This window comes from Rhea pennata, chromosome 8 (genome assembly GCF_028389875.1).
Source record: "Rhea pennata isolate bPtePen1 chromosome 8, bPtePen1.pri, whole genome shotgun sequence".
Taxonomy (NCBI): domain Eukaryota; kingdom Metazoa; phylum Chordata; class Aves; order Rheiformes; family Rheidae; genus Rhea; species Rhea pennata.
This window is the reverse complement of record NC_084670.1, coordinates 32,648,045-32,755,310: the sequence shown is the minus strand read 5'-3', so window position 1 is coordinate 32,755,310 and position 107,266 is coordinate 32,648,045. Positions and strand designations below refer to the sequence as shown.

Here is a 107,266-nt window from a genome sequence, read left to right as displayed (position 1 = left end):
TTTGGCAATGCTGGGTAATGGCTGGTCAGCTGAAGGAGCTGTCTGGGGAAGGGTACGGCGGAAGAGTGGGCCCCTGGTGGTGGGCCACACAGCACCAATGTGGCCTTCTAGCTCTGTGGCCGTGCGCGCACATGCACATCGGAGTCTTGCAGAGTAGCAGAGATGAACCAGCACAGAGGGGTGAGTGCCTTTGGCCTGCTGTAGTTTCTGTAATCTAATACTGTGTTTCTGTAATCAAGTATTGTCTCTATGGAAAGCTTTTACGGCTACACTGTGTTCATATACGTTACTGTCATTGCTCATCGCTTCCACCCTCATGCACCTTTTGTTTTGGGGTAGCTCCATCTCTGTGTCCATGAGAGAGGCCCCTGTGTCAACCTGAGCTGTGTTTCTCCAACTCTCCCTTCTTCGCATGGCTTCTGTGGTCTCATTGAAGCAGTTCTTGCACAAACATCTCCTTGGCTGAAATTGCCCGGTGATCCTCTTGGTACTCTCTGCTTAGCGGTGGCGGCTAGAGCGAGCAGGGACTGACATATTGGCAGTGAGTGTGGCACCCCACTTCCAAACCCGCTCCTGCTCTGGCTGTGCTGGGGGGTCTGCCTGGCTCGAGGATGTGGCTGCGGGCAGAGCCTCGTGGCTGTGCCTCCCCAGGAGGAGCTCAGTGCCACGCAGCCCGAGCGTCCCTGCTTCTCGGAGCGAGAGGGCAGAGTTTCCTGCCTCTGCTGGGGCTTGCTGTAGCTCTTAATGAGGGGGAGTTTTGTCTGAGAAAGGCCTGCATGATTGGGCTGTTAATAAAGCTGTCACTGTGTCGGCTGTGCAGGAAGTAAGTTGTGGATTTTTTTTTTTTTTTTAAAAAAAAAAGGTGTCTGAGTTCCTCTCTCTCTTTTTTTTTTCCCTCACCTTACTGTAATTCATTCAAATGTTAAAAAGAAAAAAATCTCTCTGCATCACCTGTCCAGTGTTTCACACTGAAGCAACTGGGCTACCTCTGCTTTACAGCAACTCCAGCAGACCTGCCAAGAGAAGGCGCGTAAGCCGCAGCGCAACAGGTAAATCTGCTGTACGGGGGTGTGAGCCAGTCCGTGTCTCATGGGCCTCAGCTGGCTAACACACTGCTGTCTGAAAATTATGCTGTCAGCTGGGCTGGTGTGGATGTGCAGGAAGACTTATTTTTAATTTCACTTTGACTTCCTTAAGTAAGTAGAGCAGTAGCAGTTCATTAAAACAACTGTTTTTTCTTATTATACGAATTGACGTTGGAAGTGAGGGATGCAGCGTTTGATTGTGGTTTGGGGGCAGAGGAAAATAAGGAAAAAATTAATAAATGAATGCTTGCAATTTCAGAGCAGACAGGGCCTCAATAATTAGATCTAGCTGATTGCTGTTTTATCTGTACGTACATACATATACACACACGCACACACACATATGTACATATAGATATATATGTGTATGTATCTATATATACATACATATGTATAGGCACACACTCATATGCAATAGTCTGTCTATTTATCTGTGAATGAGCTGGTAGATGGCCAGCGCTTCTACTTGCCATGAAAGATGCTGTTTCTTCCCCTTTTGTGTTTTCAGTTCTTTGGCAGATGTTGCTCGGGCTTTGCCCTACTCGGAATTAACTATATTTTGGAAAAGTAGGTGCCAGTTAGCAAACTTCTGATGTTTTTCCACTTTCTATGTATGTATTTTTCTTGACTCATCTGATGCACTTTGGCACAGAGTGCAGGAAGGGACTGAGACTGCTGCTCACCACGTGAGTGGAGGGGCACTTGCTCCACCACCCTGCCTCGTTGGGGCAGTGCCGGTGAGCAAGGGGTGTCCTTGCCGAGTGGCTTGCGGGATTAGCACCCACAGCCCAGCAGAACATGACAGGTAATTAATTATAAGAAATTTCCAGACACCTTAATGAGCCAAGGAGGGCTTTTTTGGATTTTTTTTTTTTTTAAATTATGTTTTGCTTTGCTGTAGTGCATCTGTGCTAAGCTCCAGGGTATTCCTGTGTATCCCAGACCCCAGTGGATGAAAACACACCAGCCAGTGCCAGTCAGGGTGAGTCTAGTGACAGATTACTGTTAATCTTTTAAATTTCATACTTTTAAGTCTTTTGTCAACGTACTTAATCCTTTAATTATAAAAAGGGAGGTGGAGGGGAGAGGTTATGTAAAATTCAGACTCCTCTTGTAACAGGCGAGGCCCCTTAGTGACAGAGGCACCTCCGGGAGTAGTTCTGACAATCCCAGTGTGACTTTGGGCAGTTTTGCTCTCCCTAGGTGTTAGCGAATTGTGTAATGGCAGGTCCTCTGCATGGCGGCGGAGAGGAGACGAGGGACAAGTTGAAAAGGGAATGTACCAAATGGAGCAGCTAAGATGCAAACTTCAAACTTCTGGTACTTTGTGCAGGAAAAAAAAAAAAATCAGGTGCAAGGCCGGGAGGAACTATAACATGATGGAGGCAAAAGGGTATAGATGGAAACACTCAAAACAGAAGCTTTTATGTGTTAACTCACCGAAGAAATCATTCAGTGACCCGAAGGAGACTGCTTTCATGAAGAACCAGTTGTAGAATTTGTACATAATCTAAGTAAGTAAGTTAGTTACCCAGTTACAGGGGAACTCCATTAAGAAATAGCACAAACTATTCCGCAGCAAGTTAACAGGTTGGTGGGTGTGAACGATGCAGTGGGATGGTTTTGTGCTTTGCCAGCATTTACCTTCAGCCCTCACCTATGAGCTCCCTGCATCCCAGCAGCGTGCGACTGGACTGCCCGAAGAGTTATTATCTGCTGCCGCTAACCGGGTGATGCAGACGAGACACTGGTTTACTGTGACAGGCCTTCGAGCTACACGGCTGAAGGAACGGACACAGAATGGGCCATCCTAAAACCTTTGGCAAACGAAGAAATGCATTACGGTAATGCCGGCACTATTAACAAACCGCGTAAAACTGCTACTGTATGTGATGCTGAAGGGTTAAACAATGCTGAAGGAAGGGTTTAAGAAATGCTGTATTTCAGGTTCTGTGAATGTATGTGAGTTACGGGAGCTGGAAGAAGTTGGGAAACATTAAGACACTGAAAGTAAGTAAGTAAGTGCGAAACCTGAAGAGAGTAACAGAGCTCAAATGAAGAGGTACGAGGTGTAAAAAACAAGGTAGTAGTAATAAGGCCTAAGAGAAGAAAACAGACGAGCGTCAGGCAAACATTTGTGGAAAAGTTTGTATTAGTATACTGATTGTATAATGATTACAGGTAAGTAATTAGAAAACCTTTCTGTATATAACATTTTCTGAGGGTGGGTCATCTTAAAAAATGAAGATTGTCTTCCTTTTGGGTTAATACACTATTGCACACTGACAGGTTGTGTATCCATACTTTGCAAACGACTGTGTAGGCATCAACGCATGCTTTCACTGAAATACAAAGAGAACAGAACTTCTACTCTGATCTTGTCCTGACTCAGGGCAGATTTTTAAGGTTCAGTTATAAACTCAGCATCTTGACCCTCTCACCAAAACTACATTTTGTGGTTTTAAGCTATTGAGAGTATCGTGCTACTTGTAAGTGGCGATGATAAATCTTAAAATAATAATGTAAAACACAGTGTGACCCCAACATTGTTTTTTGCATCAGAGCTTATCACTGACTGTTAACGTAATCTGACCCCCAGCTTTGAAATTTTCTGCTGTAGACCTGATTTAAAAAATGTCCCAGACATGTATAAAATTCAGTATTTAAGTTTATTTTAACTAATACTTATGTATCCCAAAGACAGTCTGTTCAGTAAGGGTTGTTTACAATCCGTTGTCTCATTTATGGCTTTTTAAAATATAACCCCTGTGTCCTTTCAAGGAAGCCTGTATTCTGGCAAGAGACATAAAAATATGTTATTTATTTAAAGTTTCACAGAGAACATATGACTAAATTCTTTATTCCAGCTGAAAGGATGTACCATGTCTGGAAATCCATTTAGTAGATATATAGAAAGAGCAAGAGAGTTGTTTGGAGGTTACGCATAATAATGCTATAAGTATATAAAAATCTCTGGTTGTTTGGGGCAATACAGTAAACCTGGCAGTCTCCTCTCAATATCCACTTTTAAAACAAAAGGTGGTGGGGTTGCTTCTCATGGAATGAAAATGTGCATTAATGCAGGCAAAATTTTTGCTCATGAAGAGTGATTGCACATTACAAAGAAAGAGGTACATCAGTCATTTTGGAGTACATGCAAAAGGCATTGACCTCTGTTCGATAGGTTAGCAAAGCGTAAGGAAAACCACAGTGTAGTGGCATTAAGACAAGAACAAAATCCAGACAAGTAGTGTTTGACTTTGCCTTGTTCATTAACAAATCATGACATTCATCCAAAAGCAAGTGCAGTCCGTTCTTTTAGTGTTCTTTGGAAAAAAAAAAATCCAAAACATGTATTTTTCTGGCTTTGAACAAGTGCAAAAAAAAAAAAAAAAAAAAAAAAAAAAAAAGCCAGCTGTGTGAAAGCAATACATCATATAATTGTAGATTCTCTTTTTGTCTCCAGAGGTGAGTGAGTGTTTTGGGGACATACCCACCCTGCTTTTTCATGAATGCAAATGCCTCCTGGAGGCAGCAACTGTTAGTAGCTCTCAGCTCACCCACACCTTCTGCAGACCAGTGCTCTCAGTCAGCTGGAGGCTGGCTGGGACCTTCTCCTTGGTTCAGGCAGAATTTTATTGCGACTTTTCTTCTCCAGTTTTATAAAAATAAATTTAGATGTTCTGTGTAATACTGGCACAAAGGAAAATATTTTCTCTCCAGAGTTGGCTTACGTGGTGTTCTTAAGACAACCAGTCCTGTTTTCCCCTGTAAATGGGGCCCTAACCTTCCTAGGCTAATGTGCAAAAGAAAAAATTCCTAGTCCAGACTGTCCCATAAATCCATGTCTGTCTGTCTATCTCCAGGTGCAGGGGAGGAGAGAGACACCTCTGGCTGTAGGTCTAGCAATGCTTGTTTTGCATTTCAGTCTCAAATAGTTTCAAAGTTGAATACTGACACATTCATCTGCTGTGACTCTGTAATACTGGATGGTAGCAAAGGTACTTTTCTCAGTTCACCTGTATGCGGGCTTCTCTCCTTCAAAGTGTTATTTTGCTGTGCCTGTTACTCCAGCACCCCCGTTTGGCAGTTCTGGGGAGTGTCAAACTCGATCGGCTCCTCATTTTCACCTGCCCGTCAATTGAAGTTTTTTTCCGCAGGATGAAATCGAAGTTCACCTGGCTGTTCATGGCGTAGAACACATTAGCGCCGTCTGGGATCACGAGCTCTGCAAAAGAGGAAACAGAAGACACGTTAACAGTAAGAGTTTACAGTATTGCGTATAACAGAATTAAAGCAAGGAAAAACCAAGAAACTGATTAACAGACTGAGAATACACAGCCAGGCAGGGCTAGCACTATGCCAGTTTGATACCTGTTATGGATTACATACAGTGGTTTCTTATCCCTTCCTTAATGAAAAGAAATACTGTTAGACCTAAAAGATACAGGTTACAAAGATAAGCACTAAAAAGCAAAGTCTTGCCCATGTCACAGCTGGCTGTGTAGCCAGGCTTCAGCTTTGCTCTGTGTTTATCCGGGACAAGAGAGCAGCTTCTGTGCCGAACCAGCCCAGGATCACATCTTTCAAGACACCAGTAAGTTCACAACAGTTTCGTTAAGGCCCCAATGTCACTTACTGACCAGGTTCTTCGGTGCACCCCCTTGCTTGTAGCAAGGTTGTTCAACTTTAGCAAGAACACACAGACGTCTGTGTTGTGTGGCACTGTGCTGGCCCCCTTTTCTTTTGTGCCTCTAAAGCTAAAGCTGCAGCAGCTGGCAACCATGGGAAGTTGTTCCACAAAAACAAGGGTTGTGGAGACCAAACCCAGCCCAAGCCCTGGGCTGGCACAGGCTCTGAAAGCCACTCCAAGATGAGGCTGTTAAACATGCTGAAAGCTCTGCTTTTGCGCAGCTGAAGAATCTGGGCCTGCTGTAATCTTCAGGTGGTCACTAGGCCCCTTTCGTAAACTGCTTTCCAGGGAAATCAAGCAGCTGCTCTTCAGAAGATAGCGCTACAGTCGCAATGCACATATGGAGGTCTATCTGGAAGCCTGTATGTGAACTGTACTGCTACAAGGCAATATGCTGACAGGCCATGGTAAGTTAACTGGAGTGTATTCTCACTAGCACATATGATGATAAAACTATGGCAGTTCTAAAGTTGCCTCGTATTTTACTCCTTCCTGCAAACTAGCAGAAGTTATTAAGCAGCAGCAAAGCTCTGCATCCTTACCTTTGTCCTCAGAGATGACTTGTACAAGCTCATAATCCTCAGCAGCATCAGACTCGAGGTTGTGCTTTGACATAGCTCTCTGGATGACAGCAGGAGTTTTGTCTTGGCTAGTTAGCTGAAAAGACAAATGTGCAGTGAGGGATTCTGCTTATTCACTTTATACAGTAATTACAATTTAATAACTAGTAAAGGTCTACTTTCAGTGCACCACTGGTCTTGGAAAAGATTTCAGAGAACTGAGAAATTATGCTGGGTCAGTAATGAAATAATAGATACTGCTGGATACTAAATCATGGTATTTGTGACATTTGTTGTTTTTTAATTCAAGATGACATACTATACTACCAGAGACAACAGGAAATCACACAGTGCTCGGAGTGCCCAGCGTGCTCCTTTGAGCAGCCCTTCTAAGGGATGAGATGTTACTCTCACTAGCCGTAAGCGTCCACATAAATAACTCCCCATCTGTGGTTTGTGGACATCAATTAATCAGGAGTCTCACGTACTAAATACCGTCTTTGACATCTTGCAAAGACTTCTGGCCTTGGAAGTTAGTTTACTGTCTGCTGCGGAAGTGCTGTCCGCCTGGAGCAGACACAGGGATCTCTCCAGAGCCTAACGAAATCAAAAGGAAGAGCTGTCTCGCCAGTGGTAGAATTTATCGGACCCTGAGGGAACTGCTCTTTGAAATTTAGGAGGGGCAGTTCCTTTAAAATCATAAAATTACTGAATGTGCTAAGAAATACCCACATTTGTTTGTCCCCTGCCCTCTTGTCTTTGCAAGTGGGCTGGAGCGTTGGCTCCATGACTGAGGCTCAGGCAAGTGACTGGCGAGATCAAATACAGGCAAGTCACATTGCCCAGCGCAGCCCTGCGTGCCCCGAGTATCGAGCTGGCACTCTCCAACCCCCTCGCTGGAACCAGCATCGAGGGTAAAACCTGGGAGTTGGTTCATTTCATACCTTCAAGCTGCAGCCTTTCAGCTAGCTCTTACCAGCTAGACACGGCACCGCCTCCCCTTCGCAACACGGGAGAAGGAAAGCAGGAGCACGCGGGGCACCCGAGGGCTGTGCTGCGGGTGGCAGCACAGCAGCGGCTGGGCTGTGCCACCAGACCCTCTCCCAGTAAACAGAGTTGAAACCCTGATGCTGATTTCAGAGCAGTAGCAGCAAAGCACAGAGGACTCCACAAAGCAGGCAGCAGAGTCCACTGCTACTCCCAGAGAGAAGCCGGTACTTGAAGAGCTGGCCAGCTTCCCGGGGTCCCACTCCTTGTTCCCAGGGCCTAGCTCCTGGGGAAGGCGTCTCCCAGCAGAACCTTGCATGTCGTCTTGGGTCAAAACTAGCATTTAAATTCCAAACTGGAGAAAAAGCAACTAGCTCTAGAGCAGAGGGACAGGAGCAGCGAACACTTGATGAGAATGAGCTTAGAACTTCTGATAAATTACACTTTTGATAAAATACAAGCTGCAGTTTCAAGACTAGAAATGTTCACAGAGATACTCTGCTATTTTCATGCTTCTCATTCATATCACTCTCCACATACTTTGGCTTTTAAGAATGCACTTGTCATTTTCACTTTAAAGACAGTTTTAATTAATTGGCTTAATAAATCAGTATTTTCAAAACTAAAAGCATTTTGCAAACAGTCTTTAAAACAGAAAATGTTTTTTTTTCCTAAAAATGGTAATTTCAGACATATACTCTAATGTGAAAAGTCTGAGGCAACTCTTAAAATAAAAAGAAGTCTGTGCCATGAACTCCTGAATTCATCTTTTAAAATTGTCTCACAGCTAACCAGTGTGAGTAAACATAAATAAAAAAATCTACAAGGAATGAACGGTGGTTGCATCCCAGGCCCCTAGGTGTGCCGCAAGGCCTGCAGAACGCAACACGTGCTTCCAGTCGCGTTGCCCAGCAATTCTGGATGAGTGATGAGCAGCGCGTAGCTGAAATACCAGGGGGTATTTCAGAAGCTGGAACGTACTGTAAATACGAGAACGTCAATGCAAGTTGCGGGCAAGAATCAAGGGTACAACCTATCCATGGTTCCTATTCAAATCTTAGCTACTCTTACTCATGCCAAGGCCGAGCCTTGAGTTCTAGCAGTCAGTCACCTTGAATGCAGACACATCACCAACGATAAGAGTGTTTTGCTCTTCCACGCCACTTACCATGATGCTCTTGTACATATTGCCATTGTTGTCTTCTACGCTGATTCGGATGATGCACGTATCTTCGTTCTGCTGGTTGTAAACAGGAGGCAGTACTGTTGAGGTAATGGATGTCACGGAGATAGAGCGCTTGTGGATCTTGGGATTGGAGGACAAGAAGGGAGGGGATGAGATTACGTTGGTTAAGGATGACACCCCTGAGGAAGACGTGTCCATGGAATGGATGGATGAAGAGGAGGAGGAGGATTCAGAGAGCTACGTAACAGAAAGGGAAAAAAAAAATGCAGTCATAAACTTGACTTTTTGGAGAGGAGGGGGATCTTTCTGGAGGAAGAACCTGAGGAATTATGAGTCACATATAAAACCTCAGTTATCTGTATTTTGTTCAGGGGGGGGTTGCAGTGGTATTCTTTGCCTCTACAAAATGTGAACCTCACTTGATAATTTCATCGTCTTAATGAAAGCCTACTTTCAATTCTGTGTGCTAGACACTGTGCTGCTCTTCCCCATCTCCTGCCACTCTTAAAAAGAACAGACCAGGAGGTGGCAGCAGATACAAAGATCAAAATGAAGCTGTCAGCGTCTAACGGAGGACTGAGAATAATTTGGAATGAAAGCAGAGCATCCAGCAGGCCCCTCCTGTCGTGTCTCAAGTCAGAACCTTTATGCAGGCAGCTGGACTTTAACTGACATGAAAAAACACACACACCTGCCTGTCTCCTATGTCTCCATGAATATTCTTTCCCGTCGTTGGAAACGGCCTCCTTCCCTTTCACTACTGCTCAGGGTCTTGTCTTTCTCCTCAGCTGCCTGTTCAAAAACTGCCAGGAGAGTGTCCCTCTCCAGCTTGCTCGCTTAAAGCACTGTAACAACTGTTCTACCTAAACAATTCAATTACACAGGCAAAAGCATCTGGGACAACACACTACGTCTGGGCAGTGAACCTCACGAATGGGTTTAAGACCATCTAGTGCAATTTATTTTAAAATACCCATAAGCTAAAGCCCAATGTATCTCTCTTCAGCAAACCATCCCTAAAAAGCCCTTCACCAACACAATACAGCACAGGTCAAAAGGGAAGAGTCTGCCTGTAAGAAAGACCTCCCTGTGGATCCAGCCCCTCCCCCCCCCCCATTAGATCCCTTCTGCTGGTCTCCATCTTACCAGCTTGTCTCCTGAAGGTAACAGAGCATGCCTGGCACATCTGCTGTTGGCATGAACACCCACAGCTTCATCTTTATGCTCATTGTGCTGTGAGACATCCAACTGCCAGAGTGCAGGCTTTGCCTTCATAGCCAAAAAAGGGATTTACTGGCATGCTGCTAAAGTGTCTTTGTGTAAGACACTTGCTGCACGTGCTAAGAGTGCCCTCAGAAAGCTGGTGTGACTGAGGAAGCGCAGCAGCTGCACGCTAGCTTTCCCCAGTGGGATTAAGCCTGAACACCTAAGTCAAGGCAAGACACTCATCCACGCACGAGGCAGCTACAGTGAGGTCAGACCTCTGAGGCCAGCAAGCGCTCAACTACCTCCCTATCACGTGGTCAACTACAGCTGCTCTGCCTTCCCCAGGAGCTCACAATGGTGTCACCAACAGACACCAGCTTTCATGCCTAGGAAAAGCACCTTTACTGGAGGGAAGTCACAGCTTATTGCAGCTGGGCTTTCCTTAGTGAGCATATGGTTACTGAAGCGAAGCTTCCTTTTTCCAACTACAGCTACTTCTAGTGATTCAGCATGCTGAACATGGCAGTGGACTGCCAACAGCAGATTAACTCATCAACCCTGAGATATTCTAAGAGGAAATGACTAGCTTTTGATCTTTCTCCTCTTCAAAGAGTACATCTCTGTTTCATTTGTTTTTATTTTGAGAAGCACATAAATCCTCTTGTCCATGTCACTATCAACATCACACTACCATGTGCTGAGGAGAAGCACCAGTCCCTGCAGGCATGCTGCTCAGACTGCTCACCCCACAGTCTCTAAGGTGGAGGTGTCATCAGTCTGCCCCATCCCTGTCAAGAAAGAATGATCAGGGACTGGAAGAAAAATTAACCTTATGCTGCTATAGAGCCTCATCTGAAACCAAAAATCCTGTCAGATACCACAAGAAAATCTGGTTTCAGGGAAAGAAACCTAATCTGCTTTGTATCTTGGCAACACAGAAGGGATCATGCAAAAAGCCTGACTGAATTGCTTCCATTTTTGTACGTTTATTTTTAGAGTTTCTCCGTTCCAGTAAAAGTAATGCTCCAGTCAAGACTAACAATGGGCTTTAGCAAACATCTAGGTCCTGCCTGAAAGTACTGACAGTCTCTCCTAGGGTATTTGTGCTGGCAACAAGTCCCAGACTGTACCTTTTTCTGAGGCTCATCAGGAGTGTCTATGGGAGTGATGCAGACTTCTTCAGATTCAGAATGATTAGACTCGCATGACGAAACACTGACAGAGTCCATGCTTTCACCAGAGCTCCCACTTGGAGTAGATTTGGGTTGCTCTTTGGTGGGGGTGCTATTGGTGATCACCTCTGATCCAAGGAACAGTCTAGGATAGAAAACAAACCGTATCAGCCAGTAAGTGGAAGCAGAATAGTGCTGGGTTGAGCAAAGCTGTCACTTGGTTCAAAACTATTTTTTTTCTGTTTTGTTTTCTTATCTTGAGTGGCCTATTGTTTTCATTTCCTCTATAGTGTTTATATGATTTGTCAAGAGAATTTGTTAAACACTAACACATACAATGCCTTCTTGACCTAGCACACATACCAGCTGCAAGGCCAAAATCAGAGCTAATACGTACGTGGTATAAACTACAGACTCCCTTTCCGTCTTTTAAATTCTCCTAACTTGCTTGCCAGGGAATGACTGAGTTGATGTATTTACAAACCAGGGGAAGAGGTGCAAGTCAGAGGCTTGGCAGCTGGCTCTACCTTATGCGGTCCTACACACTGCTATCACATCCTGGTCTCTCTGACATGGCATCTCAAATCACCACGAATAAGTGGAAAAGTGCATGAAAGGCAATGCACGATCATCTACCAGGCAAAGGCCTTACAAAGGCAAATTCACCCCTGCTGCAAATTCTTTCACTCAGTAAAGTTGCCCAAGATACCAGTCTTTCTCTAAGAGTTTAAATGATCACAAGAAAGTGTGAATTACAGGCTCTCCCTCTCTCCAAGACTCATTTTTAAATGCAGGTAAAGTAAATTTAAAGGAGTGTCAAAGGAAACAAATGTGTAATATATAAGGTAGAGAAACAAGGTGAATTAGATGTTATGTCAGCACCCAGTTAATGATTTAAAACATCTTAAAAGACATGTCACTCCTCGTTTCCAGGAAGAATATGATAGTCTCTTCTACACTATTAATTTGCAACGTATATTCCGAGTGTGCCTGAAACAATTCTTTAGACAAGTACTGCACAGTGCAAACAAAGATGATACTATGATAAATTGCAATACCACAGCACTGAAAGGTAGTCAGATAGGAGAGAATAAAGCCAGTGCTCAGCAGTGACAATTCTTACGTAGGGCTGAGGCATGAGCAAGGGCGATGCCAGGGAGAGACAACTGAGTTCAGAAACCTTCACCTTCAAAGTGCAAGTCCTCCTAACTTTCACAACCAAGTCAGACAAATTAACCAAAACACTTTCCAAACAGCTGCCCTGATTTTGTGCACATCAGAACTCCAGTCCCTCGACTGAAAAGTCCCTTCTTCATTTAGACCCTAACCTGAGACACTGCTGATGTGAAATGAACATCTACCAGCTGTTCTGAAAAAACTAGGTGAAAGAACCAAGCAGGAAAGAACAGTAAAGAGCTGACAGTGCTGTTATATTCACTAATTTTCCCCTCATCTTGATCACGTCACTGGTATATGGGAGTCCCTTCCTACCTCCTCCCTTCTCACATCAGGTTCAAATTCCTCACCTTTAAGATAACTTTGGCCCCTTGATCTCCGCTTTCATTCCCTGCTGCTTTCTCTGGATTCCTGCTAGTCTATTGTTTCCCTTGTCTCCTTAGCTACATGCCATTGTTCTTCATCCACCTCCTGATTGAATCTTTAAGGTATTAGACTAAATCAGACCATGACCTATGATTATTTTACTTATCTAACTTGAAGGCAGTTAGGAAGATTATTTCTATTATCTGATGCCATTTTACTGACCTTTTCTAATTAAAAATCCACAAGGAACTTTTGCATGTGTACAGTAAATTAGACTAATAATAGGCCAGACTTTATCTTCATTTACCTTGTTTTGCATTCAGGGAAGTTACTACACAATACAATACTGAATTTATAATTCAGCACTAAAATTGTTCCTTTTCTGACACCTTGGAAGGCTTGTTGTTTCTAATCTCTTTCATCACTGGTAATCTTCATGATTACTTATAACAATAAAAAGGGACAGTTTCAGATAGAAGTATGAATTTCTATCTGGCAGCGTCTCTTTAAAGTAACACAATGGTCTAGATTCCCAGACAAGTTTCTCCGCTGGTGAAAGGAGTATTTCTTGTTTGACTTACTCAGGTTCATATTAACACACCAACTCTGTCATACTCACAGGCTGAGCCTCTTCACCATGCTTTTCCGAGGTTTCGGTGATGTGGCGCTAGTGTCAACAGCTGCTTCAATCTCGCATGAAAGGCTGTAACTGCAGAACAGAGGTAACTGGCTTCATTTTTAAAGACAATGCTACTAGCTAGATATCTCTAAATTGCAATATTCCAGACAGAAAAACCTTCAGTTATTGCCACTTCAATAGAACATTGTAACTACATAAAGAGGAATTGTCCCCATTTTACCGAGGGGAAGGGGATACTTCATTCCTTTAAAATAAATTTAAAGACTAAAAATGTCTAATGTCTAGTAGATATTAAAATGTGCCTTAAACAATTTGCTCTGGGTTGGGCTAGCAGCGCATGCAGTAGCAAAGAACTCAAAAAGGGCTGCAAAAACCCACCACAAATGCCAGGGATGTATTTATCTGGTCAGCACTAGTGAGCTCTGTGTTCCTTTGGCTACACTGCTGGCAGCATCCACCAGCCGCTCACTCAGTGACTGCATCTTGATGTGCCTTAGAATTGTCTTCTGAGTACATGTGGCTGGGGGCACGGACAGGTGAGACACAGCAGACTACCGTATTTCAGTCAGAAACCTCTTTTTCAATCTCTAAACTAAATCTTGCTAAGCGTTAAACAGGTTTTCTACAGCTGCTAGTAGAAGGCATATGTATTTTCATTCTACTTGACCAGCAGTAAATGTAAGTTCCTGTAAGAAGTTATCCAAAGCTCACACAGCTCATTCAGATGGGTGCGGGACAAGAAAAGCCTTACCTCTCCTCCTCAGTTAAAAGCTGTTGTCTCCTGAACCACTGGATGAATTTTTGGTCTGGTGTCATGCAATAGCTGTTACATGCAGATTGCAAGAGCTTAATTTGGGCAATTACTTCAAATTCCTAAGAAAATAAATAATCAAACAGGAATTTTAATTAGAAAACAAGATAAAGTTTAATAGAGACTCATTCATATACTAAACACATTCAACAACAGAGCCAGGACAAACTTATTGGAACCTCAGGTTCAGTTTCAACTGAGTAATTGACTGTTTCAAGAGCCATAAAGAAGTTTTTCAAACAACAAAGTCTGTCCTTTTTTGGACAATCTTTAACATGCATTGAAATGTGAACATTTTATCAAAGATGCACAAATTAGAAGATAAACATCTTTGAGCACTAGGTACTGTACTACATCACAGAGCTTTTCCCAGGTTCTAATCAACAAGCAATACCAGTGCAAAATGACTGAACAGCAGCACTGCAGGTTGAAATCCTCTAGGAACAAGGGTGGCAAAGGTGACGAGTTCTTCAGATTATCCTACCCGCTCGCCTCGTCCCGGAGCTGGACAGACCAGCTCTGAGCGATGTTCTGTACTCTCCTGCTCTGCACTTAGGTGGTTCTCAGACAGCAAATGAGGAATAACTGGGGGTGCCTGTGATGGAAGCAGAGTGTCTGATTCTCTACTGTACTTTGTGCAGTCACACTTGCACAAAATGAGGACAAAATGATACCCTTGGAATGAGTAAATGGAATGTGCCACTCTTATATAACTCCACTTACGTACACACTTTGCCAAAATAATTTTTTTTAATCTCTAGCATTAGAACAGATTACAGAATCAGGATGCAGGAACCAATCCGAGTACTCGGCATGGTTCAGAGGGCAGCTTTGCTGCTGCTTTGTATGAAGCTGGACTGATGACCAAGAAGGAGAAGCTTGTGTTATCTCATTATTAAAACCCTGAGCCATGCAGCTGTAAATAAAAGGCAAGTTCAAGAAGTGGTTTATAGAACTGGGAATCAGTTAAAGGAAGGAAATGGCTCTATCACAACCAAATCAAAGTCTGCTTTGAGACTCCACAATGGAGATTTGGCATGATTTTCTTCACACAGATGTGACCTCCTGCATAACATTCTCTCTTTAACCAACAAGGATCTGGCTCAAAGGAAGGATTCACAGCATTTATTTCTCAGTCCCAGGTACCTAGTTCCCCCTTCTCTGCTGCCTTTTTATCTACTGAGCAGTTTACTGCAGCAGAAGGAAGAAGCTCGCAAATTGTATTTTCCGAAAAAGCAAAGTTCACATGCTCCCAGGTCTGATCTACCCCCTGGACGTGCATGTGTAACTCCTCCCCACGAACATCACATCGAGGAGATGGCGCGGACGTGCCACAGATGTAAATTCCATAGGACTAAGTGACCTACAGTTCCTCTTCCCCTATTGTACACATCTGAAAAACGAGGTTCTCTCCCTGCACCACACTTTGCAGTTCGGCATGGGCTCACAGCCTTTCAGAGGTCTGTTCTTCTTTCCTCATGTACAAATAACTTGCATTAAAATTAGCAGCTGCTGTAAATGACTGGGCAAAGTCAAAAACCTCTCCAACATCTCTAGAAGTCTCAATAAATTAAACATCGCAGAACATTCAACCTACCCTTCGCCTCTTCTCAAAATTTATCAGGCCACCCTGTTGGAAGCAAAGAAAAAGGATCAGAGTAGAAGACCACAGGTTTAGCTGGATTTAGTCACAAACAGGATGATGAACTAGCAATGCTAACGTAAAGCACAAGCCTGCCTTGAGCAAGGGCCTTCTAAAAATACCTGTTTTCAGATCTGAAAAAAAAAACCCATAGCACTCATATACAAGTCTCCAGAGAATATCTGTCCTCACAGCCTAAATGAGGGTCTGCCCAAGAAGAAAAGCCCAGTGCAAGAATGTTCCCAAAAAGGTGTATACAGATAAAGTTTGAAGAATGCTAGCACAGTCTTTTATGCAAGAAACAAATGTGGCTTTTGCCTACAGTGTGACTTTAGCAGTGTTCCCCATGAGTTTTATAAACACCAACTGAACCAGTATCACAGCCAAATGGGAAACAGCTAAAAAGAAAATGGATATGTATCAACCTCAGGCATGCTCAATTCAGTGCGGTTTCACAAAAGTACCAGCAACTGTTACCAGCCCAGACAGAAGTGGGTTTGCGCTTTCTTATCATAAACATCAACACTAGCGTAATTGAGCTCGAGTGCCTGAAGCGTGGCTCCTGAAGTGTCTGCATTAATGGGGGCCAATTTTCAAAGGTATCAAGTACCTACAAATCACAACAGCTACAAGATGAAGAGAAGGTGGTTTAAGACGTCTGAAAATAATCATTTTTTATTTATCTGATTTAAGTGCCTAATTTCAGATGCCCAGGTTTGTAACTGATCTATTTCCTCCCAAAACTGTATATCGTCCCCTCCTACGTATTTCTGATTTCTCCCTAGTCACACATTTCCCTACAATCCCTCAAATTCACTTATTCTCCTCACTGTCCTTCACACTGCTCCGACTCTTCAGCCTTTGGGGAAGCTGTGTTCCCATCCTTGGTCTCTGTTAAATGGCCAGGCTCGCTTGCCTTCTCCTCCTTCCCTTCCTATGCTAGACTGGTTTCCTCTGCTTGTTCAGCTGAAGAGAAAAGGGAAATAAAGCCTATCTATTTGAGGGCTGAAACACTTCTGGTTTGAGATACTACGGAAGAACTTTAGTGATCTGTCTGGTGAGCTGAATTTGTGATTCTGTGTAATTTCCCAATTACTTACAGTATCTTTATACCTAAATGCTGTTCTCAGAAAAAACAAAAGCAAAGCAGGATAATGGGAAGCCTTCTACTTTCATCAAGTTTCTAACTAAAAATAGTGACCAAATACAATGCTGCACATGTCCTTTTAAACAAGCTACATTGTTAAATTCACACACAATTCTTGTTACTAATAAAACCGCGTGTTCCCTCCACCAAACTGAAACCAAATTCCTCCATTTGCCAGAACTGTATAAGAACCCAGTGACAGACAGAGGAACACTTGTATCCCACACTGGACAGGCAGAAAGAATGTGTAGGATTCAAAAATTGCCCAAGATTACCTCAATATAGTCCTGAAGAGCTGTGTCAAGCATGGTCAGATCAGTAAGGAAGGTACCAAGATATGGTACTGTGCCCTGCATTACTCCCTGCAAATGATCACAGCAGTGCTGGATTAATTGACTGAGAAACAGTAATAATGCCCCAGTTATAATATTGCTGTATGAAACATGATTATAAAAGTAGTCTGCTCAACAAAATAACGATCTTATAAATGACATGATTTCTCTTATCAGTGTCTCATCACATTATCCTCAGTATCTAATCAAGTACTTAGATCAAATTCTAATGAGAGGAGGATGCTATGACAGATATTAAGGAGCAGCTATATATTTCAACACTGGTTCCATATGCTGATTTCTACGCAGCTTCTAGGAAACTCCGTTTTTGGAAGGCTCATATCAGCACCAGCGAAAGGGTCCCACAGTTACCTGCTACAAGAAAAAGCCCCGGGGAATGGTCCTGGCTACCTTGTGTAAACAGTTTCCCTGGCTCATTCTTGTGGAATTTTACTTAATGATGTTATCGGTTCATGTGATCACAGTCACAATTTTTTTCCTTCAGGAAGTGCACATCTTCCCCAGTCAGTTACTGTGTTTTAATTAATTCAGGATTCAGATTTAAAACTTTTGGATTGTCTATACATTTGTGAAGAAAATGCTTGTGTTTCTGCCATAGGATCTGTATTTTTTCCAGTCAAACTAAAAGACAAACAAAATCCGCATTTGTCAGTTTTGCCTCCCTATCCCTGCCTTCTCTTCCCCTGTTCTTCTTTATGTTTGCTAACTTTGAGACAAAAGTTATTTTCATCAGCAATTTGGAAAGCAGAGACATTTTACAAAGCAATCTCCATAAAACTCTGTGCAGTTTTCATGCTAATATGTCAGTAGCTTCATGAGCTTGTTTAAAAGTAAATGAAATTTCTGCTGTGGCCAGAGCTGATTTTCTGGAATACAAGAATTCTAGTATTTACATTACATATTTTACTGACTGACAGCTATGTGGTTTCCCCCTCGATTTCAGTCTAAAGCATTACGGGAGTAATTAATAAGAGTTCTTTCCTATAGGACAGGATACAAGACAGCTGAAAACAATGAATATGTCTTTATACTCATCAGTCAGTCAATACTCTTTCATACCACAGGTTTAGTAAATTTCTATGAGATGTGAAACTAAGGCCAAACTCTTGGCTCAGCGTCCATCCTGAACAGCTGGTTTGGATGTGAAGCAAATGCAAGTGGGGATGGAAGCCGTCGTCCCATGCGCCCACTTATCCCCTTGCAGGGAACAAGGGGAGGTGGGTGCCAGCAAACATTACAGGGCCCCTGCTTATGTCCACCGAATCCTGAAGTCTTCGGCCGTTCTCAGCACAAGCTCACTGAATGCACTGGATGTGCTGATGTTTTATATAACCATTTTCCCTGGCACTTTGGTAAACAGATGGGCATTACTGGAGTAAAACAACAGCTGCCTTGTTGTCAAGCTGTTGCAGCTTGACAGCTCAGCATAGCCCATGTGCTGGTTGCAACAGTATAGCGCAAATCTCACTTTGTAATTGTTTATATATACAGAAATACACACACACGCTACATGCACATTGTATTAACTGCTTATCATCAACCAGAGCATAAAGAAAATTAAGCCCGAGGCAGATATTTAGAGGGACAAGCATTTTGACTTCATGCTCAAGCTAAACTTTTTGGTTCACTTGCTTTGTCTTGGCTAATCAACAGCACTAATGTATTAGTGATATTTTTGTATGACAAAAGGCATATTTAAATGTCCTACCTACTTGCACACTGACTTTGTTAAATACCTTTCAAGATTTTGCCTCACATGTAATTCACTAATGATGAGGTTAATCACATCACTTCAGACAGGGGAGGAAAGGGAGACAAGACATACCATATCCTTCTGAAGTTGAAGACGCCTCTGTGTTCTTTTCTGGTTTTCTTTCACGCTACTGTCCAGATTTGCAAATTTGGATGTTCCTTCCTGTGAGGGAATGGCAATGAATGGTGGAGATAAGGGTAAGCTGGCAACTACATTTGTGTGAAATAATTCGAAATACACCTGTTGAGTCAAGCTAGGTCAGCAAAAATATTTGCTGTGCAGATACATACATCTGTATGCGCAGATGCTAATTTTCTGAGGCTTCTGCACTGCCTGTGAATTTTGGCAAAATCCCACAAAATGACTATTAAGGGAATTTGTCTGCAAAACAGTTCTAGTCCAGTCAAAGTTAAGTGGTATTGCAGATCTCCTGAGATGTTAAATCAGAGAAACTTAAAAATACTTCACGTGTCCAGATGCTTCTCTGAACATTATCCTGACATTCTTGACCTTAAGATCTCTGTATAATTTCCTAACCAGGACTGGTACAAGTAAACATCTCCCTCTTATGTAATGCTTTGTTGTTTTTCTTATGCTGCAAAATAGAGATCCAGCAACTAACCTCTGTGGCTTATTGACTAATCCAAAACCATGCAGGAAATGGAAGTAATAGGCTTTGATCTCCCCAGTTCAAGCTTTCCTGTGAATGGATGGTCTGTTTCACAATAGATCTCTGGCCTTTTTTACCCTGGATCCATATGGGATGCTGGGAGTTGCTGTTATTTTTCCAGTGACCAGACAGATGTGGCATGAATCATTATCAATGTCTTTTTAAGAGGCACAGAACAGCCTACACTTGTAAAGATCCTCTTGTCACAACTTCTCTAAATCAGAGTGAAACGAGCAGGTCACTTAAACTCATTTTACTTCCTTCCCTGGCCGTAAAATAGGAACAAATAAAAAAGGAGTGCAGTAGTCTCAATTTCTTCAAGATAGTGGGAGGTAAACTTGAGATTCTCTAACAGTGGCAGTCAGGCAGAAACAGAGGCTGAAGCTGCAGCCTCACAACACAACTGTTGTTGGGGGAGGAGAGAACGCGGTGCTCCCTCTCCTCGCCGGCCAGCCTGTTTTATACAGCGTTTTGTCTATGCTACATGTAGAAGTTTACAGGATGGACAGGCAAGGTCAAACACAGCTTCCCTGGAGAGACTATTTAGCAAAGGAAAACAAAGACTTTAATAAGGATTCAGTGGACACTAATCCTCCAATCCAAATTGCTCCAAGATGAACACCAGGAGAGAAGATCTAGCTATTCTGTAGGACTTTTTTCCACTCACTGCTTTCAAAATGTTTTGCAAATCTACTTGGAACAGCTGGAGACAGTAATTTGGTAGGAGCCAAGAGGTCTGGTCTCAGACTGGGTTGTTGTTTTGTCTTTTTAATATTTAATTAACCAAGCTGTTCTAAGACACATACATAGTTTTCTTCTGTATTTATTATTGTCTCACCTGCTTCAAACTTAAACTATATATGTTGATAAATGGATAATAATAAGTAACAACCCATGATTCCTGAGCAAAATATGATGTTTAGATATAAAGGCAATGTGATAAGATACAAATGTGAGACAGTGGATAGACACTGCCAAAAAGTAAACTGGTTAGACAATTTACAGCAAATTTTTAAGTAAACAGAAAAATTTACCATCGGAACTTCCTTTAGTTTCTGTATGACATAACCTTTCCCTACGGTTCTTTCTCAGCTCCTTTCAAGTTTCTGAGCTAGCTGGGGTTCACCCAGGAGAGCACAGAAGTCAAACTACGTCGAACAGAGCCTGCTTTGTTGTTCATCTGGCCACACACACAGCAGGAAGCCTGTTCCGTCAAAACTCTCAGCCCTGTTTTCTAGTTCCAAGAAAGGTAAGGGATAGTTAGAACATATTGGTCTAATCCCTCAGCTGAAGCTAAATGGCATTGCTCCAGTGGCACAGCCCAGTTGAGCATCTTGTTTGGAACTGCTTTGCACTCGCGAGCACAAATCTGAGCCTTTTCTAGATTTACCCAAAGGCTGCACAAGCAGGAAGCCAAAGTGTTATTTAGCAACTCATCTTGTTACATGCTACAGCACCTATTCGCCCTGGTTACTGCTTCAGTGCAAGCCTAGGTTCGATCTGGCATACGTAGCCAGATCCCTGAGCCAGACCTAGCCGTGTCCAAACCACAGCAGTGGGACATTGAATGTGACGGGCTTCAAGACCAACGAAGGCCCTGAACTACTTTCTTGTGAACAAGTCCCTGCAGAAATCTGTGCTGCTGTAGCCTTGCTCCTTACGGTATTCAAGCTCAATAGTCTGCTGCTAGTGTAGATCTTTCTAGGAAGAATAAAACTGCCTCTCATCCCAGCAGAAAAGCATGGAGTTTGTTTTTACAAGCCACAAGTCCGTCTCCCCTGAAGTACTGCATAGAGTAGTTCAAGGAAAGATGAGTTTTGGCAACTGGTTAGAAAAAAGGCTAACCTCAGCACTGCTGAAGATTACAAGCCTTGCACTCGAGCCAACTCTCACCTTCATTAGCAGCTCTCTACTTGTCAAATAATTGTCATGATCCGAGAAGATATCAGACAGCTCTTCAAACATCAGCATTCTGTCTCTGTACAGGAAAAGATTTGAATCGTTTTGGTTATTATTAAGCACTCTAAATCAGATTAGATTCCTATTCAGCTTTTTTTCTGATGAATGGATAATGGTTAAGCATATAAAAAGATAACAACAGGATGCATCTGATAGCACATCTCCTGAGACTCTCTGATGCTCCCAGGACAGCGAGGCCCTACTTTACAGCATCACAAAAACATGCTGCTATCAGTACTAGGACTTGGAGCAGGGTTTTCAATCACACTGCAGTATGAGATTCTTCCAGGAAAGAGGACAGATAAGAAAGAGCAGAATGATAGCTGAGAGGTATCATAAGGACTCATTTTTGCTCTGTTCCAAGCCCTCTGCAAAGCTGTAAGCATTTGACTGGACGAGTGCCTTTCTATTGCCCAACACTATAAACAGAGATGGCAGTATTTTGAACAGGAATGCAAGTGATTGGAAGGGGAAATGCAGACTTACACTGCATGGCAGAGTTACATTTTTAAGCAAGCAGAAACATTTTTCTTTGCTTATCAGAGGCAAAGGAGAGAAATCTATTCCTCCTAAAACAAATGAGCAAAACACCATCACTCCTGTGCAAGATTTCTAGTGTCTGCTGCATGCAGTAAACATGCCTGGCACACAAAAAGCTACTGCCCCTTAAGAAACTGTCTTCAATGCGAATCTGAATTTTGTGGTCTAGGGATGTTCTCTAAAGAAATCTCAGAAGAAAGAAAGGATTGGTGAGGTTCTGTAGGATCACAGACCTCCTTCAACCTCATGTGAGAAAAGACAGCGGTCAACTATTTTGATGGCATTTTGTGGACCTTCTGAGAGTGGTGTGCACAAGCTGGGTAAGCAACTATTTCTGTATTCTTACAAAATAGGGGGTGGAAAATCTGATATGCTAGAAAGGACAGAAGAACCTCAAGGTCACTAAGGGCAGGCCTTTCCCTCAATATCAAAGAGAGGCTCTCAACAGTCAGACCCTAATGAGGGTTTTGAGCCTCACTGCAGCGAGAGGTTCCTCTGAGGGCAGGAACACAAGTCCATGAAGGAGCTGAATGGAAAGGCCACAAAGGACACAATGAAGAACACTGAGTTTTTCATTTTTGTTTGGGGCGAGCTGCAGGGCCAGAGAGCAAGGGGCGGGGGGAGGCTTACTTTGGAACAGAAGCCCAGGTCTTCTTCAGCCGATAGATGGAGTTGGACTGCAGTGCTGAAACGATGGCCCTCAAGGAGGAAAAATTCTTCAGGATACGACATTCCTGTGAAAGGAGCAGTTAGAAACGGAGGAGTATTAAATGTCAGCATTCCAAGCAGGTTAGTGCTATTCTGTTTGACTGGTGTCATGCCTGCTGCACATTCTCACTGCTAAACAGGCAGCTGTACAAATATTGAGTATCAAAAAGAAAAAAAAAATCATTCCCCTCTCCCTCTCCAGCCACCAAAACCCTTCATGGATTCTGGCACTTATATCTTGTTTTCCTCACTTTCATGTACTTGTAGCGATGTTGCAGTATTAGCTTCCAGTTCTCCTAGTGCAAATAAAAGTGGAACTGAGGCTATGAAGCCAGGCTAAAGAGCACGAATGTTTCACTTCTAAAAAAGCCCTTTTTAGTTACCAATCCCTTTTTCACCTTTAGGTGGGGAGAAAAAAAAAATCAGGCTTTGCCTCTTTGTGCATGGTATTTAAAATGTTAACTCTCAAACATCTATGTGTCAACTAAAAATAAAAAGATATGCAAAGGAATAACCTGTTACACAAGTATGTGCACTGTTTAAGAGAAAACTTCAAACTTCCTCACAGCTGGGTCAAATCCTAACAGAGAGATTGGTCATAGACATTTCTCATGCAACGTCTCTGTGACAAAAGCTTCTGAGGAAAAAGTATACCAAAAAGTGTTATCCTGAAAAGAACAGCTTAGATTCCTGCTTAAGCAGATGAATGTAAGGAGAGGGGAAAAAACATGGCCTGTGACCAATTGCCTCTGCAGGGAACTCCTGCAAGTCTGTTGGTGGCTTGTGAATCAAAGCACAGGAGCCACAGACTTAAGACAACTCTTGCCTATACAAGCCCTCACAAACAGGTATGTGGACAAGCAAATTAAGTGGACAAAACACACCGATCTGACTGTTGCATATAAATGAGAATATATTCAAACTACAATTCTGACCCTAATTATTATACTAAGGTAACTCTGCATAATGCTGATTACGTAAAGGATCCTTATGAAAGGAAGGTGAAAATAAAGACAACGTATTTCCTTTGGAGCATCTCTGCACAGCACTGAAGAAATGTAGAGTGAGCTTAGGACAAATAAATGCCAGCCCTTAACATACTAGTAACTCTGCTCATACGAGCTGCATTAGAATTGATCGAACAACTCAGAGGAAGTACATTTACTCCTGTATATTTATCTCAAATATCTTTGTGCAATACAGGAAGCTGCATTTAACAAAGTGTGGTTTAAAAGACTGACAAGGCCGAGAGCTCTCAGAGTAGGTTGGCAGTTACGGTAGATCAAGACCAACACTGGAGTTCAGGGTCATGGGGTAGGACACCCAGGACCTGTAAGCTATTCTGACATGATCTGGGCCAGGGAAGTCACAGAACAGCTCTTCTTAAGAGACTAAAACAGCAACATTTGAGAACAAAAACCTTCTTTATGTTCAACTTGAAACTCAAGCTGGGGAGAATATGGATTTAGAGATGTAAATCCTTAACATCTCATTTTCTTAAATACAACAGGAGTTTGGACTGGAAGCTCCAGTCTGGAACCGTTTTGACTTAATTGCATGTTGCCTAATTATTACCATGGTGGAGTTAATATTGAATTTTGTGTTCTCAATGATATAACTGATTACAGATGAAATTTTAGCAAACTCATTTGTATGTAGAAAGAAATTTTTAAACTACTTTCAACAGCTTTGTTTCATGCTGCGTCCTTCAGAAGGGGAAAACCAGAAAGAATCCCGAGCATACTGCTCAGAAACAACTTGATTAAAAAAAAATCGAGCATAACAGGATATTAATGATTTCATTTTTACTTTTTATTTTTATGGAAAATATTATGCTCAAAAAAATTGGCTGCACCTGCTCAGGAACTTTAGATCTAGGTGGAGTTGAAAGGGCTGGCAGTTAGAAAAAGTATTCAGCTTATCCTGTAATCTAAGAAACTGGATCAGAAAGTCATGAACCGATAACAAACGTGGAACTCCATGCTGCTAAGTTACAGAGTTAGTTGTCAGTGAATAACCGCACTTTAATGAGGGGATTATTTTCTAATTCAGGCCTCTAACTATTCAAACATTCATTTGCATGCACAAAGCAAGCAACTTCCTTCAGAAGTGGGCAGCTAAGTATATAGGCAACTAGCTGTTCTACATGTGCAATTATTTTGCAGAGCGTGCACATGCATTTTTCATGTGACTGGAATATTTAATTACGTGCATGAATTAAGTAAAGGAAGAAGTACTGAACGAATGGAGGTGGAGAACTAAGTCCTCCATCCAAAAAATCAAGATTATGAGGGTGCTGATTGTCCCAGTTTCCCTAGACCTTCCTGCTACCCCCATGAAGAGCAGGCAGCTGCACAGATCTTGTTATCAGATTCGAGCCAAAGGTGCCCTGTAAAGGCCCATTTAGCTGGTACCCTCTGCGACCCGGAGGCCCGCACACGGAAAATAGGAACGGAACTTCCTAATCCATTCACATGGGCTATAAAGCAGCCATCAAATGATAACAAAAACGAGTCAACGTAAGTGCCAAAATAGAGGTGAAAGACTATTTCCCCATACCAGTTTCCTGAACCATGCAGTTGCATGAGTTTAGGTGCCAGTACTAACAATACTGCCTCTGGAAGCATAGAAGTGCATTGTCAAGGTTGGAAGGCCCTCTGTTTGGCTTCAGCTTTTTATGACTGCTTATTTTGTATAGCTTTGAAAGAATCCATGTGATCCTTAAAACAAAGTCAACACACATCCATATTAAAGTGCTTTAATGTCCTTTTAAGAGAGATCTAGTTTAGTGCCAATAGCCCAGTGCTCTGAAGGAGAGCTTAGGAAGGTTACAGTAAAATAAAAGAGAAAAATCTAAGAAAATAGCAAACTACAGTTACATAAAGAAGGCAAGCAAAAACCATTTCACACAAAGATGAAGAAACACAAAGAATCTGCTTCAATTCCTTTGTCTTGTAGCAAAAGGTAAAAATATGTTAGAGAAACGTAAGACAACAACAAAGGAAAAAGTTAAGAGGAAGATAAAACAACAGACAAGGTGCTGAGCCAGATACCATATTGTAACCTCACTTTTTTTTCCTACTTCTTAAGTAGTATCAGCAGCTTTGTATACCCAATATAAACAGTAAATAATTCAGTAAGCAAACACCCTTGAGCTTCGAGGATTTTTCAAAATAAAAGACTATGAACAATAATTTCATTTTCTCCATGTTAGAAAGGCTACACTACTTGGAAGGAAACGAGCTTTGTCTGTAATCACTTACCTAAGACTTAGTATTTACTTTACCTTCACGTATATATAAACACAAACCGTTTGTGCTATGTCTTCTACCATACTTGACTTCAGCTCTTACGGTGTTCACAGGAGAGGGAGCATGACAGTCACTGACTGAACAGTAACACCCAGAGGCAGGCAAGTGCAAAGCTTATTCTGACAGTGCCCACTGCCTGCACAAGTGCCAGTTCTACTCCACTCCTGACCTTCACCTGAAATCAAGACTAACCTTAGGGTGACGGCAGCATACATTCGCTACCTGCATCGTGATAAGCAAGTATTTTCTTCTTAGAGAACTGGACTGGTTGAATACCTATCTTGCCATAAATGTTATGCTACCAAGTACTGTGCTCTTCCTGTCTGCAAGGCAGAGCCTCTCCCTCATCCATTAATTGGCGCTCTCAACCCTGCTAACAGGCAAGCATCAACCCCGTTCCACAGTGGGGAACTGGAGAGGAGAGGCAGTGCCTTACCTGATACTGCCGAGTTAGTGTCAACAAAAGTAACTAAGATGGCCAGGGACCAAAGCATACAGCACCCTTCCTTCCCTCCCGCCAGCTCCATCACTCAAAGGCCCCTGCACAGTCGAGAGTAAATGCTTTACATGCGCAATATGAATCCACTTCTCAACGATCTTGGCTCTCTGCTGTGTTTTGAGTTCCTTGCTCTTCAGGATAGTGCTGACAACACATTTGGTAACCGCATTGAACTGAGAGATGGTGGCTCTGATGGTAGGTGCCAGGTGCTTGTTCTCTTTCTTATCCCTTCGAGACCAGATGCATCCCAAACAGTGGTGGGGTACAACTTTCTTGAAGAGCTTCTAGAGTGAAACAGATATAAGTCAGCAGGACTTTTCTAGATTTCTTCTCTCCACAGAAGAAATGCATATTTACAGTCCAATGGATCTAGTCCAGGATGGTACTAAGAGATAAATATTTATTTTTTCTTATATTAAAATATACTTCAGCATATTCTTTATAGGCTTGATGGCAGAAAAGAACTGGCAGCTAAATAGCCCTGGAAAATAAGAAACACCTGTACCAATTGCACAATGAAGGGGAAAATTTTTATATAATGGTATTTTGAAAGAGACTGATACATACAAACCAAATTAGAGAAGAACCACCAAAGCACCTATGCATCTTTAGACAAGGTAATGATACAATCAAACAGGGATACTTCTCAGGTGTCAAATGTTAAATTTGATCTCTATGCAGTATACATTCTCACCTTTTAAAAGACTTTGGAATACCTGAAGGAAACAGGCCAATGAATGAAGTAGGTTTGGATAACCAAGCAGAGCTGTGCTCTGCAGCCCAAGAACAGACCTGTTTTGGAATGCTATACTTATAGCTTGTAAAAATCCTTTTAAAGGATTTTAGAAGCCCATCACTATTACCCCTAGTGTTTTGAGTAGTACATATGCTCTACATACTGCATCCATGTATGTCAACTGCTCTGCCACGAGGTCTTCTTGGAAAAAAGAGAATTCTTCTGGACCACTAATCTCCATTTCTTCTTCATCATCTAGGTTACATGGGGAAGTGCTATGGAACCCATCTGTGCAGGAGGGAAAATCTGACTTGGTAAATTCATACAACAAACAGTGATTCAAAGGAATCTTTTTTTCTTTTTCTTTTTTTTTTTTTTAAATCATCACTGTACAGCAGAGCCCCTAAATGATCCTATCTGATATAATGGCCCCACTGTACCACATACAAATTTTAGTTGGAAAAAATTATAACCAGAAAAATAATTTGGACAAATGAAAGGTGGAAGAAGAAAAAAATAGAGAGAACTGATCTATTCAGCATCTCGCAGCTGAAGAATGGCTCAATCCATCCACTGGCTAATCTTCTGAAAGAGCAGCTTTTTTCTCCTGAAAAATTTCTTATTAGTATTGCAACCTTGTTAATCTACTTTTCAGTATTTAGGCATTTTATAATCTGAAAAAAAAAATCATTTTGACCAGACTGCAATTATATCCCAAGATATTGCATTAGGAATACTCTTATATTCAGATTTTCTCTCTCCTGTGTGGAAAAAAAAACAAGTTACCAGATTCTCTTGGCATCATTCTCACCTTCACAGGGCTACATGGATTATATTTAAGAGAAGCATTCCAATATTCCTCACCTTCCCTCCATCTGGGAAGATGCTCACTGTATTCCCAGAAAAAGGAATATAGTGATCATCTACAGTATTCAGCTGAGTGCTGCTTTGAAATCTGCACTGAGCAGCATTGGGGAGGTGAGAGAAAAGAGCTCTCCTCACCAAGGGGCAGACCCAGCACAGAAGGGAAGGGATTTCACAGATGCTCTGTGGCACCTTTTGGCTTCTAAAAGTTTGGAACAAAGCCACATTAAAAGACAAAGAAATATGCCCTTATTTTCCATGGTGCAGAAGGAAGTCAAACAGAAGATCCCAGAAAATAAATGCTCTCCTTCTCTTGTAGGAAAACCAAAAGGATGAAAAAGAAATAGATTGTTTTTTACCATTTGTTGAAGATTAACAGCAAAAGTACAGGGTTTAATACTACTGAGACTTCATTAATAAAAAACAAGCAGTACATTTCAGAGTATGTTGCGAAATTCTCCATATCCAATTAAAGCAGAACAAGCATTAAAGTTACAAGAGTAGATAGTGTGATACTTCATTTTTTTTTCCAAAATACTTGTTTTTCTTTTCTTCAGTATTTGGAAAACCTAGTTATCAATGTAAACTGCTACAGTTTTGATGCAACAAATTATAGCTATTGGCTGTATCTAGACTTCCATCTGTACATTCCAATTGCACAATTTATTGACAGAGCTAAATGAGATAAATGGAGCTCCACTCCAGCTTTATTTTTCTGTGGTTCATTTATAATAAGTGTAATTGAATGGACTTTTATTGAACTGTTAAAAAAGTCAATCTTTTTCCTCTTTCTATATAACTCCTCATTTTCCTTTCAGCTCATTAAATTCAAACCAAAATCCTCATCACTGTGTTGCAATCCTGCTCGAAAACTCACAGATCCCTTTAAATGAGCTCCTTGAGTGTTATGCAAGCTTTTCTTTTTCCATGCCCCTTTTTCTCCCTTCTCTCTCTCATCTTTGTAATGGGTAACCAGTTTGCCCTCCGCTCCCCGAAAAAGCCGGAATCCTCTTACACTAAGCGTACCTTATCATCTTCAAATAACTCTGATCCCCTGAGCTGCCCGAGCGCCCCACTGCCCTCCCGACTTCACTAATAGCAACCACACGCCCCTTTGAACTGCAGCCTCTCTCTTGCCTTGGTCCCTGCCTCGTTCTCTGAGGCAGGGACCACGTCGTATCTACGTACCCGATGCTGCAATCTAATCTGCTGGCCTGGACAATAGCAGCATTGAATGGAGGTCTCACTACACAAACCAGGCTGTGGGATTAGGCCCTAAATTTGCAAATTTACAGTACAATATAAATGCTTTAGAAGAACAATTACCAGCAAGTCTTCAAATCTAATTGTAGACAACATATTAGGAGTTTTGAACAAAATCTCTGAAAGAGCACAGATAAAGTTATGTCAAAAAATAAGTGATTACCCTAAAACTCCTCTCTGTAGATGCTCCATATTAACTGTGTTCTCCTCCTCCTCTTTTAAGTAAGAATCTCTAATCTGCAACAATTTGGAAAATGTTCTAATTCAAATGACCTGTCTGTAACTCAGGGAACTTCTGCTTACTTTGAACAACAGCTGGATTTAAATATAGCCCTTCCAAACTTTCTTTGTTTGACCCGTGAGACTCAAATCCCATGAAGAATATCAATAGGCACGTATTAGCAACCCTGTTCACTTACCTGTGTTCAGTAAGGAAAACATTTGGGCTGTGTGCAGTAGTCCTTTTTATGTATGCATCAATGACTGAGTTAATTTGGCACGTCAACACATTATGCATTGACATGTTATTTCTGGAACATCCGGTATGATTTTATAGGATGAAATGTTTCTTTTCTGTCATTTCCTTTGTCCCTTATTGCAGGAATTATTCCCCCTTTCCCCTCTGCCAAAGCTGGATGTTGATTCTAGTTCTCATTCACACACTGCATGAGCTTTTCAGCCTATGCCACAGGAAACCTTCTAACCAGGGTAAGGGCTGTGTGTCAGGCTGGATGCTGCACACAGCATATTTGTGTTACTACAGTTCACTATTGTTTCAGTGGATTGTGACCCCCAATAACGTAAGTTTTTCCTCTGTCCTTGGATACTAGCAGCCAGCCACTCAAATAGGAAAAAACAGCCACAGACACTTCCTTTGACATGATGGTAACTAGGAAGAAAAGCTTCATGACAACAAGGCTTGTGACTCAAGCTGCATTTTGTCACAGACCAGTAAGATGAGCTTTTTGTCTGGGCTTTGGGGTTTTCTTTCTGTTTTTTCATTTTTGAAACGAGAAAACCAACTGAAGAGCAGCTATATGTTTTAATTCAATGACACGGGGAATCTGTGACAATCAACCACTTAGCTGCTGCAGCAATCCCAAGGCTTTGGCTGAATACCAGAAGCGATAGAGCTCCCAATTCGCCCTCGAATAAATAGGCACAGGAGCCTGCGCTCCATGACTGTCCCCCCTCGCCCCCCGCACCACAACCTGCAGCCTTGTTCACAAGTCTCTAGCGAACCTGACTCTTAGAGGTGTCAAGATATTGTCAGTCAGCAGGAGAGTTAATGAAAAAAACTCCAGACAACACCCTGGGGCACCATACAGGCTGGGAGAACAGAAAGGAAGAAGGAAGCTGTAAGTGAGCTTACTGTCATTTTCCACTTCTTGCTTCTGGAACTGCTCCAAGAGGTTCTGTGCCCTCCTCTCCGGGTCAGAGCCAGGCATACTCCTCTTAAGGTAATCCAGCAATTTCAGCAAACACGGGTAGCTGGGTGGCTCTCTGAAATCCTCAGAACACTGGTCAAGCCAGGCTCTTAAGATTGATGCTATTGCACTAAAATCAAATACACAGACAACACACATTGTATACAATATATACCCCTGCAATAATATGCATGTGTACCTAATGCAATAATAAAACAACACTCAGACATTCATGCCCTATGAAGACAGTATGAAGACATTTTTGAGGAAAGAATTTTAGCTGTTCTTTTTATCCATGAGGTCTTATTAAAATCTCACTTAGATTTTGCCAAGGACTTCATTGAAGTTGCTCCTGGTTTGCACTACTGCAAGTGAATCCCATTATAGCTCAAAATGCAAAGTAATGAAGAATCAAATCCATTTTTAAAGCTACACTGAGACCCTAAGCTCAGGATATCAAATAATTATTGATAAAACAATTCATATAATAATAATAGAAATAACCCTCTCCCAAGCATACAAAGCAACCATCTTGAATGAAAACAGATCATTTTACATTACTAGTATTCCTTACATCTTGCTTCCCTGTATTGCAGTTTGTCAAGTTTGCAAAACCAGACTTGCAAATTACCTCAGAGATAAGTTTCATTTAAGCAGATGAAGATTTTTGCTTAGCTATACCATGGCCATGTTTGAGCTGCTACCAGAGTTAGACACACCTTCAAAAGCACAACATAATTCCTTAATAACTCTAGGTTTGATTCACTCCCATGCCAGCAGGAAAAGCTGTGCCCCAGAGAAGCTGCAGTGTTTGCATAACCACCGTTCCCCAGGATGTTGCAGAAAAATACAGGAGAGAAAACAAGGTTTTCATGACTCCTTCAGGGATCCTCTGGCAACAGCTGCCCAGTGGAAGCGCTGTATCAAACGCTTCTTTGGTGCGCTTCCTCTCATCAACCACCAGTGCCCAGTTTCAGGATTTTTATTATAAAATGCATAATATAAAAATGTATGAGCAAAATTTGGATTTCAAGGGCTACTTTTTAGCCTTAGCCTGAAGGCAATGAGGGGCAGTCAAACACTGTCCTAGGAGGTCTCCCAACCGTGCTGTTAGTACAGGAAAAGGATGTTTAAGGGTCACAGGGGCTGCAGGGGGTTCTGGTTCTCATTCAGGAAGGTTAACTTGGACCTTCTCACATACATGGGGATTATGAAGCAAAAATAAGAAGCCAACTACAGAGCACCGCCCACAGTCGATGCTTCTACAGACAGAGAGATGGGGATAAACCAGTGCCGCTGAATCAACAGGGCTTCCACTCTGCCTGAAATGGAAGAAAAGTTTCAGTGATCTATCATCTGCTTTTCCTGGCTGTAATATTTAAAATCTGCACAAGTGTATGTATAGGTGAATTTCTTTCAATTCTACCTTTGCAAAGATTTTTCATTTTTTTCAACCTAATGTTTGTCCTATGGTTTTCCAAGAATAACTTACAATGTTGTTGACAATTTTCAAACAAGCTTGAAAAACTGGAAGAAGTCTGAAAAATAACCAAGTTCCTCTCAGTTTTAAGAAAATTTATATCTGGACAGAAAAAAAATAACCAACTTGTTTTTCTGCTGAAAAAAAGACTGGGAGATCTCAGCCTCTTAATAGCAATCTGCTGGTACATCAGCATGTATATTTTAGCGTAGCGATCTGCACTGGCTATAGCACATTTTACAGGTTGGGGTGTCACAGATGGCATACCAGAAAACTTCTTAAAGAGAATTTTGTTTACATGAGCTGACAGGAGGGTTGGAGAAAATGGCCTTTGTGTACAATCTCATCACACAACACACGGGCAGGGCCACTGTCTCCTGATGGTCTATCACGGTGCTGAGAACAGGACGCAATACAAGAGGGGAAAAGCCACTGTTTCAGAAGAAAGCAAAACATCAAAACTTCCTGAGAAGAGAAGTCCTGAAGATTTCCTCTGGGACTCTGAAGCCATTGCTATATTGCAAGGTGTTCAAGCCAGCAGTCACAGAGACTACGGCGAGGCAGGGAGTGAGCCAGAGGTACTGCTTTGAAGGAAAGCAGGGGAGGTGTTCAGGAGAGAAGAAACGCAATTCCGTAGGGAAGCAGCTCTCACAAGCTCCACTGCTGTCAGAACAGCCAAGGTGATCAAAGGGACGACAGTCCCGGTTTGCAGCAGGTCACACATGGGTTAGGTCACTACTTAGGGTCGTGCATGTGCTGTGTGGTTAGATCCAGAACTTAGTCCCTCAGTGATGATATTTTTCACATCTCCAGAAAACTTCCTACAGTGGCACTGCCGGAACTTTCCAATAATTTTGTTTCACGATACCCTCACGCGTAAGAGTGCACCGTGTTCCCATCTCCATTACACAGCGGGGAGCAGGGCTATGTTTTCAATAAGAGCCTCTAATCACAGGTATCCATTTTGAGACACCGATGTGTCAGTTCAACAAGCAAGAGTGCTCTGGGCTCTGCACAGGCAGACGCTGGGCTTTTACAGCACAAATGCTCAAGAGCATAGTACATGTGAGGAGAGGCTCTGGATCTATCATATTAATGCCTGCAAAACAGACAGGGATAGGACAAGGCTACCACTGAGGACATCTCACTCCTCAACTGACAAGGCTCCAACAAGAGCTCAAATGCCAACGTAGCTTTCCTTTTTAGATCACTGTACAACAGGAAACCGAAAAAACAACCCAGTAAGCTTTCAGAGCAAAGCTGCAAACAGGCACTGGCAGATTTGTTCTACACATGGAAAACTACAGCAACAGTTAGTTAACTCAGCTGCTCAGGAGCACTCAGAATAAACCACCAGTTAAGAAAAGGTAAAGACAGCATCTCCCACTTTCCTAGTCACACCTTTACCACACTCTTCTCCCTCAAACAAGCCAACTAACTTTTGACCCCATACAGATGTGGTGTTTCACAAGTTGCATCCATTTTAGTCTATTGTTTCTTCTGTCTCCTTCTCTGATATTGTGGCAACACCAAATTTCTAACTAGTAAGTCGTCTTGGAAAGCTGACAGTAATACTGCTGGCGAAGCCAATGGTACCCAGCCTAGCTCCCCATCCCAGGGCATGAGGAAGGCCACCCCACTGCCCTACAACCACAGCCTTTTCCTTTCTTCTTCCATCTGGGGCAGGGGAACAGAATACTTAGCCCCATCCCCTTATCACCTTTCTTCCCCAGGCCTTTGCCCACTCACACGAACTTACCATCCCGCCCACTGGCTCCACTGCCTGCTTTCTCCGCAGCCTTTCCTTTGCATCCCACCTGAGGTCACCTTCTGTGACTCACTCCAAGCAGAGGGTAGATCAAAAGATACTTCTTGTTATTAATACAAGTGTTCCAGCTTCTGCATCTGCACCATATTCCTAACAGTGTTTTCATATTAAAGGCACTAAGAGACTGAATCTAGTTTCACAATAACAACTGAGTTGAATTTCAGGCAAAAAGGGAGGTTAGGTATTTTTCTTATGAGTGTTTACTGCTACAGAGATGATTTGGAAGGAGCTACTCCACAGAATACTTTTTTGTACTGACATTATTCATACACTCCTTAAACCAAGCTCAGTTTCCAGACGCTTGGTTGATGGCCACTTTCATAAACTGAAGAATAAACATAGTTTAACACAGACCCAGTCTCCCAGAGCAGGGTGAAAAGTTCACAGCAGTTACAGACACTGATTTTGCCAGCAAAATAATTTCAGTCAAGAGGGGATAAGGGAAAGGAAAGAGGTACACGGTGGCCTACTGACCTCCTACTGCCTGACTGTTTAATTGGTATGTCAGGAAGGGAAGCTTTCTGAAAATGACCTGGAGAAGAGCCCGTATCTTGCAGTAGCTTTATGTTTGATACCCTTGAGAAGAAACTGCCTGTACCTGATAGACCCAGAGCCTGATAGGAACACGAGCCTTCCAAGAGCTCAGACAAGAAAGAAACATCACAGGCTACACTCTTCACAGGATGATTATGAGCCATAAATTTTTCCTATGTTTGTTGGTTGTAAGAAAAAGCATTTTAATGTCCCTGCTCCGACAACCGCAAATTCTGGGCTCTGTTCAAGTTCATGCTTTCAACTTTTGCAGCTATTAGAAAGTCTTCTGATTTTTCTTAGCAAAATTTGCTTGAAACCCATCTCTGGATGTATCAGACCTTAAAATCTTCTATGTACTGATTAGCAGAAGCAGCATATTTGATTCCATCACTTGACAAATTGGGTAAATAGAAGCAACTCATCCCTGTGCTATTGCCCATAAGCTGCCACGGAATGTGTGGAGACTGCGGCTGCTCCAGGTCTCACATGTCTACTGAGCTGGCCTGGTAGGGCTTGGGGGGGAATGGAAAACTTCATATCCCATAGCTACGAGTGATTCAACAGGCTACGTGGAAACTCTGCGCAGTCCTCCTTAACTGGGAAGACAGCTGTAACGCTGGTCCTGAAGAAACAAATTCTCGCCAAAAAGGCGAAACTAGTGTTTTCTTTCCTGCCGCAACTATTTCTAAAGAACGAGTATGAGAGAATCTCAGTAACTAAGGAGAGTAATCTCAGGAGACGTTATGTTTGCAAGAGAGTAAACAATCAATTTCTTACAGAATTAGTTGGAGAGGGACACAGACACAACTTTGAGCTTCCCCAAACCCACAATTAAGCTCATCAATGGAATCGTCTTCAAGCCTTAGAGAACAAAGGTTTGAAGAACGCAACTAGAGAAGAACAGAAAGGGCTATTCCTCTCCTCCGCTTTCCATGCAATGGCTTTCAGTGTCGCTCACACAAATTAAGTCAGGTGTATTTTTGTATATGGGGAGCTTTGCTGTTTGTCAAACCTTAGTCTTAGCTTTGTATCGGGGTAAAACAAATGTAAACTGCAGGCGAAGGTTCATGTAATGGTAGCTCCTGACACCCAGCTCATTTCTAAGTAACGCGTTGGCGAGTTGTAGCATATGCTCTGCTCCTCTCTTGACTTGGGAAGGACTGTTGGAATAGGGTGTGGGGATGTCTTTCTCTGAGATATGTGAGGTCACCAGGGGAAGAGCTCTGCTAGCTATTCATTATATTAATAGGGAAGCCAATTATTATTTTTCTTTGCTCTTCCAATTATTCTTTTTACTTGATTCTAGTCGTTTTCTTAACTCTCCCACTCTTCTATTGCTTATACTGCCCTGTATTTGACTCTGCTTCTAATGTAACCATACTGGTTTCTGCTGTTGTTTTAGCTTAATTGGCTTTACTGGAATGAGTGCTGATTGCTGCTTTCCCAAACGAATCTTGAATGCTTCCCGCCATGGATTTCCCAGGCAGCAGAAAATTTCAGCCAGTTTGCTTTCATTTGTCTCACATTCCTTTGGTGTCTGTTCTCCTGAAGTACAACATTTCAGGCCTATTATTATTTATGCAATATTGTAACTACACAAATCACTTTCCAACAGGAATATTAACCTCAACAGGAAACAAAAGGCGAATTTTCCATCAGGAAGGTCTAAACGCACACAAACGTCTGGGACATTTGTCACCGTAACTAACTCCAAATCAATCCTGTAGTATTACATTGAAGGTTTCTTTCTTCCTTTTTTTTTTTTTTTTTTTTAATGCAGAAGAGGAGGAGTAAGCAGGGAAAACATATCATGTAGTAACTAAGCAGTCCCTTAATTGTCTTTATTTGAAGTTTTACCCAATTGCTGTGGAATGAAACAAGGAGATTGCAGTTTAGCTTTGAGTTGCTTTGTCTGCGGTTTCCAATCACGCGCCACATTCCAGGTTTCAACAACAAATAAATTCCACATTTTGATAATAAAGCAGATGCAGCTAGGGCCTGAGACTTAAGACAACGAAAACCCCAAGCCTTCTGCTTCATTTCTGTGACCTGTCATTCAGCTGAATCCACTCCAAATCTGCAAGCTGAAGCCAGTAGCAGAAGAAAGCCACAACCTTACACTCCAAGAGGAGGCCTGAAACGACTTAGCTGTTGCTCTAGCTCTTTTGGGATTAAAGCATGGGACTCTGCTATGCTGGTTCTGGGGCTGTGGAAGAGGAGAGCTTGAGGGCGTAAAGCTCCGTAAAGCTCTTACGCTCTTTGCTCTACATAAACTACTTCTCTTTGCCAGTCAGTTGACTGGACTCCGGTAAGAATCCTCCTTTTTACAGCACTGGGGATGTGAGTGTACAAGGTAGCAATGGGAAAAAAAGTTAAAATAAAGATACTTAAAATCACCATTAGAAAACCCACGCTACAACCAGCATATCATTTTCCAGCTCTAGCATTTTCTCTTCAGTATCCTTGAGAAATGTAACCTTAACTGGGACTTACAAAAAGCTCTTAGACATTCTTTGGTTTCATAAAAAGCAGAACTATAAAAAAAAAATGCATCAAAACAGGGCTCATTGCGGTTACTGCACAATATTTCCCTGTTATCTTCTCTGCCCTCTCTGTGGAGTTTCTTACTGCAGCAATCTGGCCAGCTACAGATACAAGAGGTTATTTCTGTGCATAGGCGAAGACATAAGATCTAGTGCTCCAAACTTACTCTTTTTACCTCTCCACACTAGATTTAGTGAAATGCCTAAAGAACATCTTTAAAAAATATGGAATAAGACTTCTGCCTCTTTTAAAAACCCTTCTCCAGCAAATAATCTCCTCAGGTCCACATTGCCAGATCTAAAAGCGAGGTGCTGAAGTAATTAAGACTGTTAACATTAAACTACTTTCCCTGAATGCAAACACGGCAGACAAACCCGGACTGCCAGACCTCTGAGCTGTGCTACACAGGACCGAATCACCTCTTCCAGGAACTTTCCTGGCAGAAGCCTTTAATCTCAGGGCAACATGTTCAGGGCCTTTTACCCATGAAGCGTGACGTGCTACCTCGGCTCTCCTGGTCTCGCAGCCTAAGCAGCACCATGGGGACGTGGCCTCAGCACTGGTTTGGACCCTTGCAACTAGCCAAAGGCTCTCCAAATAATCCAGTTAAGCTACTGGCTTGCAATAGGTACAAGCAGATACAGTATTTTATCCTTCAAATGCTTCATAGTTCTCTCTCTGTCCTCAGCAAGCTCCAGCCAGGTCTTTAGTGCGTATTTTATGGAAAAGAAGCATTGAGGTCCTTTAGTACGCTGCCTCTTCAAATGCGTGAGTCTGCTTTTGGTATAGCTGTCTGCCAGTGCTGGATCTGCCCAGAAATCAAACTTTAAACCACCTTAAAGGAGCAGGGGGAAAATGGGGCACAAGTTGCAATACAGATTATTTTACACAGAAAACAACCTTTTAGCAGTAAATTCAAAGTTAACTGAGGAATTCTGCTCTGTGAACAGAGCTTACAGCGATCAAGTCACATTACTAAAAGCACTGTTTCTATCTTATATGCAATACACAATTCCAGCAGGACCCAAAGTCCCAAAACAGCAATAGTTGCCTGGCTAGCTGATTCCCTTCCCAGAATATATAAGGGGCTTGAAATCTCTTTTTCATTACTATCTCATTCAAGTTTCCCATGACTACTGCCCATGAGGCGTAGAGAGTCTTTGCATCAGACATGAGCTGGAAAAGTACTTTATTTCTTCTTGCTCTACTTTCTTTATTCAATTACTTCTTTACTGAGTGACATGTACCAAAACCACACATTTGAACTATACAACCTCTCTCTCAAAATACAAAAGAAAAAAACAAAAAAATTGAATTATAATAAAGCATCTCTAGAGTTCCTATAATACATACTATAATACAGGCCCATCTTTAACTATTAAGTTTTTCTTAAAGCTACTCATCATGCTGATAACTTTCATTTATATTTGCACTAGGTATAGTTTTATTTTGGATTGTCACACAGTTTATTGTGGTGTATCTGTTATCCGCCTTTTGAAAGTCTACAGATTTCCTGAGCAAAAGATGTCTAATAAGCATAGAGAAATCCAAAGACTAGGACCATATCACCAAGGTGAGACAGTCCCACCTCTGTCACACCTCAACACAAATGCATGCAGAACTGAGAATCTGTTTGTATGATGCAAGGAAGAAGAGTGAGAAGAATCACTCAAAACAAGAGTCAAATAAGTTACTTCTTACAACCCTCATTGTAAGACAATTAAGAAAGGCACGGCATCAGATTTCCAGGAACAGGGGCTGAAGTCCATGCAACTCAGACATTTGACCAGTATATCCAGCCTTTTCTGGACTTCATGTTCCTGCTACTAGCTTTCACATTGCAATCCTGAATACCACTGTAAGCTCAAAAAACATTTAACGGTGTTCAGAACTTGCTCATAATTCTAAGGTCTAAGATGTGTGTGTATTTTACAAGTTCCAAGATTAGGGAACCTGCATTACAGAGCTTTTTAAAAAAGGCCAATAATAAAAGTTCTGAAAGATGCTGTGCATTAGACACAAGTCAGTCAGATCCCTATCAAAAAATCAAAACCCCTAACTTTTTGACCATGTCAGTGGTCCAAAAGGGCAAGAATGACACTTAAACAGCAGAAATTCCCCTTGGCAGCAAGGATCCTGAGAAGGCACGTTTCTGAACATAGCTGAAATCATCTTGGGTCAGTAACGACTATTTGTCACCGCAACAAATGTGAGAAGCAGCTACTGGCCCAAACCCAGAATCTGGAAACACACGGACAGGCTTATAGCTCCCACCAGGCTCTTAAACAACACTTTGCCACGAGTGCGCTCAAGACCTAGGATACGACTTCCAAGTTCAGCTTGTGTGAGCTGTGTGAACACTGGGTGGAATACGCAAATAATGTTAGGTTACATGCACCTGACATTTTCCTTCTCAAAACACATTACAACTCCACCCCAGAGGCACAAAAAGCACGGAGATCTTAACATAGAAAGTAGTAACCAGTGGGCTTACAGTGCAACACATAGGACGCAATATTTCTCCCCCAAACAAGACTTTGCAGAAAGCTGTTTTCTGAAAAATTCCATGAGATCTTTAAAAAGCCATAAATTTTTCTCCTGAATTGTTTCTAAACTTCCTAACATTTCTATAGTGGTTTTTTTTTTTTTTTTTTTTTTGGTGGGGGGGGTTGTTTTTAATAAAACCAGTGGAAGTGCTTTAAATTTCATGGCTGTTTCTAACACCTCAAGTGGAATTTTAAACTTCAGAATTGTTTTATCAGGCTCCTGTTGTGACAAACACAGTATCGCTGCTTGCAGACTATGCAATTCCCAGTGAAGTGTTCTTCCTCTGAGAAATGCAGAGCTAATGACAAGAAATAACATAGCTCTGGCACTACTTTGCTTTGTTTCTCCAAGTTGTATGAAACAGAGCACAACTGCATCACATTTCTAGTCTACGAGAGAAAAGGGCAAATGCAATTATATTGGAATTATCCGCAGACACGAGAAAACCTGAACTACTAGAACTATATGTTTCACAACAGGCCGACAAAGCCAACCTCTTTTCCAGAGTCCATTAATCATATCTAAGAGACAAGGAGCAAGAGCAACTGAGAGGCAATGGAAATTTTTAGAGCAGAAAGTGAATTAACATTTACACCTAATCTGTTAAAACACATGTTTTTACAGTTCATTATTGAACCTTCTACAAATACATAGTTGGGTAACAGGTTTCAAATTCAGATGTAAAAGGTATCTTCTCATGAGGGCCAAAGGATCAAACTCAGCTGTGCTAAACATGTTCATGATAGCAATATATTAGACAGACTCATCAGAAGTAAGGCTGCCCCAGGAACACAAACTCCATCAGTTTGTCATTTGCTGCCTGAGCAAAGTACTTACAAGCCAGCTCCATGCCAAGAGGGAAGACAGCATGGATGCAGTAGGAAGCAACTAGGCAGAGGGTATACGATACAACTGTGTTAATCACAGAATGGTAAGGTTGGAAGGGACCTCTGGAGATCATCTGGTCCAACCCTCAGCACAGCCCATACGGGGACTGAACCCGTGACCTTGGCATTAGCAGCACCAAGCTCTAACCAACTGGAAAAACAACTTTGCTTTAAAAAACAACAAATACACTCCTACTAAATGCTATTTTCTCTTGCACCCTTACCTCCAGAAACAACAAAAAACTGATGCATTTTGCCCACGTTTGATGTATGTTGCCTTGAGCAACATACAGCATCAAGATCACTTTCACCCTTTTTTTCTCCAGCTCACAAAGAACTGGAACTCTACTTCTGTCTTTGAGCCTGGGAAAAAGGCAGGGAAGGGATCATTCTCAGCATGACATTACCCTGGTGAAAGTATCTTCCACATCCTCCATGCAAATCCTTTATCTATTTTGCAGAAAGGTTACTGCTTTTGCTCAGATCTTATGGCTGGGCTGACTGAGATTTGAGGAGGCCAAATGGTTGCCCGAAGTTGCTCATTTTGCATGGTAGCCTAGGACCTGCTGGCTCCCTGTTGTTCTCTCTGTCAACTACATAATATTGCCGTCTTGGTGCTCGTGACCAAGTTTAAATTGTCATCTGCTCTTCAGCAAGTCCCTCTTGGCAAAATGAGAAGAAAATGCAGATAGTTCTCTTCTATGCCAACCAGTAAAGAATCAGAGAATTTAACTCGCACAGTGGCAAGAACATCCCAAACCACTAGAGTGTGTAGTTCTCTGTCCCTGCTAAGCATTTAAAAAAAAGGGGGAGGGGGGAAGAGGGATAATGTTTGGTTTCTAAATAGAGCCTATTTTTGAGAATCCCATAACATTTACAGACCTTAATTAAGCTCTACATTACTTCTGCAATCAAACAAGCGTAATTATTTCTGTTTTCATATAAAGCTATTGAAATTCCCATGGACAAGGAGCCTTCACCAATTTATCTACGGTGGTTAAACAAAACAATTTCAGAACGGATGACATAAGGCAAAGCAACCCTACTGTGTAACCATTCAGCTCACACAAAGGAGGGCAGCAAGATGTCTGGTACGTTAATGGCACACTTTGGGATCAGGGATATTTGAATCATTTTAAGCCAGACTCAGATCCTCCTATCCCAGCACATATGCCATCACACAGGTGAGCAGTGTGAAGGACAGGCCCAATAGTGTAGAACAGAATATGATTTGAATAAATACGCAATGCTTTTATCACACTAATCTGCCCAAATCCCAGGAATAAGAAATACATTGCAGTAGTTTTCTCATATTTCCTGATTGGATTCTGTATTTCATGTGACAAAAAAAAAAGTTGGATTTTTTTCCTATTTTACAACAAATGGAAGCTAAGTTGTAACGCCTCTTCTTCCATCACACCTTTGACAAATCAGTGCACCAGTAACGGATTTTATTTAAGGTTTTCTTAACTAATGGAAGCTGCAACAGAGTATAGGAAAACTCAAAATCCTGAGAGATGCTGAAAAGAATCAAGCATTTCCACATACGATAATCAAATACAACCACTCAGCTACTTTTTATTGCCACGGTGCATGCAAACTACAGATCATACAGACGTCAAAGTACAAATGCTGATGACCTACGATTCCTTTTATACTCAATATCTTAAGATAAAATGCAGTATGATACTAATGATGCACATGATACTAATAATGTAATATTTAGAACGTAATAAACATTCTAAAACAGCTTTGCAGTTTTTCTTGCAACACAGGATGGCATCAGAATTTAAACTTCACTTTAAAAGCAACACTGTGAATCACGTGGGACACTGAGGGAGTAGATACGTGTATTAGCACAACGCCTGATACAACCTTAGCTTTGCTCTGCAGACACTGCTGTAACACACAATAAAAATCAGTCAAATAGCAAGAACCATTTAATGCTGTAGATAAGTATAGCAAGGGAAACAAAAACTCCTTGCATGTTTAACCAACAAAACACTGGTCTAGCTGAGTTCATCACATTCACCTCTGAATGAACGAAGGATTTCCCTGACCAAAGGATTCACGGGCTGTATTACAGATACGTCACAGACAACTGGTATCGGACCTTTTGAACTGCAAGCACAGAGCACCAGGTATTTCCCAAGGGAAACAACTGCTACTCTCCACACATCCTCCTCCAATACCAAGTCTGACTGCAGCTAGCTGCACAGCGAAGAGCCACACTTACTTCCTGAGTACTGCTTTGGACGTGGAGGAATTCTGGCTCCTGTCATCTGCACAGCTTGAGGTCTCCAGGTTTCCATACCTAAAGAATGAGATGGGTGTTTAGAGCAACCTTGACTGAATAAGAAATAAAGCCCAAATAACCTAAGTCTTATACAATTATGACAAACAATTAAAAAATGTTTTTAGCTCAAACTACAAACGTATAACCTCACAGTTGGGGAAGAAACTCGAAGATTTTAGTAATTTTTTCTTCCTGAACGAAGGAGAGCGAGGCAGCATCTTCAAATCTAAACTGTCTGTTTATATGAAAGAGAGTCCTCTTAGCCTCCACACAGGAGGAACCGAAAGAGTTTCTTTGCTCACAGCTCCAACAGGCTGTCAGTTTTCACTCCATCCTTTCCCAGAGTGATTTTCCAGTATGCAATGAGGCTGAACAAATCCCTTCCTCCTCCTCAGTCTGTTTTGCTAGAATTTGTCATTCCTTCCAACTCCAGGTGTTCTTTCAAACAAAGCCATCTAGGTGGCAAATGCCAGCTTTTGCCAACACTACTGACACAACTGATGTGAGTGGAAACAGTCTGCAGCAGTGTCAAAATACCATTGGGAAAGAGGTAACCATAGGCACAACTCCAACAACGCAGAGAAAACTCTTACCTACGTATGCAACTCATGTGCCTTGAAGGGAGGATTACGCGCTCGTGTTGTCAATGGGAGCGCCCATTGTTTCACACACAGTTCCACAGAGAATTTAATGGCTCTTTACAGCCAGCTTTAATGAAGGACGACAACTACTCCTAGTCCAGAATAAGATAAGCTGATTTTACACATTTCTGTGTGCTTGACTAATTTTGTTCGTCAGGCACCTGCAGTTAATTAGAATACAGTGAACACGGCAAGTGCACATACTGTGTCTTTAAGCTGCTTGTTTGTGCTACATTGGAGCAGGTAAGATAAAGAAAATATCATGGGTTGTTCGTTTGTATACAGAAGGTTCATGGCAGAACCCAAACAGATTCATCCAAAACATTTCAAAGGACAGAAGTAAGCAGTGGTAGCTGTATGCTTTCCTAAGGTATTAGCCTACAACTTTATATAAGAATCACAGATCTGTAAAGAAAGTTAACTAGTGTAATTGAATTCAATCCCATTTTCTCCAGAAGATCTGCCAGGTAAGTAGTATGTTTTAGCACCACCACCCACAACCTTCATATTAACATTTTGCCCTACCATGGTTCATTTCATCTCACAACTTCACAGTACTAAAAGAAAAAAAAAATATATATATATATATATATATATAAAAAAACACACATGCACACTTCTAAGTTTCAACAACCTTCCAAACAAGGGTTTAAAGGTGGACTATTCCTCTATGGATAGAGAAATGCACAGAGAGGCACAGAGATGAATGGTTTGCATTACTGTAGAGTTACCTCTGCACACAAAGCAAACCCAAACTAAGCTCGTAATCCACACGACAGAAGTGGCGTAGTCACAGTTGTAAGGAGTCAGTTCAGCCTTATTTAACCTTGAAAATACCATGGTAAGACCACTTGTGTTATCTGAGACAGCTCACTGAAAACTAGGTCTGGCATCTCTATGTTGCACAGAGACATAACAAAAACAATAGCTTGTTACCACAAGTCTGTCCCAAAGCTGAGAACAAAATCACACCTGCCTGACCGCACGGCTTGGCCTGCCCAACACACTGCTGCAACTCAATAAGGGCTCTTGTGTCAGCAGTGGAGATTTCTGAAATCTCAGCATTTTATTTAATCACTCTGAAAGGAAAAATAAATAAATAAAAGGCACAAGACTAATAAAATCCTGCAGACTATTATGTTTTTAAGGGATGAAATTTTTCTCAGACTAAAATGATACTGCTCATTCTACAGGACTACAGAAGTATGAGAAGAGAATTTAAGTTCTTAAAATTGAAAGGCTCTTAAGATATTGAGGTACAAACAGCACAACCAATTTCACTGTTGTGATTTCCCAGATCTAATCTAAACATACAAAGAGAAATACGTCTACTTAGACCGACAATGGGGTAAAAATACAGTTCTAAACCCACTGAATAACACCTTAATCTCTCAGTGGTCGCACTGAATCAGCAGTAGCATTCACAGAGCAAGTTGTTACTCGGTACAAGAATGGCTGTCAATCTCATTCTGAACTTTTTTGGAGCATCAACAGCATCGGCGCTTTCTGCTATGTTCTCCCAAGCAGTTTCACACCCTACCCATGCTCCTTTCATTGAGATCAGCACTACTGAAGCTGTAAAACTGAACAGATACCTGCTTTCCAACTCTCTGCTACACCTGAATCCACCTCTTAGTCCTCTCTAGCCCTTTTCAGCTCAGTCATACCCTCAACACTTATTATTAGCATTTGCAATTCAAAATTAATAGAGCTAACTACTTGAGGTCATTCCTAGTGCTTTATTACAAGGATAAAATAAATTGCCGAAGCCTTAGGAACAGGCATACTTCCAAACACCTCAGTGAGCTCCATCATGCTGCTAAGCTGGTGCATAAAATTCAATCTGTTTTAATTTATTTTAAATCTATTGGCTTCAATAGCTGCACTTGCTTTTACCAGGCCTATATATTGTCCTGAATCTCCCAGACAGGATAATACTTGGTAACGGACAGCCTCATCTTAACAAAAGATACAAGAGTGAAGAGAAAGTTTTAAAGGAGTATACTGACACCTTCCTTGTGGTGATCTCCCAGGACAGAATTAAGACACGCTGCTGATTAAATGTACACCCTGCACGCGATGATGGCTGCTCCTCTCCTCTGTCTAAAGGGAGAAGATTTCACTCTCACTGCCGTCTGCTAAATAACCCGAAGAAAATAAATTTTCACCAATACAAAAGACACTTCCCCCCTCCCCAAGAGAGATATGCAAGGAAAGCTGTTTTTGAATAATAATTAGAATTTTATATTCATCTTTCATAACTTGCCATCAGTTCTTATAGCAAGATTTATTGAGATGACTCATGGTATCATTGTGTTCCAGTATTCTGTGAAATAGAAGATAGATATTTGCAGAATGTTGAGTATTTGCATTTAAATCCCACTAGAGATACACATGCTGATTTTTGTGACACAAATCAATAAAACAGCAATAAAAGCAGGCAATTTTCTGTACCAAAGCTGAGGAGCACGTAACACTTCACTACACTGCCAAACTTCGGTCTCTCTCTCTGAGCGAGCTTTGCATGAACAACAGGACATTAAACATGGGTTAGGAGGAGTTAATGATATATCTGATGTAAAGAACAGCATTACTGCTGGTGTCCACAGTTCTGCTCTCACCAGAGCCTGGACAAAGAGCCATTCACTCAACAGCGTGTAGGAATGCTTTGCATACAAAAAGAGACACGCAGAACAGAAGAATCCGGCAGTCCCCAGAACTTTTCAGCCTTGCTTGGTGTTTGGGAAGTTATGGACTCCAATCAAAGGAGCTCACTAGCAAATGAGACCAGAATGTAATGGGCAGTCCTGAATATTTAAATACTGAAAAACAGAGTAGAAAACGTACCCCTGCATTTTTGTCAAGGGAAGGGAAGAAGAGGGAAGAAAAGCGCCCTTTAAACTAGTAGGAAATAATAAGGAAAGGTGGTTCCCCACAGAAGTCCCAAACAACACCCTTATTTAGGGTTTGACAGCCTGCAAGTGTCAAAACAAGCAGTAAATAACTGGAAGAATAGATAACCAGTAAGAATCATAAGGTGTTTTGAATTATAAACACATAGCATCACTGAAATGAAACCACAACCGAGACAAGTTAGTTGGTATAGAGGAAAACAACAGAGGAAAGAAGAGATGCCATAGCAACAGAAATGGGCAAAATGCCATACAGAGTTATGGTCCTAAAATCTGTGGCTCTGCTGCTGAAGAACCCAATCTTGAGCACCTCCTAAAACACAAAGGACATGATCTGAATATTCCTGCCCAGGGAAGCTCTAGAGATCGCTACAGACTGCTAAAGTCGGGGAAGAGATAAAACAAAGAGCAGCTCAGACCATCCCTCATGCGAATGGTGCAGGAGAAATGGCACCTACACCCTGGAGAAAGCTGCACGCAGTGGATCTCCTCACGCTAAGTTTCAGCATGGGTTGGCTGAGTACAAACTGTGGGAAGAAACCACAGAATCCAGACCAGTAAGAACAGAAATGGCAAAAGCAGGTGCTCTGCGACATGGAGATTTTTCTTCATTCTTTCTCATAGACTTCACTGATCTTTTTTGCCCTCTTGCCCAGAACAGCACAAGTATCATAAGACTCTTTCCAGCTTTTGCAGAGCCTTCAGTTTCTGCTTGCTCCCTTACTCTTTCCCACCCTGCCCATTTCCAACTCAAACTCATCCCTTCAGCATTCCCTTTCCTTTTACTTTTCTCTCTGTTTAACCTCTATTGAGCAATGCTCCAGCAACAGAAAAGAACTGAAAACATAGAACGAATTCCTTTTTTGTCATCTATGATCATGCTGTTTCAACTTTTCTAGCTCTAGCTCTTCCTTCAAACAGTATCAATTCTCTTCTCTGTGGACTCCTTCAGCTAGGGACTGGTGGCTACTTCATGTGCTACTGTGCCAAGCACAGTGTGGCTCCTGGTTTGCCTTCAGGCACTATTCTAAGAAACACGACTACTACAACTAAATAAAATATGCAACAGAGGAAATCGGCTTATTTCTGCTCTTACCTGTAGAGTTAAATATCTTTAGCTTCCCTTAAATTTGTGAATAATTAATTCCACAGCAAACCCAGTAATGTTGGGGATACCAAAGGATCTCTGCGGATGCTTCATGCAAGGGCAACCATCTGCCCTATTACATTCGTAAATCCAGTGCAAGGAGGTGTTCACCTCCCTCTGGCTTTGCCCATTTCCTTTCTGCAAGAGTTTCTATCTAACATTCCAACATCAAAATGCTGAAATAAACTTCTTTCCTTTTGATTTCCCTAGCCATTCCTCCCAAACAGAAAATAACAGAATTTATAGTGTTAAAGACTTGGCAGATTTTCAAAGCTGTCTAGTGCATTTAGATGCCAAACTTCCATGAATACTAAAGGGATGTGGATGTCCAATTATCCTTAAATAGCTTTGAAAATACAAGCTTTTTTCTTTTCACTTTTCAACTTACTAGCCTAAGCTCAAGAATGCATTTATTTTGACTAAGCTTTAGCCCAATTGTGTTTAGTTTCACTTCTCCTCTATGTTAAAAGAAAATCTGTATAGAACCAAAATAATAAATAGGGCTCCAGGCTCTGATTTAATAGAGAGCAAAAACTTAATTTGAATTCTTTAAAAAAGAACAGATTTATTTGCAATCTCCAAGAAAGGCTAAAAGTTGCTCTGAGAGCAAGTAACACAATCTCAGTATACTAAAGACAGAAATATAAAGACAGCATATTAAAGAAATTTAGCGTAACAATTTACACCTTTTCATATGCCTTGACACTTTCTGCAACTCCACGCACCACAGTGGATGTAATGCAGGGCAGAATCCACCTTTAGAGGATTTTCTCCTCGCCCAATTGGTTTGCAATTTCTGTGATGACAGTACTAGCACAGGACGTGGGAGTTAAAAACACCGCAAGTACTAGCACCATGCAACTGCGTGATTCCTGCTGAGAAATAACTCAAACCAGGTGTGTTTCGCTTTGCTCTCCCTATATAACATGAAGAGGATTAAAGGCTGCACAAGTCACAGGCACCTCCCCTTAGCCCACCCTACCAGACAGGGAGAGAGAAAACCACTAACTCAGCTACAGCCTCACAGCAACTGAGAATTACAGCATCCAGCCTCAAAAGGCCTCCCTGAACTACGGACGGCTGTAAAACCTCACACATTACAGGGCACAATATTACCCCTTATTTTATCAGAACAAGGGATAAAGCAAGGGATATATGGTTTTCCCCTAGAAGATTTCACAAAATCTTACACAGTGCAGACTCATTTAATGAAAGTACACATTATTCTGAATTATTCACAGGTGAATAATAGTTCCCCCTTTTTTCCCCCTGACCTAATACATCACTGTTGCTTCAGCACGGCATCTGCTTTTTCTATTGTCTCTGCCACTAAGGCAAAAATATTTCACTTTTCATGGTTAGAAATGAATGGTTCATGTCCCCAAATTCAGCTGATGTTTGCACTACATGGCACGGGACACTACACAGACCAAATTTAACACCGCGCATGCCCCCATGCTTAGGGCACAAAACATCCAGATTACCCAGATACGCTCTTTCTTTTCTCTCTGATCAGAACGTGCGTGCACCTAACGCACATATGCAGGCAATGCGGCAGCGCTCTACAGCGAGCTGCATAGCCACAGTTAATCCAATGTATCCTGAACGCACCAGACTTGAGAGCTACCCAGCGCAAGGGCTACCCAGCTTCCACTTACGCATTTCTATCTGAAAAATTCTGATAACACACACATTCCCACAAATAGAAGTAATAGCAAAATCGTGTTTGCTGTTTTAAGTAGCAAATCACTTTCTACTTCACTGGAAAAGAAAGTACAAACCTTTATAAAATAGAGATTATGCAGTTACACCCACTTTAGTCTCTGCAATGTTACTAAGTCTCATTAACAAGGAAATTGCAAAAACAGACTCTTCCCAACTTATTCTACTCCACTGTAGAGATGTAAATTGAGCTGGTCACAATTCAATTACTAACCATTTCTCTTTCTACTTTTTTCTTTATAGTGGCTGCTTTTCTTCTCAAGTCCATATCCCACAGCTGCACATAAATCATTCCAACTTCTGCAGCTTAAGTTTCATCTAAACTTCGTTCTAAGCCATAAAATTCTAGATCATCCGTGATACTTGAAAAGCCAAGAGAAACATCCATGGATTCTTAAATGTTACACTCCTAAGATTTGTGAGGGAGGAAGGAAGCAGTGACCTCCTAGGATTTCCTGGGTATTCTATCATTTATTATAAAAAGCTGGGGATAACTCTGACAAGGTCAGGCAGCCTACGTGCCCTTCCTCTAAAGGATACAGCATAACTTGCTCTGAGAGGTACGTCAGCCAGAGAGATCAGAACTGAGCTTAGAAAGGTAAACTGTCTTCTAGGAGACCTTCCCTTATAATATCTTGCCCTTTTTGGCTATTTGCACCTCTTTAAAGCAGCATCTGCGGAGGAGAGCAGGGCCAATTTCCTTACAGATGGGCACACTCCTGGCTTGCTGCTATTCTGAACAACCTAACAACCTAACCTGCCCTGACACATTGCCATAGTGCAATTAGCACATTCGTTTGGATCAAAATTGCAATACCTGCATTTCCCTCACTCTCCTACATTCTCAAAAGCAATCACGGGGGGATCTCCATCCTTAAAGCAGAGCTTCTATAGTGCTAGTGCACTACACAAACCCCTAATGCAGCAGGAACTCAACCTTTTCAGGCCCATAAGACTGCAAGGACACACAGCAGTGCACAGAACTGAGTCTTTCTTGGATCCTTCCTCTCAATCAGCAACCAACACAGCTGGGAATAACACAGGCCCCATTTTTCAGAGGAGGATATCAATTTTCCTGTTATCTGTCTGAATACTCAAACAAAATCCATCACAAAGCACCTGTGCACAAATTTCAAAGGCAACTAAGAAGCAAGTCCTGTCTGCTCAATTTCTTTTCAGTTAATGCTTTCTTCTGTTTTTACTCCTCTGACGTACGCCTGGGAAAATTTAGGGAAGATTGGATCAGACTCAGAAATTAGACCTGCCATTTCTTTTATGCTGCAATCTAATTTTAACATTACAGATTAATTCCTAGATATGAAAGTATTAAAAACTTAATTGCAGAGTTAACTGAGCTAAATTGCACCAAATACACAATTTACAGCTACTCACTGCATGAAACTGGCATTTTCACAGGAGCCCAAAGAGGACAGGTGTCTCATGCCCAGTGATTCTCGGAGTCTAAGTAATTACTTTCTTCAGGCTGTCTTAAAAATCGCATCGTTAATGCCTATATTTAAAAAGCAATATACAAGTGGAAACTGCAGAATATGACATGTGAATTTTACGATGATCCTGATTTTTTTTTCTCCTCTCAATTTCTTCATCTTTAAGTATCTGATTTTATAATCTCAGTGTTCTACTAATCTTGTAGGTTTCTATTTTTAGATTTTTATGATGCTTTTTCCTAGAGGAAAGTGCAGGGGAAAACAGAACCATTATCAGAACTTCAGTGAAGAAGCAAGATTCCCAAAATACTCTTTCAAACTGCAGCCTGTTTGAACATTTGAGTTTGAACATTTTAATGGCTAGCAATGAAACGCAACAGAACAAGCAAAACTGTTAGTAAGCTAAATGACTGAAGGATGGACTGCTGTTACAACAGATTACCCCTTTGACCCCAACCGTGAGTTTAAAATTCTTCCATCTTCAATTGCATGGAAATTATTTAATTATTTCAGTAGTCACTAAAGGGCTGAATTGACAATTCTGGAGACTGATACTCCCTATTAAATGACTGTAGGAAAAGCACAGGCGGTTACAACCCAGCTCCGGAGCCGACAGCCACTTAACGTGCCTCAACTCAGCCAGACCTCCAGCAGCGGTCGGCGCTTGGCTGCTTGCCCACAACTGCCCAGAGCGCCAAACCCTGGCGGGCAACGGGACTGAAACAGGGCCTCACGCCCGCACATGAAATAATCACCTTGCCCTTGCAAGCACCCAACATTCCACCAGAGTGCCCTGCACAGAAGCACACAGGAGGACAAAACTGGGCCAGCAGACCAATAGCTGTGAGAGCCCCTTCCAGGAGCTTGGCACTGACCAAGGAGCCCTTCCTTAAGGACCTGAGGTAGCCTCCTAGGACCAAGATTTCTTTTTCCCCCAAACCCTTACATGCCCAGCATGCAACCCAGGTTAATAAGAGATTCTAGACTTGCCTGTCAGATTCATGTATATCATGTGAATTATGTAAGTGCAATATAGGAATTGCTCTTTTTAATCTCCTGAGGACAATGAAAAACACCAGATATAGACATGTAAAACCCGGATCAAACTCCAAGTCACTGTGAGGCAAGACTTGCATTCGCTTTGCCTTAGTACACTCCTAAATTTCTGCACAAGTCTATTCCTCTTGTGCTTTGTCTATATTACCTTTTGACATTAGGTGGTCTTCAGGGTGGGTTCTCTTGCAAATTCTTTTAAGCATGTTTCTAATATGATTTGCAAAATGAGGTCACAGTCTCAGTTGGGACATTTATTGGCATTATTGAAGTACCTCAGTAACAGCAAGAGAAATAAAAATGAAAACTCCTAAAATCAGGACTTTGTTGGACAGCGCTGGAAACATACCAAAAAAAGACACTTTCTGGGTATTTAAACATGTTATATGAATGCACTTTAAAACAAAATAAAAGGTTACCTGAGGTTTACACAAGAGCCTTTAATTGAAAAGACGAGTCTGTATCATCAAGTTTAGAGCCATCTTTGATTGATTTGGATTATCTGAGCCACTCTCAAGTTCTCATTATGTAAAAAAATTCCTCCAGATATAAAACCAAATAATAAAGGAGAATCCAAAAAGACATGAAAGAGTAGTCTGGGAACTCACAGACATAAAGCAACAAAACTGCTCTGCTGTGAAAGTAAGAGTTAAAGTACCCATTCTGGGCAAAAGCGTCATTGGAAATGATTGGGTATTATTGCTTTTACGCATGCAAATCTTTTTTGTAAAGTTCCTTCTGCAAAATATGTATCTTTTTACAAAAAGTAATTAAAATACATCATACAGAATCATTAGTGGCTGAAAGTGACAATGTATGTGTAAACAACGATTAATTTCTGTGAATTTGCAGCTCTTCAGCAATTCACACGCTTACAGAGCAAAAGTTTCCCAAGAAATGCTGTCACTTTGAGAGTCATCTTGGCTTTAAGTTGCTGTAATCAACATCAGCTTGGTGCCCTTTCCTATTTCTTCCCAAAAGATATGCATGCCCAAAATAAAGAATCAAAAATTCAGGTTTCAGAAAGAATTACTCATTCAAAAAAATAACCCCTCAGCATTTTTAATTCCCTGTAAGTATGCCTTGTCAGAGTTGGTATGGACTGAGAAGTAATATTCACAGGAGTAAATCTAACTGCACAGTCTGCTCCCCAGGATAGCTTCTCTTTCCTCATCCGACATCTTACCTGGCTGTGAAGTTCTCATAGTTACTCCACTCGAGCAACTACAGTTGTTATTACAACCACAGCAGGCTTGGCAGCTAAGCATTTCAACATCATTATTAATTGAGTCACATAGCATTCCTATGAGGCAAATAGTATTATACTCCTTTGCAGATATGAAAGAGAAGCACAGACAGCTTAAATATGCCTTGTTCCATATTTGCCTAGTGGAAGAGAAAAAATTAAAACCTAGGATTTCTAATGCTAGCCCTCTACTTTAAGTACTATACACCAGAGTAACTATTTCTGTATATCACTTGATTTTGAAAACACAATAGATAATATACTTCCCAAATGAGATCACCTCAGACCTAGCTGTGTCTCAGTCAGAATTTAAGGTCAGCAAACTACCATTGCATCTTCTAAGCATTCGTACAGATAGAGCAGATGCAATTTAAAGAGTCTTACCATAAAAGCCGTTCTTACAACACTAAGCGGTTCTTATGCTGTCCATAAGAATTTATGACTGCGTGTTCACGTTCAGTAATAGTAGGAGATGGTGCAGTTTTGCTTAGGTTTGTGCAGTCCCTGTTTCAAATCAGCAAATCCCAAATAGGAGAATTAGGTCTGAAAATACTAGTATCCAGCAACATACAGGAACACCAATAGCATACAGGAATACCGATAGCCTGAAATCTATGCTAGGTATGACTTTGTCGCACATGCATTCCATTTTTGGGATGAAATAGCTACATTAATTTCTTTGTGCTGGTCCCAGTTTGGTTCCTAGCAGCCAGATGCAGCCCACTTTTCCAATATGGTGAGTATGTTTTAATAAGAGTTGTGATGTGAGCAGAAGACATTTATTGACTTTATATTTATGCCGAAAGCTCAGTTTCCAGAATTCTTGTTATCTGTCTGTTGGGTTATTGAGGCCATGTCTGTTGAAATTAATGGAAGAAACTCCCAATAATTGCCTGCCCCCATCAAGTAAAAAAGGCTCAGTTTCCACTACCTACTGACTCTTACCTGTCAAGGAGAAGTTCCAGTACTTCCTTAGTAGAAGCAAATCCCCTGTATGTTGACAGAAAGATACTGATGTAGGTAAAATCATTATCCCCAAAAGCTGTCAGAAGGTTCTCCACAAGTTTCTCCAAAGTTCCAGCTTTTATTGTCCTGATCTTACATGTTTCATATTGGCTGACAGTATGTCCTGGAGGTAATTGGTCCCCTTCAACCTACAAAGTTAAAACAGAAACACAAAATTACAAGGAAGCCAGACCCCTCATGCAGCTATCACACTGAAACACAGATTAAACTCTGTCTTTTCACAGAGTTCTTTCCTAGTTCACAGGTCCTCCTTACTTACTAAATTATTTTGTCAATTTTGTCTCTCCAAAAGCAAATGCTGTATCAAATAATTATGATTTTAAAGTAAGTTTACCCTTCTTTAAAATACTTCTCTGATACGCTCCACAACATATTTTAGATTCTTACTGCTATCAAGTCATCTTGTAATCCCACAGTGTGTTATTATGTAAAAGAAAGTTCATCATCCCACAAAGAGAATTAGGTTGCTAGAGGAAACAATATTGGTAATTCACTGTCTCATTTAATTTTTGAATAAATACTGATTATAGCTTTTGTGTCAGAACACTTGCAATTCCTCTGGTGAAGATGCCAGTCTTGGGTTGAATGTACAAAGTCTAAGGTCATGAGCACATCTGGTCATGAAACATTTCACAGTATGTTTTGCAAGGAGGCTGTCATAGACATACTGCAGATCTGGCATTGTAACCTTTCAGTTTCCCTCTAGCCCCCTCTCAATTTCCATTTGGGTACAACATTTGATGACAGATCTTAGGTTTGGTGGGTAACTGGGACAGAGTTGCGCTTTTTGTCCTCCCCAGCATTTGGTTTTACTGCTTACAGGCAACTGAAATAACTAGAAACATTACATTAAATTATGTCATTGTCTAGAGCACAATTCAGAAAATAATGCTTGTGACTACTTTAAATACTTTATTTCCTAAGTGTGTGTGATAAAAAGCCTTTAGAAGAGCAATATAAAGAAATATATCAATTGCAATCTAACATTGCCTTTTCAGTTGCCTATCTGGTGGGGGGAGGAGGGGGAGAAGAAGAGGGGAGGTCAAGACCAGTAGCATAAAAATGGCCAGTGTGATGGTCAGTGGGAACCAAATTGACTGAAGCACCTTCTGCTTGAGGAAAATAAGCTGTGATGCACTCACTCTATTACCCTGACAGCAATGAAATGCTTGATTATTATTTAACACATGCAACACTAACACCAATAAACTTCCAAGAATAAAAAGAAGTCATTTTCCTTAAGAAAAAAAAAAAAAAAAAAAAAAGGTTTGAGCCTGCCTAGCACCCACAACTGGAAAGAAAAAGCCAGTTAAAAATCCCCAACAGGATGTACATAAATCCTTGGAAGGTTTTCTGAATGAATGAAAGAGCTTTTCAAAGTATAAAGTTACTTTTATTCACACACATTGGGTTCACTAAAATGCTTCAGAAAGCATTTTAAGGCAGGCCTTACATGTATCGAGAATTAACTGGATTATGCAAAGGAAAACTTGGGCCATCATGAAACATTCCTCAAGAGTGAAAAAAATTTCCTAAATCTTTCTAAGCTACACTGAATATATCAGTAGAAAAATATTGCAGGAAATAAACTTGTCCTGGCCAGGAACAGACAACACAGTCTAGTCTGGTCTTTGCATCATCAATTCTCCTGCAATCTCGAAATAAAACTGGAGTGCATCCCATTTCCATTGCAGCATTATTCCACAGCAGAGTTCCTCCTGCACATACGCACTCACAGCGAGCTTTCAACTGTGTTGATGCTCTTTCTAAATCACAACCTCCCCTTCCTGCGTAAGCGCTTCTGGTGTATCATGATATACAGACAGTAATGGGATATCATGAGGTCAGATTTCCCACGTAAGCCTCACAGTAATAATTTATGATTTAATAACTCCTCTCGGTTTTGAATTTTGAGTCAGTATTCATAGAGGTGCTGGACTATCAACACTAGATTGAGAGACTCCTTAAGTAATAATACAATCCATATTTTGGATTTCTTCATGGTTTCTTGACCACGTCTCAAGCTCATCTGAACAAATATCTCCAGAAGTGAATGTTGAGTTCAGCCACAAGGCCCAACTGATCAACGCTTTACTCCAGAAATTGCCTAATAATGTGGGAGTTAGAAATAACAAGGCTAATAATATTCCAAATGTTTGCACCCTGGTACTGGACTTAGTAGAAAGTGAAAGAAAAAAAATATTAATAACCTTTTTAGTCACTGTATTGGGCATACAGGCAACACACAAAGAAAAAAGAACCTAATTCATAAAGTAATTGATAACCCATCCACTTCACACTTGTATCACTACCTTCGATTGTTTTTAAACCACTTATAATAGAAATTTTTTCTTCTCAATATTAGTTTAAAGCTCTGTAATTCTTGCACAAGGACACCTCGTCCTTATTTAACAATGTACAAACCCAGGTATAATATTAAAATACCACTGGCTGTTTGCATGAAGAACAGACTAGGCAGGGACAGAAAGGGTGGCAAGTAATAGATTCCACACCTCTAAACATCATGGCAAATTATTATTTATTTCTATCAGTATCCCACAACATTCTGGACTTTCCAACCAAAAAAAGAGGCCAGGCACTGGTTTTTTTTTGGTAGAAAAGTAGCCTCTGTGTCTGTAGAAAGCCCTGAAATAGCCTGGAGCATCTTGTGTGATCAAGACACAAGGAATCCTCAACAGATCATAAAGAATGGACACAGTAAGCAAGCAGAGGAGCGAGAAATCATATAGCCCAATCTCAGGCATTTCATGTCAAGTTTAATAAGGCACTGAAAGCAGCTTTCAGAGAGTTACATGATGTCCTGGACAGGAAAAGCAGTCTGGCTGAAACCAAGGCCTTCACTTCACTTGTGGAGGTTTGGTTTAAGCCAGGTGAGGTCCCCAGTCTAGCTCACCACCTGGCCAGCGTGGGAGAAGAGAAGCTGCCACGAGCAGGAAGGCGATTTCTGGAAGCACAGCAACTTGATGTCAGTTCAAACCGACCACGAAATTACAGACTGGATAACTTTATCTCGTGCCATGAACTGATTAGTACATTTTTGAAAGCAGACCAGGCAATGCACATTATTGCACCCAAACCTGCCGTTACACACACCAGTACAATCCCACAGGAATTAATGACATTACACAAGACTAACTTTCAAAGCTTTGTCCTGCAGACAGCAGTCCTGGCTGTTTTAAAAGTATGTAATTTGTTACATACCCAATTTAAAACGTAGCTACAATAATATACAGTAAAACCACAAGAAAAATCTCCACACAAACTTTTTCCTAAGCAAAGCTTGGAAAAAACAGGAAAAAAAAAGAATTTTATTGCTGACTTTTCATGTTATAAAATAAACTCTTGAAAATAACGAGTTATATAACACAACCTCTTTCAATACAGAGAAGAAAATCTGCGTCACTGTATTTAACAATATGATTTTCTACACAGTCAATTCCCTCCCCTCCCCCAACATATTAAATTAAGTCCATATTCTACTTTCACTCTGTATAAAAACTCTCATCCCCAATGTGATGTGCCAGACAAGGGAAGAATGTGCTTCTGAGATTAATACATGCATAAAACTTTCCTTTAATTGCAGTTTCATCAAGACATCACACTGGAAGGATGTTTAAAAAAAACAAAACAAACAAACAAAAAAGAACACACCCAAACCCTGAAAAACAAACTCAGTTTGTCAGCAAAACATTAAACTGCTAGAAATCATTTGAAGAGACTTTTAGAGATTGTTTGTATTATTTTTGCAATTCTGCCTGTAAGTTTAAAAGGAAAAGGACTTGGCAGACGAGTTCAATAACAGACTTTCAGAATAAGACACTGTGGGCTGAGCTTGCATGCTAACAGGAAACTGCTCAATCTGGATTTAATCAAGAGGCCATCTCTTCACTGACATAACCACGCTAACCAAAGGCAAAAGTTTGCATGCTTGCTTGCTTTTGTGTCGACTCTCTGCTTAGAGCAATACTGCATGCATTGCTATTAAAAGATGCTCCTAAAGCTCTTTGACAAGTTTTGACAGTGCTACACAGTGATCACTATTACGTGGTGCCAGTTAAAGCCACCAGAAGTTACATGTTGTTTTGTGGGCAAATAATAACAACAATAAAGTCTATAAAATGCCAATCTCACCTTGACTTCTTTCAGGCAAAGAATTTTGCCCTTGAAATCTGTGAGCACAACTGATGAGCAAACAGCTTCCTATAAGATAGGCAGCATCTTTCAAAAGCAAAAGTAGAAAGAATAAACTGAGGCATACTCTTTCAGTTCATTTCTTATTCTGTGCACATACTGATCCAGGTGTAATTCCAACATCTTTGCTAATCCTTTGCTACATGGTACATTCACAGGAGCACAAAGCCGTACTCAGGTAAAAAGTTCTTGCTGAACACACAAGAACTCCATTTAGAGTAAAAACCATTGGGTTAAAAGCGTCCTTCAAACACAAACCGACTCCAAGAACAGCTGCAAATGCCCTCAGAGATGCCTGGTACCCAACGATCTCTAATTTGGTTCCAAGATGGTTACAATTAAGGGCTTGACCTTGTAATCACCATCACAGAGGCTAGCTCATGAACCCACACAGAACCTCACTGACTCACCAAAGCTTTGTGAAAGTACAAAATATCCATATGCACCATTGCAGGATGAGGACAAAGATATAAGTAACAGCCTAACAGCCAGTAGACATCATCTTTCTGCAGTAGTCACTAACACAGGGCTTAAGTAAGCAGGTATTAAGTTATAAGCATCTTGCTACTGGCGCAGTTTGTTGCTAGGTGTGTAAAAAGCAGCAGGCCATTATGAATCTGGTGACGCACAATATGCGACCTTTGATACCACAATCCTATCTCCCCACGAGCCCTCCTTTGCAAGAGCTGGCTAAGGTGTCCTGATTCCTTGCTATTTTGTCTACCAACAGAGAGAAAGCGAGAGCAGCTCCTCCCAATTCCCCAAAGTTGCCAGGGATTTCACTTAAGCAGCCAAAATGCAGCTCTCATGAGCCAAGGGCACCAGTGCCACCTCCTAACTTTCAACAGCATTAGAGATGACACTCTCCCATCACTTCCTTAGTTAATAATACATCTTAGCAAGACAGATTACCAAGAGTGTGCGACAAAATTAGTTCAAAATCTGAAGAGGCCGCTACCCAGAAGAGAGACACACAGAATAGTAGTCATTATTTCAGAAATATCATTGGAAACAATCTCGTATAACCAAAAGGCACTGATTTGCAGTTTTTTCCAACCTATATACTGTGCAGTGTCTGAAAGTGAAAATCACGCAACAATTTTCATTAGGCCGACTGAGAAAAATATTGAAAGAAAACAAATAGGATGAGCAATGATAAGTAAACCAGATTTCAAATACTCTTCAGGTTTAGTCATTTAAAGCATTACTGATTTAGTAAAGACTTATTCAGAAATTTTGCAAAATGATTTTCAAGAGCACCTAAATAACTACTGTCTCTTAAATCCTATTTTAGCTATCTTGACAGTTATATTTTTTAATGCTTTTCCACTCTTGCTATTCTTAACTTACTGGACAGATCCTTTTATGTGCAAATAAAATTACCTACATTTGGAATAACTTATAAGCAAAAGTAACCAAAAAATGAAGCATCCTGTAATCAAAAATGACTGCTTCATTCACTCTGCCTAAGTATTAATCTCTACCAGTACCATGCTCACCTTTAAAAGGAAAAAAAACAAACAACACCACCAATCAAATCATGGAATGATTAAGCCTCAGAAGCCCCACTTTTAGAAATGCAAATAGCCATAACACTTGTCAGTGAGAAGAAAAAACTAAGATATCCCTCATTTAACAAGCAGTCGTACATCGCTTAAAGAAGTCTACATGGAAACAGTCTGTTTCATAAAGAAAGTGTCTAGAGAGATGAAACACAAGAGATGTGTGAAGAGCAAATTCCATAGCAAAAGGCAAACTTAAGCAGTAGTCAGGCTTTGCCATGCCGTATAAAATGCCTACTCCCTTTGGCCACGTACTTTTGTAAAGAACCACTTCAGAGACAGGAGCAACTAATTTGACATAGAATTGTCTTCCGAGAATCATCTTAATGAATAATTTGCATATCAAGTCTGCTCCCTGTGCCTCCCGCCCTCCCCCCAAGGAAGAAAACAAGATTGTTCTGTATGTATATGGACAGATAAAATGCCAGTCTGCAGCAGCTGACAACCATGCTGAACTGACTCAAACACGCACAGATTACGGTGGTCCTGCCCTACACACACACACACAGAGCCACTAAAAAAAAAACCCTCTGAAAAGCAGCAGTTTTGCACTACCAATATAACACAACAGCATACGCTAGAGCAGTGAATGCACTAAGCTGATCAGATCAGGTCACAAGCATTTCAAGTGTTGTCAGGATAGGCCCCTTGCTGCACACATCCACTCTTCCCCTTGCAGTCGGTTCTGCAACAACGGCAGTATTTAAGAGCCTTGCATTTCCTACTGTCTTCTCTGTCCTCATCCCTTAAGCTGAAAAGTTGTCTGCTCGCAAAACAGCCCCCATGAGACTCTGAATTTGAAGCACAATTTCGACTATGGGAAACTGTGGCTTGGAAGCAGAATTTTGGTGACCAGAGGTAGGATCTTCTGCAGCCCATGGGCTCCAAGCAGCACAGATGCTTTTCTGTGCAAGGATAGCTGTTTCTACCATATAGTGCATTTGGAAGCAGAAAGAAGGCAAAGCTCTCTGCAGTGCTTTCTCCACTTTGCTAAATCCCATTTCCTCACTTGGGATGCTGTTGAAAATCAGAATTCTGTATGTTGACTGAATGAAAATTACAGCCAAAATAACTTTATGAGCCCTTTCCTATGATCTGACAGCTAGTGGTATTCCTGGATTTCCAGAGCTCCACCCTTCTCCTTTCCTCCCTTACCACATAAACAACCTTTCTTGGCAGCAACCCAGAGTTTCCAGGACCAATTAATCCCACGACCATTACACAAAAGGCATTCTCATTCTCTTGCATCCTTAGAGCTCACAGACTGTCTCCTATCTGTCTGAAGAGCTGGCAAACAGTAACAAAAGCTGTGGGTCTGATTCAAAAAAAATTTTTTTTTAAAAAAAAAAAAAGCCTCTTACACAAGTGCTGCTGCTCAGTTAGAACCCTTTCACTCAGGCACCTCGCAGCTACTTAAACCCACTTAAGGGAAAATAAGAAACAACACGCATACTAAGCGCTGAGCGGAGCATTATCACACCTTCTGAAGTTATGCAAATTTAGACTCATTTGGGTATCAGTGAAATTGTGGAATGAATCAAAGCACAAGTAAAGAAGCCTAATTTATACACCACCTCTTGCTGCATGCATCTAAAGGAATTTAAGCAAGTGCGTAAAGCAGTTGAATCTTCAAAGAGGTCTACACTAAATTGGCATTGTCAAACCCTTATAAATGGTGGAAAATCTCAGCCAAGAGAAGTGGTCCAAATTTACAGGAGAAACGTGTGTGTTCTCAGAAGTGTCTGTGCAGCAAAGGAATGTAGGCCATATTATTCAGCAGGAATGAAGTCCTCTGAGAACAGAGAGGTTAACTTACGCAGTATGCAAGCTTTCTCAAAAGACCAAAAACTGCACCGACAGCTTAGCCCCAAGCTTCATCTCTAGCCATCTTGTATGTTTTACACACTTACCTTCTCTTTGCTTCCCACCTGCAAAAATACCTTCGTATTCTGACTCCCCACTGCCTTGCTAGAAGTACCGCTAAGAAAAAGCAGGAAAAGCCTTTTTACCTTTCTCTCTTATCTGACTTACTGCCTTCTTTGAGTTAACTGAACCTGAAATACTAGAATAGTTTAATTTTCTCCGTTTTTGTGTTTTACACGTTCCACAACTCTACTATTCACAATTTTATTCTCTCACAAGAGAGACATTTTCATAAACGACGTACAGATAATCCTTGTAGTGGTTTGGATCAAGGACTGAAATTTAGGAAATTCCTAATCTAAAAAAGAACTCCAGGAAAATGAAACCGGCAAGACTCTTAGTTATGTCTACTTTATACAGTTTGAAGAATAGCTGCCATTAAATGACATTTACTAGAAATATTCTTCTATGCCAGCAAACAAACCTGATTCGTATTAAGCATCTTTCCAAAGCCCTTCCACATTAGAGAAGAATTATTTCTATAAAACTCTACATCCCTCCTCTCTTCAGTGCATAGGAACAGCAAAATGTTCAGTCACCAAAATGAGCAATTGACAGTAAATAAATCCTCAAAATAATATGTAGCTAAATGAGTAGGGCACCAAAACAAGAGCAAGGAAAGGTTTCTTACTGGCCATTTTGCCAGTAATAATCAGCCCAATCTGTAAAATATTTTGACTCCTGTAGAAAAAAGAAGTTTAATATAGTATCTCTATGAGGTGAGAGCTCTGTACAGAGTCTTTGGACTTGTGTAAAATTGTCAGTGATTAACTGTCAAGACTAACAGAAGCATTCACAAGTATGGATTATAGAGGATTCCTATGAGATGGCCATACAGTACCTTTAATCTGAGGGCTATTCAGCAGTTAAGGCTCACAGTACAGCAAATATAACATTTATGTACAAAACGCAAGCCTCTGATATGACTATCTGAAAATATAGCCCAATCAAACAGGCAGCTCCCCACTCCTGAAGTTAAAATCATCTGTGTCTATAAAATGTTAACCAGATTACGCAGCCAAGTGAGTGTCTGATCGCTGCCACCTTTTATAGGGAGTGTAACTACTTTCTCCACTCACTGATTTTAACTTTTCTCAAAAACATCAGCTCTACAAAGCAGAATGTCTGCTAGCTGCACGTGGTGGGAAGGTTGGCTCTTCAGATCAGTTTTGCAAGAAAAACAGTTCCTCCTAGGAGGTATTAAAAGGTATGTCAAGAGTCTTAGTGCTCTGGAAACTCACCTCTATGCCCCTCAGCTTCTCCAACTACAGAAGGACCAGCGTAATACTGACCTCCTCTATTAAGTACTTCACAATCTATAATGACAAGCACTCTGTAGAACCACGTACTGTTATTTCTACATTGAGTTAATGTAATGGATATAGAAGACCATTGATATGATCTCTAGATTGCATTTTATTTCAATAAGCAGATGATAGAAGTTAGAAATGGCAACTGAAAACAGGACAAGTCCATACATTAATCTCAAAAGGCCCAACCCTAGCTAGCTTTTTCATGAGGTTTATTGGGAGCTTGAAAACAACACATCTCATACCAAACCAAAGGCCTTCTCTTATCCTCAGTTCCTCCTCAACCATTTCACTGTCTTTGGAGGAGTTATCTGCCGATATCATGCAGCACCAGTTAGTCTAGATCTTAATATAGGGTTGAAACACTTCAGTGTTGAACAGAAGAGACTTTCACATGGCCTTAGCATTTGCGCCACTAGACTGACTGCAGAATACTATCACAGGCCAGTAGCTAAAGGACACCAGTATGGAACAATACAAACTCAGTCATGAACACATATTTTGCAAAAATAATACTTTAAAAGATTGTTGTATTCTTGTAAAACTATATGACATGCTGATATGCATCATGAGTTGCTAGGTTGAATACACATTCTATCATGCGGTAACAGAATTCAATTATTAGCGGCTAAATTTCCTACAGAACAGCTAAATAAACTCTGAAAACATTATATAAATGCCTAAGATCATGTCGACTGCCCAACTTTAAGAGCATTTCTAATGAACATGTATAGGTAATAACCTGCCTTCCTTAATTTAATGAGTTAAGCAGCTTAGGCTAAATTAGTGACCCAAAAGTACACATTAGTCCCCATTAGTCCTTCCAGAACTTCCTTTGTAGACAAATGTTAAGACCATTATACATGGTAGACTGTATAAATTAGTACCAATTAGATTATTTGATTCAAGGATGTGTCACAACAGCACTGCCTCTATACAAAATATTTTATGGTATTTTAAACTAATCTACATTTTAAAGGTCTATGCACTGGGCCTTCCTTCCCATATGAGATGCCTAGATATAAACAAAAATAAAAAAATACAGCTGCTAAATCATCTTCCAAGCCCATAAACTGTTCATAACGCCATCCTGAAATTGAAAGCTTAGTCCTTCAAGTCTTTGCATGTAACCCTGTCCCTCCCAGGCTTACGTCCTAGTCTCCTCATCCAGAGATGAGTAATAGAGGTACCACAAAGCCAAGGCAGTATAGGGTAGACAAGACTAGACATCACAGCATTGTTTCAGGTACAAGCGAACAACTGACACCACTTACTACAGCTATAGTACGAGCATGACCCCAACCACTAACGCATGCAAGCTGAAAATTCTATATTATCCTGACAATTAGAAGCAGTCGTGATGTTAAAGATGACAAAGATTCTACGTCTAGACAAAGAAGTATGAGGAAACTGTCATATAAATTTTGTTTGTGAAACACTGGTCTGTGAAACAACTTCCCATTATCCTTCCATGAAAAAATGCTAAAACAAAACATGTTGCATTTTCTATTTTATGCTGTAAAGGGAAGGATTGTTCAATATTACCACTGAGACACAGATTTAATATGGCAAGAGCCATGCCATTTTATGAAAATGTAATAGTCACCATGAAAAAAAATCGGATTTTGACCACTAAAAAAAAAACAAGGATCATTTTTCACTAGTGCTTATACTGCTGGTAGTCAAAAACAGTGAATTTTTTCTGCAAGAAGTCACAGTACTTTTTCCCCTTCCAAGAACATAATTTAATTGTAAAGCTCATCACTTTCTGCTCAGTCAGTAGAAACAAAGAAAGTCCTGTATGAGACAGCAGGCAACACTGCTGAACTCAAAATGGATTTAAAGATGCCACAAGTAATAATTCTGTTGCATAATAGTAACACGAATACACATTATATAAGCCCATATGGCTTTATTCATCCTGACTGGACCATTGGCTTTCCTCACAAACTATGAAGTTTACTCAAATAGTACACAGAAATTAAAATTACAGAGACTCAGAAAATTAACGGAAACTGCCTACTGCATTCAATGTAAACAACAAGACGGGGCGATAGCTCTCCATACAGTTAAAACCTATGAAATAAAACTGCAGGTACAGGGAGATGAAATGCATTCTGACAGAGGAGAAAATATTTAGCAGAAGGCTCTGATTCAGATTTTAAAATAAAATATACTGGAAATGTAAGGTATTTAGTGGAAGGAAAAAAAATCAAGGAAATGTTGTTACACGTTTCATATAATTACTGCGAGCAATGAGCAATCTCTGTTGCCAAGCTTTTTTAGCCTTTAAGAGAAGAAATAGGTCAGCATTAAACAATTTTATGACCATAGCACGAATATATACCTAAACTCTTCAATGGTTGTGCTTTTTACTACCCTTTATTTTGAAATTAAGGGTTCTTTCCAGGGCGAGGCTTGAGTGGAGAAAGCAGAAATAGTAAAATAATGTTACCTAATATTAAAAGTGTCCAGCTTGAACATTTATTTAAGCACTAGAAGAGTCCAAAAAATTTTGGTTCAGTGATTCCTTTAGCCAAACTGCATTTTTACTATATTATCTAGAGATTACAGGAGATCTGATTATGGAGAGTGTTAGTTAGGATTCTTCTCTCTTACACACACACATACACACGCTCTCTAAAAATACAGATACAAATACACACACACACATCTATCTATACATTGAATACATGCATGTGTGTATGTACCATTTGTGATGGCAACATCCTTGGGCCAATTCTATAGGTATATTCTTTATGATAAATTCCACATTTTGTACGAAAAACTGCAACAAGCATATGACAAATAAATATATTACATACCTATACACACTACTGTATTTGTATAACTACAGCACCTGGCCATTAATCCATCTCTTCTAGCATAACAGAAAGAAGTACTGATTACTAGTGCTGAACCCTCTGTGGACATTTGCATTTCAGTTTAAGAATGCAATGTTTGAGATGAACTCTAATCCCTTTGGCAAAACACACACTTAATTACATGAAAGTATCGAGTCAGATATGCGAAAGAAGTATAGCTTACAAGTCAAGAGGGGAAAAAAAAATAAAAAGCAAAAAATCTTCAGGTTATGATACAAAACATAAGTCCTCCACGTTATTGTTTGTTCTTTCTTTTTTGAGGAGTGAGGGGTTGTTGTTTAATTACACAGCAGGATTTCATAGCATACCTCTGTTCTTCTCTGTCCCGCTCCAATTCTTTGGCCACCTGATGTTTTCCTAGCAAGAAGATTGTTTTTGCACTGAGAAGAACGCAAGCCTCGAGGTTCAAGTAAGCGCGCAAGAGTTCATTCGCATGTTGCGCACAAAATGGAGCCAGCAGATCGAGTGCAGCCAGCATTAATCTGAAGAACTCAATAGAAGCAATGTAAGACTTCCAAACCAAGTACATTATTGTTATGTATGAAACACTTCCAAGAGCTGCATAATGGCTGCCATGTCAAATACAAGATACCATCCCTATCCTGAAGGGTTTCTACTCTAAAAAGAAAAATTGCACAGCAAGTAGGGCCAGAGATTACTATGAACCTAGCAGGCAGACAAAAGGATGTGTAGGCATAATCATTTTCTTGTTGTATGTGCACACAGTATTTAAACTGATTTCCAAATGCACCTCAGGAGCATTTAGTTAACTGGTTTCTTTTGCACTGAGGAAAATGGTTAGTTCTGAGAAGTACAGTGAGCTGTCATTTGCATCCCAACACCAGGGAAGCTCTGAAGTATTACCATCTCATCTAGCAAGTTCCATCCACATGAATGCTAAAAACACTTGATTTGAGTCAAAACAGTAATTTAATATGATTCAGTAGAAATACAGAGCATAAATTATATCCCCCAATATCTAGAGAGAAATAAAACTCTAGACAGCTCTTTAATATGGGATAGTCTATTTTCACGTTAGAGTATACAGACACTCACTGATTTTTAAGGTCAGAACGAACCACTAAGATTATGAGGTCTAAGCTACCACACAACATGTATCTTAAGTCTCCAGTTTGAAGCCCAGCAGCTGTGATAATTATAACGTATCTCACATCACTCAACTGTTTCACATTGTTTAACAATTCTGAGATCTTTGAATAGAGAAAGCCACTTGATTATAAAAATATGTTGTTATACTTGCACAAAGAACCTACGAATTTCCAAGAAAGGAAGAAACAGCTATTGACTGGGGAAAAGGTTGAAACTACAAAAGGAGAAAGGCAGCTGTAAAAAGCAACTGCAGTGGTAGGAGGGAAAAAGAAAATAATCCTTTAGAGTTAAACTGCTTCCAGAATTAAAAGGTGGGAAGAATGTAAGAGGAAAATAGATGAAAGAACAGAATCTAATAACAGGATCACTCAGAGAAAGCATTTTAAATGCCTACACTTCATTAATATCACTGCGGCTCAGTGATGGGACTGCCAGGTACATTCCATAGGCTCTGGGTTCAAGAACCAAGTCAGCACTCAGAGTCACCCCCAGTGCTCAGACAGCAGTCCACCACCCAGGAGAGATGCTCCTCTGCAAAGCATACTCTGGGGCTATAGCTGGAAGTTTTTAGGAAGAGGGAGAAACTCAGTCAAAAACCTTACTTGTCACGAAAGAGACTGGAAGAGTCAAGCTTGCATCTGTATGAGACAGAGTGTATTTCTCTCCAAAATTTCAAAAGAAAAGAATGTACAAGAGTCCAGAGCATATCAAAAGGATTCTTGCTCTGGTGAAGAACTTTTCTCAAGTCTCCACAAGTATAACAGCTTTCTCTCATAGGTTTGAATACTATACAGTGATAATAAAGCACAATAGTAATGAATTACTATATTACAGGTGAGAAAATTAAAACACCCAAAGATAAATTGGTCAATTCAAATCACAGTGTCATTACAGCCATTAGCAAACAAAAACTGAGCACAGAACTCCTGACTTGCAGCCGCTTTCTTAATACAGTATCAGGATTGTTCTTAAATTGATACAACAGGGCTTACATATATAATACATAACTAATTCATGTGCTCAGTATAATATGTAGCAGCCAGTTTATCCTTAGTGAAGATTTCCCTTTAAATCATGGGAGATGATTGGAAAAGTGGCAGTTATGGGTACACAACTATAAATTTCACCTGTGCCTGAAGTATGCAATGACTTCTGCACTGCTGTAGGACTGAGCTACACAGAGATGATTGCAAACATCTGGACATACATTAATATTGGTGCAAACATGAACAAGCAAAAACACCAAGACCTCCATCAGACTGTAACCCTGAAGCCTGACAGAGCAAGAGATGGATGACTGCTACCATACAAAACAGCAGAAAGCTTCGCACCTAAGGTGAGGCTCCCAAAGTTTCATTTTGGTTGCCAAAGCTGTCAAAAGGCTCCTATATTCCAATGGGCAACAGATGGCTTATGCAACAAAATGTAGAGAAATGTAAGAGCCTAGCAAAAAACTCTGTTGAAAGTACTACCCTCAAAGGTCACACTGTGGCACACAGATCAGAGAAAAGATCTGAAGGGACAGAGTAGGCAGAACATTAAATCTTTCAGCACAACACTTAGAAGCAGCTACAAAAAGCAAACAATTCTGCAAAGTATAAATAAAGGGTACTGAACCAAGTCAAAGGACATTATTCTTTCACTGCATAAAAGCTCTGATGAGACCACATGTAGAGTACCATATTCTGTTCTAGCTGCCTTATTTTTAAGGAGGCTATTATGAAGTTGAATGGGGTAAAGCAAAGGGCAACCCACACGATTCCTACATTCAGAGTCTAAAACAGCATGGACACAGACTTTTGTTTAACACACATACAAAAAAAAAAAAAAAAAAAAAAAAAAAAGGCAGGATTTGAGCACCCAAAGTTCTGATTGACCAGAACAAGGTTGCAGAACAGCCGTAAAACAGGCCCACAATAAAACCCCACATTACATTGCAATATGGCCCTGCATCTGGACATTGTAGCTGACTTTTTCAAGACTGCCTATATCCAATTTTATTCTGCTTCATTAAATATTCATCACAAACAAACTGAAAACAGAACTTTCTAAGAAGCAGCCCATAATAATAGTCATTTTAGACTAAACTAGAGGTTTTTCCCTCTAACAACAGCCAGATGCTATACAGGAAGGTGAAGACATTTCCAGAACAGACAGAATAACCAGTCTACAGGAAAAGACTCTTAACTGCAGGAAGTCTGTGTTGCACCTAAATCACAAATGTTATATACCTGGTATTTTAAATCTCACATAGTATTAATGTGGTTATTCTCATTATTTATATAAATGTCTAATCTTTTCTCTATGCTTCTAAGCAACTAATGTAGCAGCGAGTCCTTGAGCTAAATTATGTGCAATATTAAACACATTTCTTTTTTCCCTCTCACTTTAAAATGTACTGCTTTTCAACACCACTGAACACTCCCTGGAGACAAAGCATCCCTGCTCCATTCACTGTTTTAAATACCATTGCTACACCCTCCTATTCATTACCAGTATCAAACCCCAATCCCTTAAAGATTTAATAAATGCGCTTATCGTTAAAGCTGCATCAACCCTCATTGCACCAAGACCTAGATTTCACAATTATCGTCTTTCAGTGTCTCCTAATGCCTGCAAATCCTTCCCATTTGTGAAGCCCTTTTCTAGTTCCCTGATTTTTGAAATGAGGGAACAAGAATCAAGAAGCAGCAAGGTGCCACTGCAACTTTTTCAACTGTATTTTCTAAGTTTCACTCCATTCCTCCCATGGCTACTACAACAGCTGAGGTTGCTTTCACAACTGCTGTTGCACAGAAAGCAAGCATTTCCACAGGACTCTCCGGACTCACAGAAGTCCAGAACTTCTCCCCAGGTGGTTCCAATTAATTCACTTCCTGTCTTGAATTGTTTCAGTGTGTTACCCTGCCTTGTTAAACAGCTGCTCCTTCCTGAATATATGCCACATGTGAAGAAGATATCCATGTGATAACACTACAAAGGCACAAAATAAATTCTATCATGCACCTTTGATAACTAATCCATCTCCTCCTGAACTTTTTCCAATACTTCAAACTCTCCAGCAATCTCAAAAAAAAAAAAAAAAAAAAAAAAAACTTATTGTCCCGGAAATATTTGTTTCCTCTTTTTCCCACCTCCCAAAGTACAGTGGAACTATTCCAAACTCCAGGTTATAACACCACTGCCACCCAAGTGTATGTTTATAATGCTTATAAAACATCTGTACTATGTTACACTACAATATACTTCACATAGCCTTTCTGGTGAAAATTTGTGGCCACACTTTGAAAGGCATTTGGATGAAAGATGCTGGTCAGAATGCAAGATCACTTGGATATATATTTACTTTCCTCTTGGTCCCTAAATTATTGGTGGCATAGTGCTGAACTGAGCTACAAGGCAGCTGTATTCAGTCACTAATGTGAATCCATTTTAGTCCAAAGTAGAGTGATTTCCATAAATACTAACCTGAGTTCTATGTCCAGAACAGAATTCCTCGCTGAATGTCTTCAAAAACTTCACAGACTTTACTAAACTCACACACCACAGAAAGTCTTATTCCAAAAGTCTTATTCCATATAAAAATGGACCCTGGACTTTATAGTTCAGTCCTAAATACAATCCTACATGCAGGTACAGCACCTACAAAAACCTGTAAGTCACATCTCAAGAGCTCATATGGTCACCGAACATGAGAAGAGACTGCATTTTTGGAAAGTCAGGGCAAAAGAACTTCTGGGAGATTGCAGAGGCAAAGGATGGCAACAAATCCCTGGAGGTAACAACTGCTCAACTGCTCAGCCCTTTAGGAGCTTGAGATATGTATGTGTTAAAAGTACTAAGAGACATAGAAAGATTTATGAGTAAAACATACCCAAATACTATTCCAGGGTTTTAAGAACGGTCTATCAACCTGCTCTACTTTCACCAGATAAGTGGAGCGTCGTTGCTGACCGAATGATCCCCAAAGGATATAATGTTTCAAACACAAGAGGGACCTTCTGTTTTTCTGATGTTTAAAAAAAAAGAAAGAAAAAGAAAAAAGTATGTCTTGTGCATCTTGTGCATAAAGATAATGTTCTACAAACTCTGATACTATCTTACCAGGATGAAAAACAGCACTAATGCATTACGCATAGTTTTTCTCTGGTTTGCTACATACTGGCAAAAGAGAAGCGAGAATGTAATTCACATTGAGTTAGCATTCATTTACTCCTTCCACACAAGGCAGCTTACCCCATTTTCTTCAAGGGGACAGGCCATGAGCTGCTTGTTCTGTGACAATTTCGTCACACAGCTGTACCCTTACAATGGTGTTACAGGAAGCTATATATTTAGAAAACAGATTTCCACAGGAATAGTAAAAGATACAAGTTCAAAGCATGCATTTACACACTGTCACTAAACATATTTTTAATTAGCTTTACCAAAGCTAAATTTAAATTCAAGTGTGAGTAACATGCTTGCAATGCTTCAGCCTGTTTCTTAAATGAAAACATCAAAACTAAAACTGTAAAACTAATGGTTTCTCCAGGGCTATTCTCTTTACAGCATCTCAGTCCAGCTCGTATGCTGTTTCTCCCAGGCTTTCCAATGACACATAGCCACATTCCTTGCCAACACTTCTTTAACCCAACAAGTGACCTAGATCTTACAACATTTAGAAGGAAAATGCCAGTTTCTTTTCAGAGTAAGCCAATTTATTGTTACTCCTGTCATTTATTTCTTCTCAAAAAAACAAGCAAGACAAATCAATGACATTAGCCCTAAGGTAGTTAATATAATTGAAGGAGAAGCATCGTTTAGAAAGACTGGCACACTGGCTATCAGATGAATTCCCAGTGGAGATCAATTATAGTACAGGGTGTTGCTATATTCCTACATGTCACAGGTTAAGTGAAAGTATGCCAAAATAAGTTTTCCTGAGTAGTCTTTCCGTAAGATTTCCAAAATGAAGTCATATGCAATCAGTGCAAAAATTGGACAGTTTAAAAACGTACTAACAACGCAGTCCAGAATAACATTTTCTATTCCGAGGCCTCCCTTCCTTCTTGCTATTCTGCTCAGCTCAATGATCATAAGCAGGAGATGCCTGTGCACAGTCCTACAGGAAGAGAGGCTTCCTGCGTCTCTCTCCCTAGTTCCGCGTAGCCTCAAAAGAGTATCCTATAGCCTCACTCAGGGTTAAGAACACTGCAAGATTAAAGCACTGCAATCCTGCCAGGCTTTGACAGTTCGGAATGCAAGACTTAAAGCTCAAATGAGAGCATGATACTGTACTATAAAACTAGTTATCCTTCTAATTATGCATTTTGTAGCTGGAACTGGGAAAGTAAAGACAGTAATTTTTGAGGCTTCTATTTTAAAAATCATACCAAACCCAGATTTCATTTTTGAGAGCCCAACCCATACACACCCTGTACTACCAAGTTTATAACTGCATGTAGGAGTGCTACTTGGAAGACCCCTGGAGCAGAGATGTGTGCCTGAACTGGAAAGGAGAAAAACATACCAAAAGAAGTCATTACTAAAGGCTATGGCATAACTGAAGGAAAAGGCAAGAAGAGCAAGCCTACCTACAACAGCAATTCAAGCTCAGTAATATTCCAAGACTTTCTTTTGATCACTGTCTACCCGTCCACAGGAAAAATATTCGTTCTCTCTGAAATCTCCTATATGTCTTTTCCATGGGTCTTCAATAGTTAAGAGGCATCTTTCACTAAACGAAAATCAGTGGCAGCACTGTCTTTACCATCTTCTTTTCTTCTTCATCTTCAAGATAGCTCCTCAGAGAAGAGTGTATAGGGAAAATATTTTCCTTAGTAGACAGGAGTGCTACCAGGTTCCTGTAAGGATATTGCCCATCAGTTCCTTTGGATCCATTTTTCTGCCTTTGCCAAACATATACCCTGCCTTGGTCTGGGCAGCAGGGACAAGCTGCAGAAATCTGACTCCAGAGGGCCTTATTTAGCCAAAAGGGACAAACATACAATATAAATCAGAGGACAAAACAGTAAGCCGCAACAAGGACAAAAAATCAGCAAAATCCTTGCCTCCTGACTGCATGGGAAGTTACACCTGACAAGAACATCCAAGAAAAACCTGGAGCTGGCTCAGAAAGGTACATGGGAGGACAGGAGCTCAGCTCAGAGAAAATCTGAGACTCTGGATGTTCCTGTTGATGGTTCCAGGCACCATTTAAATCTCAACCCCTATTTAGCAGGCCACTGTTGGAAAGGAAGAAGAATATAACTAAAAGAAAAACTTACTTGCTGAGATATTTTTTCAAGCCATCAAAGAGAAGGTTTTACCCTAAAATGGGATATGGATTAGTTAGACTGAAGTTTCTGCAATGTTTTTTCTGACTGAACTCTCCAGCACAAACTTTCTGCCAATGTATGTGACTGCAGAGGTGTTTAGAAGCCAAACATGTGGTCATACTCATCTTGTAGTGTAATACAATTATTTCCAGTTCAATTTTGAAACAATACACAAGATTCTCAGAAAGGATAATCAAATACTATCAGTGTTAAAAAAAATTTTAAAAAAGCAAAACTAAAAGGCACCAAATCTATCATTAACATATCTTTTACAGTAACTCATTTATATGTTACATTTTCCAAGGAGTTTGTTCAGCTATATGCCCAATGCCATAGCATCAAAAATACCTCGAGACAAATAATATTTTGAATCAACCTCTGGGAGATGGCAAATGCAAGGACTGAAAGTTTAGATGCAGGCAAAAAAAGTAAAAAGAAAAAACACGCATTTAAAATCTACTTTACAGATGTAACCAACAGCTAAAGGGTCAGACAGCACTGGCCATGAGGGAGCAGATCTGTTATCTGGATATCTAAGACACAAAGAGCACCCATTCATCTGTAGAGCAAAAAACTTGAGATTTGATGACTCTCCCAAAGCTTAGCAATCATTTCAGATGGGGAGATAAAGGCTCTATATGGTTATTCTACTGTATAGCAGCTTAGGAGCACCCCCATTCCTGGCTGCATTTCTTATATACTGCCCTGATAAAAGCCTTCTGTTCAGAGGCAGAGCACGGGTCTCTTCCTCACTCCTCACAGGAGAAGGCAAAGTACTCTGTTACGAGAAATATTTGCAGCCCTAGAGAGCCTCTCCTGTCTCAGAGACTCATTCCCTCCTGCTTCCCCTCAGATTCCCCAAGTGCTGGACACCATTCATCCACCCCTCCCTAACTCCTGGAAGAGTGAGATAAAACACTGGCTGACTAAGGGGGAGGTCTACAAAGCAAATTCACAGCATTTTGAAAACTCTGCTTGCTTTTCACTTTGTAATCTTCTGGTGCATCTGCCAAGCCTCACCCATGCTTTTCATCACTTTTTTGCAGCAGTGTATCTTTTCTTTTACACTGTTTTCTCTCCTCCAATTCCACATCAATATTGTCTAACATCTATCTACTACTCTTCTGCATCCACTTCTCCACAGTGCTCTTACCAATGTACATTCAAACAGTAGACCAAAGCATTCTCTGCATTCACCCTCCTTCCTCACTGCTATCACCTCCTACCCTCCCCACCTCTGCCAGCAAGAACCCCCTCACTGCCACCTGCCCATCTCTCGCTGGCTCTAGAACATCTATTTTAAAACTAAAATCACATCAGTCATCAGCAGCCTCCTCCTCATTTTGTAGTCTTTCAGCACCAGGCTCCTGGTCTACCTTTAATTAAGCCCTACAGCTATATCTCTTCTTCACCAATCTGCATATGACCACAAGCAGCTTTTAACACAGAACCGCTTCTTCACAATTTTCCTGCTCTGCACTCTCTCTTCTCTGAATGGACTCCTCTTTCTCATCGGGATCTCTATCTTTACCTATCTAACACACAACCAACTCCTCACAATCAGCTTGCCTCTCTAACTATAGAGCTGGTTCTCTCTTTTTTCCCCTCTGTCACAAACTTCCACACTTATCCCCCAAAAATGCAATCTCCATATTGATGACCTACCCCAATCCTCTCCTTAGGTGAGCATTTTATTCCTCCTACATTTCTATTTGACTTAGAAACATACAACTGAAAGATGCGGCAGTCTGCTACCAAAGGAAATTACTCTGCAGCCCTTTTCACCAACTGAAGCACCTCCACTGTTGATGCTATCAGGTTCTTTTCTTCCTTCACTCTTGCTGAAGTGTCACTTCACTATCTCATTGCTCTGATGATTTGAAACTTTCCTCTAAGTTCATGCTTTAGCATGAATGGTTCTTTTCCATTCCTAGTGCTTGCTTCATTTTTTTAATTGAATTAATCATATACTTCCCAAGTCTTCATTTTGCTAAGCTAATCAAGCTATGCTCTTCAGACTTACCAGGCACATTCATCATTTTCTTGATGATCCTGGAGGTCCTCTTCTGCCATCCTTCCAGTTTAAATCAACTTTCTTGAAATGACTGACCAGAATTACACACTGCAATCCACTGTATAATGGAATTCATGCTTCCTGTCTGTATTGACAATAATCTAAAACATTTGAGCACCACATTTGCCTTCTTCACTTCATGTCATCCTGGTGGCTCACATATCTGTGATTGATTAACATATCCAAAGTTGGAAGGAACAAGAAAGGTCAAAAATATTAGCCAACAGCAGAAATTACTTTCATTAATTTACAAATGTGTCTTTGCATTCTGTGCTACTTAATTTCATCCTATTTCTGTTACACCAATTCAGAAATGCCAGCCATAGGATATTTCCATCCTGCAGATATTCCTTCCTTCACTAGATCATCAGATTTTGTCAGCATATTCCTGCTTTTATGTTGGTGACTTTAATAAACTTATGATAGCAGTTTAGTCTCAGGAGCGACCCACATAGATTCACAGTAGGTACCTGTCTCTAGCCCTGCAGTTCCTCTTTCAGCCTGAGTTGCAACAGCTCTTCTTCAACAGGTCCTTTACTTATAAGTCCTCAGTCTTTGCATAGACTAATTTTTTCAAGAAACTTCAATAGTAAATTTTAAAAGAAACTTAAAGAGATGAAACCAAATGTCTTTTTAAATCCAGAAAAATCAGTTGTCTTATTAGTCAGAATACCTTCAACTTACCTGGATCACATGTCCCTATTACAACACCTCCCTCTCCCCTACAAGACACAAGCCACACTTGCTATACTCCAGTCACACGTAATTTCTCACTTGGCCGATGTATTAGAACTCCTCACCCCTGGACTGTCATTTCATACACCAGCTCTTAGGTGGCTTAGGGGTGGAAACTATCCAGCTCCCAGTCTGGGCACATCAAGCTATTAGGCAAAGACAAAACTCAAAGATGTGTCAAAGCCTCATGAGTTATCATTACCATCAACATACACGTGAACCTTTGTCATCCTTACATAAAACAGACAAAAAATCATTTAGGTTTTTGCTTATATCTGGAATAACTTTAATCCCTATCTCATTTTCTCTGTGAAATCGCCCTTTCTTTTTGGCTGTTGTTCTTATATGGCTGACAAAACTCTGGCTGTTTGCTTTCATTTGGTTTGCAAGGCCTGACTTCTGGAAACTCTTATTTTAACCCTTAAGATAAAGCTTTCTCTACTGACAAGATTCCTAAAAATCTAATTCCTAACAGAAAGAAAAATAATTCCCCTATCCTTCTCCAAAAGTTCTCTCCCCCCCCAACAATGTAAAGTCAAAGCAGACCTTGCAATTTTGAGACTCAAACTACCAAACTCACGCATTCAACTGCTTGAACGTCCTACTTTACATGACTTCACCAACTATTTCCCTTAGTTTCTAAGTATGACATTGTAAAAATAATCATCTTGCAGCCTTTATTTACCTTTCTATTCAACTGAATCATCCTCTGAAAACTGATTTAAGGTAAACCTCACTAAACAGCATCACCTCTCATTGGATCGGTCAGTTACTTGACAAAGGAATCATCTGGCCTAGGTTCAATTCCGTCAGCTGCCAAAAATGTTCTCTAGTCGAAGTGGCCATAAACTACTCTGTCTCTTCTTTCTTTACTATTTATGTAGTCATTCGTTGTATTTCTGGCATACTGTCTTATACCCTTAGTCCTTTTCTCTTTCAGTCACTGCAAGTTCCAGTCTGTTAACCCCCAGCCCTGCATCTTCACTACATGCATCCACTTGATCCATGGGGAATCTTTCAGAAACCCAACAACTAGGCCAATTTACCTTTGCAAAAATGTTTTTTTTTCTTCCCCTCTTCCTTCAATTTTACCCACTCCACAGTCAAACAATTCTAGTATTTCAATTAATCTTACTCCATAACTTCAAACCCAGCTCCTCAAAATTTTACAAAGGACTCTTGTACAGTTCTCTGGTTTCTATCAGTCACAGAAGTTGCTTGCCTTTGGTCATCTTCTTTACTCCTTCACTTGCTTAATAGATCCCATTCCACTTCCTAACATCTCTCTTGCCCCCTTTTATCTTTTACTTCCTATACTCCCACTCTCCTCTCCCAGTAAAAATACCTTTTGGTCTCTCCTCTCTTAAAAATCCCACCTATTTCATCACTTACTTCTCTACCTGCTCCTTTTCTTTCCTCTTTCAGTTTACTGAATGATCAATCACCAACTGGAGTTCACCACTTCCAATTCCATTCATACATAGTTGGGATATTGCTGACAAATTCAGGCACTCAGTGGATAATCTACTTTCACAGCCACTGTTCTACGGTTCTTACCTACCCCTGGCTACAGTAAGACTCAGCCCCTTTCTCAGCCTCCTTTCATGGATAGCTAGCTGCCAGTTCCAGAACAAAAAACACTACAGAACTTTTCTTTTCACTTGCCTTTTCTACTTTGTTGCCTTCACAGCTTGTTCTAAGGCTCTTTGCCACCTCTCTCAAGATCCTGCCTCCCACAGCTGAATGGTCTACCCTAGAGATGTCAAAGCCCATTCACGTTTTCAAATACGAAGGCGTTGTCAAATTAACACCTTCATGTTCTCTCTTGTTGAACCTGTCAAACTTGGGAGGGATTATCTCTAAATATCTCCAGGAGTAACATTTGGCTTTGAAAATTTTCTTGAAACTCTCAATTTCCTTGATGCTTACAAATAACTTGAGAAAAATTGGGCTTCTGCGAAGTTGATACCACTGCCTCTAATGTCAACCCTCAGAAGAGTCAACATATGCCTATAGACAAGTCTCGTTTGATGTTCAACCTGTAAGTCTGTTTTGGTCAGGATAGTGCTTTTGTGCAGCACCTATCACAGCAACAGGCTAATACTGAGGTTTCTAATCTTCTGTAACACTGTAGGGCCTAAAGTCTTAAGCTTCACTAAATATTTAAAAACAAGTTTAACAGACAAAAACAGTCACTAGGCATCCTTTCATATCTAATGTTAAATTTAAAACTGAGAAATTTGGTGTTTATACACAGCCTTCACACTTTTGAAAGGTTTGAAGCTGCTGATGACTGTTTAAGTGATAGCCTGTTTTTTTTTTTTTTAATTGTAGACATTTGAAACACCACAACTACATTTCCACATTTAAATAGGCCAGTGTTTACAGTGCTTAAACTGTAATCCTATGATAGGCTTTTAAACAGACCTTTCCCTCATAACAGGACCTATCCTTCAGGAACCCTCACTGCTTAGTTAGGGTGGAGAATTTTGTTTAAAACAAAGTTTATGAGACTTCTTGAAATATAGAAAATCCAAGTTCATTTATGTACAGATGCCTCCTCTAAAAGAATGTAATTATGCAAGAATTACAAATTCATTTGACTACTGAAGTTTGAAGTCCCAATATACTTGAACAAATATATTTCCTTTAACACAAGTTGTATGACACACTCAGTTAAATCTGCAGTTCTCTTAGACACATCAAATTTAGTCTAATGCTTTTCAACTTAAAAGTTTATGAAGTAATTTATACACGCAGCACCGCTAAAAATTATCCATTCTGAGATCACTAGATCAAACCACCACTGATGAAAAATGCCACGCAATATTTAATATCCACACACAACATGAAGGCTTTTTGTTTTAAAGGGACTTCAGCTTTTCAAGTCAAGTCACAAGGAACTTGACCTGCTGCAATAAGCCATGAGAAACTCGATGCCTCTAAGAAGGTCATACTGCTAACTGGACCTTTATAGGACACAAACTGACAGTTCTCAGACAGCCAGATATTGAAAGTCTTAAAAAAAATAAAAAAAAAAGTAAATTATGCACAAATACAATCAACAACAGAGTTATTGTATTTGTTTAAATTAAGGCTCAATATCTGCTGATATAAATGCATAATTCCCATACTCTTAATTTGATCTTGACTCTTCAACCCAAGCATGACTAAGAGCAGCATTAAGAATAGAAGCAAGACCAGCATTGATAAATCCAACAGTTTTTCTAATGTAGCACTATGAATTTCAAAGCATTGAAAAACATTAACAACATAGAATTCCACCAGCTTCAGGCTTAAAAAAAAAAAATCACCTGAGGACAATTACAAAAGACAATTCTGCTTTTCAGGGCAAAACTGCTGGTGGGGTGCCTATTCATAAATAATGTTCTGAGTTACAGGCTATTTGTTGACTTTAGAATCACAGTAAAGCCATTAATAAAACAAGACCACAGAAAATGCTTAAAATATTTTATGTTCTGAGGTGTTTAAGAGTAACAAAAAGCCTATAAATTTACAAATATTTTTAAATAACATGTATGAGATTATTGCTCATGGAAGATGCCAGCCTTGAAGTTGAAGCCCAGAACAGGTGCACACTTGTGACACATGGATTCCTTCCACAAAAATATGGCTTGATTCTGACCTGGAAAAAGCTACTGCTAGCCATAAAAAAAGCCAAAATTCATTTCTAGGACTTCACAATCCTTTATCCTCGTTAAGACAAGCACCATCAGCTGTGGTGACGATATCAGGAATACACACAAACTCTCTCCTTCAGAACATGATCAAGACCTAGTACATTCTATATACAAGGAACAACCACAATCAAAACAGAAAAAAAAATCACTTTTCTTAAACTACATTTATAGGAAACAGGCTTATTCAAAATGATCTCCACCTCTTACAAAAACCACCATCTGGGAAATTTACAGGAGCTCAAAAATACATTCTAATATTTTTCCCCCAATCCTGCTATAAACAGGAGGCAGAGATGGGAAATCTGCCACTCAAAGGAAGCAGATTCGAAATTATCTGTTCTGACTAGAACTCTATGTACTTCTTGAAAATATGGAGAGGGGAAATTCTAAGTACTATCTGTATGCAGGACAAAATTTGCTTATCTTTCTTGACTGTGGTTTCAGCACTGAGGTACTGTTTTATGTCATGGAACTTAATAAGAAATCTATTTGCTATAAATCTCAGAACAGTTCTAAGGGTCTTTAAAATACTGACCTGGATACTACATTAAACCAAGCTCTCACATTGTTGCATTTGATCCTGAAGAAAATTTATAAACATAACAAAATAATACCAAAGCTATAGCCACCTCCTGATGATGTGGCTCAAACTGCCAGAGCTCCACTGATTTCAGTGAAGTGAGGACTTTTTGTATCAGCTGGGGACTTAGCCTGACAAAGGTGAAGGCATTTAGCAGCATGCCAAATTAAGTGCATGTGTGCACTTAAAGCTTATTGCTTTCAGCATTAAAGCATTTATGCTTTGGAAAACAGTATTCAGCAACACTTCTTGCAGAAATACAGACAATTAGAAGGTAAGACAAATACCACATCTGGATGACAAAGCAACAAGATAAGGCCCAAATCTATATTTAAGTTTTGAGAAATTTTCCACTAACTTTGGAGAAATCCACATTAGGCAAAATAACATGACTGCTTTTTTGGGCAGCCTGAGATAGATTCCTAGCAGCAGAGATGAGCCGCAGCCTGATCTGAAATAACTGGTAAATATTCAACTTTTGGATCAGGTCACAAACTAAGATCCTTATTTCTCCATTAAGTATCACTATAATTAGTCAAATCCTTGCTACACATATCAGCAAAATCAGCAAAAGAGGAAGAGTCAACACAAGAGAGTTCTTTCAAATGACACAGGCAAATTCAGTTTGCTTTTTTAATAAATGGTGGAAAAGGTCAGTGCTAAAAGTTAATATCATAACTATTCTTGTGGAATTAAGCTCCCTAGAGCAGGCTCCAAAGTCCAGGAGCAGTCTTCCAAAACACCGCTGTGCCAGCTTTACTTACCCCTAGCCATCTTGCTCCTTTGTTGGCAGCCTGCTGAATCTGCACTCTTTTAAGGGTGACATGGTAAACAGCTCCCTCTTCTACCTCTTCACCCCAGTCCTGAATTGAGCTCTGCCAGGGAACGAAGAAGAAAAAAAAAAAAAAAAAAGAGAGAGAAAGGAACTTTCCCCCCTTCTTCTGCTAACCACAATCTATACCAGGTGCACTGCTGCTTCATGCAGAGCGCAGCACAGAAGATGGGCTGCACAAAGTAAACACAACAGTCAAAGCAATATAGGATACTTTTAGATTAAGGGAACTCTAGAGATATTCTTGGCAAGCCAGCCTTTCCTGTGGTATCAAGATACCCTGACTTTCCATTTAGCTATTTTTCCTAGACTAGCACATATTTTAAATAGTTGTATAGTCTTTTCTAAGGAAATAGTTTGGTTTTGATTAGCAGTCTCTCTTCCCTCTCCCTCCCCCCTCCCCTTTTTTCTAAAGCAATTAATCTCTTTGGCCTTTCATTTATGGAAGGAATTGCGCTATTAAAACTGTTGAATTACTTAGGCAGACAGCCTTTCAACTTAGAAGGTAGCAAGCGTTTAAAACACAGGAACTCTTCGTTTCTTTTGACAGGAGGGAGCTAAAGCACTTGTGGTTTGCTTTTCCAAAGCCTATTATTTCTAGCTACGGAAACTTTGTACAGAGTCGAGGCTATGAAAGTTGCAAATATTAAACAGGCAACGAAAAAGAAGTGCAGCATCTTCCAAACTATAACCGAGCACGAGCCGAAACGACTCCTCGCTCCCCAAGTTACTCCCGTTACCCGTACAAAAGCACGCAGGGGGATTCATGCAGAGGGGCTCGGCTCACTTCCCCCTCCGAAGCGCTGTCTCCCCGCGCCCGCGCCGCTCACCACCCGCTCCGCAGAGGCGCCCCAGCCCGCAGCCCCCCGTTACCATTTTAGCTTTCCACAGCAATTTCATTCTCAGTTCCTTGCCGGGCGCCTCGACGGGGCATGCCGCTGGCCGCCAACGCCGGCCGCGCCGCCCTGTCAGCGGCCGCCGCCGCGGGCCGAGCCGAGCCGGGCCGAGCCGAGTCGAGCGGCCCCTCGGCTCCGCGGCGCGGGAGGGCGGGCGGCCGCGCCAGGCCCCGCCTCAGTCCGGCCCCGGCCGCGGCGAGGGGCTTCCTGTTTATCCGTGGCAGCCCCGGCCCGAAAAGTTATCGCGAATGGAAGTTGGCGCGGGCGCGGCGGCTGGGGCGGCCCGCGGAGCTGCGGGGCCCCGAGCGGCGCCGGGTGCCGGCCGCGGGCACGGCTGCGGGGCGCCGCCGCCTCCCGCGCCTCTGCGGCGGGAGCCCCCGGCCGGGAGCCCCGCGGCGCATTGACTCCGCGCGCAGAAAGCCACGCGTCTCGCGGGAAAGCCACCGTCGCTCCCACGGCCCGGGACCGCAGAGCGCTGGAGCCACCTCTGAGGCTGCCCGGCCGCTGCTCTCGCCTACCAAGGGGCTATTTGTGCCCAGGACCTCCCCCCCCCCCCCCAGATATCTACCACATTAGTATTGGGCAAAATAGGTATAAACATAGCGGGTTAAAAAGGAGGATTTGTATTTTAAACTTCAAAACAGCACAGTAATGGTTATAAATGCATAGCAGGGAAAAAAAAAAATCTTGAGCTGTTCTAGTTAAAACAAATATAAGGCAGGAATTTCAAGCCAAGCTTAATTTTAAAACCTGTCTCTACAAGTTTGAAAGTAAGAAAATGGGACATTACAGTAAAGCACACTACAGTTACAAGAGGCAGTATACGATGCTGTGGTGCTCCTGCTCTGCAGACACTGCCGCAAGCCTGCCCAAGCAACCCGTAGAGCTCCCCAAAGTACAAAACAGCACGCAGGGCCTTCCTCCCGCTCCTCCTCCTCCCCAGGGCAATCTGCCTGCACCAGGGCAGCTGCAGGTCCACATGGTCCTCGGCGCCCCATCACAACTCGCACGTTGTCCCATGAGATATGTATGTATGCTACGTCTGCCACCCTACTGCACAAAACAAACTTCTGCCTGAAAAGAGTTCTTGCAATTCTTCTCCTATGAGCTACCTGGCAGCTATCAAAAAAAAAGAAAAAAAAACAAACAAAAAACAAAACAAAGGTTTTTACACTGATTCTGTAACAGATACAGTCTATCGCATTTCCCACTACCCTCTTTATACAGGTGGAAGCACAACATCCTTATTTTTTTTTTCTGCAGGAGTCCCTTGCTCACATACAAGCCAATACATACCATGAGCATCTCCACTGCACAAACACTAGCTGCAGACATCAGCATGCTCATACAAGGGTCACAAAATACCCTACAAACACTAATTAAATTGCCTCAAGTTGGCCTTAGAGTTACCTGACTCTCTGGCCTTAAAAATGAAAGCAGAGTTGAGTGCACAGATTACTGTATAAGTCAGTGAAAGAGCTAAGAATTGAAGAAAATGGTTCAAGTTTCCTGAATCTCAGCTCTAACAATGACAAAAATTACATATTCATACACAAGTGTTACTACCAATCATCTCAGGAGCAGTACTAATTTGGAGAGACTACTACCACTTGCAGCCGTTGACAAGAGGAAGCATACAATATACAATACAATAGCAAGGAACGTTATTAAGCTGTGATTGAGCTGTGTTGTCATGGGTCAACTGATCTGATTATTTTCCAGGCTACATGTTTAGTTTATCTGTGTAATATTTAAGAGATCCAGACTAAACTATAGCAGATAGTCTTTAATAATCTGACTAAAAATTATTGTAAGCATACAAATAAAGGTCCAGATTTTCCAAAAGCCCTTGGCTTCTCCTTTAAAACTACACACAGTATTAAAAGCTTCAGAATTTGCAAACAGTTTTCCCATATCATACCTTTTAGGTGCAAAAAACTATGTTTGCATGGAATTCATGCAGCTAGCCCAGCAGACTTGCAAGCAGTTGCAGATCAAATAGGACAAACATATGTTAGCATATGAAAAAGGATACTCAGCTACAGCAAATAAAACACCAAATCCAAGTAGTTATTCTGCATTGAAATAAAAGCTTTATCAAGGTATGATGTTCTAGTATGAGTCTGCTAGTGCCACGACTGTTATTCTGGATGGTAGTCACAAAAACTGACCATTTCCTTAACAGCTAGAAAATGACAGTGGGTTAGTACGGGGGGGGGGGGGGGGGGAAGAACCCATCTTTGACCTAGTTTTGCTTCTACTGAACCACAAATTTCAGTTTAGGTCCTTAGTGAATACCTGATTATTGATAGACAAGCTCAGCACTTTTCATTGAAGGTAGGGCTTAAGCCCTTTTATGGATGATGTTTATGAACCCTCTTGGTCCACCTCTCTTGGTGAGAGGTTTTTCCAGGAAGAAGTGCCACACAAACCCTTCTAGTTTGGCAAGTAGCAAAAAGTTACCCTTTTTATTGACTAGATTTGTCACTAGTTAATGGTTCTCTATGGTCCAAAATGCCCCTAAAATGACAGACTGTTGTTATTCTAGTCTTTCTAGTATCATCCATCTTTTGCTGTCATAGGCACTAAATTCACTCATAAAGGTAGATATATTTAAGAGGCAAGTATTCGTAACTCAGATTTATAAGTAAGCCTTGAAGAGGATACCTTTGCAGTCACAATGTACTATGCAATAGTATATTTGGTATACTTGCTCTGTAGTGTCCCCAGTCAGCTGAACTGGGGGAAAGTATCAGGATTAGCCTGAAGGAAGAATTCATATTCTGGGCTGAGAATTACTGCTCTATAAGGAAGAGATGGGGAAAAAACAAACACACAAACAAGCAAAAAAACCCCTCTCTAATATTAAAACAGTATGTCTTTTGTGAAAAACTTGAGTATTCACTTTATCAAAATCTAAATCTATTTTACTTATCCCCTTAAATCACTTTACATGATAAAGCTTCTAAACAGTGTTTCCTCTAACCAGTATAGTTGCCAGGGGACAACTGCAAACAAGATGGCCAGGACAACCCACAGCACAACGTAGTCTGACTAATTAATTTAATTTATTTTTGTCCCTTCCTGGTACGCCAGTTCAGAAAAGCATGTAAACACTAAACTAACCTAAGCACTTTACTTTAGCATAAGCTTAGAACACATTCACATCAAAAGGATTTATATTCATAAGATCTTTGATGAATTGGCGCTTAGATCCTGAAATTGAAGAGAACTGTGGGTTCAACCCTCCAATGGGACTGAGTCATCTTCCAACAATTCCATCAAATGCTGTACTGAAAAGGGCCCAGCAGCCACATTTTCAACAGAATTTTAGTGAAAATTTGATTATCCGAATCCTCTGTCAGCTGTAATATTTGCAGTTTTCTAGTTTCTTGGAAGTCTAGATTCCACTGATAACTCTCACACTTGATACAAAGGATATTTGTAGCTCAGGGTGGTATTTTCATTAAACGAGCTGTCAGGGGAAGGGACAGTATTTACCAACACAGACAGCCTTTCTCAGGCCACAATATTTGCTTGTTTTCCAGCTATACAAGGAGGTCAATTTAAATATATTGCCTTCTTCTGCTAACTTGACCATATTTGTATCATCAGACCCCCCAGCTACAACAATGCCATTACATGAAATGTAAGAAACTTCTCTCAGACTGGTAGAAACTTTGAAAGTGGACAAAACATATACTATGCTTACTTCAGATTTAACAGAAGAGTCCATTTTAACTCCATACTCTAGGAAGCTCGTACTAGCTTCTACCAGAATATCATGTATGCCTGTGTGTGTATGTATGTATTTGTGTGTGTATGTGTATACACACACACAGACACAGACTTTATGCTCTTAAAAGCCAAGGAATATGTTCAGTATAGGATCCTAAAAAAAAAAACCTACCTTGTGTTTAATGCTGGAAAGACATATGTAATATTTTACTTCCATTTTGTTATCGTCTATTACTGTAGTATTTGAGACCAGAAGACAGGATCAGAATGTGCAGACATAATGTGAAGACAAAGCAGGTTCTGAATAATCTAAAAGATGTTCCATAAAGATAGCAAGGACAGAAGGAAGCATTAAAAAGAGTAAGTGCAGTCTGCAACTCAGTTTACTAGAACTGCTGCTTTGCAGTTTCAACACACTTTAATCAGGAAGCTGATACAAACCAATGAACCACACTCATGGTCAATGTTGTGTTAAATATTTGATTCTTTCCAAATCATGTTCACATGCAATTAACTACATTCCCATCATAATCAAGCCCTGCTTCTGCTCTTTCTACTGAATCAGAATCGTTTCTCTAATATATCAGAGTGTGCATTCCCTCCCCCATGCAACAAGAAAGAAATACAAATCCACTTGTGAATGCCATCTAACGCTTCTCATAGTCAAATGGTATATACAAAAATACTTCTGGGTGTGGAAAGTTCTCAAACCGCAGATCACTGACCACTTACAGCCCGGCAAGAACTTGCTGACTGTCCACAGAGAAGTTAGACACAGAGTGGTGATTTTTCCTTTTATAGCTGTTGCTACAGCTGGCTCCCAGGCATTTCCATTAAAAGACAAAGTAAAAGACCAATAAACCAGTTAGAACTGAAGAGCAGCTAGTTCTACTGCCTCTGCTAAGGGGCTAACTGATCGAGAAAGGAAACAGAAGTCAGAAACGCTCATATACAGAAAATAGTCAGGGGGGCAAAGGCAAAGGACGAAGTGACCAGGTGATGCAGGAATTGTCCTAGAAACCTTCTTCATCAGAGAAAGGCATCACGCAGCCTAAAAGCAAAGAAGGCAGGTAACAGAAATCCACAGGCAAATGAGAAATCCACAGCGGGAAATGATCAACAGCAGGAGATGGTAAAGGAAGAAAACCCCACAACTGTATTATTACTTTTTCCCCAAAAAGGGAAAATACTTCTTGCATTACAAAAACAGAAGTTAGGCCATGGTTTCAAGACATTCCTTTCAATGGCAGCGCCTGCTCAAGCAGTTCCTGCTCCCTGGTGCCTCCTGATTGTGCCAGAGGCTAGAGTTGTTTACATGTTAGACATGCTAGACATTTCCTAATAACCATGTCTTTGCCTTGAACACTGTTCTAATATTACAGCCTCCTCCTCCCCCTTTTTTTTAAGCAGCAATGGCTACTGCCGCAAGGTTGCTACACAAATGTGTGCAATTGTTATTTGAAAGAGAAAATTCCATAAGACAATCTTTCTATTCATCCAACCACAGAAAATATGGGAGCTTATGATCTAGAAAAAAGCATGTACAAGAGACACCTCTGAGACAGATGGTGTATTAGAAGTGCATGTCTACAAAAGGAAACAAATACTGTTTCCATTAAGCTGCTCCATCAATATGTCATTAATTATTATTGTTTTGGTTTCCTTATAACCACATTTAATACTTGCTTTCCCTTTATGGCATATGCCCTCAATTTGATAACTAATGTATACTGCACAGTTCTGTCCTCGAGGTTAAAACTATTTTGAAAGTTAAGAAAATTCACACCCAGGTGAGACAATGCTGCTACAGAATACACAGACTACAGAAATGCAAACACAAACAGATTGTATATTGTGTTGTAATGATTATGGATTCTGACCTGTAGCTTGATTGCACAGAGCCGTTTTCTACAGCTACCATACAAAAATCACCCACTAATATTCCTTTACACAGCAGACACCTGATATTGTGCTCTTCAGTTAATTACGCAGTTAGTCAGGTAGCGCTTAACATTCAGCGCACTACAACCTCCCCTATACTAAAGGTCCTTTTCATCACAAATCACCTCACCGCCATATGCCTAATGTAGTCATTTTCAGCACGTTAATAGTGCTTTGCACACACTGTGTACTAATGTAGAGAATGACAGAGGTGAGTTAGGTCCTATATCTTCCTCATTTGAAAATAAATTAGCTTGGATATGTATATTCTTCAAATGAATGAGAGGGACTGTCACTATGTGTCAGCCAGGAAGAATTGTTCGGATGAAAAATTAAATTTAAATTTCAAACCACTAACTAATCAAAGCAAGTTTTGGTGAGAAAGGACAGAACTCAGCATCTTTGTCCCTGAAAGGAAAATTATATTACACATAGTATGTCTGATCTGCTGTCTGTAACCTTTGCAATCTTTACCCCCGTGCAGAAAGGGAAAACAATGTTCCACACTCGCTCTGGGCTCAGCGTTGAAAAATTTGACAATACAGTAGCAACTCAGTAAAGAACCAGATATACAAGTTCATCAGTTCATCATAATCTGTCTTTGTTGACACTAGAAATTAACTACAGGCCACGTAATTTGAAAAAGTAATCAGCTTCACTGTAAAAAGCCAGACAAAATGCAGCAGAGCTCCCATACATAAAACTAAATTAATGATTCATAAGGTTGCATAATTAACCTAATGGAAGTAAGAAAAAATACATAATTAAGGACACACATCCAGCCTTCTCTTCATCTCTCATTGCACATGTGATTGCAATTAGATAAACATGCAATGTTTCACAGACCATGCTGTCCGATAGGATGTGTTTTCTGGTGTTTTTTGTATAATCTTAAAAACAGATATAGGTAGCCTATCTATTTCATTCAAGAACAGCAAGTGCAAGTGCATACAGTGTTTCACTTGTTAAGACTTCAAAGCAATGCTGCTTGCAAAACCATGGTCACATTACCAGTAAACTGCACCATCATATGGAGAAGCAACAGCATATTTTATTTCAAATCCCCTGAGCCTTTTGATCCAGAAGGACTGTCAGTGTGTGAGTACCAACAATGTATCTCAAAGTCTTGTTCTAGAATCTGCCCTTCACTAAGTCTGCAGAAATCTCTCTCTGATTCTCTCTCCGCTCTTTAGGAGCAGAGACAGCTGATCCTAGGTACTTTAGCCTCAATCACAAACTCTACAAAACACACAGAAACTTTTCTTCAGGCTGTAAGCACTTTACAAGGTTTTCTGTTCTTTCCCCTGCCCCACATGTCCCTTCTGTTTCAAAGCAGTACATTTCATTATTTTTCACTGTACAGCTACTCAGGTGTTCATTCACAGCAAATCCTCTCTTGACTGCACCCTTTACAAACTTTGCAGGAAAACAAACCCAAAACTAAACCTTGAACTGCACGCTCACTATGTGATCTTCTAAGGCTCACAACTCAGCCAAATCAAAGCCAGAAATCTAAGACACTTCACAGTTAGGGCTATTTCAATGCCAAATTTTAGTATACAGGCCTCAGCCAGTCACGCTGCAGAGCTGTTCAAAAGAAGGCAGCAAGAAGTCTTATGCAGGGGGAAAATAGTTTTCCACTCTCCTCATACTCACACATGGATGAAATGTTTTTGCTAAAACTTTCCAAAAAATTCACCTTTGAGCAGAGTCCAAGGGCTGCATTTGAACATTTTTAAAACTTTCTGCAAAGAATAAACACTTTAATCATATAAAAAGGCACTGCTCAATTACAAATTTGACTCTGGGTAATTCTCCTGACATCAATTCCATTTCTCCCAATTTACACCCCTGTGAGATTAGAAGGAACTCCAGTGCCTACAAAGAACTCTAATAGAGATTATAAGTCTCTCTTCCAATAAAAAGTTATAGAAGACTGAAAACAGGAAGCCAATATATTCCCAAAACATTATATACTTGTAAATACAGTGACCAAAACAATAGCGTCGTAAAAGAGCACACCAAAGTTCCATCTATATAAGCTACATATCAAAATCTTCATTTACTCAAGTGTTGCAAATTATGTGAGAAAGTGGGAAAAGGAAGAGGTCCAGAAGTGTCTTGAGGTTAAAAAGGGTAGTGGCTCCACGTTAGTCCTCCCTGGCCATGGCAGGAATGGGCTTGCCTTGGCCTACAGCTGAGCTCCAGGACAATCTGGTCAGCCAACAGTTTAGGCACAGAAATTTTAAGCAAACTGTATATGAGCTGCATGAGTTGACTATCCTTTCACAATGATACAGTTTATATATCTTATTTATATATATGATTTGATCATTTCATGAAATAATCATAAAATACAAGGTTTTACACACACACACACACACACACACAATATTGTCACACAGTAAGATGTTTCACTCAGCAATTTTTTTGCAAAGAACATAGTAAAGCAGGTGGAAGAGGCACGGGTTTAGCTTCAAAGAGGTCGTAAGCAAAGAATTTTGACACTGCATAACGCTCAAAACACACGGCTATCTGGAGGGATAGGAGGGGTATTAACGAACTAGAAGTTGCCTACGCTGCTGAGAATGTTCTGTTTGTAAGCAATGGGACCACATTCCTTTATCTTATTATTGGTTCAAACAGGAATAGGCAAGTGCATATATAAAGGAAAAGACAGCGAGCAGGAGCTCACACACACATGCCCATCACCACTATTGTAAATTCTGAGTTTTCTGCCACTGCTCTGAGGACGTATCACAAGTCAAGTACAACAAATAGAAGCAAAAATCCTACCAAAACTGTGATAGCAGTGGGCCATTTTGCTTACATCAGCTGAATTAAGAAAAAACAACCTTTCCTGATTTATGAATCAAATTGGTCTCTCACACAAGTGTCACTCAGAAGCTAACATTCTTTGGGTCTCATCCTTTCTTTACGTACCTTAATAAGGTTTAAAAAATCGATTGGTCAAGGCACAAGCAAATACAGGACTGATTTTGCAAAATTCTTGTTTTCCTTAGTTATTCTCTCATCACCATAAATGGGCTGATTCTCCATAAGAATCTTATTTTCAATACATGTACAGATTTGTTATTTACCACTATTGGCTCCTTGGTACTCAATCTTCCTCCCCATTCCCAAATAACATGCCACACTTCATGCTCTTTTCTAACATGCCTAATTTTCCAGAACCAGAAATTTAACTAAATGTTCTCTCAGAAGTTCCCATTTACAATCATAACCTTTTTTTTTTTCTTCTTGCCTTCTGCTTCTGTTTCATTTTGCTTTGGTTAGAGATGCACTGCACGTATGGCTTTTATGGCCCTGTTACAGTATACTTAAACAGTATAAACCTATGCTTACTATGAGCATTCTCACCCCCTTAATTTTTAATCTCGGGTCTTTTTCTCTTTTCCTCTTAAAGAGAAATACGTCCTTCTCTGAAAGTCAGCATTACTGTGATATCCTTTAATCCAAGCACTCCCTAGAGGACACTGGACTTAATTATTATATTTTTATGTCTATACTTAGGATGATGGGAGTACTTCCTGCTCTGTCTGGGGCCTCCCAATCCTCCGAACAGAGCTTTGCCAGCTAGCTCTGCATTTATATCTAACTAGTTCAGAGCACAAGGACTTTGTCCCTCCCACCCACTCGGTTATAATCAGAAGGCATGTCTTAAGTTTGACTCATTTATGTCACACATACATACTTTCCAAAAAGAGTAAATGAAGAGTTTCACTTTAAATACTCTTCCTACAGCTATTACTGTCCTAGTAATCATGTTTTAAAAAGGCATTATATGTGAGAGATCACAGTTTAAACCTCCAAAAGTGACACCTTACGTTAGGTTTAAAACAGGAGGAAAATCAGCATAAAACATCTTGTGAATTGTGAACCCCAAAGCAAAGCTCAGCATTTCTGAAAGTTATACATAAACAAAACACTCATCCTCTAGGAAGGCACTAAAATAACAGGGATAAATTAATCATAAATCTTTTTATTACTATCACAGTTAATTTACCTTAATTGAAATAATTCGTATTAAACTTTAAAAACTTTATTGTGGGACATATTTAAAATTCTCGAATTCCCAGACACCACTTTAAGAAGCCTGCTGAATAATAGAAATGTAAGGGATGTTTCTGCATGTTGAAGACTATTGAACACCATGGACAGATTTCTCAATCAGATCCAAAACAAATTCTTGCAAGCTTTCACTTAAAATGGACACTCTGCAATTCTCTGATCTCAGATCACAGTGATGTTAATCCAAGGCAGCAAAGGATTCCAAATAGCATAACAGAAAGCAAAATATAAGCTTTGATTCAACTTGAAGTGCAGACATGTAAAAGAATTTCATTTTACAGTTGGCCTGGGCTACTAAACCTTGCTTCTTCCCAGTGCTCAAGCAACAGTAAGCCAGAGTTGTCATCTTTCCTCTCTAATCCAATGAAGAGAAGAAAAAAAGTAATTGAAGTAAGAATTCAGCTTATCTGTGGGTCCCTTTTCTTTTATGCTATATTCAGTCTCCCTGATTTCAAAAAAATCTTTTAAGGATTTTATTCTCCTCTTATAGCCCTGATTTAGTGGTGCCTACTTGAGTCTGCAGCAGACTCCTACTTCATGCAGTTTTCTTTTCAGGGATTTTCAGTGAGGAGTAAAGAATAAGAATTGTAAGTATATATGTAACAATTAACTTGTGAAATACGCATATTGTTCCCTCTGCAACCAGGTGAGGCTTTCTCAAACATACAACTTCCAAACAATTTAATTTTCAGGGTTTTATCAACTACCACAGTCCTCAACACAGAAATCTCTAATTAAGAAAGCAAATCTTTAGTGCAGCGCAATAAAATCCAGGTTTTGGAGGGTTGGGGTTTGTTTTTTTACCTCCTCCATCTCTAAAATATCGCATAATCAGGTGCTACAGCCTAGACTCCAGTGACTTGCCCTCAGCAGTCCGTGGAGACACTTCAGCCCAAGATGTTGCTCAAATGGTTGCTGTTATACTGTCTTCTACTACAGCTGTGAAGAACCAGGTACTTGAAGGAGAAATTCTGTGCCTATTTGAAAAGAATAATGGAAACACAGTTTTGAAATACAGCTAGTAATACATTTGCTTTAACATTCACATTACTACACACATAAGGAGGATGCTCAGTCCTGTTATTAGATGCAGTGCTAGTCACTCAGAATGAACAGCATCATTACGTACACCCAAATTTCTGCTTTCTACATGTTAAAGAGCAAGCACAGCTATTGTAGTGGCCTAATCTAGCAACCTAAGTGGCACATCTGTTTTTCCCTCTTGATTATACAGGTAAAGAGCAGTACTAAGACTTGATCAGGATATATCTAGACTGAGAAAATGAGTACTAAGATGTTTCTGAAAGTGACCTATTTTGCTAGGGGAGACAAAACTGCTTTTCCAGCAGGTCTCAGCTCCAACCTTTTTCATTTTACGTTGTGACTCGTCTTCCACCTACTGCAAATTCTAAAACTTTTAAAAGCCCATATTCCTCTCTTCCAGAGCATTCAAAATGCAATTTTCTTTCCCACTGTTTCAGACACTTCATTTCTTGGAATCCCGCTGGTTGCTCTCACTTTCTGCTGTACCAAATGCTGTTATTTAATATTCACTTTTAAAATCCCTCAAAAACTCAGTTGTCTTTGACTCTCCCTCTTTGTCTCTCACCTCCACTGATAATTCTTCTCACAGATCAATGCCTGCCACAAGCTCCCAATGGAAAAGTTCCCTTCTAGGATTTTTCTTTTACATGATACCAATATAGACTCAAGTAACTCTTTCAAAATGATAAAGCCACCTTTGAGATTGACCTTTATATGCCAAAATACATCTACAGTTTACAACAGCTACAAAGAGAACCCATGGGACATCAGCAATATTTCTTTTATTTACAAAAGTTTAAATGATTTACAACTTCCAAGTGATGCATATCACTAGTGGTCTGTAAATACTTGCTCTTATTGGTATTTACCTTTGTACCTTGTCCTATATCCTTCCTATTGTGTGCTGCCTTTTGCTTTTCACTACATTCTTGAGACAGATTCTACCCACTTCCAAAGGTTCCAGGACAAGAGGATTTAAACCCTAGCTGAAGCACTACAATAACACATAAATAGATAACGTGGATCCACAAGGTCAAATACCCAGCATAGTCAATGCAATTAGATGCCATTCTGATGTAGATTAATAGAATATTATCCACTTCAATTTATTTAGACCAGTTTCATGTAACTTTAAAACCATCGAGCACGCCTAGCTAAAAAATTCTGTGAACTTTGGGAAGAGTATGCTGCAGCATCCTCAGTTAAAGAGAAAGTCCTCTTGTTACTTGTGCTCTTGCTACTTGGCTGCTGCAGCAGCAGCAAAGTATATATATCACTTCCTTGAAGAAGTGCTCCTAGTGACTTCAGTGGATTTACTTGCAAGGAAAAGGTGAGAGGATTAGAACTACAGGCTGTAAACGGTCTAGTATCCTCTGGGATTAAGTTGTTTTATTATTATTGGCACATTATGCTCAGATAGTAAAGACATTCGCTTAAGGATACCAGTTTCTATTTCCAGTTCTAATACATCTATTTTTATTTGAACTTATTTAAAGACAACATTATCATCCCAGAAACAAAAGACAGGAAGGAGATGGAAGTCCACAATGCTTGTAGCTCTAAACAATGCCAGGAAATGGCTCGTATTTTGAAAGTTCCCCCAATTCTCTAACAGCTGATCTTTACTGAAGAATTAGACAAAGTCCCAAAGGCAAAACAAAAACATAAACAAAACTCTGTGAAGGGAAATCCTCCTGTATTCTGATACCAGCAGAGTGGAAAATTTTAGCGAGAATCCAAGCTCAGAATAATACAGTAGAAAAATTTTATCTATATAAAAGCACAAATGAAACTGTGTGTGACAATAAAAAGACACGTAATGAAAACAATTCAATGGGCTGCTTATAGAAATAATCCCATGTGTGCCTCCAAGTGAAATTAGAGACCAAAAATGCCCCATTTAGTGTGTATTATGATGTATATAATAAAAGGACACTTTCAAAGCACCCAAGGCAGTGACAGCTGAACACAGTATCTAAGCATTTTAGGTATATAAACCCTCAAATCCAGTCCATTGCAAGATTTTCAAAAGATCTGACAAATCAGATAAATAGAAGTCCTTCAGATTATATACGCTTACCTAAAAATCAATATATGAATATAAAAACTCAGCTATACTAGAGAAAAGTTTGGAAAACCTACCAATCAGCAACAGGGACTGTAGACTGCTGTATTGTGCTTCGGAACAAGCATTCAGCCTGCTTGCATTAAGGCATTACTTAGCAAATTCAAACCCTATCTTTTGCATCAGGATGATATCCTAACCAGACAAGACGATGTTCTGAAGTTTTCACACAGACAAGGCTCTAGCTGAAGTGAAACACACTTTTTCCTCAGTAAAAATTGAGTAAGAATTTAAATCTTGGCCAAGGCTGAATACTCTAGCACAAAAGTTCAAGCAGAAACCTACTGTTCTTATTTTCCCCCCAAGAATCAGTTGCAAACACACCACTGAACAGGACAGAAGATATTCTTTTAAAGAGAATATTATAAACAACAAATTAATTGTGCAACATGTTACCGTGCTCAGGGAGAGGAACTGGACAGGAAACTAAAAACCTAGAACAGACAATTAATTGCAGTTATATTAGAGAACACTAAAACCACAACAATATCAAAGGAATATTAAACTCTTCCACCTCAGGTTATAAACTGAACAGTGACAGGATCCACGGAGGAACTTTTCCTGTAAAAAGTTACTGCATACCTGTCTACAACAGATCTGTCAGGAGCCATATCTGCACTAGAAGGGCGACCTGCCAGTCTTGGTATAGGCACAGCTGCCTTCCACACTAAAGAATTCTGCAAGAGGGATTCTATAGCATCCTCCAAGTATGAACAAAAACATACCATCTTTGATCTACAAGGACATTCTTACCTGAAACTGTCTTGCTAGAAGGAACTATTCAAACTGCAAGGCAATTCTCTAGCAGTACTGCTATCAAGAATACCAGAAAGTTTCGAACACAATGGAGGAGTTTATAAAGTGGTCACCAGTGCACTGAGGACTGGGATAAACCAACAGAGGTATTTCCCATCCAACACCAGATAGCATCAAGTGGCACTGTTTCAGTCACTACAGATTTATCCTGGATTAAACACAGCAAACAAGGGGTGAAATGGCTCTGTATCTTCCTCTTCCCTCCAAAACTTGTAAGGTACTCTTTATGGCTCGTTTTCTTAACTTTTCTTTCACAAAGCAAATGGAAAGCAAAGAAGTTACTGCTCTTTTATTTATTTTAGTCATTCATTCATTTATGCAAAGAGAACTTAAGCTCACTGCAAGCCATGATTAGACATGCATTTATGCAGCATTATGCAGCATGATATGCCAGTTGATAATTTGGCATCCACTTAAGAGAAGGAATTCTGCTTATTTTTTGTTCCACTAGTTAGTCCAAAACCAAGTGCAAAGTTGCACAATCCCTCCAATTTAGTTGGAGAAGCAATAGTCAGAATCAAGATTCACAGGAGAGGATTAGAAAGAAAGAAAGAAAGAAAGAAAGAAAGAAAGAAAGAAAGAAAATAAATTCTCTGCCTATGTGGTTATATGCTAAAAAGCAAGAGTTCAGCAGAGAAAAAATATTGCTCTTTTGCTCTCTCAGGCAGGTTTCTCACTCTTCCAAATGGTCTCCAGACTTCATGTATTTCCTTCACTCCCTTCCTCCCCCAGCCCTTGATGATAGTATTTGGCAAGACCTTTTAATAAAAAAAAAAATCCAGACTGCCTTTGTGCTACCCCAGCAAACCCCTCTTGGGAAATGATGTTCTTTGCTCAGCAATTCCTGTTCAGTACTGAGTGCCAACACAAGGAAAACAGCTGGAATGACTTCCTAGTCTCCATTCAGGCCTAGTGGCCTAGGAATAAATCTCTACATAAAGAAACAGGCCAAAACCAAAAGAATCACTGACAAAAACATACAATGACTTTCGTAAAACATTATTTTCACCTCATTTTTTAAATAAATGCATTCAACCTCTCATGATGAACACATTTGATTAATAATCTGATCCAATCACCACTAAAGCTGTGGAAAAGCTTCATATCAAGTAGCAACCAGACCAGCAACTTTAATATGAAAGCTGATCTATTATAAAGACTGTGCAAGAATAGCTCGCGTAATGTGATTTAGCAACACTTGCTACAATGGCCTAAACAATCTAACACTAACAAACAGCAATAATAATGTAAAGCAACAGACATACATTCTATATTATTATCAGATTGTTAATGTACTGAGGCTTGGGTATACATTTTCTAGACTAGTCATGTGTCCTAATCCATGCGATCCTGGCAGCAATTCTGACATACGTCATGATTTTACCCCATTCAGTGCTTCCCCTGGAAAACCTCCTAATTAATCCCTGAAAATTCTTGCCTTTTATTTACAAACAAATAAGATTCTCTTTTTCAACAACTGAATATGCTCCCCCAATAAATCCTTTGCCATCTAAGAAATTAAGATAATGCAAACATTATTAATTTTTAAATGTTTATGTCACTCTTATTTTGGGGGGTAGGGAAAAGCCTGCCAGATGGGATTGATAATTCTGTGGCTATAATCCCAGCAGCTGTTGTTCAGACACATAAGGACATTGTTCAGTTTAATCTGAACACCAAGAGATTTACTTTAAATCTCTTTCTACTCTGGGGGAGAGTCATACTGGCTATGCAACTATCACCACTTGAATTTTAGGACATCTCCCCAAGCTTTTTTTGATAGACAGTTTTTTCTTTTTTCTTTTTTTTCCCCTGAGAACTACAATATCTATTTACATAGTGGGTTAGTCTAGCACAATTAGCTAACATGACTCTCGAAAAATCCTTCTTTCCATAAAGGACAGGGAAAACATACAAGAACCCAGTTAGCAACATCCGTGTTTAAACATGCTTTTACTGTACATATTGATGTGTTGTTTTCATCCCAATGCAGAGAAAGCCTACATTTAATCCACAGATTACAGCCCTGATGTACTGCTATTCTAAATCAGACTGCTCCTCAGTCTTGAAAATCTGTGTATTACTTAACTTCCTTACATTTAAATCTCAAAATGCAAAGCATTTGAGATCATAGTTGAGTTCTGGAAGAGACACAACAGTTAAATCTCTGGGAAAGTCAAGCAGTACTGATAATTGGGTTCAGACAAGGCTATATATTTGTTTTTTACTACACTCATACAGGATAACACTTTTTCTAGCTTTGACCCTTTCTTCCTTTTAAGGAAAGGTGACCTTTTAAATTGCCTTTCATCACTGATCACATCTAGATAATACTAACTCTTTTTACAATAGTGTAGGCAAGTAATGGTTTGGTGAGGGCAGAAGAGAAGAAAGATAGCAATGCTATACCTCTAAGGCAATCAACTTTGTATTTTAAAGGCTTGTCCTTTTCCCAAGGCTGTATCATCACAACATTTGCACTGCTTGCATCTGAATGACAGGATGGGTCCATTTCCTTCACTCCCCACCTCCTTCTCTTAAATTACACATGGATTTCCCTCAGCTACAACCTTGTTGCCAGCTCCAACCTCACTCAGTGAGCAAATGGCAAATTCCTCTATTTCAGTTCGCAGATGGGGGTAAGGACAGCAGTTCCTCTGCCACTATTTAAACAATGGAAACAAATTCTCCAAAGTAATACTCAACTTACTATGTAAAATGTTGATTAAGGTAAAACATTAAAACAAATTGCACACATTAACATATGGGACATATAACTTGCCCATTCCTGTATTTTTTATCAGAAATCTTAAGAAAAAAAAAGGCCATGACATATATCGCATCCAAATAATGTCTAGTTTCAGCATCAAAAGCCACCACTATGAATCTCCTGAAACAGCCACATGGCAATAGATCTTTTACTTGTGCTAACCGGTCTGTTCCCCATGAGCTTTATTGGTCTCCAAGGCTTGTACAAGAATGGAGTACAACACCTAGATCAAATGCAGTTATTAAACAGGCACGTTAAAAAAGAGAATCCACAGCAAAACTTAACTAGTCTCTCTGGGAGACTGGCACGAGGGTGGGACTATGGAGTCCCCCTTCACAGCTCTAATACAGTTATTGTGCTGGCTAGAATGTTTCTTATCTAGGTCACTGTTTTACCTTTTCTGCTCCATTATTTGAAGGATCCCTTTACAGCCTCCTTTGATCTAGGTATTCAGGTCAGCAACAATACAGTGTAGAGTGGGGTAAATGGCATATTAAGCAATATTAATCAAAGACCACAGAGGAATTTTTCCAGTTTATCTCACTTCCACTGCAAATAAGGGTACCATTAAAACAGAGTATCTACAGAGCAGTAGCTCAAGAAGGCCCCCAAGGTGTGCAGAGACTGACCTGTCTGAGCCTTCCCTGAGATGTAGCCATCAGGGTTTGTCACCACAGATAATTTACCCAAATACTTTAAGTTTACTTAACAAGGAATTAAGAGGGTGTGACAACTGTGGACTAATTATTCATTAAACCTGAAGCTACAGAGGTATTATGTACATGCTGAAGAAGAAACTCTAGCTCCAGAATATTTTCTTATGTAGTGGATTCAAGCAACATTTAACAGAAATCTAAACTGTGATATGGTTCATGGCAATCTACAGCTGGAAAAAAAGAGAAAGACCGTTTTAGCAGCACATTGATAAAAAGTGCCCAAACTTTGTGGAACACTTGATTCTGAGCACACATCTTTTTAGAATCCAAAATCAATCACAGAATGCAAATTAGTAATCATTATTCCTGGTGTCCATGGTTGAATGTAAAAACGCATACCAGGGCATATTCTACAGACCTCAGTAAATCTCATATTTGGAGTTTTAGAAGAGACACACAGCAACCTGTAGACTTGGATTATCTTGAAACCCCATAATCTAGAGCTGAAACAAACAGGTTTTGTGAGCAAAAGAATAAACAAAGCCTAGCTTCCTCTTGATTTCTGTCCCAAGTTCTTGTATCCATTCCTCTACATAACCAAACTGCCTTGCATACACCCCAACGCTACTCTCCTTCCCCCATAGCCCAGCCAAAAGGCAACACATGTTGTAGCTGGTCCCTGCCACTGGCATTTACTGTGCAACCAGCGTGTCCATGATGACTGGCCTGCTGGAGTAAAGCAGAGGAGTAAACTTTTGGAGCTCCAACTGTAAGTCTTTTCACAGTGGGGGCCCTGAAGTAATTCTCTTGTCTATCCAAATGCTGATTTTTATGATATTTCTTAGGGATGAAAAGGATTTTATACAGTATTGACCAAAATAAACAAAGGCAACATACAGCTGATTCTGAAGACAACCAAAAGCTGAAATAAAGATCTTTGCAAAGCTTTTACAGAACTGAAAAACAAAAAATAAAATAAATATTTTTTATTTTATTATTTATTTTATTATTTTTTATTTAAAATAAAATAAAATAAAGATCTTTGCAAAGCTTTTACAGAACTGAAAAACAGGTTTACCAGACTGTAGACTTTAGGATGGGAGAATTTGTAGCCATTTACAGCCCCACACACACCCCTGTGGTGATTTCCATTTGTACTAATATAGTGAATATAAGTTTTGGTAACTCAAAAGTGGATACATATCCTGTTCACTCACTTTTACTACAGGACCATAAATTTCAACAGAAGAGCATGAAAGAAAGCTAAGTATCAAGCAGCTCAGATAAATTTTCTTGCCATCCTAAGTGGAAATGCTGTCTTTTAACTCGGGTTTTAATACAAAGGGCATTGCATAGCCTTTGATTAATTTATATGACAACAAAAAGAATAAGAAACAAGATAGCAGATAGATATCATGTAAGCTGCGCAACAACTGAGAAGAAACTGTCAGAGGGTGGGAAAAGTGTTACCTGGAAAGAAGCTGGAAACTACAGTTTGAATTCTCTTGTACAAAAATGTGTGTCTTTGAATACAAATTTTACAAACAATAGAGAACTGAGTTTAGAAAATTGTCTGAATCCAATGAATATTTCTTCCTAATGAGAAAAATCTGTAAGGATCCAAGGTAAAGCCTGGCTGATTAGGCCAAAAGGGAGACAGTACAAAGGAAGGTAATACAGTCGATTACTGAAGACTGGGAGCCACAGCTTTGGCACTTCTTGGCATAATTTTGGGAAACTCAGCAGATTTTAGGAAGTTTCCTGGATTTATTTATATTTAAAACACGGGTAACACTTAGAACAGGTGCAAAGTTTTTCAGATGTAAAGCTTTTAATCAGCAAATGGCTCATCTGTTGAGCCCATTGGGTTCAAAACACCTTTCACCAAAAGTGAGGGACAGCTTCCAGCAACATTCTTCCTATGTCTGTCCCAGCCAGAGGCTCACTGCTAGTGCTGGCGGCTCCAGAAGGCCTAAGTTGGTGGAATACATTTGTGTTCGTAGAATTAGCAAGAACATGAATGGCAGCTTCAAAACCAAAATATCTGCAGGATCCAGAGGACCACTCATTTGCATAAAGTCAAACACAAAAAAAGAAGTTTGTTTGAATCAAAATCCAGTTTTGAAGAAAAACCAAATCTTTCTGATTTTTAGACACTTCTTTCTTGCCTCACACAAAAAAGTATGAAATTTCAGTTACTTAACAAGAGGGTATGATCCTTCATCCACCATCTTCCAAACCAAACAAAATGTTACCCCAAAGATCTTTTTGTCTACTAATGGTAACTGTTCAAGCTGTGACCCTCTCCCCACAAAGGAAAGGATCTCTTTAAGGGTTTCCCATTCTTGCCCATGAGGATTGGAAAATATTATCGTTTCTTAGATATGTTATGATAGAATACATAAAGCAAAACCAAGTTCCAATCCTCTGAGTCAGATACTTTACAAATAAATATAGCTACACTCTTCCTGCCCCAAAGAGTTTAGTTCTACTTCTGTAGAGTACTTCGAAGTCATTGGACTGAAGGTTCTACAGAGATACTCAATTATTATTACAAAAAGCAATTAAAACAACAGATTTTCTTCTGTGCAAAGGAATTACAGTTTATACAGAACAACACTATTGCTATCACAAAACAATCATGCATTGTGAAGAAATCTAGTTTTTCCTTGACTCAGGATACAACCCCTGACCCAAAAGAGAAAATAACTGCATGCTTCCCATGCTGAGTTATTTTTTATTCACATTTTGAAAACAAACTTTATTGTCACATATTTTTACTTTCATCAGATATTTTGTTTAACCAGGTCATTTTAATTTGCTTTATGTCTTTGTAGTTTAAAAAGAGAGAGAACGAGAGAAATTCAGAGTTCTGCCCCTTTTAAATTCAGATGAGGACAGAGGAGAATTACTCTAGGGAAGAGGAAATTACCACCTGTTCGCTCTTATAAAGCATATTAATAATAATAATAAAAAATAAGCCTCTATCAAAAAAAAATAGAGATGGATTGGAAAACAGAAGAAGTAAAAAAAAAAAAAATCTAACAGATCTAATCAGTATTTTAGGCACTAAGGTAAACTATGATCATAGAAACTGAAACAATGAAGTACAGCACTACAGAGCAAAAAATAAAAAAGTGTGTCCTATGCAATACAAATGATATAACAAATTGTGCAGGCTGCAAAACTCAGAGGCAGCAAAATATTTCATCTGGTGTATTCCAGAGTGGTATCAAAATGGAGACACTGCACTGCATAAATTCAGTTATCAAGTACTTGCATATAAAAAGATTGGGAGACAGGAGAGGTCAAATGGATAGCAGCCATAGCTGTCAAAACTTTAACCCTTAACCTCACAAAAATATATAATGAGGAATCAAAATATCAACACACAAATGACATTTTACATTGCTTTTGAAAGTGCTATTATGAATTACCCAAGGTATTCTTAAGAGCTGATGAGAAATCCAGACACAGCCCTGTTAAAGCATTTCAAATCCTAAAGAAAAAGAAAATTCCAGTTCTTTAAGCATTTCCTATATCATAGTAAGAGCCTTCTCCCACTCTGGAATGTGAAAGCCCGAGTGCCTTTGCAAAAGACATGACTATACCAGATGTATATCTTTTTCAATCAAATCTGCTTTAATTTTTCTTTTAGAAGGGTATGGTTTTACACTACATCCTTCATACTGAAGTGCATCAAAGGATTGTACAAGACAATGAATTACCTTCACTTATGTTCTGACTTTGTAAGCAAACCATACGAGCACAAAGGACCCTCTGTTAACTCAAGCATAGTTGGGGACATTACAACTTGTTTTTCTAATGTTTAGCGCTTTTGTTACATCCTTGATCAGGTCTCCTAACATTTCGCAGCTTTTACTGAATTAAGCATCCCACAATTTTCTAAGAAGCAAGGAGGAAATGTTACAAGGCTGAATGTCACAGAGCAGGAACTGAAACACTAGCAATTAAAATCCTAGGAGGGTCTCAGTGGAAGACCAGGAGTAAGTCCTATAAATGTTGACTCTCAGTTCTTTGCCGTAGCCAGTAGTTTCACTTGGCACTCCTCTCCTCCCTGCAAGATAATTATATTACTACCTGAATAGCAATTAGGAGCTAAATGTTGAATAAAAGTTAATTTGAAAATTTATTTTTACGGCTCCTGCTCCATGCACATTATGCAGTGCAGCATCAGGGGGAGGTCTAAGGCAAATGCTAACTTGAGACCTGAATTTATGCCTTCTAAAGAAGAGGCCAGAGAGCTCCACCCCGAGAATTTTAAACTACTTTGCTAGTATAGTGGCCAAATGCAGCAAGGAAGGAAGCAAAGACCAGAGTATGCTTTGCCACAGAGCTTCTACCAACCATGAATCCCAAAAGCAGAGTGGAGATATAATCAGGAGAGCACTCTGGTGTCCCTTAAAAAGGAAAAAGGATGCAGACCTTCCCCTCAGGTAGCATTTGCAGAAAACAATCACACCTAAAGAAATGGGGTCCTAGGGCACATTCCCAGAAGACTATGTCCTTTGAGACTGTGGTGAATGGACTAAGAAATCAGCAGCCCTCTTCTCCAAGCTTGCTCAGTATCATGCTGAGATCCAGCCCTCCTGTTTACGCTGGACAGAGCATTTTACACCACATGGACTGCTCTTGCACTACACATTCAGTAATCAACCATATACATAGCTCTTTTTAACAACAAAGACAGCAGTTTCTCTGCATCACCATGCAGGGCATTGTAAACACACTCAAAAGTCAACAGAGCAGTATCTGGAAAGCATTAGGCTAACACATAATTAGGTTGTGTGTTATTTTGCACACAGTAGCAAAATAAAACAGAAAAACTAAAGCATACGAATACAAATCAACTGTGTGAAGAAACATACTCATTAAATGCAGATACACAAAGAAGCATATATAGAAAAAAATTCCACTTTCACCTGTACAGTTTGACTCCATTCAAAGCCAAAGCTGCAGCAAGCAGGACCACTAAGCTTCAAACAAGAATTAGACATGGATATAAACAGGAATCACACCTGCAGTGCACTGATTAGAACAAAAATCAGATGGGCTATCAAACCCTCAGCTTCTGGGCAGAACCTGCCCACCTGAAGAAATGGGCAGTGTAATTCAATGAATTGCAGAAGAGTCTGAGATTCTCCAAAGCATCTGACATTGGTCTTTTTTGCAGATGTGATGCTGATCTAGACAGAGTTCTTTGATTTGTTGTATACCTGTTCCTAAAGGGCCGTATCTGGGGTACGCAGGAAGCCTACCAATACGGTTTACCTCTGGCTCATGTTATAGCACATTCTGGGCACACAGAAGCACAAGCAGCACTGGAAGAAACTGCTGTCTAGGAAGGTTAGTCTTGCTGCTGACACAAAGCTGAAAGTCAGAAAAATCTGGATTCCCATCCTGGCTCATTCTATAACTCACCTGAAAAATACTTAAATCTATCTGTACCTCAGTTTCTCCCTCTGTACAATGAGCATAAAGGGGTCTGTTTCTCAGTTACACTAAAAACTACTGGCATTACTGCTTCATAGTCACAGCTGGCACAGTCCAATTCATTAGTATTTATTGAAGTATTTTAGAAGTCCTGAAACAAAAGCCATATAGCAGAATAGACATGGATAAAGAATCTTTACCGATGTCCAGAATAAAGATAAAAAAAAGTAACAAAAACTACAAAAATAGCAAGATATTCCTCACCTACAACTTCGTCCATCTAAAATACTAGCAAGCACTAAACCTCCTGGAGTCTCTGAAATATTTGGATGGAAGTATCAAAATAGAGGCATTAAGGTGTTTTCAACACAACCAGAAGCAGGAAGGACCAGGCTGCAGACCCATGAGGTTTAATTTGAATAGATAACTTCACTGCTTATCTGATCTGCATCCTCAAACTGAACCTTTTGAGGTTCGCCCACCAACATGAAACATGACACCAAGCTGAGAACACAGGAAACCTCAACAGATTTAGTGAAGAAATCACGTAGGCAATAAAATGAGGTCATGCAATTCTTGCAGTTTAACGCTGGCAAAAGGGGGAAGTAGGTACAAGGAGGAGAGAAAAGAAGTCTATTATTCCATAAATGTAAGTTTTTCCACAGCCACTGATGTTCCCACATTTCTGTTGGTGTTCATCTACTTTACTCTTCTACCTTTCCCCCCATACAAGCTGATCAAGAGTATAAATAGCATGAAACCTAACCTTCTCATTGTCTTAATACCATCAGTTATACCAGGGAATGTCTAACTCTCTCCTAAAAGATTCTGATAAAAAATAACTTAGATCGCACAATGCACACCTCTAGAAACAGGATATTTAATTTATTTCTTGTTGGAATTTTTAATGGACCTTCAAATGACTACCAGAATTTAGATAGTTTACATGAGTTTTAATTAGCCCAAATAAGAGACTCCAGTGTAGTACACAAAAATAGCTTCCACTATTCAATCTGTGGACATGTAGAGCTGCCCTGTACATATCAAAGGAGACTGAGTCAGTTCACATCATCCATACTGAAGACAACACTTTATCCAACCATGACATGAAAGAAGAAAAAAAGCTAGCTTTGTCCCCATCAAAAAGAAGATAGCAATGCCCTGAAATCACATGTCTCCTGGGCAGCTTCCCAAGCACACTTTGTTTTCATTGACTAAAATAATGCTTAACAATAGATACTGAAAGCAGATTTTCCTACACTTCAAAAAGTCTCAATCTACTAGAGACCAGCAGATCTTGAATTGTTTTATTTAGCTAACAGTCATGCTCACATAATGAAAGAACACAGGCCATCTAAATAGAGAAAAAATAATCACTTTTTCTTCACTCTTTTCTTCTTTCACTGTTGTAATTAATAGATTAGAGATAGAACTGGCCTGAAACAACATGCTGAGCCACACCAAACTATTTGAAAATATGTGCTGCCAAGTCCTATTTATTGGTTCTCTGATGACCACTCCTGAAAATAACGGCAGAAGTCACAGGTGCAGTAATAGCTGATCAGGATGCCCAGGCTCAAACCCTATGGTTAAAATGCCCCAGGCATCTTTCTGAGTATTCCCAAAGAGAATCACAGAATGGGTAAGGTTGGAAGGGACCTCTGGAGATCATCTAGTCCAACCTCCCTGCTCAAGCAGGGTCACCTAGAGCATGTTAGACAGGGTTGCATCCAGGTGGGTCTTGAAGATCTCCAGAGAAGGACACTCCACCACCTCTCTGGGCAACCTGTTCCAGTGCTCCATCACTCTCACAGGGAAGAAATTCCCCCTCACGTTCAGGCAGAACTTCCTGTGCTTCAATTTCTGCCCATTGCCTCTTGTCCTGTCACATGGGACAACTGAAAAGAGTTTATCCCTGTCTCCCTGACACCCTCCCTTTAGGGACTTGTACACATTGATAAAATCCCCCCTCAGGTTTCTCTTCCCCAGGCTGAAGAGGCCCAGCTCTCGCAGCCGTTCCTCACAGGGAAGGTACTCCAGCCCTCTGATCATCTTTGTAGCCCTATGCTGGACTCTCTCCAGTAGCTCCATGTCTGTCTTGGACTGGGGAGCCCAGAACTGGACACAGTACTCGAGACGAGGCCTCCCCAGGGCTGAGGAGAGGGGCAGGATCACCTCCCTCCACCTGCTGGCAACACTCTGCGTAATGCACCCCACGATGCTATTAGCCTTCCTGGACACAAGGGCACATTGCTGGCTCATGGTCAACTTAACGTCCACCAGCACTCCCAGGACCTTCTGCGCAGGGCTGCTTCCCAGCAGCTCAGCCCCCAGCTTGTACTGGTGCCTAGGGTTATTTTTCCCTAGGTGCAGCACTCTGCACTTGCCCTTGTTGAACCTCAGGAGGTTCCTCTCCGCCCAGCTC

At 40.3% G+C, this 107,266-nt stretch overlaps 1 protein-coding gene across 3 annotated transcripts; it reads right to left on the bottom strand.

Annotated features, from left to right (window-relative positions):
- Window positions 1-3,735: 3,735 nt before the first annotated feature.
- Window positions 3,736-82,297, bottom strand: RGL1 (ral guanine nucleotide dissociation stimulator like 1). 3 transcript variants are annotated; one of them, XM_062581260.1, is made up of 18 exons: window positions 82,183-82,297; window positions 81,242-81,352; window positions 53,985-54,193; window positions 42,811-42,888; window positions 30,700-30,884; window positions 27,364-27,488; window positions 26,533-26,748; window positions 22,577-22,680; window positions 21,341-21,425; window positions 18,850-18,939; window positions 16,947-17,033; window positions 15,480-15,512; window positions 13,823-13,944; window positions 13,051-13,140; window positions 10,848-11,034; window positions 8,494-8,748; window positions 6,321-6,435; window positions 3,736-5,313 (listed from the first exon to the last, which is right to left on the bottom strand). In XM_062581260.1, the coding sequence occupies exons 1-18, from the start codon at window positions 82,207-82,209 to the stop codon at window positions 5,126-5,128; spliced, it is 2,307 nt and encodes a 768-aa protein (XP_062437244.1). In that variant the 5' UTR covers window positions 82,210-82,297; the 3' UTR covers window positions 3,736-5,125. The 3 variants fall into 3 exon arrangements, with proteins under 3 accessions (XP_062437244.1, XP_062437247.1, XP_062437246.1); XM_062581263.1 differs by having other exon boundaries at window positions 8,494-8,631; XM_062581262.1 differs by lacking the exon at window positions 42,811-42,888.
- Window positions 82,298-107,266: the final 24,969 nt, after the last annotated feature.

Bases quoted from the DNA above. Each gene is read 5' to 3' on its own strand.
- RGL1 (XM_062581260.1), bottom strand. From the start codon at position 82,209: ATGAAATTGCTGTGGAAAGCTAAAATG. The intron at 81,353-82,182 runs GTAACGGGGGGC...GTTCCCTGGCAG, and splicing joins TGCTGTGGAAAGCTAAAATG to AGCTCAATTCAGGACTGGGG. The intron at 18,940-21,340 runs GTGAGAGTTGGC...ATTCCCTCACAG, and splicing joins GTAGAGAGCTGCTAATGAAG to GAAGGAACATCCAAATTTGC.